The sequence below is a fragment of the Notamacropus eugenii genome, chromosome 3 (genome assembly GCF_028372415.1).
Source record: "Notamacropus eugenii isolate mMacEug1 chromosome 3, mMacEug1.pri_v2, whole genome shotgun sequence".
NCBI lineage: Eukaryota > Metazoa > Chordata > Mammalia > Diprotodontia > Macropodidae > Notamacropus > Notamacropus eugenii.
In genome coordinates this window covers 12,631,487-12,775,665 of record NC_092874.1, presented here as the reverse complement: position 1 = coordinate 12,775,665, position 144,179 = coordinate 12,631,487, and the positions used below count along the sequence as shown (strand labels likewise).

Sequence of the window (144,179 nt, the reverse complement as noted above, 5' to 3'; positions counted from 1 at the left end):
TATGATGAAATATAAACACCTCTGTGTAACTTTTAATGTTCATCACAACCTGGACCCAACCTGTCCTTCCAACTTCACTGAATATTACTTTCCCCGTTGTAGTCTGGGATTCAGCCTAACTCACCTTTCTTTCCTCAAACAGGACATAGCATCTCCCATGTCCATAACTTTCCATTGACTATCCCACATTTCTGCCTCAGAGAATCCCTCCCTTCCTATAAGATTTTGCTCAAGCACCATATTCTGAATGAAGCCTCTCCTGAGGCCTGTCCAAGACCTAATGGCCTCCCTCTCAAACTCCCATGGATTTAATGACTGTATGGGTTTTTTTTTGTTTTATGTTTATTTGGACATATTTTCATATGTCCTGGTTTCCTCCCCCATGAGACTATTGTGTTCGTTCCTTGTTGCCAAAGAAGACCATGCCATTGGAGAAATGATGACATGACTTGCACTTGACTTTGTTTTGAGTGACGGAGGCTGTGCAGGCCACCAGCCTCACTTCTCCTCCAGAGCCATCTGAATCCAGTGACCTGATATTCCTCAGGATGATTAGAGATGACCCAGGATGCACTGGGAGACCTTGGGCCCTTCAGGCCAAGGTCTTTGCAGGTACTCACTTAGGGTGAAGCAACGCCCATTCATTGAATAGGACTGTTTAAGAAGTAGCCCAGGTCATGGCCCCTTTAATGAGGTCAAGAAAAAGAAAGACATCAGATCGGGGGGAACTAGCAATCGTTGAGACTATAAACTCTTGGTGAATGGTATGGGGGTGTGTGTGATTTCTTTCATTGACTTGTTTCCTCAGAAACTAGCACATAGTAGGTGCTTAAGGAATGCTTGTTGATGGTTGATCAATGATGGTGAAAGAGAAGATGATATACAAATGATCAAGAGATCAAAGAGCCTTCCACATACTGCTTACTGAATATTTCAGCTTTGATCCCAGCAACTGATATCCTGAGCAAACACCTGGGACCAAGTTTCTAACCGACTCTGCAAATGGATTGACTACTTGTATTTCCATGATGTAGATTTTGGTGAGGGAGTTGAGTGCTTGAAGAGGAAGGTACAGAGACTAAGAATAGTTCCAGACTGATGGCTTCTTTTGACAGACAACAGCTGTTTCCCCAGAACTTGATTATCTTTGATATTCAATGAATTAAGCAGATGTCAAAACAAGCCTGAATTCTCAACTCCCATGACTTCAGCCCCACGACATTATTTAAGGCACAAATGGAAATGATGTTTGGCTGGATTTCTTTTTATGAGTTATTATTCCTTAAGGGTTACACTGGGCCAAGGGGAACATGATTATGCTAGACATTTCCGGATCCCTTCTGAAAGCAAAATAGAAAGTCTATATAGCCAATTTTTCTAAAGAGGTGGACATGGGAATGACAACCAGTGTCTGAGGTGAGTGGAAGCAGGAGGTCCTCAAAGGCCCGCGTGCTGCAAGTACGGTTTTGCCCAGATTGGCAACCTCTGGCCATCATATTCTGGCACGAGGCCTGGAGACAAATCAGTGGAGAGATCCCTTTTCTCTGCACATGTATTGATGTCTATCTCTAGGTATCCAGTAAATTGATTAGCATTCATCTGCACCTCCACTGTCTTTGTATAAACATGCCCTCACAAGTCACATGCATACTATTACAAATATACTGCTATGTATCTCTTAGAAGGGCAGTATGGCAGAGAGGAGTAGACAAGTGAGTCAGCCTGGCTGAAACAATGAATAAAGTGCCCTGAGATTGAGGAAGGAGTTGCCATGTGCCAGGAGGGTCAGTCTATTACAACCATCCCTAGCACCACTTCCTTCCACTCTCCAGTGGAGAAAGGCCAGGATCTTGAGCCCAAGAACCTTTTGAAATAGCACTGTTCCCTAGACCACCATGCATCATTCCAGTTCATTCCCTACAGCCATAGCAGAAGGGATCAAACCTCATGGAGAAAACGTCAGCGTAATGCCAAAGGCTGACCATCAACCCCTGATAGGCAGGAAAGCCCAAACACCCAGGGAATAGCAGCACCTCCGAGGCTGCTGACCCTTCTTCCAGCTGGGTACCTTTACCCCCTTTTTAGGAACTGAAGAGGATATAAACTTCTATGTACATGTGACCTAATATCTGCCCCTGCAGGGCTTCAACTCTTTCCTCCTGGGCAGTCACAAGTCCCGAAAACTGAGGAAAAGAAGCTCTCAGCACAAGAAACTTTAGGCTTGGCAGATGGCTCTGCATCAGAATGGAAATGGTTTTACCAGTGAAAATAACGCTGTGGAAATACATGACTCTTTGTTTTGCTTCTGGACCCTAAAGAGCCCTGGATCTTCCCATATGACTTGTAATTAAACCCTCCTATATGGGCTGTCTCCCCTAAAGTGAGTAGGAGCTCCTTGAGAGCAAGTCTATCATTTTTCCATTTGTACCCACAACATTTAATGCAATGCCAAATAAATGTTTTTCTTTTCCTTCTTTCCTTCCTTCCTTCCTTCCTTCCTTCCTTCCTTCCTTCCTTCCTCCCTCCCTCCCTTCCTCCCTTCCTTCCTCTCTTCCTCCCTCCCTCCCTCCCTTCCTTCCTTCCTTCCTTCCTTCCTTCCTTCCTTCCTTCCTTCCTTCTTTCCTTTGTTCCTTCTTCTCTTTCCTTTTAAAGCACTTTATGATGCCTACTATACTATGAGACTATCAGGTAATTTTTTCCATTAATATTATGAAGGTGACCATGGCAGAGATCAAAGTTCCTAAGGAAAAGAAATCCATGAGAACTGAATGTAATTAAAGCATTGTGAAGAAGGGTTCCATCTCCCCCTGGGGGTGGGTGGAAGGAATCTATAGAGTGAATATTTGAGGCAGAAATTGGTTTCTAGAGGGGACTTATTTCTCCTGTTCTAGGATGTTGACTGTCAAGGCCAATCCAGTGCTGGCCTCCTGTAAATGAGAATACTATTAGTCCTTCACTTTGAGAACTGAATTTTTATATTCAAAATATAATTTCTTTTCCATTCAAATTCAGAATGTCTCCAGCACTCATGTATATCCTCATTGAAACAATTTACATTTTACACGAGTTTGTCCCTTAAGTGAATACTTCTGGTCTTGGAATCATTGCTAATAAGTTTATAATGGGACTTTAACAGCAAGCGAAATGACAAAAGTCGGATCTCCTTAATGAGGCAAGATCCTCAGTTTATGAAAGGTTTAATCTGCCAGCCTGGTTGGGTCTTTAAGTATGAAATTATACCTGGAATTAGAAAATCCATAAATATCCCAATAATTTTACATGTTTGGAAAAGATACTTTAGGACTTAGAATAATCATTTAAATAATGAATTCAAGTTAAATTAATAAATACTTATTAAGTCTTTACTATCTTCTAGGAATTGTGCTAAACTTTGGGAAGGCACCTGGAAGCACAAAGAAAGATGGTCCATGCTGTCAGGGCGATTATATTCTAATACCACGTAAAAAGAAGCTGAAAAGAAAAGGAGGTAGCCCCCGGAATACACCCTTACAGGTATACAGTAAAGAAAGAAGTCAGAGAATCAGAAATGGAGGCCAGAGGTGAATGAAGGAATGAAACTTCTGATCAGAGGACTTCCTTAAAATGAAGGTTCTAGGATCAACTAATCAATCAGAAGTTGATTAATTGAACTTCCCTAGTGGGTGGAAGAATACTTTAGGGAGAGAAGACTGATGGGCATGATAGGAAGGTATGTTACAGAGTGAGAAGGCTACCCAATATGGTGCACTAAGAAATCCAGCAAGTCAGCTAGAGAGAAGTGAAGGTATACAATTCAGCCTAACAACCTTTATTAAGTATCTACTATGCACAAGGCCCTGTGGGATACAAAGATAAAATGACTTTAAAAAAAAGGAGTCTGCCTTCAAGTAGCTCACATTCTACTGGAAGATATACATGTGATCAAAGATGCAAATCCCATATAATTTATCGTAGATGAGAGAATGAAAAACAAAATCATGGAAATCAGGGAAAGTTTTCCGCATAAGGTGACATCATAGCCGAGTCTAACTGAATGGTCAGTCCCTAAATGGTACCAGAATTCTTTGCTGTAGCTTATTCTATGAAGGTATAAAAATTATCTGGATAAAGAACCAAAGGTGCATCTGTCATTCAACAAGTACCTATGAAGCATCTACTGTATCTTGGAAAGATTCTGTTCCTGAATCATGTTTATATCCAATTTGGACAAGACAGTCCTTCCTTTAGAGAGATGGCTAAGCTATCACTCTCTTTCCCCATTCCAAATAGTACCAGAGAGCAACCATGGGGGTGTCACAGTGGCCACCTGAATCCTTAGAGTTTCTCACTCAATGAGCCCATGGCAATCATGAGGTAAGGACTTGTCCAGACCTGATCCTCCCATTTTCCAGGGAGACAGTCAGCTTGGCCCTTTATGGTAGAACAAATAGCAAATAGTTATTGATTTGGGAAAAACAGAACATGAGACCCTCAGTATGGCTTGAAAGACATACCTGTGGCAGGGAATTTCCAGCAGGTGTTGCTATGGTAGAAAATTTAGGTCCTCAGTGGTGGTGACAAGCTCAAACTAGTTGATTAGCGTTTATTAAACACTTACTATGTTCCAGACAAAGTCTGTATTGGTCTGATTGGCCACAGTTGGACACGCTATGCCTTGACTCCAACATTATGATGTCATTTCGGTCCTGTTTGAGAACAAAAGACAACTGACCCCTGCGTCAGATATTGTGCAAAGCCTTGAGAATACAAAGAAAAGTCCAAAACTGAAACCAAACCAAACCCTTCCCTGCTATCAGGAGCTCACAGTCACAAGCCATGAGGATACAAAGAAAAGTCAAAAACTAAACCCTTCCCTGGTATCAAGAGCTCACAGTCACATGTGAAGATGCTATGAAACAACTTTGTCTAACTAGCCTCAAGTGGTAGAGAGGCACATCTCCAGCAGGCTGGGTAAAAGATCGGGGAATATTTTTGTCCTGGTGGATGATTTCCACCTAAATCTGGAAATGAGTATCTGGTCTGTTACAACTTTCCCTGTTCAAATAATAGTGTTTTTAGGGTATTTTGTGAGGTTGTGATAGGGGAAGATCACATGGTAAATACAGAAATAAACAAACATTTGTTAGAGTCTAGAAGTCACCAGGCACTAGGAATTCAAGATGGAGAATGAAACTGTCTCTACCTTCAAGGACCTTACATTGTAATGGGTAAGACAGAGTGTGTGTGTGTGTGTGTGTGTGTGTGTGTGTGTGTGTGTGTGTGTGTGTGTGTGTGTGTGTACTGTTACATACTAAATAGATATAAAATTAATACGAGGAGGGGAGGAGATAGCTGTGTCTGGGGGGAATCATGAAAGGTGGAATTTGAGCTAGCTGGGAGGAAACACCGGAGCCTAAGAAATATAGGGGGAGGGGGCATCTTTCAGTTGTAGGGAATTTCCAATCTAAACCGTCTGTGATAAGAAATGGAGTATTGTTCCTGAAAATAGGAGGAAGGTCAGTTTGATTGAACTCGAATGTATGAGGGGAAGTAATTTATATTATCGATGAAAATCTGGAGATCCTGGAATGCAGACAAAGGGAATTGCTGCAAAAGCCAACCAGAGGGCCAAGATGATTCATGGGAGGAATTCTCAGCATCTAAACCCTAGGTTCTTCACATATTTGAGTGCCATGGAGGGCTTTAGAAGTGGACCCCTTCTCAGAATAATGTTTCTAAATGTGTAAAATAAAATATAGATATCCAAGGGTATATATACATTGGTATCCACAGGTACCAATTATGTTGAAATACACTTACTAAATATATTAAAATATTTCCCCAAGTCTAGATAAAGGCAATCATTTGCTGCATCTTCACATGGTTTGTGCTCAGGAAATATTTGTTTGCAAATGTTAATAAATGAATGGATGAATGAGTGACAATAGGATAAAGATGAAAGAAGAGGTTTGGGAAATGCAAAAGAAGGAATAGTTTCTTTTCCCAAAATACTGCCTGTGGAAATAGAAGAGTACTGAGTCAACAGTTTCTTTGAGTTTGCAGGCTTAAGGTACACAGAGGTCATTGGCTGTCTGTGCTCTTGGCTAGAGAAATGTTGATGAAAGATCTTGTCTTTGCCATCTCTAACTTTGACACAGCAAATTCAAGATACTTTATTAGGTAGCAGCATGTGGGATGGGATGAGGACCAGAGGCTTGGAGCAGACAGAGGGGATTGGATTTACCATCAAGCTGAACCATCATTTATGAGAATTGAAAATAACAGACTGGAAATCTAACTCTGGATAAACCTGCTGCTGACCTCTTTATCTATTATCTCCATAATCTTTGCTCTTCATCTACCTATACCAATCAGTATGTAGCATTTATAAAGGCGCTTCCATGGTGTCAGGTCCAGTGTTGGGTTCTGGGGACACAATAATACTCTCAAATCCTTCCAGTGACTGCTTTCATGGTGATGGAATTATCTTCTTTTTTACAGAGAAGCAAACTGAAGTTAAGAAAATTAAGAAAGGTTAAATGATTTGCCTGGGAAAAGGAAGGGAGTTGACGTAGGAGGCCAAATTTGAATCCAGGACTAGGAGAGACTGCAAAGTTTATCTGGTCCAAGCCTGTCTTTTTCTAAGCAAGGAAAATGAAGCTCAAATATAAAAAATCATTTACCCGAGGTTACATTGATAGTAAATTGTAGTCAGAATCCAAAACCAGGACCTCTAGGTCTCGTCTTCTTTCCGCTAGATTTCTTTGAGCTAATTCATAGGTTGAACTCAGCACATGCATATTAAAAACCTTGTTGCCAAAGTACCATATGATGAAGATTGGCCATCCATGGTGGGAGAAGATACAGAGCTGACCCAAATTCCGGGGAATCCTTCCCATCTTCTTTTGAGGGTAGGCTAGCAATCCAGGTGGTGCGGGAAATGGGACATCTCAGTCCTAGCCACTGATGACTCCACTAATGATTTTCAGACAGTATTTCACAACACCAATTATGTAATATTTTCATTCTCATTCTGAGTTACTAGAAATGGACTCTTCTGTAGGTGTTTCTAACAATGGGCATATATTAACCTTAAAGGTTGGCATGATTTACACCATCTTTCTGAAAAGTTGTCTGGTTGTCAGAAGGCCAGCTCCTCATGGTTCCTGGTCTCCCAGGCCCCCACGTGAGGATTAATCAAAATCTTTTTCTTCAGGCAACCATCAATCGCTAATGTATTTTAAAGTGTAAATTCAAAATCTTGGACCAGTACTGCTCGGTGGCAGAAGGAGGATCAAAGACCGTGGAGGCCAGAAGGAACCTCAGAAAGAATCTAGTTCAACCTGTCATTTTACAAGGAAGGCAAACAAGGCACAAAGAACTTAAATGACTTTACAAGGTCACACAGTTGCTGGCATTGCTCCAATCAACGGACTCAGACCCTTTTGTTCAGTGTTTGGCACATGGTAGGAGCTTATTGACCTGCTTAGTCTCTAGTCTGAGTTGTGGAGTGGGGTGAATACAACTACAGAGGATTTGTTTATATTCCTTGGCCAGTAAAGAAGGGTTTCATTATAAATCAGAAGGCCCCCACAAAATCCATTCAATGTGTCACTAATCCCTTCTCACAAATCAGATGTTTGATGGATTCAATAGCCAAGCTCCAGGACTAGATCAGACGCACTGGAATTAAGTATTGCTGTGAGTTCAAATGGATAAAGATATGATCAGGCAAAAGTATCTACAAAGTCCTGGTTAGCAATAAGTCTGCAGCGTAAACTGCGAGCCCTATTCAGTGCAGAGTCTTTTACCATGTACTGCAAAGGATTTGAAAGTGATTTTCCTAAGTGAGCAGTTTTATGAAGTCATTCCTCAGCTTAAAACCCTTTATTACTTCGAAAGGGGCAGTTGGTGGTGCAGTGGTTAGAACACAGGCCTAGAGTCAGGAAGACTCCCTTCCTGAGCTCAAATATGGTCTCAGATACTTATCAGCTATGTGATGCTGGCCAAGTCACTTAACTCTGTTTGCCTCAGTTTCCTCATCTGTTTAATGAGTTGGAGAAGGAAATGGCACACCACACCAATGTCTTTTCCATGGAAAACTCCAGATAGGATGACTAAGAATTCGACATGTTGTGAATGACTGAATAACAACATTACCTCCAAGATTAAACATAAACTTCCCATCCTTTTATTTGCTGACCTCTCTAATTTAACTGCTACCTTATGTTTCATCAGTTGTTTTCTCAGGTCCAGTCAAAATGAATGAGAGCTGTCCTACACCCTTACTGAAGCTTTTCCTCTGGGAATTTAGGAACGAAGTGTAATCACAGTAGGCTCCCACAGCTCAACTGAATCAATCAACGTTGAGACTCAGCATGGGTCAGTCCTTTATCAACTGGAGAAGGCCAAACTGTGGACTTATTGGATGAAAGCTGGGGACACTCACAGGAAATATGTTATGGCTGAAAAAAAAGGATCAGAAATACCTCTGGGCTACTTCTCCAAACAGCTAGCCAGTCTAGCAGTGAGTTAGTCACATGGTGAGCTACTAATTGGACCAAGGCTCTAAGAGGAAATTGCTTTGGGGAGGTGGGTGGGAGGAGAGTTTCTTTCTGTTTCCCTCTTCTCAACAACCACTTCATTCCCCCTTCTTTTTGGAAACATACGATTATGAATAGAAAACACCTCCAGTCATGAGCAGAGGGCAAAAATATGAGTCTCTAGAAAAGAAGAAGCCCTATTTTCTTCTGTCTTAGTTCATGAAGATGTGAAACCCCAAGGCTGATGTCTCCCACCCTTAACAGCATGTATCTAAGAGCAGATGGCATCCTTAAGTCTTGTGTGTTTAATCTTTCTACATTTAGGTGAATGAGCATTCTAAGATGGGAGTTGCCAGGGGACCTGGTAAGTTTGGGAGACCCAGAGATCCCCTGACAGGTCCCACAAGGAAGCAGAGGCAGTAGCAGCGGCTGATGGACAGTTGTGGAAAATGGTAGAGGGAACACCTACAGACAGATGTAAGAAGACAGGTGCCTGAGCAGTGAAACAGTTGCAGGGAATGAGACTCCTCATGGGAAAAAATGCAACTGTGGGTCAGCTCTAAAAGCCCGGTAGAGAATGACAATTAAGGGAAACTTCATTAGGGGTCTATGTTGAGGAGGAAAAAGGGCTTCTGGGAATGAGGAGATATGAGATGTAGGCCCCTAAGTTGTCCTCCAGTTGTGGGTATTTGTGGGAGAGGATGCTTTACCCTTGGGAGGGAACATTATCTACAAACTCTGTTATTTTCTACCATCACTATACTTTTAGTAAATAGCCATTCTGGAAGTTAATGATGCCTGGTTGGCTGACAAAGAGAGGTGTTGATTAAGGATTCTGTGACAGTATTAGAAATCCATCTCCTCAAGGTTAATCAATAGAACATTGACAGTTAATAGTGAGCCTCTATCTGGGGACCCAGTCTACCAATTGGAGCAGGACTTGGGGAAGTGACCCTGAGGGTGCTGCTCTGTCTGGGATAACTCTGTGTCCCCTTGCATTTGCAAGGACCCTCAGGAGAAATTCTGCTTCTGAAATCCTCCTTCTTAGATACATTGATTTTGCCTTTCAGCATCCACTCTGGGGAAAAAATAGCACTGGGCTCATCATTGGTCTGTTAAATACTGATGTAATCTGAGGTTGTATTGTATAATTCCATGTCAGGAGAACCACAGATGATTTTGCAAGAGACTGCAAAATTCCAAGTGTCAGAAGAGAAATGGAATAGGGGTTTGAGAACTGACTGGAATTCTGGAATTTGTAGTTGGAGAGAGACAATAGCTCAAGCATTACTTCTCAGCCTTGAGAACAATGAGAGAGTAGAGTGATTTTGGAACCAAAATGGCGGATTTGAGTTGTGCCTGGGAATGCTTAAAGAAACTTGAGAAAGACTGAAGGCAAGGAGTGGGGACCACAAAAGCTAAGCAGTGAGATGTATCTCCAGGCCCACCCAGGACCTGATGGGACTGACTTGAACAATAGCATAAGGGCAGGAAGCAAATAGAGAAACAGAGAAGAGAGCTGAGCTGCGGTGAGAAAGGGGAAATTGTGATGAGTCACCAGGCTCTGCCAACATCCAGAACAGTGATCTCGCCAAAACTCTCAGTGGGACTTACCTCTTCCATGTCTGAGGGAAGGAAGTTCTCCAAGAAATATGTTTTTTCTCCAACTTTTCCTTCTTCTAATTGTCTTATAATAGACCCTGTAATATATCCAGTTATTTTCTTTTACCTAAACATTTCGCTGTAAATAAATTTTCCCTCAAACATGAAGGGATCAGCGATTAGCTAGGGACACACAAAACTTTGAATTATGCTAGTCAGTCACACTTCTGCCTGATGGTCAGGAATTCTCTTGATTGGGAGCTCTGAGCTATCATGATTGTATTAATAACTTTTTATATGCCATAATCTCAAGAAAAGAGCAGAGAAAGATCCCAGAGGGCCTTGAGGGCTATTAGAGTTCCACTAAGTTAAAAGTCTATTAGTTATTATAACAGGATGTGGCTAAGTAAATAGAAAGTCTACATATGTATAAATATTTTTTAATTTATATTGCAGTGTATAGGACTTATTTTTATAATTCTATCTATCTAACCCCAAACAATAATCTAACCTTAAATACCCTCTCTAGAGTTATTTATCCAACTCACACCCCCTCCAGTCTGGGTCCCCAAGGGTGGCTGATTGCTTTTCTCAGAATTCTAGGCATCAAACTGAGTGACTGGATTTTGTTATTTAAATTCATACTAACGCCCTTCCCATTGATGACTGGCCAATCCAACTTCATTAGATTCTAAAACAAGTATTCACTAAAATGGTATAATAAGCAGAGTTGGTAGAAAATATCTCCCCCAAAAGTCTGGGGGTGCGTATTTTTCATCGAGGGGGAGACTAAGCTAAAAGAAAGTAAAAAGGTAAGGTGAGACAGGAGGGCATCTAGGTGGTATAACAGATAGAGCACTGGGCCTGGAGTCAGGAAGACCTGAATTCAAAACCAGTCTCAGACACTTCCTAGGCAAGTCACTTAATCCTGTTTGCCTCAGTTTCCTCATTGGTAAAATGAGTAGGAGAAGGAAATAGCAAACGACTCCAGTATCTTTGCCAAGAAAATTCCAAATGGGGTCATGAAAGTTGGATATGAGTGAGCAAGTGTGAGGCAGATTTTATAGAGAGTATGAGTGACAGTAAGGTTTCTCCCAACTCCTGGTACTCATAAGGTGCCCTGGAAATGATGGCAATAATGCTAAATGAGTCCCCCGCTGTTCCTTTCATTTAGTGGCATCTTTACCGGACTAGTCTATTTGCTGCTGGGCTGGGCTGCCACTCACAGTGACCATCACTGCAGTCTACTTTTCTTAGGTGAATCTCTCAACAACTGCCTGTAGGTACTTGCATTGTCAATGGACAAGGTAGCTCTGATGTCTATTGCTATGGACATCATGTAGTTCTAGATGCTCCTGAAACCCTTGGCTCTTTTGAACTCATAAGAAAGCCTGGGTACTTACATCCTCCAACATCTATTTGCCTAATATCAGGAAACAACAAAGACAAAGAAACAAGAGCTCCCATATGCCATAGGCAGCTAGATGGTACAATGGATAGAGTGCTAGGACAGGAGGCAGAAAGACTCAAGTTCAAATTCAGCCTCAGACACTTCTTAACTATGTGACTCTGGGCAAGTCATTTAGCATCTATTTGTCTCAGTTTCCTCAAATGTAAAATGGGGATAATAGCCCCTACTTCCCAGGGTTGTTGGGAAAATCAAATGAGATGTTTTTTTAAGTACATGGCATGTAGTAAATGAATCAAGTCTTGTTTTCTTTCTTAAGTTATCTGGATAGTGGCTGGGGCTGCTGCCACTCCCCTACTCAATTCTCACTATCACACACAGTTAAAAACCAAAGTGAATGGATAACTCACCACTTCTGTATGGATACTCAGTTCTAGCTTAACACCTTCTGACTCATGAGTTCTGCTTCTGCAACCAGTGGGGAGACTTCACCATCACACAAAACAAGCCTCTCCCTTAAAAAGGCATGGCTTGAAACAGGATCCCTCCAACTTTCTATGTGGTTGGTTGGATCAAAACTAAGCAGGAAAGGCCTGTTCATACTTTAAGGATTGGTCTGTGTATAGGTCAGTCTACTCCTGTTACGGAAGGATTGAGTGAGGAGTCAGGGTATTGGTGGGAGATAGAGGGATCAACTTGTCCAAATCTCCCACACAAACTAATTTAGATAGTATTATTATTATTTTTTTTACTAAATTTACCTTGTCTATCTATGAATAATTAATGCTTTTCTAATTCTTAGGTCTGTCTTTGTTTATATGATAATATCTTATAGTTATATTCATAAAGTTTGTTTATATCTTGGTAGGCAGAGTCCCCAGTACTTTCTACATTCTGTAGTAATTTTAAATGGAATTTCTCTTTCCAGCCTTTCTTGTTGGGTTTTGTTGGTAATATGCATGATGATTTATATGGATTTATTTTATGTTCTACTAATTTTCTGAAGTTATTATTTAATTCATTCAGTCTTTTTCATTGATTCTCTGAGATTCTCTGAATATTTTATCTCCAAAAAGTGATGATTTTGTTTCTTCTTCTCTCTTGCTTATATTCTCAATTTCTTTTTTTCCCCACTTGCCAGTTAGCATAAACAAACTACAAAAGGATTTTTATAGAACTAAAAACAATGATAAAGTTGATCTGGAAGAATAAAAGGACAAGAAGCTCAAGGGATAAAAAAAGAAGAAAGAAAGGGGTTGAGGAGTAACCAATCTTAAACTATATACAAATCAGTAATAAAAAAAACCAGTTGTGGTTCAAATATAGAGAAGTTAGTGAGACAGATTAGGTACACAAAGTACTGAAGCAAGTGACTTACTCACCAAGAATTTGACCAACCTGAATATTCCAGTTATTAGGTTAAAGACTTACTGTATGACAAACATTGCTGGGAAGATTGGACAGGAATATGGCAGAAATTAGGTTTAGACCAATATCTTACACCATATGCAAAGATAAATTCCAAATAAATTCCAATAAATTCCAAAAATATGTTCCAAAAAGGTGTTCTAGATATCAAAGGTCACATTATAATCATAAACAAATTAGAGAAAAAATTTAAAAAATATCTTTTGGATCTATGGAGTTCATGACTAAACAAGGAATGTTTGGTACATAAATTTTTTTAAAAAATTACAGAAATATAATACAGCTAAGATTAGAAGGGAAAGTTAACTGAGAAAGAATCTTTGAAGTAAGTTTCTCTCATAAAAATTTCATTGTCAAAAATTGATTCCAATATTATAAGAATAAGTCCAATTCCTTAGTAGATAAATGGTCTAAAGTTATGAAAAGGGAGTTTTCAAGAAAAGAAACCCAGTCTGTTTTTTAGCCACATGAGGGAAGAATGCTCTAAATTATTATTAATTAGAAAAATGAAAATTAAAGCAACTCTGGGTACCTCATACCCTTCAGATCAGCAAAATTGACCAAAAAAACGACTTGTGTTGGAGGGGCTGCCAGAAAGCAGGCACACTGGTGCAAATTTGTGGGGCTGTGACTTGGTGGAAACATTCCAAAATATCATTTAGTGCTATGCTTTCAGTACTTCCTCATGGCTTTTGACCCAGAAAGCAGAGCACTGAATGGCATTCTAGAAAGAAAAAGAAGGTCTCTTTCTAAAAGTGTATATACCATTTCTTTTTAAAGTGACTACATACTGGGAAATGAGGGGATATGTCTCAGTTGGGGAATGACTGAATTAATTGTGGTATATGTATGTAATGTAAGATAATATACTTGTATCACAAGAAATCATGAAAGGGACTGTTTCAGAGAAATTTGGAAAGATGTGTATAAAACCAGCTTGTATTTTTGTGGCATTTTAAGCTCTACAAAATACATAGATTATCTCATTTGGTACTTACAACAATCCCGAGGTACATATTATTATTGCCTCACTGTAAAATGAAACTGAGACAGAGGAGAAGTGACTTGCCCGGAGCCACGCAGCTTGTAAATATCTTTGGCATGATTCAAACTGAGGTCTTCCTGGCTCCAGGTGCAAGGTGCTTTACACACTGATCCACCAAGCCGTCTAGGTTTGGTGATGCAGATTCAGGCGAGTCATACTAAGACAATAACTTATGAAAGAATTGTTACTGTGTTATTGTTATTTATGTAATAACAACACTTTAAAGGTTTTGAAAGTCTTAAGAAAGATATTGATCAACATCATGATCAATCATGATTTCATAGGAACCAGAAATAATGGCCCAAGTAACATGAGATATACATTACAGGAGACAGCCAATACAGAAATTGATTTTGCTTCACTATGCACAGTTGTTACAATTTTTGTTTTTATTGCTTTTTTTTTTCCCCATTGAGAATGGGATTTGGAAGGAAAAAAATGGTTACTATGGAAAATAAAATTTAATTTAAAAAAAAGACTGAAAAGTGAGGTCTTTTCAGAATTCTTTCCTTGGAGCCCTGTTCTTTGATGTATAAAGAAAGTCTTCGGGTCAAATTACTCAAAAAGTGCGTCTTGCCGGAATCCTGACTCCTTGCTTTCCCGAAACTGAACTGTGGGAATGAGCTCCTTTTGTCAGGAATAATGAAATTTGAAAGCAAATGAAAGGAGAACGAAAAAGCTGTCCTTGCAGAATCAGGTTCAGCTGTTTCTCATGGCGAGCCTATCTGTGCAAAAAGTAGGTCACTTCCTCCACTAAATTAACTAAATACATTCGGCCCTTGACCTTCATAAAATCACATCACTAGAGCCAGCGTGGTCAGTCGTGATGTGCTCGGATTCTCCCTGACTTGGGAGGCAGTTGTTTCATCATTCTTTCCTCTCCTCTCCAGTGGTTTCTTTGGGGAGGTGGAGGGATTGCCCCTCTGGCTCTCCAGACTGAACTGGATTCGCGTTATCTTAACAATGCCGCTGACTTCCTTTGCTGGAGTTGATTCTTTTTTGTCTTTGGGGCTGCCCAGGAGATGGATTTATTCCACAGAAAGAGCATCCACGAAAGCCACAGAAGAGTTTATAGGCTATGTTACAATCCAGTCCTCAGGTGAGAATTTCATCTACTCATCCCCATTCTAAAATCAGTTCAGTCTAACCCAGAAACATTCATTTGGCAACGTGTTATGTCCTAGGCCTGGGTCAAGTGTTGGGGATACAAAGACAAAAATAAGACAGTCGTTGCCCTCAGGGAGCTTTTATTCTACTGGGGGAAATGATATATACTAAAACAAGGAGGATCCAAGGGTCATAGACTTAGAGAGCATCTAGTCCAGGATGGGGAACCTGCAGCCACCTGTGGCCCTCTAGATCCTTAAGTATGGCCTTTTGCATTTGGATTCCATCAAAACACTGTGTTTAAGGATCTAGAAGGCCATAGGTGGCCTTGAGGCTACAGGTTGCTTGTCCCCAAATCCCTTATTTTTATGGATGAGAAAAATGAGGTCCATGTAAACAGGTTACATGACCTGCTTAAAACCACACAGGTGATGGTAAAGGCTGGATTTGAATTCAGATCCTTTAAATTGAGAACACAAGTGCTTTCCAGCTAGGTGACCCAGTGCATAGAGCACTTGGCCTGGAGTCAGGAAGATCTAAGTTCAAACCTAGCCTCAGACCCTTACTAGCTGGGTAACCTTACCCTGGGTAAGCCACTTCTGTTTGCCTCAATTACCTCCTCTGTAGAATGGTGACAATACTTCATGGGGTTATTGTGGGGATCAAATGAGATAATTACAAAGCACTTAGTGCAGAGCCTGGCACATAATAAATGCTATATTAATATTGCTACTGTCATAGTTATTACTCCCAGGGTACCATACTTCAGTATGCTAGGATGTGGGGAGGGAAAGGATGGACTCAGTCCAAAGCTTTCACTGAGAAACCAAGGATTGTCATTTTGATCTGATAGGCAACATCAGGGAAGAAAGCTGCTCCTAATCATTTCTGATTTTTCAAGGAGCTTTACGCACATTTTCTCATTTGTGCTTTATTTCATCTTTTATGCTAGATAATTCTTGGATGATTCCTGCCATTTATAAAGGGAGGAAACTGAGGCTCAGAGAGGCTGTTTCATGTCCCTGGTCACACAGCTAGTAATTGTCCAAGGCAGGATTTGAACTCAGGTCTTCCCAACCACTGCTAACACTCCAGCATATCACACTGCCTCCTGTTAGAGTAAGAGGCACAACTGTGGTAAGGGGAAACATCTGGGAGAATTCTAGCAAGAAATAAGGCCCATTGTTAGAGAAATCTGCCTTGACTCCTTTCATTCAGGCAGGACATATGACAGTCTCGTTTTATTCTAATTTCTCGCATCTCAACTTAAACTGGCTGATTGGATGCTAATGTAGACAGCTGGACCTGAGCAGAAAATTTTAATTTTTTTTTTTTTAGGGGAAGCTGATGTTGACCATTCACTACACACCTATAAACTATAATTCCTAGAGGGTCAAAAAAGAAAAGAAAAAAAACAGCATCTAACAAATATAGTGCTTGCTGAGAACAGCCTCATGTTAGGAAAGGTAACTTAATATCTCTCCTTTTAGAAAGTTAAAAAAAAATAACCTGTTGTATCATTCCTGTAGGCTAGAGGTCCCATTTTTGACTTCCTTCTATCAATATGAGTTGGCACCTCCTTGGCAACTTATAACTGGGCCTCAGAGAGTTTCAGTGAATACACCAGGGTCTCCCAGTCAGCACTCGTCAGAGCCTGGACTTCAATCCTCCCAAGTTCGCTATTTATGCCAGACATCACACCGCTTCTCCGAGAGAGAACAATTTTCGATTTGTTTATTAGCTTGACAGTTTGTCAAAGCTCTGTGGACAAGAGTGGTTCAGACTGACCCAAGGGGTGTGTGTGTGTGTGTGTGTGTGTGTGTGTGTGTGTGTGTGTGTGTGTGTGTGTGTGTGTGTGTGGTCATTCTAATGCCTGAGAAAACTGACTCAATCATACTCATCAAAAGGGAAAACATGGATAACATTTATTTAGATTATCAACATTGCAGATAAAAAAACCACCTGTCAATGAAACAAGTGGCATTGCCAGATGGATCAAGTAGAGCCAAGCTTTGGTGTCCAGAAAATTTGGGTTGAAGTCTTGCCACTGACAGGCTGACTCCATGACTCTGGGTCTGTCATTTAAACTGCAGGTGATTCCCCTAGAATATAAACATTTACTACTTAGGTTATGGCTGCTAAAAGATCAGCTTGCTATAGGAAGTAGAGAAAATAAGTTAAAATCTTTGTATATCCAGTGGGATGAGGTTGGGGTAGGAACTAATTAATTGACCTTCCTTTATGGTTGGGCACTTGTGGTTCAATCTCTCCTTGCCTGCTTTTCTTTCCCTCTGTTAAGTAAGACAGGGGCAGCTAAGTGGTACAGTGGATAAAAAAATCTCATCTCAGACACTTGACACTCACTAGCTGTGTGACCTTGGGCAAGTCACTGAACCCCAACTGCCTCATCCTGGGTCATCTCCTGATGAATATCTGGTCACTGGATTCAGATGGCTCTGGAGGAGAAGTGAGACTGGTGACCTGCACAGCCCTCCCTCACTCACAACAAGTCAAGTGTAAGTCATGTCATTATTTCTCTGATGGCATGGTCTTCTTCAGCAAGGAAGGACGAACACACATGAATACTGATAGTTTCAGAATCTCTCTGGAACTATCAGGAATTCCCCACATTGATTAAGTCTGGACCAGAAAAAACAATAATACTTCCAATCCATTAGTTGTGACATTAGATACTTGGAACATGTTCTGCTTCTAACAATGGGCACAAAATTCCAAAGACGTGGCTTGGCATTGCATCCCAAACGTGGGATTGCTGTGTGACCCTGGGTAAGTCTCTTAGCCTCTTGAAGTCTCAATCAAATTAAGGCAATACTAACACTGACTTTCCTGGATTGTTATAAGGATCAAAAGATTTAATGTATGTAAAGCAATTTGCAAAGCATGAGATGCTGAAGAAATTATTTTCTCCCCTTCCTTCTTTTTTCTCCTTTTCTCCTTTTTCTTCTTTAAATTTGATATAGGTCTTTAAAGTTTCTAGTTTTCTTGGAAGGCTTTTAAAACCAGGACTCACTAGCATTTCATGAGCAGAAACCTCTGGAAAAATGAATCCCTGTTTGTCATATACAGCACCAGGCCTGGAGTCAGGAAGACCTGAGTTCAAATCTAATCTCAGACATATACTAGCTTTGGGATCCTGGTTGCTATTTAGTTGTTTGGGCATGTCTGACTCTCATAAGCCTGTCGACCATAGCATAGTAATACTCTCTGTGGGGTTTTCTTGGAAAAGATTCTGGAATGGTTTTCCGTTTCTTTTTTTAGCAGATTAAGGCAAACAGCGGTTAAGTGACTTGCCCAGGGTCACACAATTTATGTCTGGGTCTGCATTTAAATTCAGGTCCTTCTGACTCCAGGATCAAGTACTCTATCCATTGAACCACCTGGCTGTTTCAAATTCTAGACAAGTCATTTAATCTCCATTTGCCTCAGTTTCTTCAACTGTAAGGTGGGGTCATAACAGCACTCAACTTTTAAGGTTATTGTGAGTATCAAATGACATCGTAACTATAAAGTACTTGGCACGTTGCCTAGCACATATATACATGTTCTTATCATCATCATCATTATTACCATTTCCACAGTATCGTACTTCAAATGCAAAATTAGGGGTGCTGAGTTTGAGGAAAGGCATTTCTCCTAGGAGGGGACAGAATGCTGAAACCTTTGAAAACACAAGGAAATAATAGGAAAATTGTACTATGTGCTTTTTTTTTTTTTAACTGGGAGCTGGAGCGGAGGTCAGACAGCAATGACTACCATCAGAGCTCAAACCAAGGTGGGGTGACTAGAGCTTTGCTTCTGGTTACCTGGCTGTAATAAGCCATCAAAGCAAGAGAAACCAACAGAATTTATCAACTAGTTAGAAAGAATGATGTCCTGCTTCCTTCCCCTCTGGTATCCATACCCAAGGTGAATTCTTCCCTTGCCCAAACCTGGCTCACTCTCTTTCCTCCCTTCTCTTTCACCAGGTACAGTCTCTGGTGATGAGGTAGATATCCTAGCTTGAGGTCCCATTTCCTGATGCTTGCACTACATCACTGGTTTGTACCTTCCTTGGAACAAAATGGAGTTATTTTTACTTAGGAGTATGTGTCTTAAAGATAATTAGCACTAATGGACTAATTAATGGTTTTTTTAAAGCATGAAATTTGATTTACTTCATTTTAAGTCTTCCTGTGTCAGTAAAGGGACATAATGAACCACAATTCACTCATGGTACAAATGAGTAGCAGAGCACATGAGATGCAGAATTGGAATAGAAAGCCCTTTAATTAGAGATGACTTTATTTATTTTAATCCAAGCTTTTCAGACTGTGCACAACAAAGGACTAGGACAGAAACTGGCCTTTCTGGGAGCAGAACATCTCAGATTTGGAAGAGTCCAACCATTACCTGAATAGGAATTCTCTCTCTAGAATCCCTGAGAAGTCATCTTTCAGTCTTGGCTTGAGGACCTCTCGTCAGGGGAAATCCCGCTCTCTCTCCAGCCAGAGTTTCTGTCCAGTAAGAGCAGAACAGGAAAGGAGTGACCCACTTCTTGTTTCCCATTCCTTTCTCATTCACAGTAAATGAATTAAACAGGTTGGTTAAAATATTTGGTGCTTTCCTCCCCTTTTCCACACCAAGAAGACAGATACTCCACATTAAGTGAGGATTGGGGCTCTAGGAGCTGTTTCTAAAGAAAGGATTCTCAAGATCAGAGGAAGAAGGAGACAGATGGGGTGTGTGTGCAGATTATTTTTGCAGCTAAGAATTCCAGAGCTGTAAGGAGCCCTAGAGATCAACAGGGCAGCTTCCTTCTTTTCTACTTGAGGAAACAGAGTCCTAGAGAAGGGTAATGTCTTTCCCAGAGTCCCACAGCTAGACACTGGGATGTATGTTAGATGAGCCAAAGGACCAGGGTTCAAATTTCGCCACTACCACTGACTGCCTATGAACCTTATTGTATAACTGCTGAGGGCCACATTTTCCTCATCTGTAAATACATACAAAATAATTTCTGGGGTTCAGGGTGACGACTTGAGGATCAGGAAAGACCTTGCAGAAAAGGTTACGCTTGAGCTGGTTTTTGAAGGAAGACAAGAACTGTAGGAAGAGAGAGAGGTGGAGGAAGGGTGACTGGCCTGGGCAAAAGTGTAGACATGTATACTTGGAAGAGTAAATATGTCAGTTGGCTTGCAACACAGAGCGTATGAAAGTGAGTAATGGGTACTCAGTTTAGAAACTTCGCTTAGACACAGAGTCTGATGGTCTTTAAACAACAAACGATGAAGTTTTTATTTTATCTTAAAGACAATGAAAATTCTGAAACTTGTTGAGTGAGACAGCAAAGTGTCCAGACCTATTGATCTGGTAGCTGTGTGGAGGAGAAATTGAAGAGGGGAGAAACTGGAGGTAAGAAAGCGAATTGGGTCTTTTGTCTAGGCAAGAGGGAATGAGATATCAGAGCCCAGAAATAGAATGAATACTAGTGAAGTTTTGGCAGTAGAAACAAGAAGTCTTTGCAAGTGTTTGCATATGTGTGGGGAGAAGGGGATGAGAGGTTATATTAAAGAAGACTCAATGATACTTAAGTCATGAATCTAAATAATTGCAAGTCTGGTGGCATTTTCAATAGACTAGGAAAGTCAGGCTGAAAGCTAGGGTTGGGGAGGATAGATGAGCTTTGTTTTGGATAAGCCAAGCTTGAGATTCCTGTGAGCCCTCCAGGCTGAGATAGCAGCAGGTAGCCGCTGTTGCTGAGATTTGTGGAGTCAAAGGGATAGATTAGGTCTAGAGACACAGAGATGTGACATTGTAGGGCACAGAGTGATAATGGGCCCTGGGAGATACTGGCACATGGGGCTGGGGTACAGATTATGATCTAGCAATGGCTACTGAGACTGAATAGTCAAATGGCTAGGAGGAGGCAGGAGAAATTCTAGCTAGAACTTCTTATCCTATGTAATTCCTACTCATATAAGAAAAATAACAATATCTAGCATTTATGTAGCATTTTAAAGTTTACAAATCACTTTACAAATACCTCATAGAATCCTTACAATAGGACTTGAGTTGTACAGTGAGTAGTCCACTGAGCTTAGACTCAGAAACATTCATCTTCAAGAGTTCAAATCTGGCTTTAGTCACTTAATAGCTGTGAGTTCCTGGGCAAGTCACTTAATCCTGTTTGCCTCAGTTTCCTCGTCTATAAAATGAGCTGGAGAAGGAACTGGCGAATCACTCCAATATCTCTGCCAACAAAATATCAAAATGAGTTCATAAAGAGTTAGACACAACTGAAATGACTCAACATCACTACCACTACCAAATCCTTACTCTAGGAAGCAGGCATGATCATTATTATTATTTCATTTTATAGATGGGAAAACTGAGGCAGATAGAGGTTAAGAGATTTACCATGATTACCCAATTAACGTCCGAGGCTCCGATTTGGATTCACTCCAAATTCAGTGCTTTATCCACTGTCCCACCTAGCTGCCTCTCATCATAAATATTGCAAAGAGAATCTACCTAATGTTCTGGAGATCACTTTCTAGTTCTTCTAACATTTGCCAGGAAATCATTAGCATTTTGGCAGTTCATCTGTTACTGACCAGGCCACCTACATTTTGTTTCTGGGGATTTATTTTTATCACTTATTTTGCATAAGTCACAGTGCACAATGTCATAGCTAACTGTCCATTCCTTTATTGCTCTTAGGGGATATCCAGAATGTTGTTTCCTTAGAGATGATTCAGGCATTCTGGGGTATTCTTGGGTTGGTCATGGCAAATGATGGTTGAATGTGTACAATTTCTTTTTAAAGGCAACAGTGTTTTAGACATGGTTAGTATGGGGATATTTACTTGATTATGCTTATTTGTTGAAAGGGTTTTGTCCCCCTCTCTCCCAACATTCCATAGTGGGTGGGTCAGTAAAAATAAATGCTTGATAATAAAAAATAACTAAAGTAATAAACTGAGAAGATATTCTAGCACATACATATGCTCACACACAGACACACATCAGAGCCAAGTGAAACAAAACCAAATAGGAGACAAAGCCTCAACTCAAAGCAACAAATATCCAATGGGGATCAGTGACAGACTGTTAAAACAAGGGGAGGCCCCCTTCTAGTCATATGATGAAGGTAGCTGCTGACTTCAGAATGTAATAAAAATAACGTCCAGCATCCACTCATTCAGTTATGCATTTGTTCATTCATTTGTTAGTTCGTTTGTTGATTCAGTCATTCAATGAACTTTTGTGATGTCCCTACTACTGTCTGTGCCAGTTGCCATGTTCAGTTTTGGGAGGAATGAAGACAAAAAAAACCCCAGACATTTGTATCTTAGAACCCCAAATTCATGAGAGTTGCAAGGGACCTCAACAGTCACATCATTCAGCTCGCACATGAAAGGAATTCCCACTGTGACATCCATAACAAGTGCTGGGCCAACCCTGTGCTCAGAATGCATTCAATCTATCAGGTGACCTTACATACCAGACTAAGTTTTGCCTTCATATGTCGTCCAAGTGGTCACTTAGTCCATTTCACTATCTACCTGTCTTCTTCTGCACAACTTTTCCCTGACTTTCTTCCTTATATTATGGTTATAGTAACTAAATCAGTAGTATCTTGATTTCTATAAATGGGTGTGTCGTGTACAACAACTTCCTATCCTGGGGCTCTCTAGACCTAAATTCATCTCTGGGGCTGCCTCTTTCCAATACATGTTGTATTCCCTTATTAAAATGTAAACCCCTTGAAATCAGGGACTATTTCTTTTTATGTTTGTATCCTCAATGCTTAGCAGAGTTACTCATAATAATCACTTAAGAATTTTTTTGTTCATTAGTCTCCATTTTATAAATGAGGAAATTGAGACCGATAGGATTCAAGTGATTTGCCCATAGTGACACAGTTAGTGAGTAACAGAGGCAGAATTTGAACCCAGTTCTCTCCAAATCTAGGGCTTTCTTGCCTCCATATTCTGCCTATGAAAAAAGGACATTGAATTTGAACTTAGGAGGTGTGAAAAGCAATCCCACCAGAACCTCTTAGTGTCCTTGGGGTTCACTGTTTTTGTCTGTAAAATGGGATTGGGATGGAATTGTCCCTTCATTATGGAATAAAGATTCTCTGATATTATTCTGCTTACCCATAAAACCACCTTGAAGATCTCACCTGTAAGAACATCAAAGAGAAAAGTCTGTTCATAGCAATCATTTTCATGGTAGCAAAGAACTAGAAACAAAATGAATTCCCATCCACTGGGCAATAATTGAACAAACTAAAGCATGTGGATGTGATAAAATATTCTTGTACAATCAAAAATGATGAATATGATGAAATAAAGGAAAACCATATGTGCTGATGCAGAGACAAATGTGTAGGACCCAAAGAATAGGCCCAATGATTCTGTAATTATAATAAAGAAGAATGGTAGAACCCAGCCAAATGCTGTTGGATTATAATGCCCAATCTTGGCCAAAGAGAAAGAAAGGAGAAAATGTACCTCTTTCCTTTCCTTATGGGTACAGAATGTTTTATAAATTGTGATGCAACCCTATTTGTTACCTTGGTTGGATTTTGCTTAACTGTTTTTGTTTGTTGTAGACAAAGCTCCATGGATGGTTTGTGGGGGTAATAAGTACCCAGGAATTACTTTAAAAATAAAAGCACAATAAAACTTTATAAAAAATAAAGAGGGACAAACTGGCTGAAATCAGAAATAGATCAGGTAGAAGATCCCATACCTGTCTATCAGTAGTGGTATGGGTTTGTGAGTAGCACCTAAATTTCTAATCTGAGGGGGGGAAACCTCAGTCTAAAAATATCAAGGGGAGAGACCAGGGGCAAGCCCCAGGAGTGAGCAAGCTAGAGAACAGAAACCACATTTGGATTTTTAGACATATGATGGCCAAGCATCCTTACTTCCCTGTGTAACTAGACTCCAAAGATTATGTGGTGAGTGGAATCTCAGTCTTTCTTCCCCAGGAGTGTTTTTATTCCTGTTTCCTCTTCTCTCCTAGGAAGCTGTTCAGACAAAAAAATTTCTCATTTGGAGAAACCCCCTACAGAAGACTGGGTGATGTTGGAGGGTGGGGAGGGCTGAAGAGTCACAAGGAGGTGAGAAAGAGAAGGAAAACATGCTAATATTGTTGTCAATTCACTGGTTTTGGCCAACTTGCTAGTGTGGGACCTTGAAGTCTTGTCATCACTTTAAGTCAATCAGTGAGTAACATTCACGAGATCACCTTCTTCTTCTAGGAGTTATCGAAAGTTCTGAGAGTGATACATAGATCAATAAAACCTGGTCCCTAACTTCAAAGTACTTCCAGTTGGCTAAGGGTGAGGTGATATTAAGCAATTAAAAGGGAATAGATGGAGCCACAGAATACTATGGGAGGCCCAAGGAAGGAAACAAAGGAGGGATAAATCTTCATGAGATAGATGATGGTGAATCTATAGACAGAAAGACAGCTCCTTTTTGGAGAGAGAGCTTGAGTCCTGATTGGCTCAGAAGCTATTGTTGGCTTCCCATTTGAAAGACAAGAGAAGAAGACAAGGCATCGTGAAGTGGGATGAAAACTAGAGCTACAGGATCTGGGTTCAAATTCTATTTCTGATGTTTGCCCCCTGTATGATGCTGGGAATGTCATCTCCCTGGCTCTCGGTTTCCTCCTCTGTAAAATGAGGAGGTCAGGCCATATCTCCTCTAAGGTCCCTTCCGGCTTCACTCTGTGATCACCTAGTCTTTAGCCTTGACACTTCCCTGTCTTCCAGGAAGCAGACGTTTTGAAGTTTACATTTTGAGGTGATTTTTAGGTTGAGGAGAGAGCTTAGGCTTGAGACCTGAGGTTAGGTCTTGTTTCCATCCTTCCCGTTGCATAGTGACTGGTACTGCCTTAGTTCTGCACCATCAAGCAGAGATTGCTACAGTAACTTGGTCTAGGACTTGTAGTCTGGAAGACATAGGTACAAAAATGGGATTAGGTGTCTCATTGACTAGAGAGCTGGACTTGGAGTCAGGAAGACCTGAGTTCAAATGTACACATACTTGCTAGCTATGTGACTGGTCAATCACTTAGCCTCTGTTTGCCTCAGTTTACTCTTCTGTAAACTGGGGATAATAGTGGTCCCAATATCCCAAGGTCCCTTTGAGGATCAAATGTGTCCATACTTGGAAAACACTTATCACATGTTGTACTATTATGTAAATGCTAGCTATCACTATTATTAGTATTATCACATCTTTGATAGCAATAATAACTGTTAACTTCCTTGAATAGTTTTTTTTTTTCCTCATCTCAAAGTGTAAATGAGAATAATCCCATCTGTTTTACTTACTGCATAGGAATTTTGGGGAGTGAATATCAAATGTGAGATAACATGGGTAGAACTCTTCGCAAACATGAAGACAATGCATCCCTTCCAGGCATCGTTCTTCTTCTTGGCCTCCCCTCTCCCAGTTCCCCAGTCTGACTTTCTCATTGCCACTCATTAAATCTTTGTAAAACTCTTCTTTCATCCAGGCACTCCTGTGAGGAGTCATTCACTTAATAGCTGAGAATAGTTGCCCATGGCCCACAGGATCCAATGAAACCTCACCACCCTCCCCTCTCTTTCCCAGGATGTGGTTTCCCAGGCTTTATCTAGTTCTACTCTAATCTGGCCAGTGTAATCATTCACTGCTGTGCCACAAAGCTCTTCTGCTCTGGCTCGGATAAATCAAGTTAAGTCAACAAATATATTGTAAACAACTTTCTATACATCAGGCACTGTGCTAACCCTCTGGGAATTGGAATGGGAAACAAACAAACAAATCCTGGCCTAAAGGGATTATCATTGTAATGCGGGAAGGGGATGTATAAAAAGAAACTGACACGTGGGGAAAAGGAGGTGGTAGGGAACAAGGGCCACAGAGTGGAAAACTTTGGAAAGTTAAAAGAAGAGTGTGGAGAGCTAGGTTCATTCCCATCCCTATCCCTTCACTAAACGAAACTGAGGATCAAAGATCTGGAGCCATTAGGCATCATTTAGTTAGACCCCCTCCTCTTGTAAGAGGATTGAGTTAACTTTGACCAAGAAAGAAGTGACTTACCCAAGGTGACACGGAAAGTGACAGAGGTAAATTCAAACTCAGGGTCTTAGGCAGCAAACTCTTTTTTCTTCCTCAGTACTTGCTGCCTGCTTTCATTTCAGGTTCCCCTGACTGTGCTACCCTTTTCTCATTCCCTCATAGATCTTTCTTTCAAAGCTATGGTCTTAGAGTTGTAGAGTTGGAGGTAGAAGTGACCTTGAAGGCAATGTAGTGCAACAACCCCATCATTTTATAGACAGGAGGAATGAGAACCAGGAAAGTTACATTGCTTAAAAGCGCACCCCCCCCCCCCCCCCCCCATTTGAAACTGGCTCTCTTGACTCCTGAAGCAATACACACTCCATACCAGCTCCTGGGGCCCATGTTGTTTCCTTCCTTCTCTAAACTCCTCGAAGCTACCAGTGATTGCCCTCTAATTTCTACCCTTTGTCCCTAGGAACCTCAAACACTCTACAATGACATCTCATGATCTGGGCTGGAATGACTTGCCCAACATTGCACAATGAGTAAGTGGTTCAGCCAGTGTCCTTCCCATAGCACCACACTACCTCTAGTGACAAATGATGTCACTGACAAGCATATTTTTATATCTAGAGAAAGGAGGGGAAAAATATAACTATGGCAGGAATCCAGCCCAACCTCCTCCATTTACAAAGGAGGAAACTGAGACTCAAAGTAGTTGAGGGATTTGTCATTGCCACACCTCTTCGGCGGTCTAGTCAGAAATAGATCTCAGGTTATCTGGCTCCAAGACTAGCGCTCTTTCCACTAGTCCCTATTTCCCCTCTAAACACAAAATAGCCAAATACGGGGGTGGATGATGTTAGAGGCAGAAATGTGACCTTGGCCTCATGAACTGGAATGACCCACCTCAAAGAAGGCAGAACCATAAACAGAACAAGGAAGTTGCAGAAAGGAAGATTTTAACTTGCTGTGTGTGAGGATGCCATGGTCTAGCCATGAGAATTGTCCCCAAGAATAAAGGAAAATTGTCACCTCCTCCCTGGAGGCGTTCCAGCAGCAGCTGGGTGAGCTATGTTTGGGATGTTGCTGGGGGAATTTCTGGTCAGCATCATGTTGTACAAAATGACCCCTGAGGTTCCCTCTGACTTGGAGAATATGTCGATAACTTTTCCCTACGACTCTATGGATGAGGACAGGGTGATTTCCTTTGACTCGGGGCATTCCCAGGCTACCTGCAGCTCATATTTGAACTTGTTCCAGGGCCTAGTGCTGGTGTACCCTGAGATAATGCCAGGAGTCCTTCAGAGAAACAAACAAATATGGGCAAAATGTGACCCAGAGTCTCCCAGTGGGAAGGCACCTCAGATGCCAGCTTGTGAAAGCCAATCCTGAGCAAGGACTGCTTTGGCAGAATGCTCAAAGGGAAGCATTGTTTAAAGACAGCCAGGGAGAAAGAGCTTACTGGTACCCTGGCAAACCCATCCACCTTTTGGGCCACTCTTGGACCTTCTGTTTTCTTCTTAGGAAATTCCTTGACATTACAGATATTTCATTATCTCTGTATTCCCAGAGCCTAGTGTGGTGCTTTGCACACAATATCTGTCTGATCCACATTAAGCCTAAATTTCCCCAGGTGGCAACATTTACTCATTTCTTGGCGTTCTTCCTTTTGATGCCAGGAAGGCATCTTCCTCTTCTCTCTGTCAGCTACAACTTCCGCAACCTTGGGGTTTACACGTTGTGTGGTGTTCAGTTGTGTCCAACTCTTTGTGACTCCATTTGGGGTTTTCTTGGTAGAGACACTAGAGTGGTTTGCCATTTCCTTCTCCAGCCTATTTTACAGATGAGAAAACCGAGGCAAAAAGGTATATGTTTCTTGCCCGGGGTTAAGTCTCTTATAACTAGGTGTCTGAGGTCAGATTTGAACTCATGTTTTCCTGACTCCAGGCCCACTATTCTACCCACTGTGCCACCTAGCTGCCCAAGGTTTACATAGCACTTTACAAATATCTCATTTACCCTCACAATCTCCCCTGTTACTAGGTGCTATTTTCATCTTCATTTTGCATATAAGGAAACTGAGGGAGATAGAGGCTGTTACTTATTTGCCCAAGGAAAACCAGCTAGGCAGTATGTGAGCCTGAACTCAGGTCTTCCTGACTACAGGTCTAACCGTTGCACCACCTTGCTGCCTCACTCTTCAGATATGTGATAGTCATGCCCTCCTGTGTCCTCTTCTCCATGCTACACACTCCCAGTTCCCTCAACGAATACTCTCACAGAGAATGCCTTCAAAAACCTCTGCTGTCTTGGTTGCCCTTCTCAGGACATTTCTCAGTCTTTCTTTCAATGTCCTATCTCACTTCTCTCATTTAAAGGGCCATGTCCATCCTTTCACTGGCAGGGTTCTACAAGAACATGAACACGTCTATTTTTCCCCTTCCTGATCCAATATGCTCAGCTGTGTAGACTTTACAAAGTTACTTATAATGCTGGATTGGAAGTCAGGGGATTCAGGCTTGCTCTTAGCTGCCAGAGCTGCCAGGAGGTGGGACAAACCAGGACTTTCCCCCAGGTGCTGCCATGGTGAGGAGGAGCTGCACTCTTAGAGGGTTGGAGGTGAGGGAGGGGTTGAGGGAAGGAGAAACCTTGGGCAGAGGGTGGGGAAGCAGGATCACAGGTCAGCAGAGAAATGGAGAGGCAGCCCCCTCTCCTGGCTGATCTGAATCTATAAGTCAGACTAGCACTTGCTTGCCCCTGCCCCACCCCACCCTATCCCCAAATACACAAGCACCTTCATCTAATAAATGTGTTCTAGGTGCCAAGATTCCTAGTTATTGATCTGTTCTGTACCCATGTGACCATGGGCTTAGCACTTAACCTGATGTGATCTCAGTTTCTTAATGTGAGAAATCAATCAATTAACATTTACTGTTTATAATACTATAATACTGAGGATACAAAAAAAGCAACAAGCAGTACCTGTCCTCAGGGTACTTATAATCTAATGGGGGAGAAAATATATGAGCAAGTTTGTACAGAGCGTGCTACACTCTGAATAAATGGGAAATAATGACCAGAGGGAAGGCCTTGGAATCGAGGCACTGGAGTAGGCTCCCAGGAAAAGACAGGATTTTAGGTGAGACTTAAAGGAAGCCAAGGAGCTCAGTAGTCTGAATGGAGGAGGGACATCATCCCAGGCATGGGGGACTCCAAACTGAATGCCAAGAGTGAGAGAAGCCTCATTTTGTCTGTGAATAGCCAGGAGGCTAGTATCACTGGATGGGGGAATCTGTGCTGGGAAGTAAAATGTAAGAAGATTGGAAAGGTAGCGAGGACTAGCTTAGGAAGAGCATTTTAATTTAACCCTAGAGGCCATGGGGGCCTAATGTGTATTGAGCAGGAGAGTGACATGGTCAGATGTGTACCATAAGAAAATCAGTTTAGTAGCTGAATGAGGTTGGGACTGGAGTGGGGAGAGGCCTGAGGCAGACCTACCAGCAGCTAGTGCAATAATTGAGGTGAGAGGTGATAAGGGTCTGCACCAGAGTGGAGGTAGGGTCCAAAGAGAGAGGTATTCAGGAGATGTTGCAAAGGTGAAATTGATAGGCCTTGCCACCATATTGGATATGACTGGGGGTGAGATAGAGTGAGGAATCCAGGATGACTCCCAGGATGATGACTCCTAGGTTGTGAGCATGAGGCACTGGGAGGATGGTGTTGCCCTCTACAGTAATAGGAAAAGTGTTTGAGGGAGAGTTTAGGAGGGAAAGCAATGGATTCAATTTTACATATGCTGAGCTTAAGATATCCAGTTGGAAATTTCTGAAAGGTTGTTGGAGATATGAGATTGGAGGTCAGCAGAGAGACTGGATCAGGACAGATAGATTTGAGAGTCAACAGCACAGAGATAGTCATTAAATCCATGAGAATTGGTGAGGTCACTAAGTGAAGCAATATAAAGGGAGAAGAGAAGAGGACCCAGGACAAAATGTGGAGGGTCGCCTGTGGCTAGAGGGTGTGATCTGGAGGAGGATCCAGCAAAGTTGACAAAGAAGAAATGTTTAGAGAGAGAGAAGGAGAACCAGAGGGGGAGTGTCTTGAGAACCCAGAGAGAGTGATCAGCTGTAAAACAGGCTATAGGGAGGCCAAGGGGAATGATGGAAAGAAGAGATCCTCAATAACTTTAGAGAGAATGGTTTCACTAGAATAAGGTCAGAAGTTAGTTTGTAAGGGGTTTAGAAGAGAGTGAGAGGAGAAAAAGTGGAGGCCCCTGGTGCAGGCCATAGAGAATTGAGACAGTAGAAGAGAAGGAAGGATCAAGTGAGGGGGTTTTCAGGATGAGAGAGGATAAGCATGTTTATTGGCAACAGGAAATGAGCCCTTAGAGAGGTCAAGATTGAAGATATGGGAGAGAGGGGGATGACCAATGCTGGAGCAGGGATGGTAAGGGATCCATTGAGCAGGACTTGATAAGGAGTAAGGCCACCTCATTGTGTGAGAGGGGTATGAAGGAGGAGAGAATGGCAGAAGATTCTGGACTGATAGGAGATGAGGAAGAGGGGAGAAGAGGGAACTCAAGGAGAATGGCCTTAATCATTGTTGTCTTTTTTTTCTGTAAAATTTGCTATTTTCTCAGCCTAGAGAGTGCAGGAATGGAGAGCCATGGGAGGTCTGAAGAAGGATGAGAAGGTTTGGAAGAGCCTCTGTGGAGAGTGGAAGAAGGAGTTGATAAATGAGGTACAACAGGATGGCCTAGCGGAGCCAGGGCTCAGTTGAGGTCATATAACATAAACTCTGGAGTGGACTCAGTTCAGGTTTTCTCTACTGTTATCCAGCATCACATGTACAGGAGTGAAGACATTGGGTGGTGAGCTTGGTCCAAGGCTGAGGCTTGGCTGGGAGGAATGGGAGACATGATTCCTCCCATGAAATGTGAGAAGATTGGACTAGAAGGTCTAAATCTATGATGTGCCAAACTATCTCTGAATGGAGCTGGCACGAGTGAAAAATGATCAAGGAAGAAAGAAGTGGGGTTCTGGACTGCAACTGCCCTGTTCAGACCAGGATGGATTCTTTCTAAGTTGTCAAGCCAACGAACTTTCATTAAGTTCTTGCTATGTGCTAGATAATCTGATAAATACTAGGGATAGAAAAATTGACCAAATCATGACATGGTCTAAGGATGGTATACAGCCTGCACACAGCCATGTACATACATGATATATACAGAGTAAAAGCCAGGACCCACCCATATCATCATAGACTGGCATAATTCTGCTACTAGACTCACAAAACTTCAAACATATTTCATTTCTTTTTGTTTTTCCTTTTTTCTTCTCTCTCTTTTCTCCCCTTTGGCATACTGATGTTGTCCTGTTCTGGAGATTTCACTGACCATCCTTATCGTTACCATTTCCACCACCACCTTCCTCATCATTGTGTCTGTCATTCACATACAATAGTTATGTAGACTTCCATTTTGTAGATCCTAGGTTGATTAAGCTTGTACAACATGGGAAAATATTCCCATTTGAAGTATTCCCTTCACTCCTCCAAAGAAAGGGCCAACTGGAAAAATCCCTTACAGTGTGGCAGCATGCCCATTCCAATGTCTAGGTACAGATGTTTACAAAATCTCTCTCTGTAGCATCCTGTTGTAATGTCCTGCTTCCCTCAAAATGTAAGGAGTGTGAAAAACTCTGAACTTTGGAAAGTTGGTGGGAGATTCTTTTCTCCCCACCAGAACAGCCTGTGAGCAAACAGGCAATTCAGTGTCAGAGATGAAGTCCCTTTTTATTTGGGTATTCTTTCCTTTGGTATAGGACCTTAGGAGACCTAGAAAGGCAGCTGGTGCCTTTCCCCTTCGCAGGCAGCCAAGTTGTAGAATGTTGGCTACTGGATCAGTTGTGGTGACCACCTGAAGAATGAAGGAACATCTGAGGAAGAAAGTCACCCACTGGGAAGGAGAGACAACAAAGCCTGCTGGTGTTACCAGGACACACTCAGTAGAGATGAAATCTGAGAAAGTTGGAGAACACTCCTGCAGCAAATGTTCCAAAGGTCATTTGGTCAACCAACTAGCATTGCTCAACTCTCATACACTGGGCTAAGTCCTAGGCATACAGAGAAAGGCAAAGCAAAGTCTTTGCTCTCAAGGAGTTTACATACTAGGCTCTTAAATGATTCTAAGCATTCTATGAGGAATACAATTCTTGATTCATGTTGGTTCTCTGAATATCATAGGGAATGGGTGATGGTTCTCTTTAGATGAGAATCAAAAACAGAAGTGATCTTCAGGAATTCGAGGTGTGTTAGAATTGGAGCCCTACATTCTGAGGAGTGAGGCAGCCGCAGAGTAACCAACTTAGGACAAACCAACAAGGCCAGTCAAAGACTGCTCAGTGAAGGCTGCCAGCCCTGCTGTGGCCTGATCTGGCCAGCAGGATCCTCACAGCACCCTTCAGGTGTAGCAAGCACAGGCATTTTTTAGGCCCATTCTACAGGGGAAGAGACTAAGTCTCAGGGAGGTTAGTCTCCAGATGTTTCCTGAGGGAGGAGGGCCCTGGGTGGGTTTGGTGGTTATTGGTCTGAGCTGACAACTATCTGTCTGGTTCAGATTTGAGAGGTGAAGGTACGGTTCCTTACTTGGAACTGGAGTTACTTGAAATAGGCCTCAGTGAGTCATGTGTCCTTGACGACCCTGTGGTTTACCTTTGTAAAGCTTTCATCTTTAGGAATTTTACTATTGAGCCAGGGAAAGCAAAGAACTACTTCTCAGTTTAGTTTCTGCTTTGGGAGGCTGGAGTCTTTCTAGTCTCTTGCTCTCTTCTCCACCCTCCCTCTTTTCTTATTAGGGGGACACCAGATGAAAAAATGAAATGTGGCATAGTTTCAGAAGACATTATTTTTAAAATGTGAACATAATTGTTGAGTTATTCATTCATTCAATAGCTGTTGACTAAGTAACTAAGTGCCATTGTGGCAATGAGGGGTGATGAGGGGGCACACTGTGGAAGTGGACTTTCATAGATCTGAGTTTAAATCCAGTTTCACAAGTTTATTGGCTGTGTGACCTTGGGCAAGTCACTTAACTTCTGTTTTCCTCAGATTTCTCAACTGTAATATGGGTAGAATAATAGCACCTGCCTCCCAGAGCTGTTGTCAGGATCAAATGAACAATATTTATTTTTTAAAAGGTATTTAATATAGTGCCTGTAACATAGTAGACATTACAAAATACTAGCCATTATGACCCAGTGCATACAAGACTCTGTGTCTTGCTCAGGCAACATAATGTAACTATGTTATTCAATATAGTAATGATAATGTGTAGCAGCATGGTAATAGATGGCATGAGGTACTCCTAGTATGAAACTTCTGTTTACTGTTGCAGCTTGACCCCCATTTAAGATACACTAGACAAATCCTAGAGAGTTGCCTGAGGCACAGAGGGATTTTTGTGACTTGGCTGGGGATATAAAGCTGATGTCAGGGGCAGAATTTGAACCCAAGACTTCTCTAAGCCCAGCACCCTCTCCACTTACCTACTGCCAAAAATGCCTGTCTGTGAACATGGCTTAATAGCTCTCTCTTATAAGAATTCCTTCCAACATGTGGAATACTTTTCCTGAAAGTAGTCAAAAGGAGGGACGATAGAATTCAAGGTCACCAGAAGTCTAAAGCAGGCGTTCTCCATCTGGGCTCTGGGAACTCTTTATCAAAGAAATCATGACACTAGTATTTCAACATAATTGATTTCCTTACTAATCCTACACATTTTATTTTATGTATTTACAATTCTGAGATGGCTCCAGGGACTTTACCAGACACCAGAGGGCTGTGCCATGAGAGTAAGGTGCAGAATTCTCGAAAAGAAAAGGTTTCAAATGTGATTCCAATATTGTCATTGCTTTACAGACACAGAGACCCTGGAAGTTGCCCTTTTCACATCATAAGCTGCTTCCTCCAGACAAAAAAAGAGACCAATAACAAACAAACTGACGCCTCTTCTTTTCTCCATCTCAGTTGTTTCCCAATCCCTTCTACACAATTGGACCTTCCCTAGTTCCAGAGAAAAAACAGTGAAGTAAAACAGACTGACCAAACAACCTTAGTAATGCACCCAATGTTCTGTTTCCATAGACTACCACCCCTCATCCTCTACCCAGATGAAGGAAGTGTGTTTCATCATCAGTTCTCCAGAAACAAGATCTCGATCTCTCTCTCTCTCTCTCTCTCTCTCTCTCTCTCTCTCTCTCTCTCTCTCTCTCTCTCTCTCTCTCTCTCTCTCTCTCTCTCTCTCTCTCTCCTTCTCTCTCCCTCTCTCTCTGCATGTCTGTCTCTGTCTCTCTCTCTGTCTTTGTCTCTCTTGGTCTCTATCTCTCCATCTCTGTCCCTCTCAGTCTCTCTGTGTCTCTCTCTGTCTGTTTTTCTCTCTCTTACCACCTATCATCATCACTTATCTATCAAATGTGATAGAATTTGTAGAACACTTAACAGTGCCTGACACCTTGTAGAGGCTTAATAAATGATTGTTCTCTTCTCTTCTCTTCTCTTCTCTTTCCTTCCTTTTTTCTTCCTTCCTTTCTTTCTTTTTTGTTTCTTTCTCTCTCTCTCTTCCTTCCTTCCTTCCTTCCTTCCTTCCTTCCTTCCTTCCTTCCTTCCTTCCTTCCTTCCTTCCTTCCTTCCTTCCTTCCTTCCTTCCTTCCTTCCTGTCCGTACTAAGTACTAGGCACTCAGGATACAAATACAAAAATGAAACAAGACTCCGCCTTTAATAAGCATATATCCTCCTGGGAAAGACTGCATAGAAGTGAGTGGTGACCATGGAAGAGCCTTTTGGCTGGAGGAGTTGTGGGGATGCTGTGACTTTATATACATCACCTCATTTGATAAATACAATAAACACGTGAGGTAGGTGCTTTTCTTATTCCCGTTTCACAGATAAGGGTGAGATGAAGTGACTGGCCCACTGTCTCATAGTTAGGAAGTGTGTAATGTATAACACAAGCCTCGATCTTATGCAATACCAACCTGATATCAAGAGGCAAAAATGAGCATATCCACTTATCTTCTTAACACATTTGAAGGTGATATTATGAATGGCCAATAACAATGTATGCCTCATGCTCCTGCTGAAAAAAATCTCAGTCTACTGTGGTTAACAGTACAGACAGCCACCAGCTGAGGTGATGAGAATCAGTGATGCAGGCCTGAAGTCCATGTTAGGCTACTGGCTAGCTTTATGACCTTTGATAAGTCATTTCACTCTTAGTTTCCTCATCTGTAACATGATAGAGATGGGTTAAATGATCCCTAAGATCTCTCTCAGATCTAAGCATGTGACTGACTTTTTTTGATTTTAATTTATATGTGTTTTAAATAAGTTTTATGAATACTCGTTGTTAGTGATGGGTATTTACGTCGGCCATTTTATAAACACACCTCCAACCCTAAAGCTCTACCCCTGAACCCAGAATTAACCCAATCTTATAATAAAGTAAAGCAGTTAAGTAAGAGGAATCAATAAAGTGACTCCCTCTGATAAAGGGCATACATTTCTCCTTTCCCGGCACCCCTCTTCTTTCTTGGAAGGAGGCAATTATGTTTCATTATCTGTTTGTTGCCTAGGATCCTTAATTGATTTTAAAATTTTTTTTGAGTTGCTTCATTTAGGTTCTTGTAGTGATTTTCTTTTTACTTAATTTATTCTTACCAATGCATAAAAGTCTTCCCATGTTTCTCCAAATCCCTCACATTGCTTATTTATACCTGCACAATTATGTTCCATTATATTCACTTAGTTTAGTCCCTCTACAACTTTCTATGAATCTTATTTCCACTTACAAATGCTGAGAATAAGTTTCATTCTGGTTTAATAGTAACTAGGTATTGGCAAAATATGCAGTATTATTTGCCTACCCCAACCCCTTCTAGGCTAGCCTGATGGAACCCTGCTGCTTCTAGTGGATCCTTCTCTGCTTGAATTCTCATTGACTTCCCTGACTATGGGCCAGGCCTTTTGACTTCGCACATGGTTGGGATGATATGGAGGTCATCAACTTTATTCCTTCTGGTGAGATGGAGGACCACTAAACCTTGTCCTATAATCTGCTTCTTTGCCCTCCAGACTCATGGCATTGTCTTCTGACCATCTACCTTCATGTTGCTCCCATCGGGTTTCCTGGCTTTCCATGTACTATGCAGCTGAACCTTCTTTTGGGTATTCCCTCTCTCAATGAAAGCCTGAGCTCCTTGAAAACAAGGAAAGTCTCATTTTTCTATTAGCATCTTCAGTGCTTAAAACGTAGTATGTCCTTCATTTTTTTATTCTTTATTCTGTCATTGATTCACTCCTGGGATATGTCCCTGAAGTTGTGAAATATCTTTAATTAGATAGAATTACAGTAAGACTTAGCTCTTCAGACAAAAGTCCAAAGATGCTTCAAGTAGCAGTAAATTAATTGCTTTTAGCAATGAGTTAAAGTTAATTGGGAAAGTCTATTTAAAAGTCTATTTAAATATTTAAGAGTAAAAGGTATTTAAAAGAGTTCTGGTTGCAGATGTCAAATGGACCAAAGTGTGAACCAAATGAATAGGGGAACAACCTCCTTTTTTGTTCATGCTCCCAACATGAGTGTTAAAGACCCTTCAAAGAGCCTGCAGTCACCTCAGGGTTCCCAGCCGATGTGTCTTCAACCTTGTCACTAAAAAATCCCAGTGAGAAACTCAGCACTTTTCTTGTTTTGCTTTTTCCCCTGGATACCATTCTTGAAAGTCTTCACTTGGATGAAATCCCTCTTGGACAATTTAGAATTACAGAAATCCTCCTTGGAGATTCCAAAAAGATGCTACACTATACTCTTACCTGATGAGAAATATAATAAGCCAGAGTGAAAAATGCAACAATTATGTGTGTGCCTTTGGAGGTTATTTCCTGGTATTAGTTATCTTGAAAATGACATTTTTCCCCTAAAGAACAATGGATTTATATGCAGGAGTTTGAGGGAGCCTATTGACTCATGTCCATGACTAGAGATGCATGGGGAGCAAGATAGATGTCACTGGGGGGTAAGGACACATCAGAGCACCAAGCCACCCACCAGGCTGCTTTCCTAATGGAAACAAGACCATTCTGCCACCAGTAACAACTGAACCAAGTACTTGACTTGGGTGTGAACTGCTCCCCAGAGTGGACTGGCACAGGACAGGTTGGTACCTACATCTGTAAATTCACAGGGTAATCATGGTTCAAGGATAGTGTGACCCAGGGAACCTAGCAGTGTTGGTCATCTGTCTGAAAAAATAACTATCAATCAACCTTGAAAAGAGGAGGGGGGATTCAAGGAAAAATGATTTATGAGATGGGATGTTGGGGAGGGAGTACAAGCATTTGTTTTTTTCTGCTTCTGTGGTCTCCTTCTGAGGAAATCATCCCTAAAAGTAGGGTCTGGGATTGATCCTTTCAGGGAGGCTCTCTACAGGACAGGACTAGATAACATTCTGAACATCTCCTGGAAACGTACCCAGAGATCTTCTTTGTAACAGAATTCTAGGCATGACTTTGTTTTCTTTGGGAACCTCCCTTTCCCTTTCTGGACTCAGAAGGGCAGGAACTATGTACCTCTGGGAGCAGAAGTGAAGTGATCTGCTCAATGGGTCTTACATGCATTAACCCCAACAGACAAGTTGTTTTTTGTTTCCTTTGGTTTTGTTTTGCAGTGGAGATATCGAGAGAAAGACAGAGAGACAGATGAAGACAGAGACAGTCAAAGAGAGAGGGAAACAGTGAGGGGAGGAGAGGGACAGAGAAAGAGAGAGGGGGAGAGAGGGAGAAGGAGAGAGAGAGAGAGAGAGAGAGAGAGAGAGAGAGAGAGAGAGAGAGAGAGAGAGAGAGAGAGAGAGAGAGAGAGAGAGAGAGAGAGAGAGATTGTGCTAAGCACTGGAGATACATACTAAAGCAAATGAGATATTAAAGCAGAGTAGTTAGCTTCCCCTCTATGTTATAAAGGGATCCAGGAAAAGATGCCACCAATTACTATTACCACCACCACAACCACTGCTGCTACTACCACTACTATTGCTGCTCTGCTGCTACTACTACTACTACTTTAAAAGTGTAAGTATTCATGTAGCGCATATTGTGTGTCAGGCACTATGCTAAGCACTTTACACACACTTCCTTTGATCCTCCTGACACCTCTGGGGGATAAGTGCTATTATCTCCATTTTACAGTAGAAGAAATTGAGGTAAAAAGGGATTAAGTGATTCATCTAGGGTTACACAGTTAGAGAAAGGTCAGATTTGAACTCAGGTATTCCTGACTCCATGGCTAGTGCTCTGTGCACTGTGCCACTCCCACTTGCCTTAAAATCCTTGACCAGACCTATGATTTCATTGATCTAGGGAAATCCCAATGAGGAAGCTTCCTCTAACAAAGGGGATCAGCATCTCTCCTGTAGAAGGAGTAAGAATGATACTAGTGGTAACTGTAATAGTAGTAGTAATGGTGGTGGTAGCAGTAGTAGTAGTGATGGTTGTAGCAGTAGTAGATGGAGGAGTTCTGGCAGTGGTGACAGTGGTGATGGTAGTAGTAGTAATAGCAGTGGTTGTGGTGGTAGTAATGATGGCATAGTTGTGGTGGTGGTAGTAGTAGTGATAATAGTAGTAGTAATAGTGGTGATGATGGTAATAGATATAGTGATAGTAGTGGTGGTAGTACTATTAATTAATGATGATGATAATCTATTCATATCATCTCTATGACTTACAAAGGACTTTCTTCACAACAACTTTATGAGATCCAGCGTATGAATATGATTGTCTCCATTTTACACCTCAGGAAACAGTCCCAGGAGTCAGCACTTTGCCTAAGGTCACACTTCACTGACTCCCAAACCCAGTGTTCTTTTCAATGGAGGTGTCTTCTACTGTTCCGAGGGTCCTGGTCCCTCCCAAGTACCATTGCCTAGAAGAAAGTGACAGCCCCTTGTTCCCATTGGGTTTAGGGGGCATAGGTCCCTGCGCTTTTCCTCTCCATCGATCCCTCCCTCCCCTCCCCGCCAGACTTTTCCTAGTCCCCGAGAATCACATTGGGATTTTCTTTGCTTTTTCATCAGGGGAGAGATAGACACAGGAGAGAAATGTCCAGAGAAGGTGAAGAAAACACCAGTGAGACAACAGAACGGTCAGGAATGCTTTGAGACTTCAGAGCTCTGGTCAATGTCAGGACCACGTGTGAGTTCAGAGAACTGAGGCTCCTGGCTCTTCAGTGACCCAATGGAGAAGAGGGTGGACCTCCAAGTGCCTAAAGACTCGCTTTGTCAGGTGAAGTCTGCGTGTTTGTTGTGCTTAACTGTAGTTCCTTGTTTCAAGGAAATGCTTAGGGGATGGGGAAAAGGGTGACACTACGGACAAGGACAAGGGAGTGGAACAAAAACAGACCACTGATAAAAGGCAAAAGCAAACATCAGTGTGATGTGCTCCTCGTGCAATGAACATCGATTCGTTTTAGGCTTCCTCCCTGGGTGGGTTTGCAGGAGGAGTGGGACAGACTAGTTTTCACAAATGTCTGTGGTGGGATCTCCACAGCACTTTATCTCTCCCCTCCTTTTGCCCCTCAACACACCTCAATAAAATCCTGTCACCTCCTGTGAAGTCACAGCATGTCACCTTCTTAGAAATTTCACCCAATAAGAAACTAGTGGCTTGAGATTATCATCGACAGGGAAGTTTATTATTTTGAAGATTTATCGGTCCATGTCAGTGATTGTGTGTGTGTGTGGGGGGGGTGGTGGTGATGGGAGGGGTGCAGAATGCAGGGCACGGGGTATTCCTTTGTAAGCATTAAAATGATGGCTCAGGAAATCTCCCCAGGGAGCTCGAGGTGCAGCAGGAACGCCAGCTAGCCCAGTCGTTTGGTTCTTTTTCTTTTCCTTTTGGCCTTCCCAAGTGGTATGCGTCCCCTCCTCCCCTGAGTGAAACTGCGGGTCCACACCCTTCTCTCCTGGTTTCAGGTAGCAGGCTAGGATTGTGGGTAGTGTAGTTCATCCCCCTTCAATGATTTCGGGTTGGGCAGGACTTAGACAGAAACGGGAGGACTTCGAGTCCCATGGAGCACCGTGAGCGGGAGCTGGTAGCCACAGGACAAGGTGTGTTTCAGGAGATTACTGCCTGCCTCTTGCTAGAGTGGTTCATTTTTCTACCTTTGGCTATCACGGAAAGGCAAGCAGGCTCCAGATCTCTGTCCTCTACAATCATGTCCTGATTGGTGCCTGGAGTGAAGCAGCTGGGGCTTGTTTCTATACCTGTAAGTGTGTTTGTTTGCCTTGAAAATGCCATGCTTTTCTGCTCCGATCTTCAACTGGCATCCTGGGGAGAATGGGGTCATTTCCAGACAATCCTTGAACCTTCTCCATGGTGTTATTTTTTTCCCCTTCCACAGGCAGAAGGAAAAGTCATCTCCAAGGAAGCCTCTAGAAAATGAATCCTGATCCCTTTAGCTAAGGGAAGGTGTGTGACATGAGAGGATGAATGCAGCCATGATTTATGGGACTTCTTTCTCTGGGTTTGTTTTAGGAAACCAGAAGGGCTAAGGCTTGCTGCTGGAGCAGGGTCCTGAGCCCTCTTGCACAGCTGTTGTTTATCGCAATTCATTTGGATTTTCGCATTAATGACAGGCAAAGAAGGGTGGTAGAGATTAGTCCTGGTGGATACCCACGTGACTCATGCCTCCCTTTCCCTTTTTCAGGAACTTCCCACTTAGAAAGCAGGTGTAAGGTTCAGAGCAATCTTGGATCATTCATGCTTGTGTCCCGTCTCCAAATCATAGTCATTAATATGTTTCATTCCAGGTGTTCAAAGTCGGTTCCTGATTAGATAATGTCATAATAGCCTAGCACTTGGATTACAGGATTAGTTGAAGGAAGTGACTTATATGGTTCCAACCACTTCCGTCTTGCAGGTACAGCATTTTACTGAGCAGAAGAAAGTGTTGAACATTAAGGAGACCAAATAATTAGTCCTGTCCCATGGCCTCACTCAGGAAAGGTGAGATCAAAACATTACTTATCCTGGCTGCTTTCAATTTATTTCCTCAAGTGTATTCTGTGAATAGATGAGTACTTATTTATTAAAAAAAAAAAAAAGAAGTCAGAGATTTAGATGAGCTCTCCATAAGCCGTCCAAACCCTGGGATAGGGATAGAAACAAGGAGTGTGATTTCATTAGTATAAGGAACTCCTATGTGAAGAAACTTCCTTTACCAGTGTATATCAGCACCAGCTCTGCAACTTATGGTGTTAGAGTGACTTTCCCAGAGTCAGATAGCCATTATGTGTCCGGGGTAAGATCCAAACTCTGATCCTTCTTGACTTGAGGCTGGATCTCTGGCAAGTCATACAAAATTGAGAAGGCTTTGATTTGGAAAGTCAGTTCTCTCTATATGTCACCTTCTTTTTTGTCAAATAAGGCACTTGGGCTGGATGATCGCTTTTTTTTTCTTTTTGCCTTCAATATCTCTTCATAGGGAGCAATACTGAATTGGTTGGTAAGATCTGGGATCAACTAACCCTCTTTATAAAGGGTTCCAGAAACCACATTTCATTTAACTTAGTATTCAGGAATGCCAAGCTTTCAGACAATTGTGTGCCTACAGTTAATTATTATCTACAATTTGAATTAATCGAACAATTCTAGTAGTAAAGCCTTATCAAGTTCGATAAGCAATGGTGTTTGTTTTATGCTAGCTATCTAAATTGAATAGTCATTTGGTTAACACTGCTAATATTTCAACATCTCAAATCTGTGATTTCATCAATATGAATACTTCCTCCATACTACCAAAGCAACTTTGAATGGTCTTGGAGAGTTTCCAAAGCTACAAAATTCAACGTCCCTATGACTAAGCTTGTGATTAGCCTCTCTAAACTTTTCTAGGCTATTTTTCAGTCCTTGGACAGCAGACACACTCTCCATCAATCCCTAAGACTGTACTTGAAACACTTAATAAATGTTCATTCATTCAGTCATTCATGATGATTCCTAATTTCATTTGAAATATTCCATCTGGGCATTTCAATTTGGCTTACCTGGTAGGACTTGGGCTTTCCTGGAATCACACTGGAGACTCTGTGCCCCTCTTCCCCTACCAATTCTATAATGTTACATTTAAATGAGGCTTTAAGGGAACTTCAGTAAGCTAAGAACTTACTATCCTTGAATGTTTCTACTTAGGAATTCTCATGAAACTCAGAGTCGTAGAATTTAAGAGTCAGAAGTAATTTCCACAGCCAGCTAAGTCTAGCCTCTTTGCCTATCCCCAAATAATCCTAAAGACGATAACTCCAACAAATAGCCATCCAGCCTCTGCTTGAGGACATCCAATGATATACAAAGCATGATTTCCTCAGGCAGCTCATTTCACTTTTGGACATCTCTAATGGTGAGGAAGTATTTTCCAGAAAACAATCCAAAGTTCACTTGTTTGTGACCCTGATGCTCCTGGTTTGGCCTTCTTGGCACAAATAGAAAAAAAAAATCAAATAAGACATTTTGAAAAGATTTCTTGAAATCCCATCCTTAGGATTTTTGATATCTCATCACAGGAGGAACCAAGGGGAATTAGGGACGTCTTACACAAAAGCAACATTTGAATTGGACTTTTAAGGTAGGAATTGAAGAGGTAAAGGAGGGAGAGGGAGGACTTTCCAGGCTTAGACAACAGGGAGGGCACAAGCATGGAGTTAGGGAAGGACGATCATGTTTGGGACAGACACATCAGTTAATCCAGTTAACCAAAAATGGAACCTGCCATTTTAAGTGCCCTTTCATTTGAAGTTTCCAAGTAAAGGCTGGATGACCATTTGTTGGCTATTTTACATGATCAGATCCATCTGTTTTAGCTTTTAAGTGATTTCTTGTCTCCTGCTTGGTTTAAATTTCTCCCTTTAGCTATGGCTGAATAATTAGTGACAACTTGGTGGCAGGCATCTCCTAATACAGTAAGGTTGGGCCTTGGATGGCAGACACACAGGCCTGAAGCCTTTCCCACGTGATAGGATGTGTCAGGGCTTAAGCTCATTTGCTGTAGTATTTGGTAGCCCAGGGACACGTTCATCAATTTTATGAGGAAGTACTAGAATATCATGTGCTACTTGATTAGGTAAAAAGACAAAAGACATCCAAGAATTATAACATTTGAGAGGGAGAATGCTTCTCCTCAGGTTTCTAGCCCAACTCACTTGCCAAGGCATTCTCCCTCTAAATCACTCAACAGGAGGTCATCCAGACTGCTCAAAAACCTCCAAGGTGGAGAATCATGTAGCAATGTCCAAATCAACAGCAACAAGGCTTTTTGCTAACAATCCCAGGGTCAGGGCTTACGTTGCCTTTGGACACAAGTACAGGAACAGCAGGGACTAAGGACTGGACCATTTCCTCCTGTCTTCTGTGAATGGAAAGAGGAGCACCCACCAGAGAGGGTGGTGAGAGTATGAAGTTTTTCGGGAAAGCCAGCCTCTCTTAGTTAAAGGGGAGTGTAGTTGGTGGATTCAGGGGAGATTCTTGAGAACAGAGGGATGATGCCTCAAAGGGTGCAGTAGAATGGACATGACAATCAATGTCATTGCCTCTGTTGGGCCTTGACAAGGGCTGGTGATGCTCAGATTAAGGAGAATTTTGGACAAGTAGTAAACCTGGGTGAGGCATCTAGGTGGCGCCATGGTGCTTAGAGTGCCAAGCCTGGAGTCAGGAAGACAACTCAACCTGAGTTCAAATCTGGCCTTAGATACTTGCTGTGTGAACCTGGACAAGTAACTTAACCTGTTTGCCTCAGTTTCCTCATCTGTATAAATGAGCTGGAGAAATAAATGACAAACCAAGACAACCTGAAATAGGGTCACAAAGAGTCGGACATGACTGAAAAAATGATCCAACAATGACAGAAAGCTGAATAGGGAACCAGCAGATGAAGCTTCATGGAAAAACTAACACCTGAGAAGAAACTTAAAGGAAGATAATTCTGAGTGGCCAACTTCACAGAGCTTTCACATAGTGAAAGGTGGAGTATAGAGTTTGGTGAGTGGATGATAGTTTAGTTTGGCTGTGATGTAGGATGTATATACAGAGAAATGGGACATGAGGCTGAAAAAGTAGGCTGGATCCTCTTAGAGCCCAGGCTGAAGAACCCAGAGGCAATAGGGGAGTTCTTGAAATTTGGGAGGGCAAGGAGCTGATTTGGTCAAAGATATGCCTTAGGGAAATTTTTTTGAGTCGTTGTGTAGAAACTGAATCAGAGAGGGAGAAGGGCTCCTAGAGGCTCTAAGAGGTTCAGGGGAGAGGTGATGAGGGCATGTCTTGAAGTAACAGCAGTATTAGTGTAGATAGGGAATGGATGCTTGAGATTTTGAGGAGGCTGAATCCTTGGCACTTGATGTTAAGGGGGTACTGAGCCAGAGGGAGAAGAATCATCAATGACTTTTGGAGTTTGTTGCACCCTTTGGACTTTATCAGATCCAATTTACTTATGGTGACCATTCTGCTCCATGCTCCTTGTCCTGATGTTTCTCCTTGCTCCTCAGCTCTCCACTTTGCCATGCTCTGGGCCCCATCTCCATGCTTTTTGTCTAACTTTTCCATTTACTCTTTAAGTATTTCATATTGCTTATTCTCCTCAGAAACTCAGGGACAGAAACATGGTGTAGTGGAAAGAATACTGGTCTTTTAGTGAGAGACCCTGGGTTCAAACGCTGCTTCTGACAATTACTCCTGGCTTGACCTTGGCCAGATCATTTAGCCATGTTGTGCCTCAGTTTCTCCCTCTATAAACTGAAGGAGTTGGATGTGACAGCCTCTGAGTTCCTTTCCACTTCTGAATCTATAATCCTGGGATCTTCATCAATACCTTCTTAAATTCTCCAGGAAACCCTTGTGAAATGATATAAAGTAACATGAATGATCATAGGGCCATATATTTTGTGTTGAAGGGAGATTGGAGGTCATATAGCATAACTTTCTCCTTTTATTATTTAGGAAGTTTGGGCCCACAAAGGTTGTGACTTGTCCAAGGTAGCTAAATGTCATAGGGATAGGAACCCAGGTTCTGGGGCTCTGAGTCTATTACTGTCTCTACTGGCATAAATTGACTCAAAGCATAGTGGTTTTCTCAATTGACTTTGGAGGTGGTATGGGAAATGTCAGCCTGGCCATCAGAACTTGGCTTCTCATTGGCTGTCGTGAACATTCTGGTCCTTAGTCCTGTGTCCCTCTTGGTTTTCACCCTGACCTCTTTCTGCCTCAGACCTATATTCACTTCTTGGTTAGAAGTCAAGCTTACTCAGCCCTGAACTTCACTTGTAATGGGCCCAGGATATACCCCTGCCTTTCTCCCCTTGGCTGCCAGGTCAAAGGGAAATCTTGCCATCTCCTGACCGAACTTGATTGTGACTCCAACTGGGCAAGCTTTCTCTGCCTTCTTTCATGTGTGTATATGTATACAAACACATATGTATGTGTATATACACATTCATGTGCATATATACACCCTTATACCTGTGCATGTATATGTGTATATATTTATATACATATCTACAGTACACATCTATACACACAGAGCCAGAGATACACACGTGTGTGTATGTCTAGATATACATCTATCTGTAGACATACATATGCACATATATACACATGCATGTATGCACGCATGTACATGCAGGACTGAGAATAGAGAGGGTCTTAGAGAGGAGGAAAGAAGCTAGGGTAAATCTACTGGAACAGCAGATTGTGAGATGACCCAGAAATCATTTTGGTTCAAAACCTTATTAGTCAACCATTTTCTTCAGCTTTATTACTTTTCCCTTAAGTTCTCTTTTAAGAAGGATTATAGAATAGAATATATTATATATATATACATATACACACACACACACACACACAGACATATATACACACACACATATAAGCTCTCAAGTAGGAGTCAAGAAGACCTTGGTTCCAATCTTGTCTCAGACAAGTAAGACTGTGTCATCCTGGAGGAGTCACTTAATTGTTTCAATGATTTTTCAGCCTCAGGTTCCTCATCTCTCCAAAGAACAGGTTGGATTTGATGAGTTCCAGGGGAGAGGGTTAACGAAATGCTAGCCACTCTTTTAGCTCTGAATGTCTCTGTTTTGATTGGCTCCCATGGGTATACAGCAGCCTAAACTTATATACTTTCCTTGTCTCAACTCGTCTTCAGAATTCTGCAACTCTTTCCTTTGCTGTTTGTAGAGAAGTTGCAATGTTGGGTGATGAGCCTGTGCAGGTTAGCTGTTACTGCCTTTAATCTCAATCATTAAAATAATTAGCCCCTCTTTCTCTAAGCATGGCTAGCCAAGACTATAAATTTTGGGGAGAACAGACTATATATTTCTCTCTGGATGTCCCATGGTAGTTAAAAAAAGAAAGAGAAGAATATGTCTGTCTCGCCTCCTTATCCTGGGAAATATTACTGCTCTGGGAGGAGAGAAAGAAATCTGAAGTTCTTTGTTTTCGGATACTGATTGTTCTTGGAATATCTTTTGTAACTCCTCTCCTCAGGCTCCTCTCTCTTATCATCGCCTTCCTCCCTCCCTCAGACTCAGCAGACGAAGGAAGCAGTGACCAGCAGCTACCTTTCTTGAATTGAAGCTTTTTCTTAAAGGAGAAGTCTAGAAACAGCATGGCTTATATTTTAAGTTCTAATTTAAAATTTGCCTTTTTATCTGTTGTGAAAGAGGAGGAACAAGGGATATTTATCCCCCTTTAACCAATAAAGAAACTGAGGTTTGGGGACTTTAAGTAACTTGCTAATGGACCCTTAGCTTGAGAGTGTCAGAGACAAAATTCAAACTCTTTTGACTCTGTATCTGGGCCTTTTAGCAATACTCCCAAAGACGTATATAAACATTTTCACTTTTGTTTCTGAGAATGAATAGTCCTCACTTATTCCCAAAGTGAGTTTTGTTTTTATCCCACTTTAGAGACAGAAGAGACCTGAGAGGTTATCTCATTTTATCTTCCCATTTTACAGATGAGAGCCAGATAAATGAAGGGATTTCCTATAAAATCCAGGAGGTTCAGACACTAAGTTCTACTCGTCTTTATAAAGCACTCAATTCCTGGCACGTAGTAGGAACACACTTCAATGATTAAGAAATTGAATTGATGGTTCACTTCTCAGTTACATAATGAGTTAATCGCAGACCCAGGGCTATCCTTTGGGTGTTTTGACTCTCAAAGTATTCTTCATTACATCATACCCCACACAGTGAAATAACAGTCATTTTCTTAACAGTCAACTACTTGAAGGGAGAACGTTACCATGTCTTGATCCCAGCTTTCAATCCATGCAGCACAAGCAAAAAGAGAGAATTCATGTAATTGGATTTCCACACCAAGTGTAAAACCACAGGATTATCTTTCCCTAGTAGTAATTACCTTTTGGGTGAGTCTTACCCTCCTTTCCCTGACTTTCTGACTTTGCAGTTAGGGAATCCTATAGTATTTTATTGCCTTCCTCTCTCTTGATTGCTACAAGGTAAACGTGGAGAAGGATGGGCTTGATAAGTAGAAAAGAGGGGGGAAAAGGGAGAAAAGATACAAGAGCTGCAAAAGAAATCTTCATTGATTTAATATAACTACAACTATGAAACCATTTTTATAGCAATAAAAGAAAGCAAATAATTGGAGAGACATTCATGAGTCATGGCTAGGCCATACCAATATGATTAAAAATGATGAAGTTACCTAAATTAATTGCCAGTTCAGTGCCATGCCAATCAAACTACCAAGGAAATACTTTATAAGACTAGACAATATAAAAATAAAATCCACATTAGCATTAAACAAAATTCTCATTCTCAGAAATAAAAGTGACTTAATGTTTATAGAAGGGCAGCTAGGTGGTACAGTGAATAGAACATGAGACTTAGAGTCAGGAAGACTCATCTTCCAGAGTTCAAATCTGACCTCAGCTGTGTGACCCTGGGCAAGTCACTTAACCCTGTTTGCTTCACTTTCCTCATCTATAAAATGAGCAGGAGAAGAAAATGGCAAACGATTTCCACCTATTTGCCAAGAAAACCCCAAATGAGGTCATCAAGAGTCAAACACAACTAAACCGCAAAAACAACAACAAATGTTTATATACATCTTTGCAATTTCAGTTTTGTTTTCCTCTTTTAATTTATTTTTGTAATATTGTGAACAGTGTACTTGCAAATGTAAAGGAGTTCAGTCAGTATCCTGGTGGGTGAGAGTAGACCATGCCTAAATTATCCCATGTTTCTAAGGTGGGGGCTATGAAAGATCTCCCCAAGTATACCTGAGCCTTCACGCCAGTAATTTCCTTGGCAGTCTCGAAAGTTTATAATTTGACTCCATTAACTAGACCATTAGCAACTGATTTCTGAAAACTTTTTGTTTTCACATAGAACATTATGTTTTGAACAGGCACTGAGACAGAGCACTTGAGGTTGTTAACCAAGATTTCAAGTGGTTCCTGGCACTTATTAAAGATAGATTCTATTTCATAACTTGTACAATCTGTTAAATATAGTATCTGTGTTCATAATTTATTACTTCCTAGGATTTTGCAAGGATCCTGTGCTTCAGACCCTTAAATGAAGCCTTGGTCATGCATCTCCTGTTCCTAGATCCTCTTTCATTGACTTTTAATTTACTTATTTCTCTATTTTGTTCCTGACTGGGTATTGATGGAGAAAATCACAAATGAACATAATCTATGTTGTATTGTATTTTTCTTTATTTTGTTAAATATTTCCCAATTGCATTTTAATTTGGTTGACAGCACTGGGGAGTTTTGCAGGCTTCAAAGAACCAAGAGTTTGACACATCTGGTGTAGTGGATAGAGAGCCAGCCTTAAACCTGTTCCAAATCCTGCCTCTGTTGTATACTGCCTATGTGACCCTGGGCAAATGACTTCGACTTTCAGTCTTCTAGGGAATGGAGACTAGATGCTGCAGAGAATGTATGCACTGGATTAGTTAGGGGAAGCTTCTTCATTTTGGAGTATCCATCAAATCTCAAGTTCAGTTCTTTCTTTTTTTAAATATTCATATTTGCTCAAATCCTCCAAGGAGTCTGTTACATCACCAATATGAGTGATCCAAAGATGCGGATCATGACCTATCCCTGACCACCCATCCTGTGCTCTTCTCCATGTCCTCCTCTGACAGGGGGTGAGAGGTTGATAATTTGTAGTAACCTTCAGAGTTTTATGTCTCCTCTGTAGTCTCAATATGGTGCCTTGATACAATGTGCAGGTGGCCTTTGTATTTTTGAAAGGTATACCAATGGGGAACAAATCCTTGTCAGATTCTGTCAAGATGAGCCCAGTGGCTGAATACTTGTTCCAACATGAGCCTAGCATGCTGCATGTATCTCTGATGAAGGTCCCTGTCTCTGTCTGTCTTTCTCTGTCGTATATGTAGGTTACATATAATGTAAACATATGTATATAATATGCTATATAGGATACATTATACATAATATTTATATCATGTATAATAAATATAGTCATCCATTTACATGTTATTCCAATTTATTGGAATAAAATCTACTCCACTAATTGGTAGACTATCTAAGGATATGTATAGGCAGTTTAAGAGGAATAAACCAAGCTATCTTTAACCACATTAAAAATTATTCATATCACCACTAATTATAGAAATCTCAGTGAAAACATTTCTGAGATTACATCTCACACCCACAAGACTGGCCAACATGAATATAAAAAGGAAAATGACAAATGTTGAAGGGGCTATGGCAGGGTGTGGTGGGGTGGGGAGGTACATTGTTGAAGGTATTGTTTGAGGAGCCATTCCAGAAAAAAATTATAATTCTATATAAAAAATTACACAGTGGTATAGACCCTCTGACCCAGATATATTGTTTTTAGGACTATATTTAAAAGTAATCAAAGAGAGAGGAAAGGTCCTATGTGTACAAAAATATTTATGGCATCTCTTTTTGTGGTGTCAAAAACTATAATTAGGAAATGGGTAAACAAAATATCATATATGAATGGTGGAATATTATTGTGCCATCTGAAAAGATGAAATAGTTGATTTCAAGGAGATATGGAAATACTTTTATGAAGTGATGTAAAGTGAAGTGAGTAGAATTAGAACAATTTGTGTTACAATTTCAAAATATAAAATGAATAAATTTAAATACTTTTACAAACTGATGAAGGATGAAATGAGCAAAACCAGGAGAAAAATTTATGTAGTAACAGCAACACTGTAAGATCAATGTAATGACCATTCATGATTCCCAAGGACCAGTGATGAAACATGCTATCTCTCTCCTGATGGAGATGTGATAATAGATTTGGGGCATACAATGAAACATGTGTATCTGTGCATGTATTTCTGTATCTATCTGTATCTATGTTTCGATCTATGTATCTATCCACCTACCTACTTATCTTCATTTATTCATCTATCTTTCCATTGCTTTCATTATTTTTCATGGAAAATGGGAGAATTTGTTTTGCATGACTATGAATATTTGTTACCATTAATTCCCTACCTCCTAACCCAATGGGTTGAGAAAATATATTTTTGTTAACTAAAAAATAAAACCTTATTTTTAAAGGAAAAAGAGCAGACTGAACCTTGCTCATTTGAGAGAGGCTTATTGCCAGCTTGGTCACAGAGTAATGGGTTTTTTATTATTATTTTTTTGGCTATAGATACTCTCAAGTTAGAGAAGTCAAATACCAGTTTAGCTACCTACTACCTGGGTGAGCTTGAACACATAACGTAGGCTATCTTGGCCTTGCTTCCTACATCTATAGAATTAAGGGCTGGGCTGGATGACTACCATCATCCCCTCCATTTCTAACTCTGTGATCTCTTTTAAGATAAAATCAAGGGATAAGTGGCATAAGGTTATAGAAATAATAAACTATCACTTTGAACCTCCCTTGCTAGCTGCCTAGTTTTGGGTCAGTCAATCAGACTTCACTGGGTCTTATTTTGTCTCATCTGCAAAATGAAGAAATCAGAACAGATGACCCTGGATTGAATTCCAAGTCTGTGCTCCATGTGTTTATGATTATTAACAATTTTTGAAGGGTGACCTGTTTTGGAGGAGCAGGGTTCCACATCGAGGAAGTCTTAACATCCTTGAATTCTTGATATTTGAGTACATTGTGAGATGAAGCCTAGAGGAAGCTGGATGGGGAAGATGTAGAAAAGGGAAAGAACTATGATTCCTATCTTAGACATCCATCTTAATTCTTAGAAATCAATTAAAACCTATGGGGATCATTGACAAGAAAAAAAAAATCCTTTCAATACATACTGTTCCAAATGCTATGAGTCACTCTGAGGATGCACAATATTAGGCAAACACTAAATTAATAATTAAAATATGATATAGAAGAACACTTTGAGTATTGGAATCCAAGAGGAATCATTTATTTAAAAAATGTTTTGAATCCTTTGGCATCATTCTCAATATCTATATTCATCAGTTGGATCTATTAAGATGGTAATATTGATGTTTGTTGGCTATATCCATCTTGCAAATGGTTTTAGTTCATTTCCATATCTTTTAGACTTGGTTTCCAAAGAGCTGTTCAGGGGATCAGGAAAAAAAAAATCTTTAGGGATCATCTAGTCCAATCTGCTAGTTTTACATTTGAGGAAACTGAAATCAGAGAGATGAAGTTATTTATCCATGGTCACAAAACCAGACAATGGTTTGAAACATGAGGTTTGATGTAGATCTCTTCTTTTCTCAGCAGGTCATTCACTGGTTTTTCCCCCCAAATCCTGGACTGCTTTGCTATGAAATGACATTTTTTATCTAGCCATTTGGGGACCAAAGTCCTGATTTAAGTTCAGTTGAATTAATTTTCCACTGATAGCTTTTTTTTTTTGGAACCTGGAGTGGAGTCACAAGATTAACTTCCAAGAGTGTTTTATCTTTTGAAATTTGGATGGCAACTGATTCAAATGGAGATTCAAAGTAGGTCATTTTTAGTGGGATAAACTGAGGGAGGCTGGGACTTCTGCAGTTACCAGGGTCAAGTTGAGGAGTCAAGACTCTGATGGTCTTGTTCAGGGTCAGCAGAGAGTAGTTGAACCTGAATGTATACCTTTGATGGTTCTTTTACTTTGACCCAACTGTGACCCTCCCCCATTCTTTCCATCACTATTTGCCTTGGACTGCCTAAATTTTGATAATACTTAACATTTACATATCCCTTTAAGATTGACAAAGCATTTTACACTTATCCCTTTTGATTTTCACAACAGCCTTGTGAGGTAGATGCTATTTTTAATCTCATTTTACAGATGAAGAAACTGAGTTGGAGAGAGGAAAATGACTTGCTCAATGTCACACCCTAAGGAAATGTCTGAGGGAGGAATTTAACTCATCACAAGCCTTGTATCCTATAATATAGAACTACTTACAATTTCCCAGGAATAAAAAAAAGAAGGCATGGTTGAAAAGGAAACAGATCTTATAATTTTATGAATAAAACATAATTTTATTTATATCATTTTTTGCAAATGGGTAGGTACAGATTTTCATAATCACTTCAAGTTATTTTTATTTATTGAGGTATCTAGATAGTTCAGTTGATAGTGTTCTGGACCTGGATTCAAGAAAACCTAAGTTCAAATGCAGCCTTAGACTCTTACTAGCTGGGTAAACTTAGGTCCCTTAACCTTTGTTCACCTCAGTTTCCTCAACTGTAAGATTGGAGTAATAATATTACATTCCTCCTCACAGGGATCCTCTGACCATGAAATAGGATAATATTCATAGTGTAGTTAATATAATGCTTGGTAAATAAGGTTTTCTTAAATGCAATGAGCAATGCAAAGAAATAGAAGAAAATAGAGTGGGCAAGGCAGGAGATCTCTTCATGAAAATTAGAGATATCAAGGGAATGTTTCCTGCAAAAATAACTCAATAAAAGATAAAAACGGTAGTGACAATAGTGACTTCACAGAAGCAAAAGAAATTAAGAAGTGGCAAGAATACACAAAAGAACCATACAGGAAAAATCGTAACTTCACTGATTACCCATAGTGGTGTGGTAACTGATCTAGAGTCAGACATCCTGGAGAATAAAGTCAAGTGGACCTTAGGAGTCACTGCTAACCCTAAGGCTAGTGGAGGTAATGGGATTCCAGCTGTGCTATTTAAAATCCTAAAATATTATGCTACTTAAGTATTGCACTCAACATGAAATGAAATTTGGAAAAGTTAACAGGGGCCACTGGATTGGAAAAGATCAGTTTACATTCCAGTCCTAAAGAAGGACAATGATCAGGAATATTTAAATTACTGAACAATTACATTTATTTCACATGCCAGCAAGGTTATGCTAATGATGCTGCAAGTGAGCCTTCAATAACATGGGAACCAAGAATTACCAGAAGTGCAAGTTGATTTTTGAAGAGGCAGAGGAACTAGAAACCAAATTATCAACATCTTCTGGATTGTGGAGAAAGCAAGGGAATTCTAGAAAGCATCGACTTCTGCTGCACTGATTCCACTAAAGTCTTTGTGAGGATCACCACAAAATATGGCAAGTCCTCAAAAAAAGATGGGAGGACTGGATCATCTTACTTTTCTCTTCAAGAATCTGTATGTGGACCAAGAAAGAATAGTTAGAACCAAACATGAAACCACTTAGTTGTTTAAGTTTAGATTAGAAAATTAGATTAGAAAAGGAGAATCACAAGGCTATATATTGTCACCTTATTTATTTAATTTATATGCAGAATACATCATGTGAGATGCCAGACTGGATGAATCAAAAGCCAGAATTCAGATTGCAGGGAGAAATATCAGCAATCTCAGATAGGCAGATGATCCTGCTTTGGTAGCACAAAGTGAGGAGGAAGTAAGAAGCTTCCTGATGAGGGTGAAAGAGGACAGTATAAAAGCTGCTTAAAGCCTACCATGAAAACAAGCAAACAAACAACTTCTTGGCACCTGCTCCCATCACTTCCTGGCAAATAAAGGGAGAATAAATGGAAGCACTGTCAGATTTTATCTTCTTTGGCTCAAAGATCACTGCAGATGACCAGGACAGCCATGGAATTAAAAGACACTTGTTCTTTGGAAGGAAAACTGTGGCAAATCTGGAGTATATTAAAAAGCATAGACATTGCCTTTCTGACAAAGGTCAGTGTAGCTGAAACTATGATGTTTTCAAAGCAGTGTGTGATGGTGAGAGTAGGAGTATAAGGAAAGCTGAGTGCCACAGAATTCACGCTTTGGAGTTGTGGTGTTTGAAAAGACTTTTGAGAGTCCCTTGGACAGCAAACAGATCAAATCAGTCAACATTTAAAGAAATTAATTCAGATTATTCACTGGAAGGTCAAAGACCACGTAATGAGAAGATGGGATTCATTGGAAATGGCCCTAATTTTGGCAAGAATGAAGGCAAAAAGAAAAGGGGAAGGCAGACGATGAGGTGGAGAGATAATGTCATGGAAGTAATAAACATGAATGTGGACAGACTTCTAGAGATAGTGGAGGATAGAAGGGTGTGGCCTGCTGTGGTCCATGGAGTCACAAAGATGTGGACGTGACTGAAGACTGAACAACCACAACAAAGGTAAGTGCTAGCTATAATTATAACAGCAACAAAAACAACAAGAAACTGACTGTCAGAAGAACTTGAAGGGAGAATTTTCCATCCCATTTTAAAGAACAGAGAGAAAATAAGTCCCACGCTTTATAATGCATCAAACCATTTCAGTTCTGTTTGAACAAAGGCTATATCTAATGTATTTTAGGGTACAGCTATGTGGCATAGTGGATAGAACAGTGGACTTGGAGTCAAGAAGACCCAAGTTCAAATCCAGCCTCAGACACTTAGTAGCTGTGTGACCCTGGCCAAGTCACTTAAAATCTGTTTGCCTTAATCTACTGGAGAAGGAAATGGCAAACAATTCCAGTATATTTGCCAAGAAAATGCTGTGTACAATATGGTCCACATAGTCAAGAAAAGGCAGACACTACTGAAGAACACTAGTATATTTTAATATTAATCTCCAACATATACCCTGAAAAGCGCTAAGAGGGACTTTAGAAGTCACCTGATTGTACGCCATTTTTTCAAGTGAGGTACATGAAGTACCAGAAGGTGGCATGACACCCAAGGAGAGCCAGGTAGTAATGGCTGTGCTGGGATCCCAGCCCAGAACCCATGGTTCTTAATCTGTGTTCTTTCCACTGCCCTGCAGTGTTAAGAGGAGAAACCTTGGACGAAAGAGCATATTTCCATGTCATTGTAGATAATACAGACTGGCCAAATGTCTGCATGAAAAGAATTGGCCTTGTCCAATTCTGTCTGACCAGTTCTGCTACACTGCCAATTATAGCCTGGAAACATTCAAAAGATAACTGATTATTCCAAATGTGGCTACATTTACCACAATATTAAATTTGTTTTAAGAGATTAACGCACCCTTGACTGCCTAAATTTTTACCTTCATACATGCACCTTTCTACCTATCCCTGGAAAAGATGTGATAGTGGCAATGTGTAAAACTTTCAAACCTCTGAAACAAAAGCTCCCCTTAACATTAATTCCACCAAATCCTCCCTGGGACCTCATTGTTTATTTATATTTATTTGAGAAACATTTATTTTCTCTCCCTCTTATTCCTTCCCCACCCCACTTTCACTACTCTTCTCCAGAAAAAAAAAAACAGAGGAAAATAAAACTATTGTGATAAACATTCAGAATCCAAACAAATTCCCACTGACCCTGTCAAAAAAAAAAATCTTTGTTTTATCTGTTTACTGAGGCCTTTACTTCTCTGTCAAGAAGTGGTCGATGATCTTTTTTATTGTGACAAAGGGGGAGCCCATCACCTGGGGAATGGTCGATCAAATGATGGTACATGAATATAACAGAATACCTTGATTTCATAAGGAATGATGAAAAGAATGGTTTCAAAGAAACCTGGGAAGATTTGCATAAATTGATATAGGGTGAAATGAACAGATCCTGGAGGACAATTTACATAATACAACATTGTTAAATCAGACAGCTTTGATATACTTAAGACCTTTGGTCATGGACTAATTGTGGAGTACCTTTTCTACATGGTAGCCAATCCAGGATCATGTCTCTTTCCTCTTTCATTGACTCCATTCTAGTTTGAGTGTGTTTCCAGGATAAGGGGAGAAAAAAGAAATGAAGAATGTTAGAACTTTTTTTCCCCAAAGATACATAGCCAGCTTCTGTACAGTCATCCAACAAAGTCTAACATATCTGAGAAGGCTTGTCTCTCTCAGAAGGAGGAAATCCAAGAGCATGGATGCAGTTGATATCTAAAGACTTGTCATCCAGAAACCTGAAGTTGAGGTTGAGATAATGTCTTTGATAGTAGCTTGATAGATAGCCTGCCCCACCCATTTTAACATCCTTAGCTCTTACATCTCGATGGCAAAATTGATTACAATCAGATAGAAATAAAAAATGTGCTGTGGGTGCATCACAACAGGAAGAGAATGTTTCATTTTTGTTGACCGCCCTGGTACAAAACATATATATGTTCGATTCAATAAATCAAATGATAGATATTTATTAAGCATCAAAAAATTGTGAGAAACTAATGTAAGAAAAATCTCTTCCAGAGCTGAAATTCCTATGGAGTCTTCTATGTGCTTTAATTCAGCATTTCTGTCTTCCATTTGAAGGCCTCTCTTGGGATTCCTTGATTTGTTTCTGATATAACCTCTTGTTTGGTTTTGGGGTGCTTTTCCCCTGGTTTCAACTCCTGGTTTCTCAGACTGCTTTTTTTGTGGTTGATTTGGGTAGAGAGAAGTGCTTTCCTTAGCTTTGCTCAACTACATGCTCAGCTCTGCGTTGTGACTGACAAGTGAGATATAACCTTCCACATTTCATCTGATATGTGCCTTTTGCCCAGCAAATGTTAATGCATTTCTAAAAATGCCACAGCAGACATTTCTGACTTCACAGCTACTGAGCATTAAGATTTATTTTCTGTCAGGGAGGACACAATATGGAAATTATTCATCCAAATGTCTTAATCTCAAACAGATAAACCTAGCCCTGTGGGTGTTGAGGGGATGCTTATTGGCAGATTTCAGGGACCTTTTTAAAAATTTTCCAGGTAATATCCAAAATCTGGTGTTTCATTTCCATCAAACAGCAGTAAGCTAATAGTCTTCTTGGTGAGGAAATCCTAGAGCTTACTGTTTTTCCTACAGTGATGAGCAAAGTTCTATAGAAAGAACCCAGGCTGATGGATGGGGGTCAGATGACCCTCCTGGGTTGTTTTAATTTACATTGTTCTTTATATGAGTGATTTGGAACATATTTCCATAGAGGTGTTGATTTTTTAATTTCTTCTTTTTCAAAGTGTTTCTATTCTTTGATGGATTATTATTTGGAAAATGAGTCTTTCTAATAAATTGTGAATGCAAGTCTTTTACTATAGATGTTTGATCCACATCTCTTTTTTATTCTAGCTATATTATTTTTACTCTTGCAAATATTTTAATATTATGTCATCAAAATAACCTATTTTATCTTTTATAGTTTCTTCTACCACTTATCTGATTATGAATTTTTCCCCTAACCATAGTTGTGAATGAATGAACCAATGAATTAAAAAACCCTCTATTAGGCACTCACGAATCCAAAACACTGTGTTTTATTAGTGATATAAATACAAAAATTGACAGATGGCTGCATGCAGGAAATTTCAAATATCCTTTAGTTACTCCTAAAGTTCTCCTAGAAATTGTATTGTTGTATGACTGTGAATCATGAAATAGAAGAATCTCAGATAGATATATATCATAACATATGAGAAACATAACACTTTATGCAGATTAATTTAGTCAGTAATAGGGCATGCTGCAAACATGAATATTAATTATTCTCCAATAATTTAGGTCTTCATTTTTTTCTTATATTATAGTTGTATTTATATAAGTCCTCTGTGGATGTTGGTAAGCTAATAAGAAAACATTTAAAGCATTTTACAGTTTTTTTAAATGAAACTTCTCTTATCTTTTTTTGGTTTGTGTTAGTAATATCCCTAAGTGCTGATTATTTATTTGGATTTAGATTGTATCTTGCCAGTTTGCTGAAACTATTAACTGTCTTCGTTTGTTTTCTTTGCTTATTCTCTAGGGTTTTCTAAGGAAATCCTATCATCTGCAAATGTGGATTATCTTTTCTACCTATTTTAATTTCTGCTTGTTGTCTTAGTATTCTTAAATATCCTTTCTAGACCTTTTGAGAGAGCAGAATGGAGGCTGGAGTCATCCTTGCTTCATGGAATTGTGTCAGGAAAGCTTACAGTGTTTCCCTGTTAGAAGTAAGTCTGGCTCTTAGTTTTAGTAAATGATTATTATATTTTTAAACAAAAATTACTCCTAAAGTTCTCCTAGAAATTGCATTGTTGTATGACTGTGGATTATGAAACACAAGAAACTCAGAAGAACTAAAAATTAATATTATATATAGGACAATGGAGAGGTGCAGATAGATATATATCATAACGTATGATGTGTTATTTTCCTTGTTATTTAAATAATTGTGTATATTTTCCAAATTCATAAATTTTTTTTGCAATCTTAGCATAATCCAACTTTATCATAATAAATATTTTCATATGTATTGCTATAGTCCTATTGCTAAATTTATTTTGCACATTTTATTTTTTGTAACAACATCCATTCATATGGGGAAGCAACATAGTACCAGGGGTAATAGTTTAGTGTTTTACTTTTGGAGTCTCTATATATAGTATAGTATATAGTATATTCGGTCTCTATCCATATCATTAACTAGGTCATTGACCCTGGATGAGTCCCTTCATCTCTATGTGTCTTGGACAAGTTCCTACTATTTCACTAGTTTCTGAGGCTTCCTCTATGCAATTTGAAGAGGGGGAAGGAAATTCTAAGCCAGGATTTCCTCATTCTGATGAAATCACAGATTGATTCACCAAATATAATCATTGGATCATAGATTTAGAGCTGGAAGACACTTTGGCAGTTACATAATCCTATCCCTTCATTTCATACAACAGCAAAAGAGACTGAAGTGAATAAGCGATTTGCCTGGGGTCACACAGGTAGTAAATAGCAAATTCAGTATTTGAACTCAGGTCCCTTGACACTAGATCCAAAACTCTTTCGTGACAATAGTCATTATCTTAATCCTACCCAGGCTAATATATCTATCTGAATCATATATGCTTCATTGAGAGAAGTAGGCCTAGTAGAAAGCCTTCTTTGTCTATATTTGAAAATAATTTCCATAGCATAGGAGCAAATTGAACTTTAAATGTTTCATAGAATTTACTTATAAATTCCTCTGGCCTAGAACTACTTTTCTTTTCCTCCTCCCCTGAAAGTTGATGGTTTGTTTGCTTCTCTCTCTGATATAGAGTTCTTTTGGATTTCTTTATTATTTTTGTTGGCCTGAATATTTCATACTTTTTGATGTATTTCATAGATCCATTTACTTTATAATCTATTTCCTAGGAGCTAATTGAGAACAGTCATTGATCTATATTTTTAGAGGCAGTTCCTCATTGGGAGTTTGCCATACTAGTGACATCACAGTTCTCAAACAACACAATTATGTGCTGTGGTTTCTGATGATCTCCTTATTGTGAATTAACCATTATCAATACTGATTCTGCCAACTTTCTCTTCCTCTTTCTTTTTGAATCAAATCAGCTAATGGCTTATCGATCTATTTTTCAGTATATCTGTGGCTCCTTCCTTTTATAATTCCAAAGCTGATATTTAAAAAAAACTAAAATGAAAGACTTTATCTTCATTCTTGTGGAACTTCATATTATCAGATTTGTCCTATCATTCTATCCTCTTCTGATCATTTTGGATTCTTGTGCTGTTTAACTTGATATCATCTATAATTTACCAAGAAGACCATTTCTACATTATTATTACATCATCAACAACAATAATAGACATTTTAGTATAATAGAGAGAAAAGTGACCTCCAATTCTTGAACTCAGATCCTGCCTCTGACACATCCTGGTCATGTGACCCTTGACAAATTATTTAATCTCTCAGTGTCCTAGAGAGTTCTCTAAGACTTAAGCTGAAAAGATGGTGACAACCTTCATTGGTAGAGGAATTTTCCTTACCTGGAAATTCTCTGTACCAATAAAATCTCAGGTTTTATCCATTTTATCCCAACTAATAATGCTAATCAACATTTGTGGAACACTTTAGGTGTTTTCCTAAGTAAATCTGAAAAGTGTGTACTGTGATTATCATTGTCACCATCTTATAGATGAGAACTTTGAGTTCTAGAAACATGACATGGCTGACCCAGGATCACAAACTAAGCTGTGTCTAAGATGATATTCCAATACAACGAATGTGACAAGCTATGTAGAACTTAGAAATACATGAAAATGAGGCAATATTAAATGCCTTTTGCCTTCACTAAAAGTATGTTACAGTGATTAAAACAATAGTGTATTAGCCCTGAATTAGCCTAGGTTCAAATCTTGCCTCTAATGCTTGTTAACTGTGACCTTAGGTAAATGAACTTCCTAGCCCCAGTTTTCTCTCCTATAAATTGAGGACTGGGATTAGAATGACACTGAGGTCCCTTCCAACTCTAGATTTATGATTCCAAAACAGGAAAAAAATTAACCAAAGGCACCTAAGTGGAGAATGAGTAATGATATTCCAATAATGTTTACATCAAAGAGCATAGCACAGAGACAATAATAACTTTTGAACAGCACCATAGAGAAGACAAACTGAATTTTCTGAATCATTTATAAAATGTTGAATAATATTTGGTCAAAGGCAGATTCCTGGAAGAATTCTCCTAAGGACCTTCCAATTCATTGGTTACTGTTTTGGTAGTGCAGTTATTTATTCAAATCTACCTTTGTCTCAATGTACTATCACTTAATCTATTTGCAAGGACACCAAGGAAGTTTCTGTCAAATCCTGTGCTAGTATCTAGGTATTCTCTTGATTAACTAGTATAGTAATAACATCAAAAAGTTTTTTAAATCAAATACAGCTTATAGATGGATATTTTTTAAGGTTAATGAGCCCAACTCTGCATGACTTGTTCTTCCTAAGTCCATATTTGCTCATGGTAATCATTGCTGCCCTTTCTAAATTAACACAAACCACCCTTTTAATATTTTGCTTCAGAGTTTTGCTAGGAATGGAAGTGTGGCTAATTGATTTACGTTCTGCAGAAACTACCCTGATTTTGGAATATTGGGACATTTATCCATTTCCATTGCTGCTGCTGTGATTGCTATTGTTGTTTTATGCTTTTCCAGGAAGAAACAAAATACTGGCTAGCTAAATTAGCTCGCTCTCTTACTTGATTTCCTCCCTTTTACATGTGCTTTAACTTTGTAAAGTGTATGCACTTACCCCTATTCTCTGTTCAGTTTCATTACTTAATTTTGCTTTGAGGTGACATCTCCATTGTCTTGGCTTGCTGCCTTTTCTTGTCAATGATACATAGACAATGATTTTCTAGTTCTGTCCCTTGTCTTGCGGCACGTAAACACCTCAACCTCCCCAGAAACCCAAGAGAACTTTAATTTTAAACCTCTTCTCATGATGTAGGGCAAACAAAATAAACCACAGGATTTTGAAGACTCACCAGAATCTTGAGGGATCAATGAAATTTGCGTATTGGAGAATTCAGGCTTCCACAGACCTTTCTAAAACAGTCCCACAAAAGGGCTGCTGCAGTGAGGAAACATTAAAGAAAACGCTTGATTTTTAAATATATTTTTACAGTCTCAAGTTTATGAGACAGTTCCCCAATTCCCTGACAATATTTGGAAAACAGCTTCTTTCTGCCAGGAAAGACTGTATCATTCCTCTACAGGAAAGGGTGGCAGCAGTGGGTAGAAGTTGTAAAGGGGCCGATAAAGACTCAATGTTAGGGAAAAAAACAAAACAAAACAAACTTCTGAACCATTTGAGCTGTCTCAAAGCCAGATGAACTGCTCTAAGGAGAGAGAGCTTTGAACTCTGGAAACAGCTCTTTTGACTTGTTGAGAATTCTAATAGCCAGAAAGTAGAGGTTGTGAATTTCCCTTCTTTGGAGGTCTTTAAGCAGACTTAATGGCTTCTTGTCCGGGATGTCTCAGTGGGTTTCCTTCTACGTGTGACATGGAGTCTGAGATTGTTTCTTATTGCATTTCTCAAATTTCTTGACTGTAGCATTCTGCTGTGGAACCATAGGCAAATCATGTTTGTCTCAATTTCCTAATCTGTAAAATGATGGGAGACGCTATAGTTTTTAAAGTTCAATCCAGCTGTAAATCTGTGATGACCATTTGATTTGGTATCTTTTGATGTTAGTGAAAGGCAATTATTTTCATCCTCAGGGACTTCGCATGACTCTTTCCTGGCAGATTTTCACTTACTCTATGAGTAAGCTATGATGGAAAATGATGAAAAAATAGCTTTATTGCTGAGATGATGGAGGTATGCAGGCCTTCTGATACAGAGGACAAGTGTGAGAAATTACCTTGTAATAGTCTATCTCTCTCTGTCTCTCCATCTCTATCTATCTATCATAGATAGATAGATAGATAGATAGATAGATAGATAGATAGATAGAGAGAGAGAGAGAGAGAGAGAGAGAGAAAGAGAGAGATGGAGGGAGAAAGAAGGACAGACAGAGACAGAGATAGACAGAGAGACAGATACATATGCAGAGACAGAGTGACAGACAGAAACAAAGAGACACGCAGAGAGAGACAGAGGGACAGAGGAACAAAAAGTCATTTGAAGCAGGAGAGTGTCTCGATTATTGAAGAGGAGAGTGGAGAAAGACTTTCATGCCTCTTTGTTTGGCAGGTCTGAAAATATCTGGTCTAAGAATCATTTTATCCAGGCTGGTAATGAGTCTAAGTTAAAGTACATAAACAGAAAGGGAGGGAGAGGGAGGAGAGGGAGAGAGAGGGAAAAGTAGAAGGGGAGGGGAACGGAGAAGGAGAGAGAGAGAGGGAGGGAGGGAGAGAGGGAGAGGGAGAAGGAGAAGAAGAGGGAGAGAGAGAGAGATTTATTGTCAAACCCAGGGATGTCAAACTCAAATAGAAATGGGACCCATTAAACCATACACATGGATCCCTGCAGGCCAAGTAGTGACTAGGTTTTAAAATGTAATATTATCTATGTTTTATTGCATTTTTGTTTATCTTGTTAAATATTTTCCTATTACATTTTAATCTGATTTGAGCTGAACTCAGAAGTGTTGGGGGCTTTATGTGACCCTCTTGCTGTGTACCTGATACCTTTGCTATAGAGAACCAAGGAGACGTGGTTTGGTAAAAAGAACACTGACTCGAGTCAGAGTATCTGGGTTCCAATGTAACTTTTGATCTTTATGCCTGTGTCATCTTAAGGAAATTGCTTAAATTTCCATGGTCTCAGTTTTCTCATCTATAAATAGGAGGGATGGGCCTCTGAGATGTCTCCTAGCCTTAAATCTCTGATCCTTTGAAGGAGATATTGACATTTGTGCTAAGGCTCTGAAAATACATTTATGTGTACAGAGCATTTGTATAGACAATCAGGAAGCTGCTGAATTTCAGGACGGCACCACCTTTACTCTCACAGAACTTACATTCCATTAGATGGTCTATTGAGGTTCTTGCAACCAGACTGAAGGAAACTAACGAAAACCACTGAGAGAGATCACAGTGGAAAGAGCCATCATCCCAACTAAGCTGGTTGATAGAATTGATGTGTACTTTGAGGGCAACAGGATCCTTCTTTCTTGACTTTTCCATAGCCTTGATTTAACTTTGAGGAAACTCTTTGTGATTTTCCCCCATGTGTTAATCTATTTGAGAACATTTAGTAATGGCTTGGGAATTCCCAAGTACTTAGAGCAGGACCTTGCCCAGAGTAGTCAATCAATAGATATCTGTTGATTTGATTCGGCTCAAAGAAGTCATTCATAAATATATTCCCATAAATATATCATAAATATAAAGTTATCAAATGCTTGGATCAGTTTGCTCTTTAGAACCATCCAATATCCTTTACTCTTAGACCTTCCTGTGACATGCCAGGAATATCCATGCAAATTCATCTGCCTGGGCTAGACAAAATCCTCTGCAATTCTCTGTTCCCTTTTTGTGACCTTCTCTATAGTTTTAACAGGGGTCCTACTAGAGAATAACTTCCTCTGTGAATGCACATCTTTGCTTTCTCTAAATTTATCATTTTTGAGGCTTGCCTGGGGATATTGAGAGGTTTTCATTGTATGTGCTAGAGGCAGGAGTCTAACTGATATCTTCCTGACTCTTGAGGCCACCTCCCTAATCAGTATGAGAATCTCAATTGTCACTATCACCCAGTCATACTAAACTGTCACCTCCCTAGTCACTATCTGAATCTAACCTTGCATTCAGTCATTTTTTTTAAGTTGGGGAAATGAGTTGACCTGGTCTATAGAAACATATTGTACTAGGTGTCTTGCTTATATCACTTCCTTTAGATGTATTTTGGAATACTGGGTAGACATTAATGCTAGTCAGGAAGATCTGGATTCAAATGCCACCTAAGATATTTACTGGTCATGTGACCTCGGCGGGTTTTGTAAGCTCTCAGTCCCTCAGTTTTCTCATCCGTAAGAGGTGACTAATAATCAAAGTCCCATAGAAATGTTAGGAAGTTCAAGTGAACTAAGAAAAACAAAACAATCTGTAGAACTTAGACGCCCTCTACGAATGTCACCCATTTCTGTGATTCTTCCTTTGCTAAGTGGATATTTATGAATCATTTAGTCTTGGCTCCCAATGTTAGTGTATTTTAGTGTTAATCAGCGGAAGAGTCTCAACTTCTCTGAAATGTTTTGTGAGTTAATTTTCCTTTGATGGAGATCAAATGAGTGCCACTTGCCCTAAACCCAGAGAAGAAATAAAGAGTATCAGAAACAAACTGATGCATCTTCTGGACTTCCTCTAGACTCACTGAATATGAGCGCTTGAGTATGGCGCAAATTCAGGAGGTTGCCACTGGTCCAGGAGAGCAGATTTTTAGCTCCAGAATCCCAGGACATGATAACACAAGGGACTGTGACTTGGACAATCTGAGAAGGGGATGGGGAGAAAGGAGCAAAGCCAGACGTTAGCTCTTAGAAAACAGTTTTGATTGTCCAAAGTAGATGACCAAACCTCAAGTGGTCTCAAGTCCATTCTATCTGTTAGGTGGTGTGGTAAATTGAGTACCAGGACTGGAATGAGTACCTGGCATCATACAGTTCATAGCTTGTGACTCTGGACAAGTCACTTAAACTCTGTTTGCCTTAGTTTCTTCATCTGTAAAATGAGAATTATAGCAATGCTTGTCTCCCAGAGTTGTGAAGATCAAATGAGATAATAACTGTAAAGGGCTTAGCATAGTGCCTAGCACATAGTAAGTGCTGTGTAAATGTGAACCATCATGGCTATTATTATGATTTACTTTGGTAATTAAGAAATATGCTCTTGAGTGACTAGAGAGAAGCTATGATGTGATTTAAGATACCCATAGTTCATGGACACCCTTTTAGTGTTTCAAAGTCAGTACAGAGCAGTAGAAGAATATAGTCTTATATCAAGGAGAAAAGTTCATTTTTAAGACTGATGCTAGCTGTGTGATTTCAGGTAAGTACCTTAATTTCCCTGAAGCTCATTTTCCTCATCTCTAACACTGAGCTAATATAACTTGCACTATCAATCTCATCGGACTGTTAAGGAAAAGGCATTTTTGAAAGCTTTAAAGTACCGTATAAAGGATCTAAAATTTTGTAAATATAAATTGACAGCCCAGAAAGAACCAATGGGTAGAGCTGCCAAACCACTGTAAGTTATCTTTGAAGGAACCTAGAGAAATGACCAAGCCTAGCAGTACTAGAGAAGTGGGCAGTGGTCCTGACTTTTGAAGGTATATTGCCTGAAACTGTAGGCCAGAGAACTTGACTTTGATTCCTTGAGAAAATTCAAGAATGTGTCCAGTCATCTAAATAATTATCTCATATATCTGCTAAGATATTAGGTTAGAGGTTGGTAATATCGACAGAAACTAAGACATAAAGCCTCCCCTCCCCCCAAAAAAGAACTTACATTCTACTGGGGTGGGATATAGAGATATAAATAAAAGGGTAATTTGTTAAAACGACTGAAACTGAATTCTGCAAAATAATATTGGCCAAGCATGGCCCGAAGGGAAAGATGTGAGAAGGCACCTTATCCTATTTCATCGATCAAATGAGAAACTGTAGGTGTAGAACATTACATTACATCAGACTTTTTGGACCAATGTGTTGATTACTGATGGTTACTTTTGCTGCACTTTGCCCAACTCTCCAATCTTTTTGTCTTCTTTGTAAGGAACAGCTTTTTGGGAGGGATAAAGGTAATGGATGTATTGGGAAGTCAAAATGATGTAAAGACAAAAAGGAACCAATGAAAGTATTTCTTATAAAATAAAGGATTGACTAGTGAACATCCAGAAAAGGAAGCAGTGATTACAAAGAACCATCAGGACTTCAACAAGATTTACCAAGGTTAGCCTTTCTTCACAGGGATACCAGGTGGCTAGATTAGGAAAATGTTTTTATTGTATGAATATATATATATACAAACACATATATAGCACATATATGTATACATGTATGTATATGCATGTATTTGTATATATAATTTGATATTTTAAAAAAATCATGAAAATAGGTCCCTTTTTTGTGAAAATTCTGGAAAAGTATTCATAGTAAAACTTAGATGGACTTGAAATTGGTTAAATGGTGGCACTCAAAGTATATTGATTCATGGTCCGATGTCAGGTTGGAAAATCTCTGTAAGAATGAGACAAGGATTTGTGCTTGGTTAGCTTTGTGCTAGTGAATATTTTATCAATGACTTAGAAAACAGGTAGATAGTATGCTTATGAAATTTGCAGATGACATAAGACTAGATTATATGTTTTTCACAGTGGAGGAAATAATTATGATTATTTAAAAATTTGAATGAATATACTTACATTTGTGTTCAAAACATTTCACAAAAATTCATATAATTTACAAATATAAGATGGAGGATAAATGATTAGACACTTTTTTTTTTTGCAAAAAAGAGAACAGATTAGAAGTTTTACATGAACCAAAAGCTAAATATCTTTCAACATTTTGGTGTGGCAGCCAAAAAAAAATTAATGTAACCTTGGGTAGAATTGAAGGGCATAACATTTAGGACTAGGTAGACAATTGCCCTTCTTTATCACGCCCTGTTCAGACCACATCTATAGTATTGTGTTTAATTTTTGGAAGGACAGTGATAATTAAGAAGGTGCTTCAGGGTAGCCAACAAGAAGGATGGAAGGCTCTGAGATGTACCATCCAAATATCAGAAAGATACTATGGTTAGGTAGTACAGACAAAAGAAGATTTAGAGTAGATGTGCCAACTGTGTTCATGTATTTGAAGCAATGGCCCATAGAATTCAGATTTGATCTGACTGACCATAGAGGGTAGAATTATGTTAAATAAGTGAATGAAGAGACACGTTTATGTTTGATGTAAGGAAATATTTCCTACTAGTTAGAACTGAATGGGCTCCCTTAGGAGGTAGTAGCTGGCCGCCATATTGAGATTCTTCAGAGAATGGGTGATCCTATTAGACAAAATGGATACAGAAGTCTCTTCCAACTTTGACATTTGGGGATTTTTCATCACTATCACTATTATAACTTTGTTATTTGTTTGTATTACAGAATAAAAGAAGAAATTATCATTTTGGAGAAGAAAAATAACAACAATCAGGTATGCAGGGGGAGCCACAGTGGTACTGATACTAACCAGCATGCACTTGGGGGCACAATGAGCCCATTTTCCTACAATGATGACCCATCATAGTGCAGTGTAACGACTGATAAAGTTACAGCAGCCAAATTCGAATGCCACTTCCACCATTTCCTACCTGTGTCTCATTTGGGAAGTCATCTTCTCTTGGATTCAGTGTCTTCATCTGTAAATTGAGGAGGTTGCACCAAGTGGCCTCTGAAGTTTCCTTCAGCTCCAATTCCTGTCACCTACCTTAGACACCTTTGACCTTTAATAATCCCCTTGTGCCATGGCCACCTGATTGTGGTTTGCAAACTCAACTCATTTTATAGTTTGTGTCACTGAGCCCCACCTTCTGGCTTCTTAAGCTAGAGTCCATCAGTTTAAAAAATAATAATGGTATTTGAATATAAATAAGTTCCTTTCTAACCATCTGCATTTTATTTTGTATTGAAAAAGTATACTCTGAGAAGGGTCTCTAGACTTTACAAGGCTATCAAAGGCATCCAGGATATAAGATTGTCCTTGTGTGTAGGGAAACTCATTGGAGAAGCAGGATGTTTTTATGCATTTTCCTACTTAAATGCATACAACACTTTTGATTTTTCCATCTTCACCTACTTTCTAACATTTTTTTAAATGGATATTTATCTTCTCCCCCTATCAACTTATGACAGATGGTAAAAATGGCAGCCAGTGGACAGACTCCCTTGAAGTCTGAAGGGGTTCCACGAAGTAGGTCTGAAGGAAACTTGTTGGATGAACAAAACTCCTCCACATACCATGATACAGAAGGTAATTTTTTAAAAATCTTTTTTTCTAATGTGAGGGATTAAATTCATAATCAACAAAATCAATAAATGTTTGCTGACACCTTACAAAATACAAGTAAAGTTGTAAGCATAAGTACAGTTATTTAGGGAAATTATAGGTGACTCTGATATAGCATTCAAGATTCACAAGTTCAGATGCTTTAACTCATTCAACATGTAGACACTGTAGGAATTTTTGTACCCATCGTATACATAAAGAAATGGGCGGTGTGAATGGTGACATTGCGTGCTCCAGGCCAGCACACGGGAATTTTCTATGCCAGAATCAGATTGAAGACATTGGAAGATGTTTTTTGGTCCAACTGGTCTGCCATTTGATCTTCCCCTTAATTTTAATTTTCAATGAATTTTTACTTATTTTGTTAAATATTTCCCACTTATATGTAAAAAATAGCATTCATTAAAAATTAATTTTGATTTCCAAATTTTCTCTCTCCTTCCCTCTTCTACCTCTTGGGAAGGCCTGAAATATGATATTGATTATACACGCGAAGTCATTTACTGCTATGCATTGTGTATTTAAGTTATTCCGCTGATTCGCCGTTCCGTTTCTCAGTCAGTGCGAGATTATCTTCAAAAATGCCGCTTTCTAATATAGGTTGAAATTTGGTCCTGCTAGGTGACCTTCCTTCACATTTTTTCATTGATTCCCTTAATATCCTTGGCATTTTGTTTTTCCACATAAATTTTATTGTTTTCTTTTCCAGCTATATAAAATGATTCTTTGGTAGTTGGACTGTTGTGGCACTGAATACATTTACTTAGGTAGAGTTGTCATTTTTATTATATCAGCTTGGGCTACTCATGAGCCATTACTATCTCTCCCCTTATTTATATCTGTTTTTAATTAAAAAATGTTTTGTAATCGTGTTCATATAGTTCTAGGTTTTTCTCATCAGGTGAACTCCCAAGTATTTTATTATCTGCAGCTATTTAAATGGAATTCCTCTTTCTGCTTCCTCCTTGTGGGTTTTTTGGTATTATATAGAAATTTTGATGATTTATATGAGTTTATTTTATACTTTGCAATATTGCTAAAGTTATTGTTTCAACCAGTTTTTAGTTGATTCTGTTGGGGGCTCGAAACATACGATCACATCATACGCAAAGACCGATAGTTTTCTTTCTTCATCACCCATTTTCATTCCTTCAATTACTTTTTCTTGTTTTATCACTATTGCTAGCATTTCTTTTTTTTTTAATTTTAGACCAATACTAAAACTTAAATACATAAAAAGAAAAGAAAAAGAAAAATTATAAACTTAAATATAAAATAAAAATGTCATGTGTACAGTAGAACATAGAGAATTCAAAATATATAGCAATAACTTACTTCAAGAAAGCTTGTATATTGAATACTGTGGGTTAAGTTGAAAGCTGTCCATTTTCCTTGCTTCCTTATAGGTTTTCTTTTGTTCTCTGCTGCACACTTTTTACTTTGTTCTCACCCTGCTTCCTCTCCCCTTCCTCCCCCCAACTTGCTACCCCAAGGTTAAATTGAGCATGGCAATCCATATTTATATATAGGTATTGATATATACATACATGTATATGCCAGGCCCAGAGGCCTGTGTGGGCTACCCGAGTCTTCTTACCTCACCTCCGAGGTCTTCGGCTGGCCACGCCGGATGCACATATGAGAGAAAGGACGTTCCAGAGTCGAACAAGGGTTGAGCTTTATTTCAGGGTCTAGTTACAAGTGCAGGGATGTCTTCCTTAGGAGGAAGAGGGGGAGATTTCCTAAGGAGGCTAAGATCTTAAGGGATTGGAAGTAGAAGTACAAGCAGGGAGAGAGGGGGAGGGGAGAGAGGAAAGAAGAAAGCGGAGCCTACTGTCCTCTTGGCTCCTCACGTGCTAAGAGAGAGCTTTCAGGCTTCCTCAATCCTACTTAACCTTCAGCCGCATAGTTTGCATCTCAATACCATGCTGTTAGATAACAATAGTGTGCCCAGATCCGGGACGACCTCGAGGGCAGGGAGACTCCACCCATCACGTATCTCCCGGGGAGAGGCGGAAATACCCGAGCTAGCAGAGCTAGCTCAGTCTGACCTTCTCGAATCCCCGCTGTTCATGGAGGGCCTCGTAAGACTCTAAGATTTAGAAGTCCCACTTTTACCCACCCGAGACCATCCACACGGATTTGAGCTTCCAATCCCAACATGTATACATATATACACATGCATACATATATAAACATATACTTTCCCTAAGAGATTCTACTTCTAATCTTGTTTTTATGTTTATGAATATCTGGTTTTTTCCTGTTTTTCCTAACTCCTCACTTTACTTCTACCTATTACCTTGCTCTCCTATTACTTAGCCTAACTCTCCCTTACTCTCCCATTCCCCTGAATCTAAACACCCTTTTGTATACCCCTTTGACCTCTTCCATCCCCCTCCCCTCTAAAGCTACCTCCTTTATCCTCCAATTTCCCTAAATCTGAACACCCTTCTATACTCTCTTTTAATCTATTCCCCCCCTCCACTAAAATCCCTCTTTCATCCTATCCCCCTTCCCTGTCCCCTGGGAGTTTTATTAATTTTTTTAATTTAGAAAACTTTTATACTCTTCTAGTTGTATGTGTATTTTCCTCTCTTAAACCCATTCCTGATGAAAGTAGGTTTCCAGAACTAACAGCCCCTACTCCCCCATTTAATTCCTCTTTATTGGTTCTTCCTCTTGCACCTCATTTCTATAAGATAATTACTCTTTTTTTTTTTACCTTTCACTGTTGTTTTTATTCTCAAAAATGCAAAAAAAAAAAATTCCCATAAAACATACATACACACATATACAGATAGCCAGAATCTTTTGTTATTGTTTTAGAAACAAACAGTTCATAGTTCAAATGCCATGGAGTCATAGATCTATAAAGTCATAAAATTTATAGTTCATTTTAAATATTATCAGGACCCAACCCCAATCATTTTGCAATGCAACCACAGAAGCCTCGGGATATGGAATATCCTGTTCTGGGTCACGGAGGGACAATATTTCTGTATATGGACTTATGTATTTCCACACCTTCCAAAAGTGGTTGTTGCTGGTTTTTTTTTTTACAGGTCAAAAAAAGGAATAATCTCAAATATTAACCAAGAGTTTTACCATGAAGTTAAAAAAAACTGTACTTTATTTTTGCTTTTCTTTCTTAATTAACTAGGAACCAGCTAAGTGAGAAATGTTTGAAGCAGATTAGAGACAGAGGCCCTGCTGAAGAGGACAATCTTTGGGGCCAAGTTTTTTGAAGGAAGGAAGCAGATGTGATAGTGATAAAGACTGTGAGTCAAGAATCAAGCAAATTAGGGAGGATCAGAGAGCGCCCAAGGGCCATAGATGATAACTACACAGAAGTGGACAGGGTAGAGCCAACTCTGAATGAGGAAAGGACATGGCTGGGTGCTAATGGCAGTATCTGAAAGGAGACGGTGGAAACCAGAAATATGTCACCTCCTCTTCACTGAAGATGTGAGGGTGTTGGGGGGAGGGCTCAGGGAGAAAGATCAGCCAGCACTGGAAGGGAAAACAAATGATCAGGGAAAAGAAAAAAGAGATTTCAGTGATAAAGGAAAATGGAATGTGGTAGTCAAAAAACAGCAAGAAGACCAGTGTTACTGGCCATTCTGTCCTTTTTTTCTCCCTGAAATTCCTTCTTTCTTTTTAAAATTTATTTATATTTTTCAAAATAGTTAATATTTCATTTTTTCCAATTACATATAAAAACAATTTTAACCTTTTTTTATATTTTTGAGATCCAAATTCTCTTCTCTTTATCCCTTCCCCCCCATTGAGAGACCAAGCGATATGATTAAGATTATACATGTGTAGTCATTCAAAACATATTTCCATGTTAGTCAAATTGTGAAAATAAAACATCAGGTTAATAAAAAAACCCAAGAAAAATAAAGTAAGTTTAAAAAACAGTACGTTTCAATCTACATTCAGATTCCACCAGTTCTTTCTCTGGAAGTTAATAACATTTTTCTTCTTAAGTTCGTCAGAATTGTCTTGGATCTTTGTTTTGCTGAGATTAGCTAAATCACTCACAGTTGATCATTGTATGACATTGCTGTCACCGTGTACAGTATTCTAGTTCAGTTTAGTTCACTTTCTATCAGTTCATGTAAGTCTTTCCAAGTTTTTCTGAATGTGTCCCACTCATCATTTCTTATAGCACAATAGAATTCCATCACAATCATATACCACAGCTTGTTTAGCCATCCCCCAATTGTTGGTGTTCCTTTAATTTCTAATTCTTTGCTGCCACAAAAGGAGTTGCTATAAATATTTTTTACACATATAGATCCTTTTCTTTTTCCCCCATATCTGGGATACAGTAGTATTCCTGGGTCAAATTTTATGGCTTTTTGGGAATAGTTGCAAGTTGTTCTCCAGAATGGCTAGATCAGTTTACAATTTTACCAACATCTCAATAGAGTATTAATTTCCCCATATCCCTTCTAATATTTGTTATTTTTCCTTTTCTGTCCTATTAACCAATCTAATAGATATGAAGTGAAGTGGTAGTTCAGAGTTATTTTAATTTGTGTTTCGCTAATCAGTAGTGATTTACAACATTTTTTAAAAAAAATATGGCTATAGATAACTTTGATCTCTTCATCTGAAAATTTCCTGTTCATATCCTTTGGCCATTTATCAATTGGGGAATGACTCATATTCTTACAAATTTGACTTAGTTCTCTGTATATTTGAGAAATGAAACCTTTATCAGAGGAACTTGCTGCAAATTCTCATACAAACACCCTTTTCTGCTTTCCTTCTAATCTTAGTTTCACTGGTTTCATTTATTCAAAACCTTTTTAATTTAATGTAATTACAATCATTCATTTTATATCCTATAAAGCTTGCTGTCTCTTGTTTGGTAATAAATTTTTCCTTATCCATAGATGTGACAGGTAAACTATTCCATACTCCCCTAATTTGCTAATGGTATCACTCTTTATGGCTAAATCATATACCCATTTTGACCCTATCTTGATACTATATCTAGTTTCTCCCAAACTGCTGTCCAGTTTTCCTAGCAGTTTTTGTCAAATAGTGAGTTTGAATCTTTGTGTTTATCAAATATATGATTACCATGATCAAGTTTCCTTTTGTTTATTGTGTACCCAATCTATTCCACTGATCTACCACTATGTTTCTTAGCCAGTACCAGATTGTTTTGATAATTACCGATTTGTGATACACCCTGACATTTGGTACAGCTAGGCAGTCTTCCTTCATGTTTTTTTTTTCATTAATCCCTTAATATTCTTGACTTTTTGCTCTTCCATATGAAGATAATTACTTTTTTTAAGCTGTTCTTGAAAGGTTTTACTTTTTAAAATCATATCACACTCAGGTCTACTCCAATCTTTCTTATAAACTACTTAATTACTAGTAATAATTTTAGACATAGGTTTTGGATTTTCCATGCATAAACAGTAAACATTCTATCCTTATTGAGTCCCTTGTAGTTGGTTATTGGTATGTACCTTATATTTCTCTTGGTTCTTCTATGTCAAATCTTCTCTTGAGTTCAAGGTTGTTGTTGTTGGTTTTTTTTAACAGAATCCTGAAAATCTGACAGTTGAGAAGATGTCCATTTTTTTCCATTCAAAATGATTCTTAGTTTTGCTGGATATGATATTTTTGTTCAGAAGCCCAGTTCTTTTATTTTTCTTTATATAGTGATCTAAGACCTGTGATCTTTTAGGTCACCAGTGCTAGATCTTATGTGATTTTAATTGTGGTCCCATCATATATAATTGTTGGTTTGCTCATAACATTTTGTCCTTGATTTGGGGGTTTCAGATTTTAACTATAATATTCCTGTGAGATTTCCTTATATGATCTCTTGCAGTTGGTGTTCTGTGGATTTTTTTCTGTTTCTACTTTCCCCTCTTGTTCTAATGCTTCAGGGAAATTTTTAAAAATTATTTCTTATATTATTGTATCAAGATTCTTTTTTTTATCAGAACTTTCAGGTAACCCAATTATTCTTATGTTTTCTCTTCTTGATCTGTTCTCTAGCTCCATTGTTTTTCTTGTAAGATGTTTCACATTTTCTTCATATATATATATATATATATATATGTATACATGACACCTTCACAAATATTATTTTAATTTATGTTAACATGACCCCTTATCAAACGTATTTTTATAGCATTATGTTCTGAAAAAGGTGCAGTTAACATTTCTGCTTTTTTGCTTTTAGATGTGAGGTTTTGTAAACTAATACTTAATCAGTTTTTGTGAAGGTGCCATGTATAGCTGAGAAAAAAAAAAAGATGCTTCTTTCTATTCCTATTCCGTTTCCTTCAGAGGTCTATATCGGACTTTTCTAAGATTCTATTTGTCTTTTAACTTCTTTCTAATTTATTTTATGGTTAGATTTATCGAGCTCTGAGAAGGAGAAAACGAGGTCTCCAACTTCTACAATTTAATTATCTATTTCCTCCTGTAATTCATTTGACTTTTCCTTTGAGATTTTGGATGTTATGTCATTTTGTGCATATGTCCTTGGTATTGACATTACTTCATTGACTATATTGCCTTTTTAGCAAGATGTGGTTTACCTGCTTATCTCTTTAGTTAGATCTATTTTTGCTTTTGCTTTGACTGAGATCATCATTGCTGCACCTGCCTTTGATTTTTACATCAGCTGAGGTATAACATATTCTGCTTCAGCTGCTTATTTTAATTCTCTGTGCTATTTTAAGTGTATTTTTGTAAACCAAATAGTATTGGATTCTGGTTTCTAATCCATTCGTCTGTATACCTCCATTTTATGGGTGAGTTCATCCCATTAACTCTATGATTCTCCTCCATTTATTTTGTGTTTATCCTCCTTTCTCTTTTTGTCCCTCCTTTAAAGTGTTTTGTTTCTGATCACTGCCTTCTTTTAGCCATCCTCTCTTTTATCACCCCTCTCCCTGTCCTTTATCACCTTCCACTCCTACTTCCCGGTTGGGTGATAGATCTCTATACCCAATTGAGTATGCATATGTATGTGTGCACATAGATACATCTATACATACATATGCATAAATACACAATGCACACTATGCACTTGTGTATATATGCATATACACATACATATATGTATGTAGATATGTATATGTTTGCTTGTGTGTGTATATATATGTGTGTGTTTCCTTTTTGAAGTGATTTAGGTGCCAGTGAGGTCCAAGCACTGCACCCACACAATTTCCTCCTTTTTAATGTAAAAGTTCCTCCTTGGCGTGCATCTTTTATGTGAGATAATTTCTCCCCATTTTTCCTGTACTTTTCCCTTTCACTCAGGATAACCTTCTTTCTCACTCATTGATTTTTTTACATCATTCCAATATATTAAACTCACTTCTGCACCCTTTCTCTATGTAGAATCCTGCACTAGTAATGATAAAATTATTAGAATTTATATGTATCATTTCCCATATAGAAATGTAAATAGTTATACTTTACTGAGTGCCTTATGATTTCTCTTTAATGTTTACCTTTTTATGTTTCTCTTGAGTCTTATGTTTTAAAATCATATTTTCTAACCAGCTCTAGTCTTTTCATCAAAAATGCTTGAAATCCTCTATTACAGTAAATATTGTTTTTTCCCTTGAAGAATTATACTCTCTTTTGCTTTACGTTTCATTCTTGGTTATAATCCCAGCTCTTTTTGCCTTCTGGAATATTGTCTTCAAAACCCTCTACTCCCTTAATGTGGTATCTGTTAAATCTTGTGTGATCCTGCCTATGGATCCACAATATTTGAATAGTTTTTTTTTTTTTCCTGGATGCTTGAAGTATTTTCTCTTTGATGCAACAGCTCTAGAATTTGGCTATAATATTCCTGGGAATTTTCATTTGGGGATTTTTCTCATGTGGTGATGGGTAATTTTTTTTCCTCCTATTTCTATATTATTCTGGGTCTGGGACATGAGGGAAATTGTCCTTGACAATTTCTTGAAATATGAGGTACAGGAATTTTCTTTGATCATGGCTTCCAGATAGTATGATAATTCTTTTTATTTTTTTAAATGTTGCTGTTAATTTATGGAATAAAACAAGCATTTCCATAACATAATATAACAAAAAAGATGATTGTGCATTAGACAGCAAATCTACTTTGCAAAACTTGCTATTCCTTTCAAACATCCCACAAAACTGTAATGTAAATTTCATTTTTTTCTTCCCTTACCCCACCCTAGAGACAACACAAAGAAGTACACACACACACATGCACACACACAAATTATTTTATACATATTTCTACTTATTAGTATATCTACTTATTAGTTCTTTCTCTGGATGCACAATAATTCTTAATTATCTTCCTCCTCAGTATGTTTTCCACATCATTTAATTTTCTGCTTTGACATTTTTTTCATTTTTCACTTTGTTTATGTCTCATGGAATCATTAGCTTCCACCTGCCCAATTCTAATTTTTAAGATATGCTTTTCTTCAGTGAACTTTTGCACTTGATTTTCCATTTGGTAAATTTTATTTTTAAGGAGTTATTTTCATCAGTGAAGTTTTGTACTTCTTTTTTTTCCCCTTTTGGCCAACTCCTCTTTTTTAGGTTTTATTTTCTTGACTCTTCCCTCTATTCCCCTTCTACTAAGCTGTTAGTTGTTGTTTCATAATTTTCTTACCTTGCTTTTATTTTGTTACTTAAATTTACCTGTACCACTCTTATTTGATTTTGAAAAAAAAATAATCTCTTCCAGGAATTCTTGTTGGGCTTGTGTCCAATTCTGTTTTCTTTAAGGCTTTGCTTATAAATGCTTTGACTTTATTGTCTTTTCCTGAGTTTGTTTTGATCTTCCCTGCCACTATGGTTGCTTTTTTTTTGGTTGGGTTCTTCTTTTGGTTTGCTCATTTTTCATAGCTCATTTTTTGATTTTAATTTTATGTTAAAATTGGACTCTTTTCCTGGAATGACAGTAAGAGGGCAGTGACATTGTCCCAACTTTCAGGCTATTTTTTTACACTACTGTTTTCAGAGCTAATTCTAGGGTTTGAAAGTTTTTGGTGTTTTCAAAGTGGTGTGATATGTGGAGAGTTGTGGTCACTGCTCTCCTGATCTGCTCTCTTGTCCTTACCAAGGAAGGGCTCCTGATCCCTTAGGATTTCATTTGATACTGCTCCTTGGCGTGGTAACTTTGTGGTTGGAAATGATACTGCTGTTCAGGGTCCCTGCTCCTCTTTGACTTTAAGTATTCCTCTCTGATCTTTGGACCCAGAAGTGAGGATAGGAAATGGAGTTGCCAAGCAGCATGTGTTCTTACATCCAGTGCTAGCAAAGGAGTCTTCTTTAATCTCTTTTACACTGGTTGCCCTGTCTCCTCATTGTCTCTGGCTTGAGAGTGCTCACAGCTACTTCTGTCACCACCACCTAATTCCACCACTGGCATTGAATTCACATGTACTGCAGGTTGACCCCCACCCCAGCATCACAGACCCCTCTTTCTGAACTTCTAAATTGTCATGGGTTAGAAGAATGTCTCATTCTGACCTTTTGTTGACTCTGTCTTTCCAGATTTCAATGTAATAAACTATGTTGAAGTTTTTTGGAGGGGAATATTGGGAGAGATCAGCTGAGGTTTTCTCTACTCTGACATCTTGGCTCCACCTAGTACTTCTCTTTTATGTCATTACCTCTCCTACCTTACATGGCTGTTCTCTCATGTCTAGAATGTACTCCTTTCTCACTGCTGCCTCATTCCTAGCTTCTTTCCAAGCGCAGATCTTATGCTGCCCCAACACAGGGAATTTCCTGGTCCTTCAGTTGATAGGAATCTCTCTCCCTTTTGAAGTTCTTTTGGATAACTTTATTTCAAGTAAGAAGGAACCTCAGAATACATAAAGTCCAGTTCCCTCATTTTACAGATGAAGAAACTGGCCCAGAAAAGCAAGAGGTTTGCTTCAGGTCACACAGGCAGAAAGCATTAAAGGTAGGATTTGGCCTGGTTGTGCATGATAACCCATGTATATGTTAGATCCTCTCCTCCCTCCCCCAGTAGAATATAAGCTCTTTGAGACCAAATAGTTTTTCACTTTGCATACCCTCCTCACTCATCACAGTGCCTGGCACTTTCTTTAATAAATGCTTGATAAATTCAACTGAAAGACTTTCCAAAGAAAGTACTCAAACAAGTCACAAAGAATATTTTAAAATTCTTCTAAAATGTTTAAAAAGAAAATTTTGTGAGTGCACAATGGGTTAAAATACTCATTAATAACATAGTCTGAGGAAGCTGCCCAGAGAAGGCATTTTAGGGATCAGTGAAATCTGGAAATTCCAAAGTGTAGGGGAAGGAAGGCATGACCATACAGCCAAAGGCTCAGAGGAGAGGTTCTGTTCTTGGTTTGAAATTTTCCATAATGCATATATCCATAATGGAAGAAAATTCCATATTAATGGCATTTCAATGGTCTTCTGAGTTACTAGACATTTCCATGGCAATCTATCCAGTTATTCAATTAGCTAATCAATCCACAGCCTTTTTCATTACCTTTTAAGTGGTAACAACTTTACTTCTTTCTGAAGACTGAATTATTTTACTTACTAAGTTCTGACTGTATACAAATCACCCAGTGCCTCCAAATGCTGCTTATTTCAAGTATATCAGTATGATAATTTTGTAGACATATAGTATATTCAGCCTCTACTCAAAATTTTCCTCCAGAAGTTCATTAATTTGAGATAACCCTGTCTTCTTAAAGGTCATAGCAGAGAACAAAGTCTGGGGACTCCACCAGACTGGAGGCATATGGTGTTTAGGGCTCTGAGAAACAAAAGAAAACATTGGCTGACATTCATCTAATATTTTAAGGTTTGCAACGTTCTTTACAACCTTTACAATCTTACTATGTCCTAACAATAGTACCATTCATGAAAAAAAATGACAGAATGCCAAACATACGGATCTTTGGAAACAGCTGACTAGTAAACACATTTATGGGTTCTACTACAGAAGATTACTGGCATGTAAGAACATCCTAAATCAGAGAAATAGAGAATTAATCTGGGACAGGGCCAGGCTCTTTGATTCCATTGGTATTGGGGACTCCCTGTACCAATGCATGCTATCACTTTTGCTGAAACAGATTCTTAGTTTCCTAGACACTGACAAATTAAGTGATTTATTCATGATCACAAAGCTAGTATATATCAAAGGTAAGACTCAAAGCCTTTTTGTCTGGCTCTTAAGCCAGTTCTGTCCCTCTAAAAATCAAGTAAAATTAAATAAAATTCTGATTATTCTATTGATTAAGAGGAAAGAGATTGAATCTATTCTTCTTTAAACTAGAAACAATTCCTTCTTTCTTATAAATACTTGATTAGATTCATAAATGAGAATCTCAAGATTAAATGGAATTTTAAGACTGTAACTATCTATAATAACAGAAATCACAGGAAGAAGGTTTTCCCTTCTTTCCCTAAGACTTAAAAATTGACCAAACCTAAAACTGCTTTTGAAATTCATGGTCAGATCCTGGAGGGTAAATAGCAAGTTTTAAAACAAAGTAAGCTCTCGTTGTTGAAATATGATAACGTTTGGGTCATAGATTGATCTGAGGATGTTTACTCACCTTTATTTTTGGGGTTTTCAAAACCAGATTACCAAGACCATGAGTTTCCTGATTGGCCTGATGTTAGTCCCCAGCATACCAGTCCCATTTCCAAGACAACGAATCCATTCTGGAATGAACTCTCTGCTTCTAACCCATTCTTAGATGACATAACTCAGTTAAGAAATACTGAGAAGAAGACAAACATGTCCATTTTAAAAGAAGACCCCTTTCTCTTCTTTCGAGAAGTGGAAGAAGATAGTTCTTCTGGTGATGAATTAAATGTCCACCAGTTGCTCAGGAAGTCTTCATCAAAGAAATCTGGGAAATCCAAGAGTGTTTCAGAACTTTTGGACATTATTGATGGGACACTAACTACAGAGATGTCTGACCAGATTTTACCTCATGACATGGAGTGGCTTCAACATGACCGGGAGGCTTATAAAATGGCCTGGTTAAGTCAACGTCAGCTGGCTCGATCATGCCTGGATTTGAACACGAGTCACAGTCCAGGTTGGGCTCAGACACAAGTGGCAGACACTGTTATTGTTTGTAAGTTGGACCACAACGGAGGCTCAGTGCAGCTGCCGGGATCACATATCACTGTGCATGTGCCTCAGGGCCACGTAAGAACTGGAGAGTTCCAAGAAGTTACCATGAGAGCTTTCCTAGACCCTCCAAAAAACCTGAATCATGATCTATCATGCACTGTGAGCCCACTGTTGGAAATTAGGTTAAGCAACCTTAATACATTGGAAGCCATTTTGTTAGAAATGAAAATCTCAGCTGAAGTGAGACAGGACCCTTTTAGCCAAGTCATGGGGATGCTGACTTGTTTATATAGCTCTAATAAAGGAGGACCTTTCACAGAACTCAGTACCTGCTACATTTACAATGACACAATCCAAGTGAAATTATTGGAGTTGAGTCATGTAATGTACATAGTGGTCACAGCTCAAGCCAAAGCCATTCAGGCACCAGTCACAAGTGTGTGGAATTATATCCACAGAACTATTTATGTTGGAATTTATGGTCCCAAATACATCCACCCCAGTTTCACTGCCATCTTTACTTTATGGGGACATAGCTATATGCCAAGCAAGCTCACCATTACTGATATTAACAGGAGTGGGAAAAATGTGTCTCCAGTTGTATTTCAGCTCTGGGGAAAGCATTCCTTTTTGCTTGACCATCCCCATGACCTACATATTTCAGTCTTCTCAGATGATCTAGATTTTGAAGTGAAAGAAGATAATCAAAGGAAAGAAATTAAACAAGAGCAGCTGAAAGCTGGAGAAGTCATCCACCAACAATTTCTGTTCTCTGCAACAGACAGCAAGACCTTGCACTCATTTGTGTTCCTGGTTCAGATCCATATTCCCAATGAGAACCCCATACAGTTTTATGTACGGACACCTGACCCAGCTCCCAACTTCATTAGGATTCCCACTCAGTCAAATGCTTTGAAAATGGAAGAAATCAAGTGCTACCCTTCGTCCCCAGTACTGCCTGCTCAATATCCCAAGTTTCAAGATAAAACACTGCACTTTATCAATTATGGTGTAACTTTGAAAACAGTGTTAAGGCAGAGCAAGATTGATTACCTCTTAGAATATTTCAAAGGGGACACCATCGCCCTTCTTGGAGGAGGCAAAGTAAAAGCTGTTGGTCAGACCAAAGTCAAGGAATGGTACATTGGAGTCCTACGGGGAAAGCTTGGTCTTGTGCGTTGCAAAAATGTCAAAGTGATTTCTAGGGAACAAGTAATTGATATGTCAGAGAATACATTTACAACCCAGAAACTTCTGGAACAGGCTGCCATGCCCTTTAAGAAGATGACCTACATCTATTCAACTGTACTGACCTTGGTATCTGAAAAAATTTTGGACTGGAAAGCTTTAGCTGATGCACTGGGCTATTCACAGCTGACGGCAGAAGATTTTGATAAAAATCAAGTTGACAAAGAGACAGAAAGAGTGTCTTATGTTGTCAAGAAGTTGAAGGAAGATTGTCATGCAGACAGAAATAGGAGGAGTTTTCTTTATGAACTTGTGGTCGTAAGTATTGCTTGGGTGCTTTTTTTTTAAACAAAGACTTTGTAACATAATAAATGTATTAGCATTCCTTTCAAAATGATGATAAGGAATAGGTTAATTTACTTCCAGAAGTTAGCAAATTAAGTTATTATATGCCACTAGAGTCTAGATACAAGGCTATTCCTTAAGTTAAACATTCAGTTGGATTTTTTTCAGAACAATTCCCCTCCTCTAAGCATCCTATTCTTCTTTTGAAGGAATAAAGATTCAGTGTATGGTAAGACATAACATTTAAAGAGGTTTACTCTTCTTTTTTCTCAAATATTTAGACAACTTCTATTACCTCAAAGTAAATTCATTTCCTAAAACTAAATAATAGCAGGGCCATGGAAAGCACAATTTGACCATTTAACCTGTTAATTCATTGGAGATGCATTTTCAGTGTGTGTGTGTGTGTGTGTGTGTGTGTGTGTGTGTGTCTGTGTGTGTGTGTGTGTGTCTGTGTGTCTGTGTGTGTGTCTGTGTGTGTGTGTGTGTCAGTGCCCTTTAATTTTGGATTTTGAAATACATCAAGTCCTGGATCTGTAGTCAGAAATACCTGGGATCAAAACCTGCCTCAGAGGCTTACTAGTTGCGGGAACCTGAGGAAATAATTTGACTTCCTAGTTCTTCATTTTTCTCATTTGTAAAATAAAGGGGTCATCCATGATGAATTCTAAAGGCCTTCCCTAAACTTCTGATCCTATGATTTGACAAATTAAAATCTTTATAATCCATGGGTAAGAGAAAACGGTTGGCAGCTAGGAGAGTGGCCTTGGAATTGAATGGACTTAAGTTACAGATCCACCTCTGACACATACTGTGTATGCGATCACATAACCATCTACTCTTTAAGAGTAGATGTTACAAATGAGATATTGAGCTGCATTATGGATGGGGAACTGGGAGTCTTGGGAGATTCCCACAGCAATCAAATCACAGAACTGGACCCCAAACTACAAGAGAATTCCATGGAAACTGTTAAACAGTTACTGTCCATCAAGTCCTCATCTTGGCACAGAGAGAATACTTGTGTTCTCAAAATTCTTGCCAGTGGAAAAGATGCTTTAATAGTTTCCACCAAGATGTAAAGATTTTGATTAAGGATCATATATGTCTATTCTATTCATGTCATCTTAGGATCAGTCTCACTACTTCTGGATAGACAAATTACCAGATTGGTTCAGGAGGTCACTTTTTAGGCAGAGCAATCCAAGACGACTTTCTATTAAATCATCAGCGGGGAGAGTGTTCTAATCAAGGAAACAATGAACGCCTATATCAATGAATCAACAAAGATTTATTGAATGCCTGGATGCTAAGGATACAAAGATTAGTCCTTGCCTTTAAGGAGTTTACTCTGTATCACGGGAAGTCCCAACTAATAATAATTAATTAATACTGTGAAGTGATCACATTATGCAGAATCATACTGCATATGTCCATTGACTACAACCAATTGCCATATTTTGTTGTTGTTCAGTTGTTTTAGTTGTGTCTGACTCTCCCTGACCCCATTTGGGTTTTTTTGGCAAAGAAACTGGAATGATTTGTCATTTCTTTTTCTAACTCATTTTACAGATGAGGAAACTGAGACAAACGGGATTTAGTTACTTGACCTGGGCCACATAGCTAGTAAGTGTCTGAGGCTGGATTTGAATTAAGCAGATGACTCTTCCTGAATCCAGACCTGACGTTCTACCCACTATGGCACCTAGCTGCCTCATGACCATATTTTACATAATTATAATTTTGGAAAGTGTGAATTCACATACATTTGATCATTTTATTGGATTTGTTATTAGCAATCATTGGGATCTTACTATACATATATAGGTATTTACAAATAGAAACTAGACACTTTTTAAGGGAATGAGTAAGGAGTTGGAGAAATCAGAGAAAGACTTATGCCAATGTGGAGCTTGAGTTTAGTCTTAAAGCAAGCTGAAGAAGTTGGAATAATGAAGGAGTGTATTCGAGGAATAGGGACAACCAGTGTAAATCTGGTAGAAGGATTTTAATTTGTCAAATCATAGGATCAGAGGTTTAGGGAAGGCCTTTAGAATCCATCATGGCTGACCCCTTTATTTTACAAATGAGAATAGTGAAGAACAGAGAAGTCAAATTATTTCCTCAGGTTCCCACAACTAGTAAATGTGAACCAGCATGTCAATGAAGCAAGCATGTATACAGTTTTTTACTCCTGCAAAGCACTTTGCCTATGTAGATTCATTTGATCTTCACAGTGACCCTATGGAGTAGTAGGTTCATGATTATCCCCATTTTCCAGATGAGGAAACTAAGGTTTTAATGACCTGCCTGAGATCACACAGCTAGTGAGTTTTTGAGGAAGGATTCAAACTTAAATTCATCTTTACTCTAAGTCCCATCCTTTATCCACTGGGTCACCTAATGTCAGCAGCATTATGGATAGAGGGTCTTGTGTGAAGAATGGTAGGAAATGGAGGATCCTTGAACCCTTCAAGTAAATGAAGTTTTTTGTGAATACATGAGACCTCAACTTAGTTTAATTTATTTTCTCTAAAAACAGGAATCTCCAGATTAACAATCCCTCTTGAGTAAAATCTCAAGTCTGCACACCAGACTGTTGGAGCATGGCTTAGAATTAGGCCCAAAGGAAGTAGGAGATCCTTGCCGCTTCCTCAGAGAAAGGGATTCATAACTAATATAAGAGAAAAAAATCACAAGAACATGAGGGCTATTAATATAAAGTATGGAATTCTATGCTCACATGACCTGGGTTCCTATTAGCATGGTTGCTCCCTACAGATGTAGAGCTCTACTCATCTCTGGCTTAGTATAAGATTTTCAAGAGTTGTTCCTGCCAGAAAATTGAAAGTCAGCCTGACTGTAGAAAATCTGGTATTGAGTCCCCCCCAACATAGCTAGACTGGGTCATCCCTGTACGCATACTGGTAAACCTCCCAACTTGACTCTGCCTTCTGGAACTCAACTGCCAAAGGCATCAGGAACCCAAGTCACCTCCATGTCCTTCAGAACCTGCAGAGGAAGCTTTTAGGCTATAAACACATGCAAATAGTCATACTGATATTTGCTTCTAGTGCAAACTTGGCCAAATCATCCAGCCTCATTTCCTCATTTCCAAAAAGAAGAATTTGGGCAATCTGGACCCTAAAGTTCCTTTCAACTCAAAATCTCAGGCTCTGTTAGTTAGTGTTAGTGTGATCTGTGTATATCATATATGTAATTGTCTCTGAATGTGGTATATAGAATACACATGGATGCCTAGTTGTGTATTCTCTTTCCTAGTAGTAGAACAAGGGTCATGTTTTCTTCTTTCTTTGAATCCCCAAGGTCAAATATAGTACTTGGCAGATAGAAAGTGGTTAGTAATTGTTAGCTGACTGACCAAGTAAGTGCTAGGCTCTTAAGAGGCAGAGAATGATAGAAGCGAGGAAAGAATTCAAAGTGATGACATAAGCAATGGGTGTGACCACGGTGAGGAAGCTCAAGTGGCTAAACAGGCAACCAGTAGCTGGGGGTACCATCTCTAAGGCCTGGTAACCCCTTTCCTTTTCCTGATCCTATGTATCTAAGAAGAGGTCAAGCATGTGTAAGCTATGTAGAATGCAGACCAGGCTTTGTACAATTATTTTGGCACTTAGTGGTCACACAATGAATTCATCTGTCCACATCTATCATTTGCTCTCTTTGGAAAGTCTGACCAGGCTGCCCAACCCCATTAAGGTGAAACTAGCCTGGTATTGGCAGACTGTTGTATGAGAGAAATCTTTACCTCTGTCATAGGCATGCCCCAAGGGAAAGACCACTGCCTCAGGAAGGTGAGCTGCCAAGGTGGAGCCTTTGGGAACTCAGAGTACCAATAATCCACCACCAAACTCTTTGGCTTTTAGGCAGAAATCCCCAAGTAGTTGTCTATGTGAACATGGATGAAGAAGGCATAACTGAATAAATATACAAAAGGGAAAAAAACTCTTCCAGAAACCTTCTTTGGACCTGAAGTACACAAGCAGGGTACATAGATGGGAGTCCCACATGGTCAGTGGCCACCCTTCCCCATTCTGTTCACACTCTCCAAATCTCACTGCAGTGTCCAAGTAACAGGTCTGGTCTTAACAACATATTTCTGCTCCTTCTTCCCTTAATATACCCAGCAATGACTTCCTCCCTGTTTCACTGGTATAGAAATGTTGGTGAGCTTCTGGAAAAAAAAAAAAACTGAGCTCTTTCCCTGTGCCCATCCATGTCCATTGGTTGCTCCATTACCTGGCTCTTGCCAACTTGACTGGCCTTTCCACAAGAAAGGTATTTGGCCAACAAAGTAAACAAGGTAAAAATTTCAACATCCTAGAAATGAACTGTCTTTGTATTCCAGCTCTCCCCACATGTGCTGAATCAATATTTTGAGTTGTGCTGCACAGGTATATTCTCAGCTCATTTTAATGAGGATGTGTATTGTTTAATATCATGGCAAAGATCGTTAAAGTAGAAGTTGTTTTTGGAAACACAGTGAAGAAATATCAGCACTGGTGCAAGGCATTGGTCTGCCCTAGGCAAGGTTTGAAAATTGTATACTCTCTTGAGTTTGGAAATTATATCCTGTGTATTTTACTCTTGATGAGAGGTTTTCAGCCGATGCTCAAATCTATATACTTTGAATTATTCCAGAAACTAAATATCTGTGGGCAATGGAGGGTGAAAATGTTTGGCATCAAAATTGGGTATTTATTCAAAGTAATATGAAAAGTGCCTCTCATGGAATCCAACCTCTAGCCTTAGCCCTGCCTGTGCACACTCTCCCTCCCACTTTGATAAGACTGGTCTGCTAGTTTCAGAAGGGTTTTGACTAGAACATGCCTGACCAAAGAAGAAGAAAATGTACATGAGCTGTAGAAGACAGAATAATGAGAATTGAATTACATGGTGGAAATCATAACTACATGTGGAATAGCTCATTAGCTGCAGCACCTCACAATGTGCCCATTGAAGGCTGAATTGCACATTTGTCTCACTTCTTTTGTTGGCCTAAAAATGTTTACATGAACACAACTGTAATGTCTCTGGATTTTAAGACTTAATGACTATAATATATTGAATTTCTGTAATTGCTACAGAGTTTGGCTTCAGGGCTTTTTGTTGAATTGTTCAGTCATGCCTGACACTTTGTGACCCCATTTGGGCTTTCTTGGCAAAGATACTGGGGTGCTTTGCTATTTATTTCTCCAGCCCATTTTTTTTTTACCAGATTAAAAAACTGAGGCAAACAGGACTTGCCCAGGGTCACACATTTAATAAGTATCTGAGGCCAGATTTGAATTCAGAAAGACAAATCTTTCTGACTCTTGGCCTGGCACTCTATCTACAGACTGTGGGAAATGAATATGTGAGTCCTTGGGAGGTATAGGGCAGGATGAACACATAAAGAAGTGCATTTATTCTGTAAGTCCAGGTTCCTGGGATTTAACATTGGTGTACCCGCTGCAAAACTCAGCCACAGGAATATGGGCTCTGAGTTTGGGAGAAATGGGTTCAAAGGGATATGAGAATGATGTTGCACCTCAAAGGACAAGAGGGATAATGGTGAGGGAAAAGTGGCCTTTGGATAATTGTCTGAGATCAAGAACTAGTTTGCTGACAGCAGTAGTTTACAATGGTAGCCTTTAGGCCACAATCTCCATACCTTCTATGTTCCATCCCTACACACTCCTGAAGGAGACCAGGTCCAAGATAGCAGGCTTCATTTGTGTGAGGGTTCCAAGTTCATTGTTGCTTTATTTTCTGAATAAAATTTAAAAAAGATAATATATTTTGGTTTTCCATCCAGATACATTCCTCCCATCCCTTGTAACTAACTAACCAAACCAACCAAACAAAAAAAAAATCAACAAATAAGGAAAAGATATGAAAACACAAATGCAATTCAGCAACTCTATGAATGCATCACTCTCAGTCTGATAGTGCGCAGTAGGTCCACCTCTGCAAAGAAAGGAGGGAAGTACATTTTCTCCTTTCTTCTTCTAGGGTCAAGCTGGATCTTCATAAGGACATATTGCCCATTTCTTTTCAGCATGATTACCACAAGTTAATGAGCTAAGCTCATAGGTGCTAGGTTGTACTAATGGGCTCTTGTGGTTATGCAAGTCAGTGTGTGTGTGTACTTGTGTATTTGACTATATGCTTCTGAGTATTTATGTCAAATACTGACTACAGTATTGACTGTATGTGTCTGAGTATAGAGAGATGTTTGGTGATTTTTTTTCTTAACACAGCAGAGTTGGGTGGATTTATCTTTACGTTTTATAATTGAGACCATTGATGAACAGAGAGATTTTGGGAGTTTTTGAAGGCATCTACACAGGGAAAGGATTGGGTAACAAAGCAAAGCAAAAATGTAGGGGGAATAAGGGTAAGAAACACATTTGATTTTTCATTTCATAAGACAATGTTGCACGTCTTAACTTCAGAAGTACATTAGAACCTTTCCTAGAAAATAATAGGTGTGTCTCAGTTTATTCAACAGATTGATCTTTGAAAAGCCATTCATGCATAAAATTTGGGCAAAAATCTGAGTCATAGAAAAGCTAAGGAAGGTTGCTATTAGAAAAAACTGTGTACAGTTTATTGAAAAATGTTGGGTCGTTTTTGGTAAAATCCTGAATTATGCCCTAATTTCAGGGACATATTAGATATTTTGTCTGTGAAGCCAATAATCAATTAGGAATCATTTATTAAGCACTTCCTATGTGGCTGGCACTGTGTTAAACATCCTATAAGAAGAACCGCCAAACCTCAATGACAAGTGATATGTTACTGCTTCCAAGTTTACGAAGTTCTTTATGTTGTCAGAGAGGTCATCAGTAAGTCAGCAAGCATTTGCTGTCAGACACAGGATGTATAAAAGAAAGGTAAAAATAATCCTGCCCTCAGGAAGCTCAAATTTTAATAGGATAGACAATGTATAAATAATTACTTGTGTATAAGATACTTAGAGGGTAGATACTGAATGACCTCAGAGGAGAAGGCATGAGCAGCAGCAGGGACTGGGAAATACCTTTTATAAAATCTGGTCTTTGGGTTGAACCTTGAAAGAAGCCGGGAAACTGAGAGAAAAAGGTGAGGAGGGAGAGCATTTGAGTCATGGAGGACAGAAAATGCAAAGACCTGGAGAAGGGAACTTAGTATCATGACTGAGGAAGAGGAAGAGGCAAGTGGTATTGTATCATGGAGAATATGGAAGAGAGTAAGGTCCAAGACTGGAAAGGTATGAAAGGACTTCATTATGAAGGACTTTACATTACAAAAGATGTATCTGATCCTAGTGGTAATAGCAGCTGAGTGAAGGATTGCGTAGAGTAAAGTAAACTGTGGCAGACCCATTAGAATGCTACTGCAAGAATCTCATTAAACCAGTGCGGGGCTGAACAAAGGTGGCTGTTCTCTGAGGGAGACAAGGGCACATATATGAGAGTTGTAAAGGTTGAAATGTGAAGTCAGCAACTGACTGGATTGTGGGTGTGCAAGGATGATGCTGAGGTCACGAGTCTGGATGATTGACAGGATCAAGGTGTCTTTAGGTCTGATAGGAAAGATCAAAATGGGGGAGAGTTTGAGGTGAGGGGAAGATAATGATTCTGCTTTGGACATGTTGAGTGTGATATGCCTACAAGACATCCACTTCAAGATGTCCAGATCTATTCATTAATAGTGCCATACGTAGCAGTGAGGTTAAGGGGGTGAGAATTGAGAAAAGATCGTTAGGTTTGTCAATTAAGAGGGCATTGGGAACTTTGCAGAGGAGAATCCATCCTCTGCTCAGTTGTCCAACTGATTTTCCCACGTCACCTACCAATCAGTAAACTCCAAGTAGCTCCCTATTTTTTCCAGGCTCAAAGACAGCATCCTCTGTCTTTAAAAGTGTTTCATAACCTGTTCCTTCCTACCTTTGGGGCAGCTAGGTGTTGCAGTGGATAGAGCATCAGTGCAGGAGTCAGGAGGACCTGAGTTCAAATATCACCTCAGACACTTGACACTCACTAGTTTTGTGACCTTGGGCACTTAACCTTGGGGTTAAGTCACTTAACCCTACTTGCCTCATCCTGGGTTATCTCCAGTCACCTGAGGAATATCAGGTCACTGGATTCAGATGGCTCTGGAGGAGAAGTGAGGCTGGTGACCTGCACAGCCCTCCCTCACTCAAAACAAAGTTAAGTGCAAGTCATGTCATTATTTCTCTGATGGCATGGTCTTCTTCAGCAATGAAGGACAAACACACACTACCTTTGCAGTCTTCTTTACCCCTTCCTCCCCTCCATCTTCTCTGCTAGACACACTGGCCTCTTTGTTTTTCTTTGTACTCTAAACTCTTACCTCACAACTTCAACCATTTTTGCTGCAGACAGCCATCCCTGGAACTCTTCCTCCTCGGCTCCACTTCCTAGCTTCTTTCTAGTCCTAGCTAAAATCCCACCTTCTGCATGAAGCCTTTCTCAGTCCTCCTTAATTTTAGTTCCTTCCCTCTGAGATTATCTCAAATGTATCCTCTATGTAACTTGTTTGTGAATAGTTGTTTGCATCTTATCTCTTCCATTAGACTGGGACCTCTTGAGAGCACAGCCTGGCATTCTTTGTATCCCCAGCACTTAGCACAGGGCCAGGCACATAGTAGGCACTGAGTAAATGCTAGCCAATTAACTAGCTGACAGTCTCGATTAAATGAAGAGATTAAGAGCCTGACTGCATGTGGTGGACAAGAGAGGAGACCAAGTGGAGGTACCAGTTATACATGGTCTTCTCTGGGAGTTGAGCCACAAGAAAGAGGAGAACAATATCTTATGTGATTCTGACAATAATGGTTGAGGTATGAGATCAGTTATTACTACTGCTACTTTACTGATGAAGAAATTGAAACACAAGGGTGCTTCAAATTCAAGTCCAAGGCTACACTGCCAGGTAGTATTGGAGGCAAGATTGTAGCCCGGGATTCTTCTGATTGCAGACTCAAAATTCTTCTTGTCTTGTAGTTTCTGATCCAGCCATCCCTCTTACTTTATCCTGCTCAGAGAAGAGACGTGACTTAATCCAAGTCATCAGTTAGGAGGAAAGCCAAGATTCAATCTCAACTCCCTCCCTGTACTCTCAACACGGCCTTTTCTATCTTATCATCCTGATATATTTCTATATGTATATAGAATGTATATACACACACACACATATATGTATAAGTTTGCTTAGAGCACAGTATTTATTGATTGCTCACCTTTTTTCATGGGAAAAAATAACAAAATGAGACTCAGCCACAGTAACATTCAGTAAAAAGCAAGGAGCAGTTCCTTGAAGGTGTGGGGGGTATTTTCCCTTTATAAGATCAGGCAGTGATGACTCGTTTTTAATGATGACAGTGTTCTCACCATGTAACTTTTGCTACAGGCGCTGCTGAAGATAGACTGCCACAGATTGGTGGTGCATCTTATCCGGGAGACCGCAATTCTGACTTCAGCTGTCAAACTAGGGAAAGGCTGGAGGGAGCTGGCAGAAAAGTTAGTGAGACTCACAAAGCAACAAATTGAGGCGTATGAGATCCCTCACCGAGGAAGAGCTGGAGAAGTTGCCATGGAGGTAAAAAAAAAAAAACTACTTGAATTTTTTAAGGTTTGAGATTTCGCTTGGAAAGTGATACCCAAAGTTCCCAAAGTCTGAAGATGTGAAGGCCTGACCTTAAGCACAGGATGAGTAGATGGTGACCCCACAAATATTTTATCCACTCCTGTCATGTCTAAAATGCCCATGTCACTTACTCCTCTGAATAAAAGTATTGAAAGACATTCTTCCAAATGTGAGAGCCATCTGGAAGGAGTGATGAATTATTCACTCTTGGCATCTTGAAAAGAGAATGAGAGACACACACACAGAGATAGACAAAGAGAGACACAGAGACACATACAGAGAAATGTTTGATTGGTGCCTTTCCCCTCATTATTACTGCTTACCCTGGGGAGAACGACACTTACCTCCCTGTATCAGCATGGGGATTGTATGTGATAATACTTGTTAATCAATTAGTATAATGCCTGCCACATAGTAGGTACTCGATAAGTTCTTGTTTCATTCCTCCTTCCAAGTGAAACTCCCCTGTCTAACAAAAAGATCAGTAAATGGGCAGGTAGGTATATACTGAATGGATAGAACATTGGAACCAGAATCAGGAAAATCTAAGTTTAAATTCTTTCTTACCCGTTAGGTATGCGACCCTTGACGAGTCACTTAACGATGTTTTTGTCTCAATTTACTCATCTGTAAAAATACGGGTTATAATATCACCTATCTCTCAACACTGTTGTGAGGGTTAAATGAGATGATATTTATAAAGTGCTAGATGATATTATTATTAACTAAACAAAACAAAACAATCCATTGATCACACCTGACAATACATACCTCATTCTGAATCAATGGGCATCTGATTCTCTGTCAGGAAGAAGAAATTATGTTTTATCATCAGTCATGTGAAGTCAAGGTTAATCATTACAATGACCAGCATTTTACTATGTTTTAGTGTTGTTTTTCTATATTTCAATGTGACCACTGGGTAAATTATTATGACCCTGACCACTCCAATGTGCATTAGTTCCTACAGGTCTTTCCAGTTTTCTCTGAATTATGTACATTGCTCTTTCTTTAAAGAGAGGCTAGAGGGAAAACCCTGGCTTTGATATGAGAGGACCTGGCTCCATTTTCCATCCCTGACCCTTCTACCTTTGTTACATTAGGCAAATCTCTTGAACTGTATAGGTCTCAGTTTCCTCCTCATAAAATGAAGGAGTTGGATCAGATAAATCTCAGGTCTTATCCAACTCTATGTCTATTTCTGTACATTCAGCGTGTCTTAAGGAGTGCTATTATTCCATTTCTTGTCTCTATCAGTGGTTTGACCTTGGCCAATAACTTAAACTTCCCTATGCCTCAGTTTCCTCATGAGTAAAATGAGAGGGTTGGAACAGATGGCAACTGAGGTTATCTCCAGCTCTAAATATAGATTCCCATGATCTTTTATTTTCATAATCTTAAAGTTATTTAATACCTCCTTTGTTTTTACTTGTTTGCCATTGTTTACTTTTATTACAACAAAAATGTTGCTTCAAATTATTCTCTGTATCTATGCATGTATCTCTCTCTCTCTCTCTCATCTTTACTCTGCTTTTAATCTGTGTTGCCAATAGTGCCACCATTGAGTGAAAATGATATGACCTACCAAATGCCATGTGACTTTTTTTATTAATTTATTTATATGTTTTCAACATTCATTTCCACCAAATTTTGAGATCCAAATTCTCTCTCCATTTCTCCCTTCCCCCCACCCCAAAATGTTGAGCATTCTAATTACCCCTATCACCAATCTGCCCTCCCTTCTAACATCCTTCCCTTCCCTTATCCCCATCTTCTCTTTTATCCTGTAGGGCAAAATAAATTTCTATACCCCATTACCTGTATTTCTCATTTTCTAGTTGTATACAAGAACAATACTCAATAGTTGTTCCTAAAACTTTGAGTTCCAACTTCTCTTCCTCCCTACCTCCCCACCTATCCCCATTGGAAAGGCAAGCAATTCAATATAGGCCATATCTGTGTAGTTTTGCAAATGACTTCCATAATAGTCGTGTTGTGTAAGACTAACTATATTTCCCTCCATCTTATCCTGCCCCCCATTTCTTCTATTCTCTCTTTTGACCTTGTCCGTCCCCAAGACTGTTGACTTCTAATTGCTCCCTTCTCCCATTGCCTTTCCTTCCATCATTCCCCCCACCCTACTTATCCCTTTCTCTCCCACTTTCCTGTATTGTAAGATAGGTTTTCATACCAAAATGAGTGTGCATTTTATTCCTTCCTTGAATCAAATATGATGAGATTAAGCTTCATGTTTTCTCTCTCACCTTCCCCCTTTTACCCTCCACTGAAAAGTCTTTTACTTGCCTCTTTTATGAGAGAAAATTTGCCCCATTCCATTTCTCTCTTTCTCCTCCCAATATATCCCTCTCTCACCCTTTAATTTCATTTTTTTAGATATAATCCCATCCTATTCAACTCACCCTGTGCTCTCTTGCTTTCTCTCTCTCTCTCTGTGTGTGTGTGTGTGCGCGCACATCTTTGTGTAATTTCACCAACTACCCAGATACTGAAAAAAAGTTTCAAGAGTTACAAATATTGTCTTTCCATGTAGAAATGTAAAAGTTCAGCTTTAGTAAGTCCCTTGTGATTTCTCTTTCCTGTTTACATTTTCATGCTTCTCTTCATTCTTGTGTTTGAAAGTCAAATTTTCTTTTCAGCTCTGGACTTTTCATCAAGAATGCTTGAAAGTCCTCTATTTCATTGAATGACCATTTTTTTACCCTGAAGTATTATACTCAATTTTGCTGGGTAGATGATTCTTGGTTTTAGTCCTGGTTCCTTTCACTTCTGGAATATCATATTCCATGCCCTTCAATCTCTTAATGTAGAAGTTTCTAGATCTTGTGTTATCCTGATTGCATTTCCACAATACTCAAATTGTTTCTTTCTAGCTGCTTGAAATATTTTCTCCTTGACTAGGGAACTCTGGAATTTGAGTACAATGTTCCTAGGAGTTTCTTTTTTTGGATCTCTTTCAGGAGGTGATCGGTGGATTCTTTCAATATTTATTTTGCCCCCTGGTTCTAGAATATCAAGGCAGTTTTCCTTGATAATTTCATGAAAGATGATGTCTAGGCTCTTTGTTTGATCATGGCTTTCAGGTACTCCCATAATTTTTAAATTGTCTCTCCTGGATCTATTTTCCAGGTCATTTGTTTTTACAATGATGTATTTCACATTATCTTCCATTTTTTCATTCTTTTGGTTTTGTTTTGTGATTCCTTGGTTTCTCATAAAGTCATTAGCCTCCAACTGTTCCATTCTAATTTTTAAAGAACTATTTTCTTCAGTGGGCTTTTGAACCTCCTTTTCCATTTGGTTAATTCTGCTTTCTAAAGCATTCTTCTCCTCATTGGCTTTTTGAGCATCTTTTTTCAATTGAGTTACCCTATTTTTAAAGGTGTTATTTTCTTCAGCATTTTTTTGGGGGTCTCCTTTAGCAAGTTGTTGGCCTGCTTTTCATGATTTTCTTGCATCTCTCTCATTTCTCTTCCCAATTTTTCCTCCACCTCTCTAACTTGATTTTCAAAATCCTTTTTGAGCTCTTCCATGGCCTGAGACCATTGAATATTTATTTTGATGTTTGGGATACAGAAGCCTTGACTTTTATGTCTTTCCCTGATAGTAAGCATTGTTCTTCCTCATCAGAAAGGATAGGAGAAGATATCTGTTCACCAAGAAAGTAGCCTTCTATAGTCTTATTTTTCCCCCTTTTCTGGCATTTTTCCAACCAGTTACTTGACTTTTGGGTCCTTTGTCAAGAATAGGGTATACTCTGGGGGTCTGTAAGATCTCAGTTCCTCCAAGGTGGTAAAATCAAGTGTGTACACTGGTCTGGGAGCATGTAGAAATTTTTGTTTCCAGAATCTGAGTAACAGAGTTTCCTCTTCACAACCACCGCGCTTCCAGTTCCATGAAGCTAGCACTGGGGCCTGAGGTTCAGATAAGCTGCAGGGACGGGGCTACCATTCAGTGTGAGATAAAGATCAGCTGCTTGTTAGCCCTCAGGAGTATTAGATGGGGGCAGGGCCAGCAGTTCAGTGACCCCAGGGGTTTTATGATTCAACAATGGATGCAGGCTGCTGTAGAGGCTTTGCTGGAAGCTGCTGTTGCCTGAGGCCAGAGCTATGGGAAGGCCCTTCCTCCTCACCAGCTGAAAAAGCCCTGTCACTGACCTTTGGAGCCTGTGGCTTAAGGAATCTGCAAACTGCTGCTACTGAGACTGGGGATTCTGCCCCCGTGGCCTGCTTGTGTCCTCCTCCCAGAGCTGTGCTTTGCAGACCAAGGCTGGGCTTGGCTCTGCTCGTGTCCAGTGTGACAGACGTTTCCCATTGGCCTTCCAAGTCACCCTGGGCTGGAAATCTCCTCCACTCTGCTGTTCTGTGGCTTCTACTGCTCTAGAATTTATTGAGAGTCTTTCTTTACAGGTATTTTATGGGCTGTGGGGATAGAGCTAGTATATGTGCATCTTTTTACTCCACCATCTTGGCTCCTGACTTTTCTAATATAGCTCCAACTTATCATCCAGAATTCACAACTCTCCAAACAGTACATCCATGTGCCTCTTCAGCATTTGCCATTTTTATTTTTGGCATCTTTGCCAAAATGATTATTATGGAGTTAAGCCTCAGAGTTGTCAATGCATATTTCCCTCATGGTGAGTAATTTGGATCATCCTTTCCCATGGCTGTTGATAGTTTACATTTTGCCATTTGAAAACTGCAAGTTTTTTTCTCTTGATTTTTTTTGTATTGAGAAATAAATGGCTTTTGTTCATTTCTATTCACATCAATTGCTTGTACCTTTTGAGGATAGAAAATCAAAAGGAATGTTTTTTTAAACAGAATGGTGTGTTACCTATAATGTATAATTATCAAACTGAGTCCCAGAGAAAAGTTGAAAATACATCTTTGTCATTTCATCGAACAAGTGGAGGATTGTGAGTTCAGAATATTGTATAGACTGTCTGAATCACAGGAATCCATAAACAGATACAGAAATAATAATGACTGGTCAAACAGCTCATCATCCTTTCCATCTGCCCCCACGTCTTTGAAAGTAACTGAACATGAGGTTGCCATTAGGTCAACGTGTTGATGTCCATTTCCTAGATGTGTCTTCATGGATTAAATGTTCTGTTTTTAAATGGTCAATTTAGCATCTCTCGACAACAACAACAAAAACAAAAACAATATTCAAATCATGAGAAGATATTTTTTGGGAAAAAGAATTTGTAAAACGAAAACTTTCATTAATTGTTGTTATTCATTTTTCAGTCATATATGACTATTTGTAGCCCCATTTGGGCGTTTCTTGCAAGCATACTGGAGTGGTTTGCCAATTCTTTCTTTAGCTCATTTTACTGGTGAGGGAACTGAGGCAAACAGAGTCACACAACTAGTAAGTGCCCGAGGTCAGATTTGAACTCAGGAAGATGAGTCTTCCTAACTCTAAGTCCAGCACTCTGTCTACTGTAGCATCTAGCTGTCCATTCATTTTTTAAAATGAATTTTTTTGTTTTCAGTTTTCAACAATCACTTCCACAAATTTTAAATTTTCTCCCCTTTCTTTCCCCCTCCCTCCTCAAGAGGGCATGCAATCTTATATGGATTCTACATATACATAGTTATTAATCACATTTTCACATTAGTCATGTTGCATAGAAGGATTGAAATGAATGGGAGAAACCATGAGAAAAAAATAAAACAAAACATAATAAAATGGAAAATAGTCTGCTTCATTCTGTGTTCTGACTCTATAGTTCTTTCTATGAATGTGGATGGCATTTTTGCATGAGGAATCCTTTGGAAATGTTTTAGGTTCTTACATTGCTGTGAAGGGCTAAGTCTTTCAGAAATAGTCCTCACACACTGTGGCTGCTACTGTGTATATATAATGTTCTCCTGGTTCTGTTCATTTCATTCAACATCAGTTCAAATAAGTCTTTCCAGGTTTTTCTGAAGTCTGCCTGTTCATCTTTTCTTTATAGCACAATAGCATTTCAGTACATTCATATACCACAATTTGTTTAACCATTCCCCAATTGATGGATATCCCCTCAATTTCTAGTTCTTGTCCACCACAAAGAGAGCTGCTATAAATATTTTTGTACATGTGGGACCTTTTCCAATTTTTTTATGATCTTTTTGTGACATGGTCCTAGAAGTGATATTGCTGGGTAAAAAGGTCTGCACATTATTATAGCCCTTTGGGCATAGTTCCAAATTGCTTTCCAGAATGGATGGATCAGCTCATAACTCCACCTAAATGAATTAGTATTCCAACTCTCCCACATCTTCTCCAACATTTATCTTCCTGTTTTGTCATGTTAGCTAATCTGGTAGGTGTGATGTGGTACCTCAGAGTTGTTTTGATTTGCATCTCTCTAATCAGTAGTGATTTGGATTAATCTAAATTTAGATTTTTTTTATATCACTATATATAGCTTTAATTTCTTCCTCTGAAAACTGCCTATTTATATTCTTTGACCACTTATCAATTGGGGAATGACTTGTATTCTTCTAAATTTGACTCAGTTCTCTATATATTTTAAAAATGAGGCCTTTAGCACTGACATTAGTTGTAAAAATTCTTTCCTGCTTTTCTGCTTCTCTCCTAATCTTGGTTGCATTGGCTTTGTTTGTGCAAAATCTTTTCAATTTAATGTAATCACAGTTATCTATTTTGCATTCTATAATGTTCTCTATCTCTTGTTTGGTCATAAGTTTCTCCATTCTCCATAAATCTGACAAACTATTCCTTGTTCCCCTAATTTATTTATAGTATCAACCTTTATATGCAAACTGTGTACTCATTTGGACTTTATTCTAGTATATGGTGTCAGGCATTGGTCTATGCCCAGTTTCTGCCACACTATTTTCCAGTTTTCACAGCAGTTTTTTTCAAACAGTGAGGTCTTATCCGAGCAGCTGAGGTCCTTGAGTTTATCAAACAGTAGACTGCTGTAATCATTGACTACTCTGTCTTGTATACTTCACATATTCCACTGCTCTACTCCTCTATTTCTTAGCCAGTACCAAGTGGTTTTGATGATTGCTGCTTTATAATACAATTTGAGATCTGGTATGACTAGGCCACCTTCCCCAGCATTTCTTTTCATTAATTTCCTTCATATTCTAGACCTTTTGTTCTTCCAGGTGAATTTTGGTGTTTTTTTTTTTTCTCTAGCTGCCCATTCTTTAATTGCAATAATTAAATAGTGAATTCTTGAATACTCATCTGTGGACCCTTGATCTCATGCATGTAGGTGTTCCCTCTGGCAGGGCGGACCACAATGCCTCTTTCCATGTGCATCTCGTATGACTTCTTTCCATTCCCTTCCATAAATCCTCCAAAAAACAGCCACCCAACATACTAAAAGTCTTATTGTAAATCTCTCGACACTACATTGGTGTCAGTTTAGCCTAGGGGCTTCCCTTTGTTAATCTCAACATGAACCTGACTTTTTTTTCTTTTCTGGTCATATGTTTTGAATTTCCTTATGTACAAAAATGCTTATGGCCCCCAAATCCTATGACTGTTCAGTGTGCTGTGTCTGGGCTCCATCTAACTTGATTTTTTTTGATGCTCATTATTACTCTGATGATTATTGGCTACTAAGGAAGCAGCTTCTGTGTCCCATGATAAACACCTATTTTCTGTAATTATCTAAGAGATCTTTTCCTCAACCCTGAGTATAAGCAAAGAGTTGTTTGCTCATTTTTATCCTTATACACAACAGAAGAGATGCAGTATGACTTAGTAAATGGAAAAGTTCTAGGTCTGGAGTGAGAATATAAGTTAAAATCTTGCCTCTGACATTGAAGAGTTGTAAGACCCACGTGACCTCATTGAGCCACAGGAAATACCTAGTGCTTAACTACTAGGTAATATATGGGCTGTGATTGACTTTGGTAAAGGGAATTCCCATGCTTGATATTGTCCATGCTAATGACATTGTGGTTGCTTCTCATATACAAGTATACCAAATGAAAACCGTAAACATCTCCACTCAGGGAGAAAGAAGATGGTGAAGGTCACCATCACTACATATTTTAATGTACTTTTAGGTTAATGTGGGACCATAGTATTTGAGATTGGTACAGAATGAAATGTAAGGTAGCCAAGTTCTTCTTTTGAATGTGTGAGTCTAAGGTCCCCAGCTCCCAAATATCCTTTCGACACTTTCCGCTTCTCTTGTATTTCTGAGTCCCAGGTCTTGTGATGAGGGTGATAAGACTGCACGTCATGATCACAATGAACTGAAAGTTCTGATCATTGTACCCATGGAATACATGAAATTACAACAGACCTATCCTTTAAATTGCAAGAGCATTCTTGATGGCTATGTTGACAAAAGGCTGAACTGATAACCTCACTCATGCCAACACTCACTCTTTAGAAGATAATATGAATAGTGAGCAACAGCCAATTTTTATTCCCATACTTCTAGTAATGCAGTGCCCTGCACCTCCCACACCCCCACCTTGCCCTAAGTTATTCATGTTTCTCCCTTCCCCTTACTTCCACACCCAATCACTTTCCATATTCTGCCGATTTTAGCTCTGCAATATCCTTCGAATCCATTCCTTCTCTCTGCTTGGACAAATATCAATCAAGTAGAGGCCTTTGTTAATTCTCACCTAGTCTATTGAAATTACTTTCTAATTAGTAGTTAATTCCACCCTTTAATTTCTCCCATATGTCATTCACTACTGAAAAAGAAATCTTCCCAAGGCACAAATCTGTCCATGTCATTCACCTACTCAAAAACCTTCATGGCTCCCTATTACCTGTGGGATAAAATAGAAAGTCCCCAGTCTGACATTTAAAACTTAGTCTAATCTACCTTTTCAACCTTGTTACATGTTACCCTTCTTCATGCCTATAGCATCCCAGCCAATTTAGATGATCCTGAACTTGCCTTTGCTGAACTACAGACAGCTTTTACAAGTCATCCTCCACTGCTAGAATCTCTCCCTCATCATCCTTTACCTTCTGAATCTTTCTTTTCCTCTGAGACTCAAACCATGTACCACTTCCTCTGGGAGACCTCCTTTGATCCTCTCCTCACACTTCTCTATCCCAGCTGCAACTGTCTGTTTCCTTCCTCCTCAACCTTTCCTAAATCACTTAGAATTTGGGCCCTCATCATGCCTACTTTGGATTGTTCCATTCATTATTAAATGTTTTATCCCTGCTTTGCAAATTAGGAAATGAAAACCTAGACATCAACTTACTCATTGACACTAGCCAGTAAAGTCTGGAGCTGGGGGAGACCCTGCACTTTCTCTCTTCTCATCAAGGTCATATCCAAGGGGAACTTGGTCACTTTCAATGTAGGGGGCAATGGTTCACATCATTTTTTTGTCACATTTCTGGCTGTCCTGAAGCCTGTTGGCAGCTGGGTCAGCCCACTGTCTGTCAGCACAAAGAAACCCTGGAGGACTCTGGTTCTACCTATTTTTTCACCATCCCCTCTGCTGAGTCAACACCAGAAGGAGGCCCCAGGCTAAGGCTCTTCTCCTGCTTTGGAAGAGCTGACACAGCAACAGACACTGCAAATCTTCCAGCTGCTCCCTTGCTACCTGGTAAAGAACCAAGAGAAGAGGCAACTTCCCTCAGAGACCCCATTTTCTCTTAGATGGCTAGTGCAACTCTGGACATCCCCCTGACCATGGCTGCTATTTCCCTCTTTTCTTGCCCTTCCATCTTCTTTCTCTCTCTTCTCTGTCTACCACACTCCCCCAATGCTGGCAGACAGACAGGCGGCTAAGCCACATGGTTATAGTTGGGGACAGGGGGAAAGAAATGGGAAGTTCCTTTTCCCCACCTCAATTCTTATCCCCGAATTAACATTTATTTTAATGCCTATGTATCTGAAGTCCATTATAGTGTCACATATATTAGTTGGTAAATATATTACTGACTCCCTGTTGGCTCAGTAGAAAGAGTGCCAGGCCTGGAGTCATGAAGACCTGCTTTTAAATCTAGCTTTGGATGCTAACTCTGTGATTCTGGGCAAGTCACTTAATCACTCTGCCCCAAATTCCTCATCTGCAAAATGGATATAAAAATTCAAATAAGATGATAACTGTGAGAATCAAATGAGATAATTAGAAAGTGCTAAACACAATGTCTGGCACATAGTAAGTATTATGCCATGTTATTAATATTATTATCATAACTGAGTGCCTGTTACAAAATTTGTTGACTGATGTCGATCCTTTCTGTTTCTTGAATAACTTTACATGTGTCAGGTGTTTGCAGAAGCACAGATAAAATCTCCAACAAAGTTTGCCTCATTATGGGGTTTATTGGTCGTGTATGTGTATACATTCATTAAATGGACATATTCAACCCTAAAAGAGTAACCAAAACAGTCATCAAGCCTTCACTAAGTGCCTGCTCTCTGCTAAGCCCCAAGTGAAGGATAATTGTACCCTGGTTCATTGCCATCCTGGGTTTTTGCTTTGGCCTGGCTAAGGACAAGAAAGCTGCATGTGAAGGCAGCACTCAGGACCTTAGCTCTAGCACCTGCTTGTGCTGTCTCTGTGGGCTCTTGGTGAAAGAGGCTTATCTAAGCAGCATTAATCAGTGTTTCTTTGAAAAGTTTCTAAGTTTTCACTTTCTATTGAAACCCAAGCTGAATTTTATAGGATATTACTCAAGTTTTTCTGATGACATTGGAGTTCTTGTGCCTAAGAAAAATGGCAGATTTGGAGCATGACTCTGAGCTAAATATGGCTCTCAGATGACTTTCTTTGAACAATTGTACTTGTGCTATAGGAAACTATAATTGTTGTCATGTTTCTATGGAAGTTACTGAAAAAGACCCTGGAGTATTCCAAAAGATCTTTGAAATTAAAACAAAAATCTGACATTCCCACTAAAATGAATACTTTACTGTATACATATGTGTATGTATATATGTGCATATATACATATATAAACACACGTATAAGTATATGTATATGTCTACATAGACATATATACACACATATACATTCATACATATATATCTACCTGACACCCAGTTCTCACCTTTGTCTCCAAGAAACTGCAGCGCACATAGTGACCATACCATGGTAAACCATTTTGGCAGGTGAGCTAAACCAGGTTGAAGGTAACTGATGCTCCTGAAACCCATCAGTGAATTAGTGGGGTGTCCTTTCTCAAGCATGTGAAGACTTTCCCCAGTGAAATGAGTGGATGTGAAAAATTTGTCCCTATGGTCCAAGAAGGTGACAGAAGCAGGTGCTGTGGAGAACTTAGAGCTTGGTTGCATATAGAAGACACCAAGGTCACTTACTATATCCTGAGCCATTGATATCTTGATTTTTATCTTTCTACTGAGCTCCAATGACTTTGAAAAGAGAGTAAGGCCAAAGATTTCACACATACATACCTCACTTAAATCCAGTTTATGTGTGAGTCAGAAGACATCAGTTATACCATTTTTACCAACATCAAAGCCCTGTGGCAACAGGCAAGTGATGATGCAGCAGGTACAGATACGTTGGGAGCCATAGTCACAGCCCTGAACATGGGTGGGTTGGTGAAAGGATTGGCTTCTCACTGGACTGAACCAATAGTGGAATTTGGCAGCACCTTGTGTGTCTGAACAATCCTTTATAAAGAGTGCACTGCTCATCTCTTGCTGTAAGGAAAGGACTAGAAAAGGTACCATAAAATTTTCTCCTTCACCTAAGCCTGTTCCTGTGGCAGGCTGGAATCCTACTCTGTGATTAAAACATAAATAAATGTACAAAAACTTGTTTGAAGATGATTCCACCTATCATTGGTACATAGAATGGACATACACTTATGGACAACAAGAAATCCAGTACATCTGAAAGATGAACAGCTGTTGTTGCAATAGAACTCAGCAGGTATAGCATCCAAATAGCAATCCTAAGTGAAACAAGACTGGCAAATGAAGACCAGCTCACCAAAGTCAGAACTGGATACACATTTTCTGGGTTGACCATAATGAAGGAGAGAACTGTGAAGCTGGGGTAGGTTTTGCAATCAAAACTAATCTAGTCAACAACCTTTGTATGCTTACCAAAAGGAATGAATAGCAGACTCAAGACAATGAGATTGGCCCTTGCAGGGAAGCCCCACACCACCACCATTAGTGCTTATGCTCACATCACGATAAACCCTGATGAAATTAAGAAAAAATGCATGAAGACATGGAGACCCTTATCATCAATGTGCCAAAAGAGAACATGCTTATAATTCTGGGTGACTTTAATTCAAGAATAGGCTCAGACTATTAGAAATGCCTGGGAGTCCTAGGAAGGAATGAAGTAAAAACCAGCAACAGTCACTAACTACTGAAGACTTGTGCATCTCATGACTTTCTCACTACCAACACTGTCTCCCATTTACCTAAGTGCTATAAAACTTCATGGATGCACCCTTGCAAGAGAAGAGATAGATAAGAGGTGAGAGTGATGAAGGTCATGTATGGTACAATGTGCTGGACTGATCATATCCTCTGTAAGCTAAACATTCACATTCAACAAAAGTTGTGGCCCCAAGGTAAGATGACTAGAAGATTTAACGTCAACAAATTAGAATACTTTTCCAAGAGAAAACATGCAGTTGGTAGCAGTGGAACAGAAAAGGAGTGGGCTCCTTTTAGAGATTTGGTGTACGACACTTTTTACTTATGTGGGCCAGAACGCTGATAAACATCAAGATTGTTTTGATGAAAATCATGGGGATATTCAGAGGCTGCTAAATGAAAAAAAAAATGAGAATTCCATAGAATTTACCAAGGACAGTTTGTTCCTTCTAAGAAGGCAGACAGGGATAGGGAACCTGTGGCCTATAGGCCACATGTGGTACTCTAGGCCTTGAAGTTTGGTCTTTTGACTAAATCCAAACTTTACAGAACAAATCACCTTAATAAAAAGATTTATTCTGTAAAACTTGGATTTAGTCAAAAGGTTGTACCCAAGGACTTATAAGTTCACATGTGGCTCCAAGGGCAGAGGTTCCTTACTCCTGGCTTAACTCCATCAAAACTAAAATGCAAGTAAGGCTTAGAAAGATACAGGTGTCTTGGCTCAGTAAGAAGGCAGATGAAATTTTATTTTACACTGATAGTAACAATCCAAAACACTTTTATGATGTTCTGGAGGCTATTGATAGTCCAAATTACCAATGGTGCCCTTTGGCTGCTCAGTGCTGGTGGAGCCATATTGATTAATGTGGACATAATTAAAGGACATAATCCTGGAGGGATGAGATGACCACTTCCATAGTGTTCTCTACAGACCATCATCAACCAATCTTGAAACCATGGACTATATACCTCAAGTTCAAGTCAATCCCTCTCTAGCCAAATTTTCAACTGAAGATGAGGTATTAGATGCCATTAGGCTCCTCTCATGTAGCAGAGTGCCTAGTGATGATTCTAATCTAGCTGAGATTTACAAGGCAGGGGGCTCACCACTCATACAAAAGTTGGCTGAAATCTTCCCAGTTACATGGCAGGAGGAAGTTATCCCCTTGGAGTTCAATGATGCTTCGACTGTACATCTCCATAAAAGAAAAGAAAATTGGTTGTCCTGAGACAATGATAGGAAGATCTCTTAGTCATTATCAGCAAGATTCTTGCTGGAGTCCTTCTTAATAGACTGATTCTTCACGTGAAAGATGGTAATCTGTCGGAGAGCCAGTGTGGCTTTAGAAGGACCAACGAATGGCCAATATAGTGTCTGCTGCCTGATGACTCCAGGAGAAATGCCAGGAACAGAACAGAGGTCTGTACTGAACATTCATCAGTCTGATGAAAGCCTTTGATACTGTCAGTCAAGAGGGCTTGTGGAAGATTATGGCAGCATTTTATCCCCCAGAGCAGTTCATTAGTATTGTACATTAATTTCATGATGGCATACTTGCATGATTCTGAATGATGGATGTTGCTCTCTTGCTTTCCTAGTCACAGTGGGGTGAAGCAGCCTGTGTGTTGCTCCCATATCCAATATCCCATAGGGATATTGTTGGATATCTTCAACAAGGACAGAAATGGCATCAAGGTCAGCTACTGCATTGATGGTAAATTCTTTAACTTGAAAAGGCTCCAAAGCAGCACTGACATGGAAAGGGAGCTGGCTGGCATGGCTTTTTTGTTTTCAGATGATTGTTCACTCAATGCAACCTCTGAAGCTGAGATGCAACAAAGTGTGTGGATTGATTCTCTGCTGCTTGTGCTAATTTTGGCCTAACAATTACCACCAAGAAAATAGTGGTTTTCCATTAATCAGTGCCACATCATCCATAAGTGGCGACACTGGTTACAGCAAATGGAGAAATTTTGAATATTGTGGATAAGTTCACTTACTTTGGCAATATGCTTTACAGGGATGTACACACAGTAGATGAGGTTAATGCATGCATTGGCAAAGCTAGCAACTTGGTGTTTGGGAGGTTCCAAAGGGAACTATGGGAAAGAAAAGGCATCAGGTTGCCTAGCAAACTAAAGGTTTACAGAGCCATTGTGCTGACCTCAGGGTTGTATGTCTGTGAAACCTGGGCAGTCTACAGTGACATGCCAGGAAACTGAATTGTTTCCATTTGAATTGTCAGGAAGATTCTGAAGGATGCAAAATAAGGTACCAGACACTGAGATCCTTTCTCCAGCTGAACTACCAAGCATTCAAACTCTACTGCAGAGAGTGTAATCACGAGGGGCTGGCCACATTGTTTGGATGCCAAATGTACATTTAGTTAAGATTGTTTTATGGAAAAGTCACACAAGACAATTGCTCACACAGACATCAGAAGAAGCAAAGCAGATCTTCAGTAGCTCCAAAGATCTCAAAAGAGATGCACAAATGTAGAGAAATCTCCTTTCCAAGTATTCATATGGACTATTTTTGCCCAACCTGTGGTAAAGCCTGGTGAGCTTATACTGGTCCCCTCAGCCGCAGTAAGACCTACTGTGCCTTGACCCCATCATGGTGATGTCGTTTTGGTCCTCTTGGAATACAGGATGACAACCAGCCCCCATTCATATGTGCATGTGTGTATGATATTGTATGTGTATATATGCATGTGCACACAAGTATTATGCACAACATATAAGTACACGCACATGCATGTACACAACATGACAGATAAATAAGTAGTATACAGAACATGTAACAGACACGTGTATTTAGACATCTACACCAATATTTGTTTGTATGCACACATCGACATACGTGTTCACATGCACACATGATAAATACGTTTTGCAATTTGTCCTCAGGGAACACAGACTAGGAAGCAAGGCTGTGGGTCATGTAGAATTTGCCTGGGCCTCAGGACCACCTGTGTTCCAGGGCTCCCTCTGAGTGGCCACGGCCAGGTTTGGAGCTGGAGGACACCTCAGAGGTCAGCTATTCAACTTTTCACTTTTGAAATGGGGAAACTGAGGCCTCAGGCATCTACTTGACTTGCCCAAATCGCACAAGCAATAAGTGTCAGAGGTGGGACTTGAACCCTTGTTCTCTGACTCTAGACCCTTTTCTCTTCCCAAATTCTCTGGGGGACCTTGATAGTGTTTGGCCTAGGAAAGTTACAGACCAGAACACAGGGCCTTGTATGGAGCTCAGGCCTGAGGCCTTAATGGGAAGGAAGGGCTTCTTCCTCTTCTCAGTTCCAAGATTTTAGACTCATCATGAATTTGATCCCCACACCTGCTGAAAGCACACTGTTCTTCCTGGGACAATTTGACTGATGCTCTGGACAGTTCATTGGGTTTTTGGCTACTTGGGAGCAGGCCCCTTACTTCTTGCCCCAACTCCCACCAACCTCCAGAAGAATCTTGAATGAATTTTCTTGTTTCTGTTAGTCATTTCCTTTGACTTTTTGAGCAGTGATTCCCCTTGCAACCACCACCCCCAACACATATCCCCATGGAAATCTAGTACAGGGAACAAAATCTTTTAATAACTCAAGTCACTTGTTAGCACAGAGATATCAGTAAGATCACAAACTGAATGAAAGGGACAGATGTTTCACAGAGAGCAGCTGCCTAGTCCTGAAGAGATACAGGGAGTGGGGGGGTGAGAGAGAGAGGGAGAGACAGAGATCCTTTTTTTTTTTTTTGCAATTAGTTTCCTCCTTTCCACAGCTTCTGTTAGAATCTCATCTACTCTGTTCCCCAAAGGCTCTGCTCTCATTTTCCTTCTGGTACAAACACACTGGGGAAGGAAGCTCAAAGAATTTCTCCATTTCCAATTACCTTTTAACTGCTCCCATAAGTCCACATCTCAATTTACAGATACAAATATTTTTTGCCTCTTGCACTTTCTTTGCAGATCAAGGGTCTGAGATTTATTGATTTTCTCTAAGTTCTGTAGGGGACAGTCCCTCAGTGTCCATAGTCAGATAAAAGTGAATGTTACTAGGCAAAAATGGTGTTTTTCTCTTAATTTCAAAGTCTTCTGATATTTGAAGGAGTCTTGTGTTGCCTGGACTTCTGACATCCATCCTAGAAAGGATTAGCTGGGCAACACACAACCTATATCAAGTTATGTAGGATAATTCAACAAGGAAGGAATCTTTTTGCTGAGAGACTATATTATATGATGGAAAGATCACTGGATTTACATCAGGAGACTTGGGTACAGACTCTAGCTCTTCCAGTTGTTCTACAGTAGGTAAAGAATTTATCCTTTTTGTGCCTCATGTTCCACATCCATAGAATGGGGAAGGGGAGAGTGAAGGTAGAATACAGTGGCCAACATTTATATAGTGCTGTAAGATTGCAAAGCACCACTAAGTATGTGTGCACACATATGTGTGTGTATGTTTATGCATATGTGTATATATATATACACACATGTATAAAATAAACACATGCATATGAAATTCTAAAAAACCTGAGATTTTTTTTTTTATTTATCCCATTTTGCAGATGATAATATGGGGAGTTAGAAAGCTTAAGGGATTTTTTTTTCAAGATCATATAGATAATATAAGGGTCTGAGTCAGGATTTGAGCTCAGGTCTTTCTGACTCCAAATCCGGGACTCTTTCCCATTTACATGGTTATCTCTGTAATAATATCTGTCAGGTCTAACTCCCTGGGGAAAATTTAATTCGACCAACATTTATTAAGTACATAAGTGATGAAAGCTCCTCATGAGTAGTGATTATTCTGTTCTTTATGCTTGTGTCCCCAGTGTCTAGTCCACTGGCTGACATATCACAGGCACTTAAGCAGTGCTTATTGAGTAATTAATTCTATCTTGTTCTGAGTTGTTATAAGTGAATAGTTACTCTAGGATATGAGCTTCCTCCATCCAGTTTCCTTTCATTACGATTTCTGGTCCCCCAGCTTGAACATCATCACTGATATACCCTGAGCTTAGCTGCAGGATTCTATGACCCTGAATCACCCCCTACCAATTCTCATAGGACAGGCAAAGCCCTAGAGCAGCTGCTCTTCTGAGGACACTGGGCCATCTGAGGTGCTGGACAAGACCTACAGAAAGGAGAGTTCTTTCTTACTGAATGAAGTCTTTTAGTTAGTCTAGCATTTTATGAAAACTGCTCTCAAGCTCCCAGAAGTCTAGTGTTTCTAGATCAGAATGATTAGAATGCCTATTTCCCAAATTTTTCAGAAGAACTTAGACTTCGCAGTCATAGAACTGTAATTTTGCTTGTGTAAATTCTTCATCCACTCACTAACGCAGATCCAAGATCTCTGTGAGTCACTGAAATATATTGAGAATTACTATGGCCGAAACCTCCTGACTCTTGGTCAACTAAGTAATTATTATCCTCAAATATTACTAGACTGGTCCTCAGAAACACACCTACAAGCCATGAACAGGTCTTTGCTGATTGGTCAGCACCAGATTTTTAAATTGCAATTAAAAACAAGTTAAGAATAACTAAATTTTTTTTAAAGGATTTCTTCTCCTTTTCAGACCAACTTCTTCTGTGAACTTTTAGACCATGGGACCCTATCTCTCCTTTATCTGAACACTTTGAAATCTATTGATCTCAAATTTAAGATGTGTTTCCTATTATACCCAGACTTCCTCTCTCAATCACAAATTCTAGGATGAAATACCTAGCCCTACCACCATTTTCCAAACTATCATTTCCATGAAAATAAACATTTCTTCTTTCTTGTGGAAAATAGGTCCCATTATGTGTTCTTTTCAATTGATTCCTCTACTTTTTTAAAGATGAAATGGTTGTTGAGGGAAATCAAGAATATATTAATCAAGAAACTCTGAGAAGAGTCAGAGAGCTCACAACTTTGTCCAGTTGTGCACACATTTAGTCATTAGGATGCCTATTCAAAGGAATGATTAAGCCTGTCATATATATATATATATATATATATATATATATATATACATATATATATATATATGTATATATATATATATATATATGTGTGTGTGTGTGTGTGTCAATTAATATATATTAAATATGTAATTCTTCTATGCAACATGACTAATGTGAAAATGTGGTTAATCAATGGTTAAATTATCTATTTTGCACATTATAATACTTTCTATCTCTTCTTTAGTCAAAAATTCTTCCCTTATCCATACAACAACTGAAACCTCAAAACTCTATAAACCTGCCAATGACCTATATGCTATAATATAGGGTTATGATATCAAACTCACATAGAAACAGACTCCTGTGAGCCACATAATGATTTAGAAAACATAAATTAACATCATATATGTTGTACTGTAATTTTAGTAATTTTGTTAAACCTTTCCCAAATGCATTTTCATTTGGTTCAGACCTCACTCACTCAGGGAGGCATATAGCCTACAGACCATGAGTTTGATACCTCTCATTTAGTGAAAGGGTCCCTACCCTGGAAAAACAGGACACCTGAGTTCAAATCCTGGCTCTGGCATTGATGATCCCTAGAACTGATATTACTTAGTGTCAGTTTTTATCATCTGTAATATAGGATAGTTCTATCTGCACTACAGTCTTAATGAAGCAGCAGCCACAGAAACAGTAGCAGTAGTAGTAGTAGCAGGAACAGCAGCAGGAGAAGTGGCATGTCCAGAGGGAGACAGCTAGAATGATATGGAGCCTGGAGACCATGGCACATAATAACCAATAGGAGTAACTGGAGATCTTAAAGGAAGACATGGAGGGGAGAGGTGTTACGGTGGGGGGAGGGTGTGTATTGGGAACAAACCTCTTTGTCAACTATAAATTGCTATGCAAATGTAAGCTCTTACTATAATAATAAAATGTCTTTGTCATCTTAACATTATAACTAAGGAAACAAAAGAAATAAGACTTTATTCATTGTGTTTATTGTGTGAGAATTTAGGTAGATTGATCTCTGAATATATCAAAATGTAATTATTTAAAATGAATTAAAACCAACTACATTTTCTCCTCTATTGTTATTTTTTTTAAATCAAAGCCAGGAGTATGGTGTTTAAACTTAAATCTCCTGTATTCACTTTGTTCTTCATTATCTGGTACATTATCTAATGATTCTGTACTGAGCTGAGACAAAAAATTCTAAACTGAGAAATCTTTAGCATCTCTTTTGTTGTATCTTGCCTTGATCTTAATTACATGCAGGTAGTTACTGGATGGTCTAATTCTGCTTTTGCACCATATTGATTACTCTTAAATGACCCCTAAAATTCAAGTGATAGAGGCAACATAGTCCTTGCCAAATGTAGAGATTTTAGACAATCATTCAACTTACCATACTTCATATAGCACTGCCACTAAATTTTTAAGTGGAAAGGACTAAATTATTTGATAAATAATTCCAGCTCTATGTACGTCATATTCAAGTGGAATCTGCATGGAAGGAGTTGTGGTAACTGATGCCAGAGAGCTGCTTATGTATTTATTTAGTTTTTATTTTCTTTGACTTGGGAAGACCAGAACAAAAAGAGCTAATAGGAAATTGAAAGCCATGATGTGTAGGAAGATAAGAGAACACTGAACTTTCCTTCCTGAGTTCAAGATATTAGGTCAGGATGATGTGTGATGTGGAATACTAAAAATACCAGCAGGTATGATGACCGAGCTATTGTCTATGATCTTTGAAAAATTTCAGAGACCTGGGCAGATGCTACAAGAGTAGAGAAAAACAAATGTACTACTAAAAATAGGAAAAAGGATGGAGTCTACCAAGTATAATATAGTGAGCTTGACTGTGATTCCTGACAACATATTTGCTTATTATTAAAGGGATAGGTAATAAGTATCTAGAAATGCAAGCAGAGATAAAATGGCACATTGGGGCTTAGAAAATGTGAGTCATGATTGGAATGCAGAATGAAGAAGATATTTTCTCTTGTGTTAGGTTTTGTTTTTTCTCATGGTTTCTCCCATTCATTTTAATTCTTCTGTGCACCATGACTAATATGAAAATGTGGTTAATCAATGCTTAAATTGTCCATTTTGCACTTCATAATGCTTTCTGTCTCTCCTTTAGTCAAAAATTCTTCCCTTCTCCATAAATCTGATAAATACACTATTCCTTGCTCCATTAATTTGTTTATAGTATCAATCTTTATACCTAGATCACGTACCCATTTGGATTTTATTCTCATGTACGGTGCCAGGCATTGGTCTATGCCTACTTTCTGCCACACCTTTATCCAGTTTTCCCAGCAATTTTTTTCAAATATTGAGTTCTTATCCCAGAAGCTGGGGTCCTTGGGTTTATCAAACAGTAGATTGCTATATTCATTTGTGTCTTGAGTACCTAACCTATTCCACTGGTCTTAACTTCTGTTTCTTAGCCAATACCAAGTGGTTTTGATAATTGCTGCTTTATAATACAATATGAGATCTCGTAGGACTAGGCCACCTTCCCTAGCATTTCTTTTCATTAGTTCCCTTGCTATTCTGGACCTTTTGTTCTTCCAGATGAATCTTGATATTTTTTCCAGCTCTAGAAAATAATTATCAGATAGTTTAATTGGTATGGCACTAAATGAGTAAATTAATTTAGGTATGGTTGTCAATTTTATTATATTAGCTCAGTCTACCCACGAGCAACTGATGTTTTTCCATTTACTTAGATTTGACTTTATTTGTAGGAAAAGTGTCTTGTAATTGTGATCATATGGTACCTGGATTTGTTTTGCAAGGTAGATTCTCAAATATTTTATACTGTCTACCCTAGCTTTAAATGAGATTTTTCTTTCTATGTCTTGCTGTTGGGCTTTGTTAGTAATATACAGAAATGCAGAAGATTTGTGTACGTTTATTTTGTAACCTGCAACTTTGCCAAAGTTGTTCATTATTTCATGTAGTTTTTTACTTGGATCTCTGAGATTCTCTAAATATATCATTAAATCATCTGCAAAGAGTGATAACTTAGTTTCTTCCTTGCCTATTCTAATTCTTTCAGTGTCTTTTTCTTCTCTTATTGCTACAGCTAGCATTTCTAATACCACATTGAATAACAGTGGTGTTAATGGACATACTTGTTTCAACCCTCATCTTACTGGAAATGTATCTAGCTTATCTCCATTGCATATAATGCATGCTGAAAGTTTTAGGTTGATACTGCTTATTATTTTATGGAAAGTTCATGTTATTCCTAGGCTCTCCAGTGTTTTTAATGGGAATGAGTGTTGTGTTTTGTCAAAAGGTTTTTCTACATGTATTGCGATTATCATGTAGCTTCTGTTAGGTTTGTTGTTGATATGATCAATAATGTTAATAGTTTTCCTAATATTGAACCAGCCCTGAATTCATGGTATGAATCCTACCTGATCATAATGCAGTATTCTCATGATAAGTTGCTGTGTTCTTTTTACTAAAGTCTTATTTAAAATTTTTGCATCTATTTTTCAACAGAAAAATTGGTCTATAATTTTCTTTTTCTGTTTTGGCTCTCCATGGTTTAGGTGTCAAAGCTATATTTGTATCATAAAAAGAATTTGGGAGGACTCCTTCCCCAATTTTCCCAAATAATCTATATAGTATTGGAATGAACTGTTCTTTGAATGTTTGATAGAATTCACTTGTAAATCCATCCAACCCTGGAGATTTTTTCCTAGGGAGTTCATTGGTGGCTTGTTCAATTTATTTTTCTGAGATGGGGTTGTTTAAGTAATCAACTTCCTCTTGTGTTAATCTGGACAATTTATATTTTTGAAAATAATCATCCATCTCATTTAGATTGTTGACTTTATGGGCATAAAGTTGGGCAAAGTAATTTCTAATTATTGTTTTTATTTCCTCCTCATTGGAGATGAGTTCACCCCTTTCATTTTTGATATTGGTAATTTATTTTTCTCCTTTTTTTTTAATCAACTTGACCAAACGTTTATCAATTTCATTGTTTTTTTCATAAAACCAACTCTTTGTTTTATTTATTAGTTCAATAGTTTTCTTAATTTCAATTTTGTTAATCCCTCCTTTGGTTTTCAGTATTTCTAATTTGGTATTTACTTGGGAATTTTAAATTTGTTCTTTTTCAAGCTTTTTCAGCTGCATGCCCAATTTATTGGTCTCCTCTTTCTCTATTTTATTTGTGTAGGCATTCAAAGATATAAAGCTTCCCCTAAGAACTGCTTTTGCAATATCCCATAAGATTTGGTAGGTTGTCTCATTATTGTCATTGTCTTGAATGAAGTTATTGATTGTTTGTGCGATTTGTTGTTTAACCCACTCCTTCTTTAGGATTAGATTACTTCATTTCCAATTAATTTTTGGTCTTTCTTTCCATGGCCTTTTATTACATATGATTTTTATTGCATTATGATCTGAGAAAGACTCATTGACTATCTCTGCTTTTCTGCACTGGATTGTGAGGTTTTTATGCCCAAGTACATGGTCAATTTTTGTATGTGTGCCATGTGTTGCTGAGAAAAAGGTATATTCCTTTCTATCCTCATTCAGTTTTCTCCAGAGATCTATCATATCTACCTTATCCTTCTTCCCTCCCTTTTAGCTTCCCCTCCCCTTTTTCCCCCTTCCTCTTCTACTGCCTATAGAGCTAACTAGATTTATTAATTTAATTAAGTTTATTGTTCCCTCTTTGAACCAAATCAGATGAGAGTACCTCTCAAAGAATGCTCATCTCCCTCCCCTCTTTCCCTCTACTATAATTTTGTACTTCTTCTTGTGATATAATTTATCATTTTCTGCTTCCTCCTTTTCACATCTCCTGTTACAATCTCTTCACATGCTTGAATCACATTTTTATTGTCATATCATTTACTTTATATCTGTTCCTTCTTTCTATGCATATCCCTTTTATACTTCAAAATAGATGTACAATTCTCAAGATTAACAAGTATCATCGTCCCATATAGGGAGGTAAGCAGTTTGCCCAAATTGAGGAACAAGTTTTTCTTTTCCCCTGTTTAGCTTTTTACTCTTCTCTTGTGACCTGCATTTGAAGATCAAATTTTCTATTGAGTTTTGGCCTTTTTGTCAGGAATGTCTGGAAATCCCTTATTTCATTGAATGTCTATCTCCTTGCCTAAAATGTTATGCTGAACTTTGCTGGGCAATTGATCCTTGGTTGTAGTCCCAGCTCCTTTGCCTTGCAGAATATCATATTCCAATTCCTTCAATCTTTTAATGTAGAAGCTGCAAGGTCCTGTGTGATCCTGGCTGTAGCTCCTTGATATTGGAATGATTTCTTTCTGACTGCCTGTAGTATTTTCTCCTTCAGTTGATAGTTCTGGAATTTAGCAAGAATGTTTCTTGGTGTTTTTAGTCTGGGATCCTTTTTGGGAGGTGAATGGTGGATTCTTTTGATGACTATTTTGCCTCTGGATCTAGCACTTCTGGGCAGTTTTCCTTGATGATTTCTTTTTTTTTTTTCCTTTTTTAAAAATTTCTTTACTTAACTGTTAACATTCATGTTCACAAAATTTTGGGTTCCAAATTTTCTCCTCATTTGTCCCCTCCCCAACCCCAAAACACCGAGCATTCTAATTGCCCCTATCACCAATCTGCCCTCTCTTCTATCATCCCTCCCTTCCCTTGTCCCCATCTTCTCTTTTGTCCTGTGGGGCCAGATAACTTTCTATGCCCCTTTACCTGTATTTCTTATTTCCTAGTGGCAAAAACAGTACTCGACAGTTGCTCCTAAAACTTTGAGTTCCAACTTCTCTTCATCCCTCCCTCCCCACCCATTCCCTTTGGGAAGGCAAACAATTCAATATAGGCCATACCTGTGTAGTTTTGCAAATGACTTCCATAATAGTCGTGTTGTGTAAGACTAACTATATTTCCCTCCATCCTATCCTCCCCCCCCCCATTGCTTTTATTCTCTCTTTTGATCCTGTCCCACCCCATGAGTGTTGACCTCAAAATTGCTCCCTCCTCCCCATACTCTTCCTTCCATTATCGCTCCCCTCCCCACTTATCCCCTTATCCCCCACTTTCCTGTATTGTAAGATAGGTTTTCATACCAAAATGAGTGTGCATTTTATTCTTTCCTTTAGTGGAATGTGATGAGAGTAAAATTCATGTTTTTCTCTCACCTCCCCTCTTTATCCCTCCACTAATAAGTCTTTTGCTTGCCTCTTTTATGAGAGATAATTTGCCCCATTCCACTTCTCCCTTTCTCCTCCCAATATATTTCTCTCTCACTGCTTGATTTCATTTTTTTAAGATATGATCCCATCCTCTTCAATTCACTCTGTGCACTCTGTCTCTATGTGTGTGTGTGTGTGTGTGTGCGTGTGCATGTGTGTGTGTGTAATCCCACCCAGTACCCAGATACTGAATAGTTTCAAGAGTTACAAGTATTGTCTTTCCACGTAGGAATGTAAACAGTTCAACTTTAGTAAGTCCCTTATGACTTCTCTTTGCTGTTTACCTTTTCATGCTTCTCTTCATTCTTGTGTTTTAAAGTCAAATTTTCTTTTCAGCTCTGGTCTTTTCATCAAGAATGTTTGAAAGTCCTCTGTTTCACTGAAAGACCAATTTTTCTCCTGAAGTATTATACTCAGTTTTGTTGGGTAGGTGATTCTTGGTTTTAGTCCTAGTTCCTTTGACTTCTGGAATATCCTATTCCACTCCCTTTGATCCCTTAATATAGAAGCTGCTAGAACTTTTGTTATCCTGATTGTATTTCCACAATACTTGAATTTTTTCTTTCTAGCTGCTTGCAATATTTTCTCCTTGACCTGGGAACTCTGGAATTTGGCCACAATGTTCCTAGGAGTTTCTCTTTTTGGATCTCTTTCAGGCAGTGTTCTGTGGATTCCTTGAATATTTATTTTGCCCTCTGGTTCTAGAATCTCAGGGCAGTTTTCCTTGATAATTTCATGGAAGATGATGTCTAGGCTCTTTTTTGGATCATGGCTTTCAGGTAGTCCTATAATTTTTAAATTGTCTCTCCTGGATCTTCTCTCAGCGCCTCCTGGCCACGGAGGGCTGGGCTCCGCTCCCGGTCTGGTGTGCGAAGGACCTTTTGAGAGAGGTTTGCAGGGCTCTCTGGAACAGGAATCTTCTCTGCTCCGTTGTTCTGTGGCTTCTGCTGCTCCAGAATTTGTTGGGAGTTCTTTTTTACAGATATTTTATGGGCTGTGGGTTCGGAGCTAGTGTACGTGTGTCTTTCTACTCCCTTGATGATTTCTTGAAAGATATTGTCCAGACACCTTTTTATTCAACATAGTTTTCTGGTAGGCCAATAATTCTTAAATTTTCTCTCCTGGATCTATTTTTCAAGTTAGTTGTATTTCCAATTAGATATTTTACATTTTCTTTTACCTTTTCATTTTTTAGATTTTGTTTGACTAATTCTAATTTTCATCAGATTGTTTTCTTCAGTTAACTTTTGTATCTCCTTTTCCATCTGTCCAATTATTCCTTTTAAGGAATTATTTTCTCCATTTAGTTTTTGTACTTCCTTTTCCATTTGTCTAGTTTTCCCAGTTATGTTTTGTGCTTCCTTTTCCATTTGTCCAATTTTCCCAGTTAGGTTTTGTGCTTCTTTTTCCATTTGTTCAGTTTTCCCAGTTAGGTTTTGTGCTTCTTTTTCCATTTGTTCAATTTTCCTTTTTAAGGAGCTGTTCTCTTCAGTGAATTACTTTTTCCTACTTTTAAAATCATTGGCCATCTTTTTCTTCCATTTCCTTCTTCAGTTCTTCCCAGAGTACTCTTTGTGCATGCAAGCAGTTCATAGTTCCTTCTGAAGTTTCAGATGGGAGTACAGTCTCAATACTGACTCTTTGCCATTCGTGTTTTGGTCCTTGTCCCCATAGAAAGTTTCTATAGTCTTATCCTTCCTCCTTTGCTTCTTACTCATGATGATGAGACTTTGTGTGTTGTGCCTTCTGGTTCTTTCAGCTAGACGCTAAAGAACCTGGTGCTGAGCTGGCTGGTGTGAGAAAGCAAAGGTGAATTCTGTTTGTATTTCCCCAGCTTAGCCCTGGAGCTGGCTTGTTCAGTGATCTGGTCACAGCAGATCTCCTCATCTGAGCTAGAGCAAAGGCAAGCTCAGTGCTTGGTGATCTTGGGCTGCTCTAGTGTCTTCCCATTTCCCCTGGAGAGCTGAGGCACACCTGGGTCCTAGTGTGAGACTCTATCTCCCTGGAGCTCCAGCTGTCTGAGACAGCTCCGTCCCTCTGCCACAGTAAGAGGAATATTCCTTAGTGATTATCCTAGCCTCAGGTGCTACGAGACTGTTTGCCCCTTCTGCTCATCGTACTGCTCCTGGATTTTTCTTTGGAAATATTTTATGGTTCTTTCAAGGTCAACAAGGGGATGGGGAGAGAGCATTTACCAATCACTCCACCATTTTGGCTCCTGGAAATTCAAGTAGGTGACTTCCAGACATTTAATCTGTGGGCTGAAAGTCTTGGATGCAGCTGCTGCAAATACCTGGGCCTTCTTCTGAGGCTCTCATTTGCTCAGCTCCACTTGACTCTCACCCTGAGTTGCTATCTCACCATTCTGCTGTTTCTTCAGACCACCCTGGGGTTCTCCTGATTGGCCCTTTGGCTACTGGGACGCTGTCTCACATGCTAGTCAGCAGCCTGCATCCTTCTTAGTTCTTACTGCTCTTAAGACTCTATACTTTCCACTCTAACAGAGATCAAAGTATCTGAAAAACAATTATGTTGTTGCTTAGCTGTTTTCAGTCATGTTCAGCATGTCTGTGACCCATTTAGGATTTTCTTGAAAAATATACAGGAATAGTTTGCTAGTTCCTTCTCCAACTCATTTTAAAGATGAGGAAATTGAGGCAAACATGGTACAGTGATTTATTTACCCAGGGTCACACAGTTAGTAAATGTCTGTAAAAGTGTTAGCATATGGATAAGAAATTAGACATGTTCTGCTCAACTTCAGAAGACAGAGTTTGAAACAATGCATGGAAATTACAGGGAGATATATTTCAACTTAATATAATAATTAATAATAATAACTAGTTTTGAGATATCCATGGCACTTTACATATGTTAGTTCAGTTGATCCACATAAGAATCCAGAGAGCAGAGTGATGTTACTATCCCCATTTCACAGATAAGAAACTGAGACTGAGAAAATTAAGTTAGCAAACATTTATAAAGTGTCTATGTATGAGGCACTATGCTAAATTCTGGGGATATAAAGAAAGACAAAAAAAAACTCAATCCCTTCCCTCAAATAGCTCACAGTCTAATGGGACACACTGTTTGCCACATCATGTGGTTGAGAACATACACAGTCATACAAAGTCATTAATGCAAGACAAAAACACAAACCCCCAAAATACCTTATGATGATAGTGCCTAATAGTAGAATGGGGTATTTTAGTAATGTTAAATTCTTCAGGAAAGGCTAGATGATCATTGGTATATAGGTCTGGAATTTGGGAGGGTTTTAAAGGGTTCCTTTTTTACTCTGCCATCTTGGTACTGGAAGTTCCGAGACACAATTCTTAAGAGCTATAAGTATCATTTTCCCATGTAGAGATATAAACAGTTTAATCTTATTGAATAATTTACATATTTTTTTTTCTTTTCTGTTTACCTTTTACATGCCTCTCTTGAGTCTTGTATTAGAAAACTGAATTGTCTGTTCTGGTCTTTTCATAAGGAATGTTTGAAAGTCCCCAACTTTATTGAATGTTCATCTTTTACACTAAAATGATTATGCTCAGTTTTGCTTGATTCTTGATTGTAATCCAAACTTCTTTGCCTACCAGAATAACACATTTCAAACCTTCAATGTAGAAACAGCTAAATCCTGTGTAATTTTGGTTGTGATTCCTCGATATTTGAATTGTTTCTTTCTGGCTGCTTGCAATATTTTATTCTTGACCTGAAAATTCTAGAATTTGGCTATAATGTCCCTGCAAGTTTTTATTTTGGTATGACTTTCAGGAGGTGATTTGTGGATTCTTTCAATTATTATTTTACCCTCTGGTTCTAGAATATCAGGACAGTTTTCCTTAATAATTTCTTGAAAAATGCTGTCCAGGACATTTTGCTTTTATCATGGCTTTCAGGTAGTCTAATAATTCTTAAATCATCTTTCCTGGATGTATTTTTCAAGTCAGTTATTTTTCCCATGATGTATTTTACATTTTTTCTATTTTTTCATCCTTTTGATTGTGTTTAGCTGATTCTTGATATCTCGTGAATCATTAGCTTCTACTTTCTCAGTTCTAGTTTCTTAAGGAATGCTTTTCTTCAGTTAGCTTTTGTACCTCCTTTTCCATTTGACCAATTCTACTTTTAAGGAGTTATTCTCTTCAACCACTTTTTGTGCTTCCTTTACCAAACTATTGAATCTTTTCTTTCAATATTCTCTTTTGGGGGGGGGGGCAAAACAATATTACTTTTAATATTTTATTTATGTTTTTGATAAGTTCTAAATATTATCCCTCCTCTCCACTCCCCCTTCTTACAGACTCCATAGCTCTTTCTCTGGATGTGGATGGCATTTTCTATCATGTGTTTTTAGAATTGCCTTAGATCATTATATTTCTGAGAAGAGTTAAGTCAATCAAAGTTTGTCATCACACAATTTTGCTGTTACTGTGACAATGTTCTTCTGGTTCTGTTTATTTCACTCAACCTCACTTCATGTAAGTCTTTCCAGGTTTTTCTGGAGTCCACTTGTTCATCATTTCTTATGCAACAATAGTATTCCATTACATTTATATACCACAATTTGTTTAGCCATTCCCTAATTGATAAGCATTCCCTCAATTTCCATGTCTTGGCCACCACATAAAGAGCTACTGCAAATAGTTTTGTACACGTCATTCCTTTTCCTTTTTTTGTGATCCCTTTGGGATGCAGTCCTAGAAGTAACATGCACAATTTTATAGCCCTTTGGCCATAGTTCCAAATTGCTCTCCACAATGGTTGGATCAGTTTACAACTCTAGCAACAACACATTAGTGTTTGAATTTTCCCACATCTTCTCCAAAATTTATCATTTTCCTGTTTTTCCATGTTAATCAATTTGATACGTGTCATGTGGTATCTCAGAGTTGTTTTAATTTATGTTTTTCTCCAATCAACAGTGACATAGAGCATTTTTTCATATTACTGTAGATAGTTTTGATTTCTTCATCTGAAAATTGACTGTTTTTGTCCTTTGATCATTTACCAATTGGGAATGACTTATATTCTTGTATATTTGACTCAGTTCTCTGCATATTTTAGATATGAGACCTTTATCAGAGACACTGATTTGACTGCAAAACTTATTTCCCAGGTTTCTGCTTCCCTTCTAATCTTGGTTGCACTGACTTTGTTTGTGTAAAACTTTTTATTTTATTTTAATGTAATCAAAACGATCCATTTTGCATTATGTTGTTCTCTATCTCTTATTTGTTCAAAATTCTTCCATTCTCTATAAATTTAACAGGTAAACTATTCTTTCCTCTCCTAATTTGCTTACAGTCTCACCTATTGTGTTTAAATCATGTTCCTATTTTGACTTATTTTGGTATATGGTATAAGATGTTGGTCTATGCCTAGTTTCTACCTATTTTTCAGTCTTCCCAAGTGTTTTTTGTTAAATAATGAGATCTTATCCTAGAAGCTGAAGTCTTTGGATTTATCAAACAGTAGATTACTATAGTCATTGACTTTTGTTTCTTCTACCTATTCCATTGATCCACCACTCTGTTTCTTAGTACCAAGTAGTTTTGATGATTGCTGCTCTATAGTACAGTTTTAGATCCTATATGGCTAGGCCACCTTCCCTTGCATTTCTTTTTATTAATTCCCTTGATTAGTGACTTGTCCAAGGTCACACAGCTAAAAATTATCTGAGGACATATTTGAACTCAGGCTTTCCTGACTCCAAGTCCAGTATTCTATCCACTGAACCTAACCAGAAGAGAATGAAAACCTCATTAGCAAATGCAGAAAACAGAAATATTAAATTCATTCTTTTTAGACCAAAATACAAGAAAAATCACAGTCAATAAAGAGCCATAGAAGCATAGATTAAAAATTGATTGAAAGCTAAATAATATAAAAGTAAAGAAGGAATGATTCAAAGACTAGATCATAAAAAAATAAATAATTTCATTAAAGAGAATAACAACAATTAGACAACATTCCAATAATTGTAGGATTCAGTCAATGGAGTACTTAGGATAAACTTTGTATCTTTTAATGTGTACATGAATAAAAGAAAGAAAAAACAGATCACTAAATTGAGCATACAACAAAAACAAAACCAAAAACTAAAGAAAGCACAAATTTAATATTCCCAATTAAACACCAAAATAGAAATACTGAAAATCAAAGGAGAAATTAACAAAATTGAATCTAAAAATTAACTAGTAAATAAAACTAAGCTAGTTTTATGGGGAAAAAAACAATAATCATTGGTTATTTTGATTTTAAAAAAAAATCAAATTGCCAGTATCAAAAATGAAAAGGGTGAATGCACAACCAATGCAGATGAATGGAAAGCAATTGTTGTCATTTTACCCAATTACATGCTAGTAAAACTGACAATCTAAGTAAAATGCATATATTTAAACTGTCCAGGTTAACAGAAGAGTAAATTGTTTTTCACTTGTTTCCAACTCCCCCCATCCTTTTTTTTTTTTTTTTTTGGTAAAGATACTGGAGTGGTTTGTAGTTTCCGTATCCAGGTCATTTTACAGATGAGGAAACTGAGGCCAACAGGGTTTAATGATTTGCCTGAAGTAGCATGGCTAGTAAGAGTCTGAGGTCAAATTTGAACTCAGGAAGCTGAGTCTTCCTGACTCTAGTCCTGGCCCTCTATCCAGTGCTCCATCTAACTGCCCAAATAGAGAATAGACTACTTAAATAACTTTATCTTAGATAAAAAATTAAACAAGTCTGCAATGAATTCCCTAAGAAAAAGTCCCCAGGATCAGATGGATTTACAAGTGAATGATACCAAACATTTAAGCAACAATTAATCACGACAATTATGCAAACTATTTAAAAATAAGTAAAGAATAAGTCTTATTTCCTTTTATGATACAAAGATGGTCTTGATACCTAATCCCAGGAGAAGAAAAACAGAGAAGCTAAACTGTAGACCAGTTTCCTTAATGAATATTGCTGCAAAATTTAAAATAAAATGGTAGCAAAGAGATTACAGTAAAATATCACAAAGATCATATGCTATGATCACGTGGGATTTACACCAAGAATGCAGAGCTGATTAAATATTAGGAAAATATTAGAGTAGTTGGCAATAGGGATAACAAAGAACAAAAATCATATTATAGCAATAGATGCAGAAAAAGCCTCTGACAAAATATAGCTGTGACTAAGTTCAGTTATTTTTTTCAGTCTTGTCTGACTCTTCATGACACCACTTGGGGTTTTCTTAGCAGATACTGGAGTAGTTTGCCATTTCCTTCTCTAGCTCACTTTACATATGAGGAAACTGAAGCAAACGTTGTTAATTGACACTCTCAGAGTCATACAGCACTATGTATATGAGGCCAGATTTGAACTCAAGTCTAGTTGACTACAAGTCAGGCATGCTATCCACTACTAAGGAAATTGGAACCAGTTTAGAAAAACACAAACAAAAAACCTACACATAGACTAACATTTCACACCAAAACCAAGATAAGGTCAAAATGGATAAATGATTTAGACAAAGAGGGTGATATCACAAATTAAATCGGGGTACACAGAAAATTTTACCTGTCAGATCTATGAATAAAAGAAATGTCTATGACAAAACAGATACAGAAGATCACAGGGAGTAAAATACAAAATTTTGATCATGTGAAATTAAAAACTTTCCCAAACAAAACCAATGGAACTAAAATTAGAAGAAAAACATGAACCTGGAAGGAGTGGGTTTTGCAGAAAATTTCTCTGATAAAGGACTGTTTCTCAAATATATAGAGAACTGAATCTAATTTATTAAAAATAATGGCTGTTCCCCAATTGATAAGTAGTCAAAGAGTAGAAACAGGTAGTTTCCAGAAGGAGAAACCATAGCTATCAATAGTCACATGGAAAAATGCCCTAAATCACTACTGATGAGATAGATACAAATTAAAACAATTCTGAGATATTGTATCACACCTATCAGATTGACCAACATGACATAAAAGGTACAATAATATTACACTGATGTTCAGCTTTGAAAGAGTTAGCCATTAATCAAATAAATGGAGTCTGAATGCAGATTGAAGCCTACTTTTTTAAAAACATTTTCTTTCCTCCATTTTTTTGTTCTATTTTCTTTTTCAGCATGGCTAAATGAAAATATAAATAAATACAGCCTGAGCCCTAGAAACTCCATTTAATGCTAACAATAATTGTAAGTACTTTTAAAAAAGAAGGTAGCAAGAAACTTTCTTGCACAAAAGCCCTGTTGTGATGTGGGCAGAAAACATCATGACGGCTATTGATCAGAGTGCAAAGACCGCAAAACCAATCTCCCACCCCTCCCCCCAAAAATCTCCCAGGACCTTTCCATTTTCTAGAGCCTTCTCCAAAGATGCCTCCTGCGTAGCTTTCTTTTATCACAACACTGGGCAGGAAGTTAGATGCTTTTTTTTAAAACCATGGCTATGGAGTAGTATAGGTACAGATGAGCTTTCCAAAGGTTATCAGTCCATGTATCCACTGTGTGGGAGGACAACACTTAAACCAAAGACCAAAAGGGGTGTTTCTTCTTTTCAATTCTTATACATTTCCAGAGATGAAGACTATATTTCCTCAAGGAACATTTTCATAATCATGGTTTTAACGTATCTAATCGAACTCAGGCAAAGAGACACATCAACATTTTTTTAAAATAGCTGTTTTAAATCACTATTTCAATAAGATTGGCGTACTTTGTAATCCTTTGTTATTTTATTGTCTAGGATTACAACTGTTATTCTGAGAAGTGGTCTGTGGACTACACCTGATTGCCAAGGCATCCCTCATATCTGTCTCTCTGTCTGTCTCTGTCTGTCTGTCTGTCTGTCCGTCTGTCTCTCTCTCTCTCTTTCTCCCTCTCTCCCTCCCTCGCTCCCTCTCACACACAAAGAAACCATGCTTTATAAAGGATTTTATAAAATATTAGTTTCCTTAAAAATGTTTCCTCTTTCCCCACTCATCCTCCCTTTGCCCATCACATACATACTTCTCTAGTCCAGGGTGTGCAGGTTTATGTTTACTTACCAGATCTTTGCAGTGGAGAGTGGGAAAGAGGGATTTGTATGTTTTCCTCAACCCTTTCTTGATACTAGACAATTAACAAAACAATAATCTAATCCCTGATTTGTGATATTTGCCAATTTCTCAGGTAGAATTGCCAATACTAACAAGTGAAAAATGGGCTCTCATGAGAGGTTGAAGTGGCCCTAGCATATTCCTGTCAGCAGCCAAACAGCTTGCCAAGATAGTGTCATGTGTAGAGGGAACTTTAGAGACCATGGAACTCAGGTCATTCATTTTACAAAGGGCTTAGGCAGTTGTAGTTTCTCTCTCAAAGTCATGCAGATAATTGTTTCCACTTTATTTTAAATCTTACATCTTGCTTTTGGTCCTTATTGTTAAAAAGTGAAATGGGGAATATGAACATTAAGAAGGAACAAAGAACTTATACTTGTCTTAAATCTCCCTTCCTGTCCCCTAATACTTCCAACAGAGAGAGTATGCTTCAGTGGAAAGAGCACTGAGCATTGAAGTGAAAGAGTTGGATTCAATTCTTGACTCTGTGCTCACCTAATTATATGAGCTTGGGTCACTGAACTCTGTGGAGCCTCAGTTTCCTTACATGTCAGAGTTCTAATGGTCAGGAGTTTTCTGTTCCCTTGTGCCAAGTTATAATCTCACTCACTGCAACTTCCATCTGTCACTTTAGTTCTGTCCCCTGAAGTGACATTCTAATAGCTCTGGATCTGATTGATAATATTGTCCAACTTTTATGTCTCCATCTTCTCTGTGAGAATAGAATAAAATATTTCATCGAAAGTGCTGCTAAAAACTAGATAAACTTATATGCATAGCATGCCTCTCATCCACTAGGGGAATAATAATGTCCCTAAGAAAATGAGGTTGGTCTGCCATGCTCTGCACTTGATGACTCTCAATCGGCTCTTTGTAACCATTGTTTCCTTTTTGGCATGTTCAACAGCCATCATTTGAATGATCTTTTCAAAAATTTTCCCAGGGATCAAAATCAAACTCTCAGGCCTCTAGTTGGTAGGCCCTGTTCTTTCTTATTCTCTGTAACTCAACTTTCTCTTCTTCTTTCTTGTGGTACTTTTCCTGTTTCCCATGATTTTTCAAATGTCATTGATGGTGTCTTTCAGGAACCAGACCTGGATGATCTGATCATCAAACATAACCAGGCATGCTCTTAATTATCCACCTACTTAGCTTGACTAAGTTTGTTTTTTAATTATTCTTGTTCTGATCTTTCTAGTGCAAAGGGTTGAGTTTTGGATGACCATTTCACACTCACATTGAGTTTAAAATTACTTGAAACTCCCAGGTTTCTTTCACATGAATGTGTCTAATTGAACTTTCCTCATCTTTTTAAAAACAAGGATTGAATTTTTAAAATTTATTTCTTAATGCAGTACACAGTATATGAGAGTTCTAGACTTAGCTCTGGACTTAGAAACTGGAAGTTTAAACCCCACCTCTAACATTACTACCTGTGTAAGTGTCTCTGGATAAGTCACCTCATCTTTCTTTGGCTCAGGCAACTATCTGTGACATATTTATTAAACTGTGATTGGGTCATACTCTGGATTAGTGATGAGAATCTGCCCACCCTTATTTTCCATCTGGAATTCTTTCCTCTGAAGAAATCACAAATCTTTCAAGTATCTGCTTAAATTTCAAAAATTAAATTTATTCCCATGTTTAAGCTTGTTTCAATGTTGGGGGATTTCAGTCTTCATTCCATCCAATGGAGGTAGCATGGCATAATGAAATCCATCCTGAATTTGGGAGTTAGAAAACTTGAGTTTGCATCCCAGCTATGCCCACGTACCCTCTGTGTGATTTTGGACAAATCACTTGCCCTCCTTAGACCTTGATTTCCTATTCTGTAAAGTGAGGGGGTTGAACCAGCTGGATACTGAGATTCCTTCTAGCTCTGCATCTTGGATCCTAGAATAATGTTAGCTCATCCTCCAAGCTCAGTGCCACAGGGAAATTTGATGAGCTCTCCATCTATGTTCTTGTCCAAGAAACTGAGAAAAAATGCTGAGATAGCACAGGGTGAAAGACTAAAAATAAAATAGAGATAATGGTGATGCTCCCAGTGTTTCAGGATGAAGTACTTTCTAAGTTGTAAAACACCACTACAGTGAGGTGGTAATATGGCTGCATCTTCAGTGTAAACATTCCTCATTCCTAATCCAGACACGACTCAAACCAACTCAGTTCGGTCCCTAAACTCTGTGTTAGGAATGTGCCTTCCCGTGATTCCAAGGAATTGTGAGTGTCCATGGAGTTCTTAGTTTTACCACCGATGTGTCACTTGTTCAACCATTACCCAAATGATTAGCATCCCCTCAGTTTCCAATTACTTGCCACCACAAAAAGAGCTGCTATAAATATTTTTGTATATAATATTCTTTTAATCTCAGGATATATACCTAGTAATGGTATTACTGGGTTAAAAGGTATACACAGTTTTATAGACTTTTGGGCATAGTTCCAAAATGTTTTCCTCCCTGGTACATTCTAAGCACCCATGGTGCTTTCTCAAGGAAGTCTTCCCTTCTTGCGGACCCTGGAAACAGAACCTCATATGCTACATGTCTCTCATCATTAGCATTTACTTTGCTTGAGGGACCCCTTTCTTATTGTCTAAGGGCTTCTGGCTGACTTTAGTCTGGTTCAGAATTGAGGGTTTTGCCAGTGTTGGTGTCCAAGAGCTCTGGGTATCCTGTTTCTTGTTCAGGAAGCCATGTTGGCAGGAAAATGACTTCTATTGCTTTCTCAGTAAAAATGAAACTGTTCTGCTTCCTACACATTGTAGACTTTGAGGCAAACTGGATTATTTTTTATCTATCGAACTCTACACTTAGCCCATTTCTGTGCCTTTCTCTCTTTGCCTGGAACATCTTCCATCTTTCTGTTGAATTCATACCCATCCCCTAAACTCCAGTTTAAATGCTAGTGTCTTTCAGGAAGCCTTCCTTGATTTTCCTCTCCACTGATAGTGAACTTCTTCTTTACACTGCATCTTTGCAGCTAGGTGGTGCTATGGATAGAGCACTAGTGCAGGAGTCAGGAGGATATGAGTTCAAATCTCACCTCAGACACTTGACACTCACAAGCTGTGTGATCTTGGATAAGTCACTTAACCCCAATTGCCTCATCCCGGGTCATTTCCAGTCATCCTGATGAATATCTGGTCACTGAATTCAGATGGTTCTGGAGGATAAGTGAGGCTGGTGACCTGCACATCCCTTCCTCACTCAAAACACAGTCAAGTTCAAGTCATGTCATCATTTCTCTGAAGGTATAGCCTTCTTTGGCAACGAAGGATGAACACACAGTTTTACCCCCGATGTGTCCCCTGCCTGCGTTGGTCACTTATCTTCACCTCGTATTTTGGTACTGAAATAGCTTCTCTTGTGTTGTTTCCGATGACTTCTTTTTTGTACATATCATCTTCCAAAGTATATTCCGATTCCACCTCACTGCCTCCAATTCTGACCACAAGGCTAAGAGGAAGATGCAGCCATTGTCTTACTTCTCTGCTCCACCCTCCCAATCTCAGCACCAAGGCCAATGCCTCTGCACAGGCTTTCCTAAGCTAGGTAGCTTAGACCAGTGCTAACTCAAGCAGAAATGGGGGCCACTAACACAAGAATCCCTGCCACGTCACATATTTGACTTTGAATACGATGTATTATTATCTATATTTTAGGGTATTTTTATTTGTTTGGTTCAACATTTCCCAGTTATAGTTTAACATGCTACAGGCAGCACTCAGACACCTGAGGCTTAGGAGACAGTAGGGACTGGGAAGCTCTAAGCCTTTCAGAGGCACTATGAGACTGTGATGATAAGAAAATTACTTTACCTCTCAGACTCAGTTTCCTCTTCTGTAAAATGAGGTAATAAGATCTATTTCACAAGGTTGTTCAAATGAAATAGAGCATTTATATGCAACTATTAAATACAAGGCACTGTGCTAAGCAAGATAATGTATGCACAGTCTGGGATGTGCTAGTAAATGGTTAACAATCAGGAATTAGGAATACTGTCTTTCATTTAGATAAAAAAAACAGATCTGAGTGTAAACTCTCTCTCTGCAAATTGAACAATAGACTGTCCCAAGCCCCTTAGAGCTGGTTCTGGCACCCTTCTGCACAGTGCTATGTAAATGTTGGCTATAATAACAATAACAAAAATTATTGAATTGTTAATTATTACGAACAATTAACATTAATAATATTCATAGTGTTAGTTATTAAATTGCTAAATAATAATATTTAGTATCACCATTGATACCATCTCCGGGACGTTGACTGTTCCATCAGGTGCTTCCGCTGGTTCCTTCTGTTTCATATGCTGATGTGCAGGTTTGGCTGGGCTGGAACCAGAGCCTTTGTATAAACCCTTGGCCTCTGCTGATCTCAATTTACTTCTCTCTTTCATAAGCAGACCTGTACAACTTTGCTGCCTGTTTGCTCCCAATTATCTCAATATGTGGCCTGGCTTTTGTCCTGCTTCTCGAAGGTCACCTGTGACCTCTAGACTCTTTAACCCAGATTGTGGTTGTCATTGTTTCGTGTTTTTTCAATTGTGTCTGACTGCTCATGGCCCCATTTGGAGCCTTCTTGGCAGAGGTACTGGAGGGGTTGGCCATTTCCTTCTCCAGCTCATTTTACTGTTGAGAAAACTAAGGCAAACAGGATGAGGTGACTTGCCCAGGATGAAACAGCTAGTCTGAAGCTGAATTTGAACTCATGAACATGAGCCCTCTGAATTCAAAACCCAGCACTTTGTTCATTATACCACTTAGCTTCCCATTTTAACCCAGTTGTTAATCCCTATCGCTGTTGCTCAGGCATTTTCTTCTCTGATTTCTCTGAAGCATTGAGAACAGGCTTTCTTCCTGAAATTATTTCCCCATTTGGCTTCTATGTTGCCACACTAGCCTAGGGCTCTTGCTTCTCTACCTCACCCCTTTGTCTCCTTGGCTAACAGAACAGACTGTGAACTTAATGTAAGTGAATAGTGTGATGTGGCAGCCAAGAGATATAATGCCATTTATTCTGAATTGGGAGAGTCATAATATCCAGGAGTAGGGATGTGGTAGCCTGTGTACTCTGCCCTGGTGAGGCCATAACTAAGAATACTGGTTTCAGTTCTGTGCCTTAGATTTTAGCCAGGTGGCTCAGTGGATAGAGTCCAAGGCTTGGAGTCAGGAAGATCTGAATTTAAATATGGCCTTAGACGCTTGCCAGCTGTGCAAACCTGGATAAGTCACTTAACTTCTGTTTGTTTCAGTTTCTTTCCAGCACTTATTTTCCAAGTTTGTTGTGAGGATAAAATGCAGAGCATTTAGCACACAGTTTCTGATACATAGTAAGTACTATATTAATGTTAGCTATAATTATTATCCTTAATAACAATGATGAGAAAGAGAGTCTAGAAGCAGGCAGGTAGGCTGGTGAAGGGCCCAAGATCATGACCTGGGAGCATCAGGTGAAAAAAGTGGGAATGTTTAGCTTGAAGCAGAGAAGGCTTGAGGACAGGGACCTCATCTGTGCATCCAAGTATTTGAAGAGCTATTACCTGGCAAAGGGATTGGACTTCTTCTGCTTGTATCTGTGGGTGGGGAGAATTAAAAACCAAGGCTGAAAATGACAATGGAACAAGCTTAGGTTTGTAGTGAAGAAAGACTTCCTAATAATGAGAGCAGAAGACATCTGAGTTTTCTTCCAGCTCAAATATAATGAGGTTCTGTTAAGATTCTAGTTTCACCATGCATACATTTGGTGTGACTATGGTAGTGGGAGGTGATTCCATCCTATGCTGTAGCTGAAATTATTTCTATTAATGTGATTATGAATAATGATGATGAGGTTCTTAGCATCATCCAAGGCACTCAACTGAGGATGAGTCCTTCCCTGAGTGCCCCCCAAAGTAAGTTAGAGATTGGGTCCTATGTGGGCTTCCGGCCCCTTCAGAAACGCTACCTGATTTTCCCATTTATAATTCTCTGGACTTCCCAGAGCTGGCCCAGGAAGTAGGTCTCACTCAGGCTGATGTCCACATAGCTCTTCTACTCATGAGATTAGCCAGATGATAGAACATCAAGACATTTCCCAACGGGGTGCTATGTTGTTGGAGAACCTCCTGTTGCCTTTATTAGGAATGGTAAGATTGAGAAATGGCCATCCTGTCTTCCCCAACCTAGCGTTGCCATCGTCTGTATCATCTGTGTATGTTTCATGGAAGGACCAGAAGCTCATACTGTTGCAGGAGGGAAGGTGCCTCAGGGCCTTTCTAGACTTGGCCACCCCTTTAGTAGCTGTGGAAATAATAAGAAGGATATCAAATCCTTCTGCCCACAGGAACTCAGTCACCTGTGGTCATCTCCTCTGCCCCTGACCTGAACCAATTTTGGCTACATACACTAGGGACTAATTGCACAACACCACAGATTTTTTCATGTCAGAGATGATGAGCTATGGTAGTGAAGCTGCCACCTTGACACAGTGCTGTTGGCCTTATCTCTACAGTACACCATTGGTCTCAGAATGTCTTTAAGCAGGATGAGGCCCCCAGGGAAGAAAAGCAAAATCTTTTCCTGGAGTAGATTTCTTACCTTTATCTTTATATATACATATGTATATATACATATATATATATAGCACTGCTGTAAAAAAAAGTGTAATCTGGCTATACATGATGACCCTTGAAATAGGGCTGGGGCCAATGAGGGTTTTTATATCACATTGAACTTTAGCAATCTTTAATTCAACAAGCCTTATTAGGTACCTATTTTATACCAGCCCTTGAACTCATCACTAAGGATGTAAACAAAAGAGCAAAACAAAACAGAAATAAGACAATACCTGACTTTAAAAAAATAACATGCTCCTGTTGCTGGTGGTGGAGAGGTGGCACAGTGGTTGGATCATTGGAAGCGAGTTCAAATCCTTCCTTAGACATTTCTCACCTGTGTGGCACTAAGGAAGTCACTTCTTTAAACCTCACTTTCTTCATCTGTAAAATGGGGATCATAACAATGTTTACTCCCTTATTGGGTTGAGAGAAAATGTAAGGCTGCCTGAAGACCTTACTATGGTATATAAATGTTACTTGTCTTCCTCCCTTCTCCTTCCTCACCTCTGAGCAGTAGGTGGGATTTCTGAGGCCAGTCAGGCAGTCTCATCCCTATCTTTGGCTCTCCCATTACTGAACTCTTCCTTTACGGGTTTCAGACTGTATCTTCAGCCAATTAGGAGGATACCTTAGGCACATTATCTCCCTAGGAATAACATCTCAAATTTTACCCCATAGTATTCAGTACCCTGGGAAACAAAACAGACACAGTCTTACAACCACAGATACAGCAAACTTGTTCTCTTTAACTAAGATCATGAATGAATGTTCAAGGAAAGCTTGACATCTCAGCTCGAGGAGAGGAGAATCCTTCTCCGGACAAGACCTTCCTAGAAGTGAGTGGAAGGGCTTCTTTGGTTCTCGTGGCTCCTCCTCCCCTCTGAGAGCCTCAAACAGCTGTTCTTTGCCTGCTTGTCTTCAGGGTAGTAAGAGAGGACTCTTATTGGTTGAGGTTTGACTAGGGCAGGAGTTCTTAACTATTTTTGTGTTATAGGAACTTTGGCAGTCTTGTCTGGCCTAGGAATCTCTTCAGAGAATAATACTTTGAACTGCATAAAATTAAAAAAAAAAGATTGCCAAGGAAACTATCAAAATGTGCAATTTTAAAAGATGACAGAACCCTGGTTATGAACTCTACCACCAGTAACAACAGGGGGACTCCAGGTGGGGTCATTCCCTTTACTTGTGCAGTTTAGCAACTGCAATTTGTCCACCTATCCATCAACACTTGTGCCTGCTATGTGCCCAGGCACTGTGCTGAGCCCTGGGGAGTGGTGGCTCTTTTCTAAATTAGTCCATCAAGTCCTTATCCAGGTGGGTGGGTTTAATAAAATTACTCAGGGCTACTTCTAGAAAAAAAATCTAGAAACAAGAAAGAGATGGTCCCAACTCTTTGAGACAATGCCTTCAAGTTGGGAGAGAGAGATTTTCAAATCCTCCTATAGTGGAATGAGGCAAACCAGTAATTAGAACTGTTAAAACCTATAAATGAGAAAATATGGCCCAGTCTTGGCCCCTGAAAAATATACAAAACACTTCGGAACACTGTCATTTCTTTATACCTATCACTTGGTTTAAACCGTTGAATTCAATTCATCTAGCATTAATGAATGATTGTGGACATGACCTGTTTCTTTGAAGGCTATGGTTATACGATGGCCTGTCTACAAGGGGTCCCGGTTTGGGGGATGATTTTTTCTCGCTTCCCATGCTTCTCTTCTCCTGCCCAAATGGGCTCTAAGCCAGGCCCATGGCATCAGTGCTCTCTGGGGGGCAGAGGTGCTGCTGCTAGGTGTGGTGCATCAGCTGAAGAGCCCAGGTCCTGCCATTTACACCAGCAGTGTCCAGCATGGCTTGTTTTTTGCCTCTAAACCATGGAAACAACTGTGGGGATCTAGGGTAGGAAAGGATTCAGTGATGCTTGTGGTTTCCGCCTCTTTTTCCTTTTCTGTGAATGGATTTTCTAGTCTGGGAAGGACGTCTCACATCGTATTTTGACTTCCATGGTTTTGGAATGTCTGGATTTTGTAAATGGCTCAATTAGATTCTGCAAATTAGATGAGTGACCCCCAAGAAGCATCAGTAATAAAATTTACATTTCATTTATTTGGCTTATGGGATCTTCATCCTCTGAACATGTATTTGGAATTATTTTTCCTTTCATGTTTTCCAATTTGTCTTATTTGGCCCATCTTTGTCTCTATCCTCTCTGTAACTCTGGTTGCCATGGTTACCATGACATCCTCAGTTGGTATGTGAGGTTCTTCTTTGACGCCATCATATCACTATGGAAACAGTGATGTCATTGGCTTGGTCAGGTGCTGGGCCAGAGCCCTCTGGAGGGGGAGGGGCCCAAAGCAGTCCTTTGATTTCCCTGTGGGATGACAGGCATCCATCACTCGTTATTAGGGAATCAGAGAATGGCTTTCATTTGGCTAAATCCATCCGAATGCTTATTTTATTTATTGAATTACATTTGAATAAGACGATGTGAAATATAAAGTATCTTTACATAGCACCCTCAAGAGACTTGGTTGGGAAGGAGCAGGGCTTTTAGACAGTCTAAGACACTACATCACCAAGGCAGTCTATTTCAAAAGCCATTGATTAAACAGCACAGAATAAAAGCCGTGCTTAACATCCATAAGTCTACCCCTATGAAGCATGAACATGCAAGGTGCACATAATTACCATTTTTTTTCTTCTATTCCTGGACCTGTGCATCTATCTGTGTGGAGACTCTTCAATTCTGCAATCTGTAAAGGAGATTTGCAATGGGTCTGTTATATTCTAGACAGGAGCCTGCCAGTGTCAGTGGGAGGGTAAGTGACTTGCCTAGCTTCACAAGAGGTGGGGATTTCAGAGAAGGACTTGAATCCAAGTCTACTCAAAGAGAATTGCTTAGTACCTTAAGAGGTAAGGCCATCAGCACACAATGGTCATGCGGCAGGAACAAGACTGAATCCCAGGACATTCTGACTTGAAAGACTCTATAATACATGGCCACGTCCAGATTACAGAATTTCTACCAGCTCTGTATAAATACAGAGATTTATCAGATAGAAATGTACTTCATGACTATATTAGTGTCTCTTTAAAGCTGCAACTAACATCTCTGATGTGTTAGGACACTATTTGCTCCTAAAGTATTCATGTTTAGAAGCTAAAGACATTTCCAGCTGGCTACAATATTAATTTGACTCCATCTCCCAAACCTCTTAAGAGGCCTTGCTTTCCTCTACTCTCACTTGTCTTGGGCTTCCATTCAATGACTTCTCCATTTTTCTTTGCAGATGATGTGGAAGCCTGCATATGATTTCCTCTATACTTGGGGAGCACATTATGGAGAAAGTTACCGGGAAGTGCTGCAAGATTTGCAACTGGCTTTGGACAGAATGAAAAACCCTGTGACAAAGCATTGGCGAGAATTAACTGGGGCCTTGATCTTGGTGGACTGCTTAGAAGTTTTGAGAGAAACATCTTTCCATGTCTCAGAGGAAAAATAGTTGTCTTTCTTTTTTTTTTTTTTTTTTTTGAGGCAAGGGAGAGAGCGATAGATCTCGTACAAATATTTGATTTATTTTTTCATGTTTTGGGGAAAAGATCTTGTTCTTTTGACAAGAACATGTGAAATAAAACCATTTTAATTACTTGCTGTAGAATGCATGGGTGGTTGTCATTGACAGATAGAAGAGAGTTTTCCTTTCACTCCAAATAAGAATGTCTGGAGACCCAGTTTCCTTTAAAAAGAAAAGCAGTCTGTTCTCACTGATATCCATCATGCAGATACAATGTGAGATTTTCTTGTCTGGACCCCCATCATGCGTGAATACATCTCAATCCATGTGGGACAGGTAGGTATCCAGATGAACAGTGCCTGTTGGGAGGTGCACTCCCTGGAACACGGCAGCCAGCCTGATGGGCAGATACTCAGTGACAATACCATTAGGGGAGGTGATGACTCCTCCACCAACTTCTTTTGTGAAACTGGGGCTTGAAAGCATGTGATTTGGGCTATCTTTGTGGCCCTAGAGCCCACAGAGATTAATGAGATCTGAAATGGCCCCTACAGACAACTCTTCCACCCAGAGCAGCTGATCATTGGTAAGGAGGATGCTACTAACAACTATGCATATAGCCACTACATCATTGGCAAGGGGATCATTGACCCTGTGCTGGATTGAATCCACAAACTGCCTGAGCAGGGTACAGGACTCCCAGGCTTTCTGGTATTCCATAGCTTTGGGGTGGCAGCTCTGGCTTCACCTCCCTGTTGATGGAATGGCTCTGTTGACTATGGCCAAGCTAGAGTTCTCCATCTATCCAGCCCCCAGGTTTCTACAGCTGTGATGGAACCCTACAACTCCATCCTGACTAGTCATACCACCCTTGAGCACTCAGATTATGACTTCATAGTGGACAATGAGGCCATCTATGACATCTGTCACTGAAATCTAGACATCGAACATCCCACCTACATGAACCTCAACTGTCTTAGCAGCCAAATTTTCTCCTCTGTCACAGTATCTCTTCATTTTGGTGGTGCCCTTAATGTGGACCTCACACAGTTCCAGACCAACTTGGTATTCTTCTCTTGAATCCATTTCCCCCTGGCCACCTATGTACTGGTCATGTCTGCTGAGAAGGCCTACCATGAGTAGCTCTCAGTATCTTGAGATCACTAATGCCTGCTTTGCGCCAGCCAACCAGATGGCAAAGTGCAACCCTCGTCATGGCAAATACATGACCTGCTGCCTCCTGTGCCATGGTAATGCAGTGTCCAAAGATATCAGTGCTGCCATTGCAGCCATCAAGACCAAGCAAAGTACCCAGTTTGTAGACTGGTGCCCACTGACTTCAAGGTTCTCATCAATTACCAGTCCCCACTGTGGTTTCTGGTGGGGATCTGGCCAAGGCACAGATAGTGGTGTGTATGCTGAGCAACACAACAGCCATTGCAGAAGCTCACCTGGACCACAAGTTTCAACTAATGTATGCCAAAAGGGCATTCAGGAACTGGTGTGTAGGTGAGGACATGGAGGAAGGAGAGTTCTCTGAGGTTTGGAAGGACATGGCAGCCCTGAAGAATGATTACGAGGAGGTGAGCATCGACTCTGCAAAACCTGTTGAAATAAACAGTCTCTGTGTTTTGAAACTAAAAAAAATCCCTTTTTGATCTTTTTTTAATCTGCTAACAGTATGGACCCAGGCTGTGTGGCTGATGGAATGAATAACCTCCATGTTGCATCAGAACTGGGATACCCTGAGTATTCAGATCTCTGAACAATAAACATATTTGTTACTGCTGTTTATTTATATGGAAAAATGGCTTTCCAATAAAAAGCAACCTTTCAGTACTATTTAAAATAGCTAAGCAAGGCTATTTTTGTCTTAAAGCTAACAACTCTCAAGTATAATTCTGTAAATATAGTGATAGATGTGAAGTAATTCATATATAAATATGAATCATACATAATTAAATTTACACACACGTTTAGATACATAATTTATTCATAAATGAATAACAATGAATTTTATGTGCATATGCATATATACGCATATATAGGTGTATAAGGGCAGCTAGCTAGGTGTAGTGGATAGAGTACTGGACCTGGAGTCAGGAAGACTCAACTTTATGAGATCAAATCTGATCTCAGATACTATCTGTGTGACCCTGGGTAAGTTACTGAATGATGTTTGCCTCAGTTTCCTCATCTGTAAAACAAGCTACAGAAGGGAATGGCAAACTTCTTCAGTATCTTTGCCAAGAAAATCCCAGATTGGATCATCAAGGATTGAACACAACTGAAAAATGACTGAACAACAACAAAATATATGGATAAAGTGATCCACGTGTACGAATCCTATGGAAAGGATTGTCTAGACACACACACATACATGCAAATGTACATACATGCACATATATTACATACATGCACAGTGTACATAATTATTCATAAGCACATTTACTACACCCCAAGATGTTTGTGTGTACATATATATGTGTGTGTGTATACATATATACATACATACGCACATATTAATATACACATACACACATATCATCACCTCTCTGGGCCTCAGTTTCTTTAACTATTCAAAAGAGTTTACATTCAATGCCCCTCAGCTTCCCTTCCATTTCTAGATCTCAGGTCCTGTCATCTTCTCAACCTTTTTCATCTCTCATGGCAGCTTGGTGCACAGTAGTTCATTGCAGTTTTCATCCCAGATTTCAAGGTGAGGAAATTGAGGATTCAGAGGCCAAGTAACTTGTCCCCACTTATAGTTATGTTTCTATTAAGCATCAGAAAGGAAATTAAAATTTAAGTTCTTTTGATTCCAAGGTTAGTATGATTTAACCTAGCTATGCATAGCTTTCCTCTGTATCCACTAGTAACACTCATCCTGTTAACCAAGGAAATGAATGTATTCTGTTCTCAGTCATTGTTGATGAATTCCTTCTTGCTCTTTGTGGTCACTGTTTCCTTTTCTAGATACTACCCACCATCATCTTTTTAATAATTGATTATATTTTTTTACACTGAGAATTGAAGTCAAGTTCCCTGTCTCAATGTCAGCTGATCTGTTCCATTTTATGAAAATTGGGACCTTTGACCTCCTCTAATCCCATGATACCTTTCCCATTTTCCATGATATTTAAAATACTATTGACAGTGGCTCTTATGCTTACCCCTCAGCACACCATGGTAAGCACACAGGAAATGTTGGTGGAGACTTCCTGTCCTCCAGCAGACATAGACCTCCACCATTGTCCTGTGATACATGCATTGGGTTACTCTTATAGTTGACCATTTCTTCACAACTATATATAATCAATTCGCAAACATTGATTCAGTGCCTACTACATACCTGCCCATGTGCTAGGCACTGGGGATACAAAGGTAAAAGTAGAACAGTTATTGAAAAAAGGAAATAAATACTAACGCCATTCCTTTGGAGTCTACATTGGCCTTTGAAATTAACTTCAGCCCTGTTGTCTTTAAGTGACGTATTCATTTAAACCATCATACACATAGATGTAAAGAGGAATTGTGAGAGACAAATTTAGAAAGATAAGATAGAACTTGTTGGAGGAGAGTCTTGAGTGCCAAGATCGTATTTAAGATTATTAAGTTGATGCATCAGATGGCCTGATAGTGGAGGAGGCAGATTTGGTGACTAACTAAAACAAAAATTCCAAAAAAGAATCATACAACTATGGAATTCCAAATATTAAAGTTGAAGGGAAGGCAGTGCCATCTGGTCCAGACTATCCATCAAAGCAATCCTTAAGATAACAAATCTAGTAGATGTCCATCTAGCCTCTGATTGAAAACCTCCAAGAGGAAAACTACCGTCTCTGAAGGCAGTTGGTTCTGTTTTTGGACAGCTCTGATGGTTAGGAAGTAAAGCCTCACATCAAATTGCAGACGGAGTGGAAGACTCCCTATGATGAAATTGGCCGCTTTGCAATTTCCACACATTTCTTTATGAGCTCCATATAAACCCTCTGGGGCCAGATATAACCAAGTTAATCCTTTCTCCACATGACAATTCTTCAAACACTTGAACACAGCTTTTACAGCTCCTCCCCACCCCCTAGGCTCTTCTCCAGGAAAAACATGCCCAATTCCTTCAACTGATCTTGTATTGCATGGTCCTCCTCCATCCCTACTGCCCTCCTCTGGACACTTTCCAGTTTGTCAATGTCCTTCTTAGACACTGGTGCCCAGAACTTAACAGTACTCCACATAAGGTCTCGTGATGGTGCCGTACAGGGGGGCTGCATTCTCCCTATTCCTGGGGGTTCTGATACTCTCGAAGCAGCTCATATCCACATTAGATTTTTTTGGCAGCTATATCATAGTGCTAAGTTATATGGAGCTTAAAATCCCCCTGGACCCTTTTCAGAACAACTGCTGTCTACCCATGCCTCCCTCCATCTTATATTTGTGAAGGTGATTTTTAATATCCAAATGCATTCCTTTCCATTGAATTTCACCTACTAGACTCAACACAATGCTCAGACCAATCAGATTGCTTTAGGATCCTGACATTGCTCCCCACTGTGTTAATTATCTTTCCTTTCTTGTCAATTCAATACCATGTATGTCTTTATCTAAGTCACTGATAATGGTAAAGGGCAGATACCGGGGGTCCTTCATTGGATACCTGTCATGCTGACGTTGTTGACCTTGACCCATTAACAAATGCTCTTTGAGTTTGGCCATACAACAAGGTCTGCATCCATCTGACTTATTAAAATCTTATCCAAGTCTATCTTTTCCATAAGAAGTTTTATCAAAAATTGATAAAATATAAATAAACTATATCCGCAGAATTCTCTTTCACCAATTTAATACTCCTGTCAGAAAAAGAAGTGTTTCTTTGGTGTGACTTGCTTGTGAAGAAGCTAGGGCAGCTGTCTTTGGGAATCCCTGCATCCTATCCTTGCTGTTCCCCATCCATCTCTTTAATGATCACTGGCCTGTAGTTTTCAGACTCATTTCCCTTTCCTTTTTGAAAATAGGGGCCCCATTTGCCCTTCTCCAATCTTGGAACACTTCTCCAATTTCCCATGACTTTCAAATTTCACTTCCAGTGACTCAGCAGTCATATCTGCCATGTCTTTCAGGAAGTGAGTACGTAGTTCATCTGGATCAGACACCTTGAATTCCTCAAAGGGGACACCAGCTGTCCTTACTGTCTCCTTCCTTATCATAGGAATCAAATCCCTGTTTGTAATTTTGTTCTGCCATTTCTAGTATAAAAGTCATTCTCTTTTGCAGAGGAAACAGAAATACAGAAGTGATTCCCTTCCTCACCACAATTTCATGTTAGATCTCAGTCATGTTCTACTTCACTTATGACTAGGCTCTCATGGCTTCTTTTCTTCTTCCTTACCTGCTTCCTTGTATCCATTCCAGAAACCTTTCCACATCCTCATTCCTCAACCTCCATTTGTCTATCTACCATCTCTCTGTCTGTCTATCTATCTATCATGTATTGTTATTTCAGTCACCCCCTAAAAAGGTCCTATGCATTCTTTGATTATCCTTTGTCTCTCAATATGATTAAGATGAGAGCTTGACCTGAGGTGGAATCCATGGAAATAGGAAAGAGAAAATGGGTGTCAAAGTTACAGCAGAGGTAGAATTGACAAAGCTTAATGTCTGAATGGATATACAAGGGAGGGGAACAGAAGTGAGATCTGTGCAGTAGAAGGAGTTCTAGATTTGAACTACTAACCTAGCTCTGACACTTTCTCCCTGTATGACCTTATTCCTCTAGGCCTCATTCTCCTCAAATGTACAATGAGAGGTTTGGACTAGGTGACCTTGAATATCCCTTCTGACTCTCAATCTGTTACACCAAGAGTCATAGCTGACTGAGAACCTTAAGCATATGTGATACTGCCGCCCATGATACTATGAGGAGGAATTGAGTTGGAAAGATGATGAGTCCATTCTGGCTACGCTGAACACATGATTTTGGGGATACTTTAAAGAGTCGAGGGATTTCCCTAACACTGCCTACTCTTCCCCTTGCCCTCTAATCAGCTCTTTGGGAGCTGAATAAAGGGTGCCCCCCCCCCCCAGTTCCATATGTGAGCAGCTGCCTGTACACCAGTCTACCTCTCTAGGGAAATACAAGAACAGTATACCAAGGGTTCCAATATCTACATAGACACAGTCTGAAGATGAAGAGCCATGCAATCATTGTAGGATATGAGTCAGGTCACATTTTAACTACTGATGCTCATGTTGACAATGAGATACACCGTGGTTACTTAGACATCAGATAGAGCACAGATTGGCAAACTAAGGCCTGCAGACCAACTCTAGCACTGTCGATTTTGTGTGCCCCTGACTTAAGAATGGTTTTTACATTTATTGTAATAAAAATACAATAAGTAGAGTATCGAGCCCATGCTACCAACATGGCTTATTTCTTGCAGCTGGCGATGGCCCTTCCAATAATCCTCCATTTTAAGTTTGACCCACTTTCCCAGCTAAAATGGCTCAACTGAATGTGGGCTTTGTTCTTAGGTTCTGAATAAGCCATGTGTGTTTGGCTTAAAAGTATATTTAGAAATACTCTGGGTGTTTTTAAGAAGCTTGTCCAGGGTGGATGGGAAGTTGGAGAACAAAATCAAGGCTAAGGGCTTAGAAGAGTTATAATTCCCCCATTTATATTTGGTGATAAAGAAATATGGTCAGCGTTGGCAATTATACTTATTTGCTTGAGAACTGAATTCATTGTAGATGAAAGTGTTTTAAGGATGGAATTCAGGGAAAGATTTGTGAACTTAGAACACAAACAAGTCCTTTCCAGCAGAGATTTTGTTTTCTTTAAGAACATTCTTGAAACTTATTCCCATTTCAGGAGACCTAGGCAATTCTGGGAAGGATGATCCAAGTTCACAGGGTGGCGTCTTTTTGTTCTGTTTTGTTTTTCCCCTCCTTCCCCCAGGCTTTGGGATGTTAGAAGAAAAGCAATCTTGATCGCTGATTCAGGATATTGTGAAAAACTCAAGCCATCTCAGGTTCCACAACATTGGATGCTATAACTTTCTGTGCTCAGGATGTTTATAGTTATGAATAGTTTAGAAAAGGAGAAAAGCAGGCCAGGGGTGGGGCTTATGGGAGTGTCAGTAGTTCAGCTAAATATTAATCTATGACAAAGACCACTTTTAATCTCAAGACAAATCCTTTCAGAGGAATTTTCAGCCATGTCAAAATGAGTGTGTGGATCTTTGGGCCATGTTTTTATATGTATTGACCATTTCCACTCCAGATTTTTATGTCTTCTTCCACATGTAAGGGTTTTACCTAATCAGAATGGATTAACCTTGTATTTATGAATTACCTTGAGTGCTTTAGCTGTTTATTCCAAATATAATTCAGAGGAATTAAAATGGCATTTCGACATAGGGCTCAAAATTACCAAGGACATCAAAACTCCATTGGAATAAGCTCCTCTAAGCTCTGTGGGTCTTTCTGGCTTTTCATCAATTGATGTGGGAATCAAAATGGGGTTTTCTTGGAATATTTCTTTGGAAATTCCATATTTGGGATGCAAAGACATCAGCTAAAAATTAGTAAGAAAGAGTCTCCCTGGGAACCTGAGTCACTCCCTAAATGAAAGTTACTCAAGGTCCTGGGGCAGATATGCCCACTTTTCAAGGTCACTAGGGTGCCTTGGAGGTGTATGGAGTAAGTTTCAATCACTAGAACTGAAAAGAGCAAATTAGGATGATAAGTTTTGCAGTTACAATGGAAGAGGCTTCAGAGTACATCTAGGCTAATCTAGGCCCTGAGAGAGGGCATTCCAGGGCCTGAAAGGGGCAGATTTCGAAGCAAAGTTTTACAACTTGAATGCCAGGGCCCCCTTCTGTTCAACCAAATGGCCTTGTGTGATTAGTTCTGAATTGACTGTTAGATATACAATCCAAAGGTAGTTGGTACACGGTAGACCCTTGATTGATTGTTCATAGAGCACATAGTTCTGAGAGTACTGGCTAATAGGAGAGATTAACACATATAAACATTTGGGAAGGGACCAGGGAAGAATGCCACATTTAAGGTGATTCTTTTTTATAGATTGGAAGGATGTTAGAGTCAGGAGGAATCTTAAAGATAGATATTCCATGTTCCCATTTTTCAGATGTGGTAAGTGAGTCCCTCAATAGTGGAGTGACCTACTTATATTCATATAGATAATTATGGTAAAGTTGATTTTTGGCA

At 39.2% G+C, this 144,179-nt stretch overlaps 1 protein-coding gene and 1 pseudogene across 4 annotated transcripts; both read left to right on the top strand.

Moving 5' to 3' along the window:
- Positions 1-39,431: 39,431 nt before the first annotated feature.
- Positions 39,432-136,082, top strand: MACC1 (MET transcriptional regulator MACC1). Of its 4 annotated transcripts, none has more exons than XM_072650865.1 (7): positions 40,276-40,496; positions 41,151-41,236; positions 67,990-68,038; positions 68,737-68,854; positions 80,515-82,523; positions 91,971-92,159; positions 135,726-136,082. In XM_072650865.1, the coding sequence occupies exons 4-7, from the start codon at positions 68,737-68,739 to the stop codon at positions 135,936-135,938; spliced, it is 2,529 nt and encodes an 842-aa protein (XP_072506966.1). In that variant the 5' UTR covers positions 40,276-40,496; positions 41,151-41,236; positions 67,990-68,038; the 3' UTR covers positions 135,939-136,082. The 4 variants fall into 4 exon arrangements, with proteins under 4 accessions (XP_072506969.1, XP_072506966.1, XP_072506967.1 ...); XM_072650867.1 differs by lacking the exon at positions 40,276-40,496 and adding an exon at positions 58,481-58,567; XM_072650868.1 differs by lacking the exons at positions 40,276-40,496; positions 41,151-41,236 and adding an exon at positions 39,432-39,514.
- A 73-nt stretch (positions 136,083-136,155) lies between these two features.
- LOC140532424 (tubulin alpha-4A chain pseudogene) lies at positions 136,156-137,740 on the top strand (annotated as a pseudogene).
- The last annotated feature ends 6,439 nt before the right edge of the window (positions 137,741-144,179 follow it).

Coding starts and splice junctions, on each gene's coding strand:
- MACC1 (XM_072650868.1), top strand. CDS start 68,737: ATGGTAAAAATGGCAGCCAGTGGACAGACTCCCTTGAAGTCTGAAGGG. Junction 68,855..80,514: donor CACATACCATGATACAGAAG/GTAATTTTTTAA, acceptor TTTCAAAACCAG/ATTACCAAGACCATGAGTTT. Junction 92,160..135,725: donor CTGGAGAAGTTGCCATGGAG/GTAAAAAAAAAA, acceptor TTTTCTTTGCAG/ATGATGTGGAAGCCTGCATA.